Source organism: Pelodiscus sinensis, chromosome 32 (assembly GCF_052426305.1).
Source record: "Pelodiscus sinensis isolate ZL-2025 chromosome 32, ASM5242630v1, whole genome shotgun sequence".
Lineage (NCBI taxonomy): Eukaryota > Metazoa > Chordata > Testudines > Trionychidae > Pelodiscus > Pelodiscus sinensis.
This window is the reverse complement of record NC_143083.1, coordinates 6167293-6270609: the sequence shown is the minus strand read 5'-3', so window position 1 is coordinate 6270609 and position 103317 is coordinate 6167293. Positions and strand designations below refer to the sequence as shown.

General features: G+C 48.4%; 3 protein-coding genes across 4 annotated transcripts; all 3 read left to right on the top strand.

Annotated features, from left to right (window-relative positions):
- The first annotated feature begins 2663 nt into the window (after positions 1 to 2663).
- ANGPTL4 (angiopoietin like 4) lies at positions 2664 to 15189 on the top strand. The gene is made up of 7 exons (XM_006125522.3): positions 2664 to 3706; positions 4494 to 4604; positions 5119 to 5251; positions 10783 to 10896; positions 10985 to 11080; positions 11346 to 11621; positions 13038 to 15189. The coding sequence occupies exons 1-7, from the start codon at positions 3239 to 3241 to the stop codon at positions 13217 to 13219; spliced, it is 1380 nt and encodes a 459-aa protein (XP_006125584.2). The 5' UTR covers positions 2664 to 3238; the 3' UTR covers positions 13220 to 15189.
- A 7364-nt stretch (positions 15190 to 22553) lies between these two features.
- RAB11B (RAB11B, member RAS oncogene family) lies at positions 22554 to 49222 on the top strand. Its single transcript, XM_075903135.2, has 5 exons — positions 22554 to 22608; positions 29290 to 29485; positions 30795 to 30988; positions 32191 to 32271; positions 44207 to 49222. Exons 1-5 carry the CDS (start codon positions 22569 to 22571, stop codon positions 44350 to 44352), a joined length of 657 nt encoding a protein of 218 aa, XP_075759250.1. The 5' UTR covers positions 22554 to 22568; the 3' UTR covers positions 44353 to 49222.
- Positions 49223 to 52809: 3587 nt separating this feature from the next.
- On the top strand, positions 52810 to 102936 carry MARCHF2 (membrane associated ring-CH-type finger 2). 2 transcript variants are annotated; one of them, XM_075903136.2, is made up of 5 exons: positions 52810 to 52967; positions 82124 to 82353; positions 89894 to 90089; positions 98354 to 98563; positions 102003 to 102936. In XM_075903136.2, exons 2-5 carry the CDS (start codon positions 82178 to 82180, stop codon positions 102159 to 102161), a joined length of 741 nt encoding a protein of 246 aa, XP_075759251.1. In that variant the 5' UTR covers positions 52810 to 52967; positions 82124 to 82177; the 3' UTR covers positions 102162 to 102936. The 2 variants fall into 2 exon arrangements, with proteins under 2 accessions (XP_075759251.1, XP_075759252.1); XM_075903137.2 differs by lacking the exon at positions 98354 to 98563.
- The last annotated feature ends 381 nt before the right edge of the window (positions 102937 to 103317 follow it).

Genomic DNA, 103317 nt, shown 5'->3' with positions numbered 1-103317 from the left:
GGCCCTGTGAAATCTGGCCCTTTGTGTGCTTTTAGCTGATGCTTTACAGATTTCCCAGGGGAGACCAGCAGTTCTCAAAAGTGAGTTGCAGGGGGGTCATAAGTAGGGATGTAAAAATGGTTAGAAAACACTAACCGTGTAACCGATTCTGTTGCATGGGTAAACGGGTTCTGCAGGCTCCCGGTGCTGTTGGCGCTACAGCTTCTTGACCCCTGGGCTACTGTGCCTCTGGCCTCACAGGGTTCCAGCATCTCCTGGCCCTGCCGGTGCTGCAGGAGTTTAACTATTAACTGGAACCAATAAGCATGAGCTTATCAGGTAACCAGTTAAGCTCTTACAAGGTAAGGTTATTTAGGGGCACTGCAATATTAGGATTGTACGCCTGTGCTGAGTGGCTGGACAGCACCAGCTCCTGGCTGGATGCCTAGCTCTGCAGACAGCACCCTACCAGCAGCAGTGCAGAAGTATGGTTGGCAACACCATCTCATGCCACACTTATGCCTGCGCTGTGGCCTTCCACGCTGGATGGCTGGAGAGTGGCGGCTGCTAGCTGAGGGCCCAGTGGCAGGTAGTGCCAGCCACTGGAGACCTCACAGGGGCTGGGGCAGGGCTCCTCTTCCCCGGACAGTGGGATGGGGAAAAACCTTGCTGGTGATCTCCTCCCCAGGGGCTGGAGGGGCAGGCCCCAGGACTCACCCTGGGCTGAACTCAACTCCAGGAGTAGCTGGATGTACGACAGTTTGAAACTCACAATTTCAGCCATGGTGGCTTAGTCATCTGTGAACGAATGGATAAGAAACCAGCCCTGGATTAGACAGCCAAGTCATCGCGCATAGGAGACCACAACATAGATGCAGAGACTCACAGCTGAGCAAAATAAAGAACTACATTCACCAATGCTCAGAGCCAGGAATTTCATTCCCTTCCCCTCCCCGACTCCTTTCTTATTTACATGTTGGATGTTGGCAGCAGACTTGGTGGCTCATTCCTTCCACTCCTCATCTCAACCAACAGCCCAACAGCCCCCCAAAGGAAAACCTAGGTGCATTCCAGTAAAGAATGGGGACTGGAACGGGAAACTGCTCTCTTGCACCCCATTCTTATCCACAGACCCAGCCCCTCCATTCTGTCTCTCTCCATCCCATTACCACCCACTGGCTGTGTCTAGACTGCATCCCTTTTCCATAAAAGGGATGCAAATTAGACACATCACAATTGCAAATGAAGCGGGGATTTAAATCCCCCCCGCTTCATTAGCATAAAAATGGCTGCCTCTTTTTTCCGGCTCAGAGCTTTGCTGGAAAAAAGCGCCAGTCTAGACGCAGATCTTTCAGAAAATAAAGCCTTTTCCGAAAGATCCCTTATCCTCGCTTCATTTGCAATTGCGATATGTCTAATTTGCATCCCTTTTACGGAAAAGGGATGCGGTCTAGACACAGCCACTCTGCTCTGAGGCATTTGTTTTGTGTTCTTTTCCTTCTGCTGTCTCCTTTCTTTTCCCATCTCCTCCTTTGTCCTGGCCCACCCCTCAGATCCTCCAAGTGTTCCGGGATCTGGAGAGATGGTTTCCAGGGCACCGAGTCAGATGGCAAGAACTGAGCAAGAATTAACCCAGCAAAAATTAGAAAGGTGTCCTCAAGCTGATGGCAAACTGCAGGGATAGGACACGTATTGGTGGCAGCGGTGTGTGTCTGCACATGCTAAACAAGCAGGAAGTAAGAGAAGCAGATGTGAGTGGCACTGGAGGAAGTGGACAGAGACAGAGTGTCTTTTGGGCACAGGACTCCTTGTAGAGTCAGACTGCAACCAAGGAAACTGCTGCTGTTGTTTGTTTCTACTGTGTGCAGGGAACTAGAACAGTGTTTCTCAACCAGTGGTACGAGTACCCATAGGGTTACTCTAGAGAAATCTGGGGGGGTATGCCAACACAACTGAAATTTGGAGAAAACTGAATTTTTGTATTAAGTTTTTACAGAGCTTTATTATTTTTGTACTTTTTACACCCAAAAATTTTATCGCCTGTCCAGCTACGATTAAGTTGTTTAAACAAATGTGTTGCAATGGTAGAAAAAAAATGTGTGTGTCTGAAAACTAGGTACTTATAATTTGTTTATTTAAAAAGGGGTACTTTATCAAAAAAAAGTTGAGAAACACTGAATTAGAACAGTGTAAACAAATAGGACCATGTGGAAGCAATGCCTGAGTCAGCAGTTTATCCTCTTGCCAAATAACCAGGCAATGCCTTCAACCCTGGCTGACTCAATGGGGTTCAAACCTTCTGAGCTGTCCCTCCCCACTTCCTGTGAATTACACTTTTTGGTGGCTCCCCTCACATAACCAGACAAAAATGGACAATACTGGCTCTTCCCCGCTCAGTGGCTCAGGGTGGGGCAAGGCACATGCGATGGTCTCTGGGGCAGCCATGGCCAGGCAGAGGGGCTTCTGGGAGTGGAAATTGGTGCGACCATGGTGGTTGACACTGAACAACAGGTTGGGTGACCCCCTGAAGTGAGCCAGGGTGGAGGTGCCTCCTCACCCAAGTCCCGGCTGCCAGATAATGCCACTGGCCCCCCAATATTCTTTCATCATCCCTAGGCGCCATGCCCCTCCCCGTTTGAAAACCTGGGCTGCCTCGGATTCAAGCTTGATTGATGAAGATAATTTATTTACACATATGCAAGGCTGGGGAAGGTGAGTGGGCCCCTGGCGGGCAGGGACATATGGGAACTCCGGTTGTCCCCCTCCCCCGCTCCTTTGGGCTTTGGAACACCCCCCGCGCCAGGCCGGGGACTCCCCCCGCGCCTCCTCCAGCTCCACAAGACAAACCCGACCCCGAGCTCCTGGGGCGCAGGGGACCCGGAGCTGTAACCTGTCAGGACAGGACAAGCCGGGGCTCCTGAGCCGGCGCAGTCCCGCTCGCCCTGTGCCCGGCTGGGCAGGAGGGGAAAGCGGAGCCGCTCCCACGGCACTCCCTCCCCATTATGCAAAGCAGCGCGGCGAGGTGCGCGGGAGGCTATAAAAGGGGAGGGACCACGGCCGGGCGCCCAAGCGAAGCTGCGCTCTCCAGCATCAGGGAGTCGCGCTGCGTTCCGCTGCCCCCAGCCAAGCCCCTGCGCCCTGCTGCGGCCCGGCTGCGCTGCGCTCCGCTCCGCTCCGCTCCCCGGCAGTTGGCCCCCTCGCTGCGCGCTGCACCGTCCGGGCCCGCTCCGCTGCGCTCCCGAGCACCGCGCCGGGCACCATGCGGCTGGCGGCGGCTCTGCTACTGTGCGCGGCGGCCTGGCTGGGGCCGGCGGGCGGCAAGGAGCGCAAGGCGCAGTTCGCCTCCTGGGATGAGGTGAACGTGATCGCGCACGGGCTGCTGCAGCTGGGCCACGGGCTCAAGGAGCATGTGGACAGAACCAAGGGGCAGCTGCGGGAGCTGGGCGGGCGGCTGGGCGCGCACAACGGCTCGCTGGGGCTGCTGCTGCGCCAGGCGCGCCAGGCGCAGGAGCAAGGCGCGCAGCTGCGCGCCGCTGTGCAGGAGCTGCAGGGCGCGGACCAGCAGCTCTTCAACCTGTCGGAGGCGCTGCGCCAGCGGCTGCTGCAGCTGGCCGGGAACAAGGCGGAGATCCGGGCCCGTCTGGAGCACCTCGAGGGCAAGATTCGGCAGGTGCTGCCGGGCCGGCCCTCGGAGAACCAGAGTCCCGCGGAGCTGAGCCCGCTGCAGGTGAATGCGTCCCCCTGTTCCGGGAAGGGGGTAATCCGTCCACCCCACCTTGCGAGCGCCCTGCCCCCGGTACGGGAAGGGGGATCTGTCCGTTCTCCCCTTGAACGCCCCCTTCCTCTGTGGCTTGCTGCCTTCCCTGGGAGGGGGCTTCCGGGAGTGCCGCGATGTGGGGCCCAGTCTCAGCCATGCTTCGCTCGCGCTAGGCATGCAACACAGCGGGGGGGCTGTGCCAAGACATGGGGGCTGCCCCAGGACGCTGGGCTGCGCTGTCAGCACAGGGCTGCCTGCTAGGGATGTTGCAGTTCCACTAATCCGCTAATGGAGTAGTGGATGGATTTTGCATGGCTACTGGATTAGTCAATAAGGCACTCGCTATTCCTGCTGCAGCTCTGCCTTCTAAACTAGTACTCTTACTACATTTAAACGGCTGAGGCACAGCAGTGGGACCCAGCGGGAGGGGGGACTGCTTCAGTTCCTGCTCACTCCTCTGCCTCCCTGCGGAGACAGTGCTGAAAACCGGCTTTTAAGCTGGCTCCATCCTGCACCAGCTCCTGCTTCCCCTCCCCACTTTTCTGCCTCTGATAGAGGCAGCAAGGGGGGGGGAGGCAACTAGTCATTTACATCCCTACATCCAGTGCACCATGTTGGTCAAGCCACCCCAATAGCCTCAGGCTCTGGGGCTGGGCAAAGGGGGCAGAGCTGGCTGAGCTGGGGGCCCAGCCCCCAGTGACCCTGGCCCGGCGCAGCATAGGGGTTCCCAGAGCTTATCTTTGCCTCTGCCTACTAGTCCCTGGTGACGGCACAGAACTTGCGGATCGAGGCACTGGCGCAGAAGCTCAAGCAGCAGCAATACAAGCTGGACAAGCAGAACCTGCAGATTAAAAGCCTGCAGAGCAAAGTGAGTCCCCCCCCCCCCCCCCCCCCGCGCTTCCCCAGCTTCCCTTAACACCAGTAGATGGCAATGCCCATCGGGCACAGACATGGCTCCTGGCCCACGCCCGGCGTGCAGGGCCTCTGCAGAGCCCAAGTCTGACCTAATAATTCCCACCTGGCCCATGGGCTTCATTGCTGCCCTAGGAAGGGAGAAGGAGTCATCCAGTTCGAAAGGGCTCTGAAAGCGATGGCCCCATTTGTGTGTATGGCCCAGAGGCTCAAAATTTTTATCCAGCCGTTCCCCCTTTGCAACAGGGGGATCAGAGAGACTGGGGGGTAACCCCAAGATGCTCTACCCCTGCCCCAGCCAGGTGTGTAGTTTGCAAACACACGACATAACGAGGCTGTTCAGAACCAGTCGCTCCTGCTCCAGCCAGTGCTGAGCTGTCAGTATCCCCAGTACAGACCAGCCTGCCTGTGGGTCACGGTAGAGGGGCTGCTCAGGAAGAGCTGCTAACACCTCCATGGGTTTGGCCTAGGTCAATCTCTTGATGCCACTGCACCTGAAGGACAACAAAACGCGGAGTCTGAAGTGGAGGATCAACCTGAAGAAAAGCATCAGCCTCTCCAACCAAAGCCAAAATGCCAGCGTGGGACCTGCCCAGCCACAAAGTGAGTATCTGTGAGTTGCCCACCCTTTAGCAGAGTCCTGTCGGCGGGTCCAGCTATGGGTCTGAACAAAAGGGTCCATTGTCCTAATTCCGCCTGTGAAATTGGCTGTTGGGAGCTGAGTGGAAGGGAGTGTAGGCAGGGTCTGGCCTCCGGGACCTCACCTTAGAGAGGATTTTGCAAGAGTCTTACAGCCTCCTGTGGTGCATGCCCATTGCAGATAGCTGCAGGCCACCCGCGAGAGGGCATGGCACTACATGGTTAAAGTGGGAGAATGAGGTTGGCAGGCTGGAGTTACAGCACGTGATCATTGGTTTCGTGCAGAGGAGTCTGGGGCTTGGAATGCAGCTGGTAGCTCTTCCCATAGCCTGTGTCCCTCAGTGTGGGGCTGGGTGAGGAACAGCAAATCAATGGGGAGCTGTAGGTCTCTCCTAGGCCTGCGTCACTGGTGTGTCAACACCTCCCCATCTAGCACCCCATGACCAGGGCAGTGCTGTGTCTGTGCCTGGAGAGCTGGACAATCCCCCTGGGGTGCATCCCCTTCCGTTGTCCCTGAGACCTTTGGTGCATCCTCCTTTGGACCGTACCAAAGAGCCTCACTCTTCCCATCAGAGGTCCATGGAAGCAGGCCCAGAGTGGGTGGCTTGGGCCGAGGCTGCTCCCCAGTTAGGAGCTCGGGGCGGATGGAGCCAGCTGTGGTGACTAGCTGGCTGCATAAAGGGTCCAACCCAAAGGGGAACAATCTGGAAGACAAGTGGGGTCCCTCCTGCTTTGTGTCAAGCAGAGGAGGCTCTCCAGAGAGGCTGCAGAAAGTGGTTTGCGAGCACATGGAGAGAAAGCTGCTGGTGCCCCTGCAAGAGCAAAACAAAGGTCGTGGGGCTGGGCAGGGAACAGAGGACAGGAGGGGAGTGCAGATGGGGAGAGACAGAAATAGTGTGAGAGATTCCTGCCAGCTTTTAGCTGACTTGCCAGCCATCAGCTGCTCTGGGTTCTTGGGGCATTACAAAGACAATGGTGAGCAAACTGGAGAGCTGTGCTCCTAAAAACCATTGCTCAGTCTCCCTCTGCCCTCGCCTCCACAGACTGGGCAGGGAGGGTGTCCCTGGCCTTTATTTGTCAGAGGCTGGGAATGGGCAACAGGAGAGGGATTGCTGGCATTGGCCACTGTCAGCAGCCAGGATCCTGGGCTAGATGGACCATTGCTCTGACCACGCCTGGCTGTTTGTATGAGGCCAATATCCCCCCCCCCCTTGATGCTGGTAGCAGAGATTGGTCAGCAACCCTCGGGGAGACAGAAACTTGGGTCTCTTCCCTGTGGAGCTGGCCACTTGGTTCCCCTTCTAGGCCAAACCTTAAGTTCTCCATTTGCCTAATCACCCCCGTCTTCAGGGAACCTTCTGGCAAAGGCTGGCCCCAGCATCCTCACTGCTGCCCTCCCAACAGCCAGTCCCTTGAAGGGCTCTGCTCAGAGCTGCTTCTGCTACCCTGGGGGTCGGGTGGACCATGAGGGCTCAGGCGGCTTCTTATGGGTCTTGCAGTGACATCCTGGGTACACCAGTTAGCCTCAGCCTGGCGCTTGGCCAGCTGTGTGAAAGGGGAAGGTTTGGAAGCCCCTCTGGAGCAAGCGGCTTAATGGCTTGCAGAAGGCGGATCGCGTCTTCAGGCCCTGCAGGCACTCGCTCCGGCAGCTCGCCAAGTAGGTGAAAGTTGAGCCTTAGTCTCCCAGCAGGGCTGGGATTCCAAACGAATGTGGCTGGGGTGGGCGGGGTGGGGAAAGTGAGTCGAGCTGTTCCTCAGGGGAGGGAAAGAGTCATTTGAACAACAGAGCCTGGAATGCAGCCCTGCGCTCAAGGAACCGTGTTTCCTCGCAGCGTGCTGGTGGTGACCTTCGCGTTCCATAAATAGGAGGCAGTCTGGGGTAATTCAGCTGGGCCTTGTTGTTAACGTTCCTCGATGGATTTAGTAAAATAAACAGGTTTGCTCTTTGTTTGCATCTGCGTAAGGGTGCCTGCCCTTTAGAGCTGCAACTGACCAGGCCGAAAAAACTTGAGTCAGGAAAACCTGAAGGGTCCTTCTAAAGTAAGATGAGTGGAGGTTCCGGGGCCAGTGGCACCTAACTGAGTTGGACTGTTGCTGCTGCTGCAGTCAGGGAACTGAATGAGGAGCTGAGTAATGTATGTGGCAAAGCCCAGCATGAAGGACTGTTTAACAGGAGCCGCTTGGGGATTCTTGGTCCCAGCAAACAGCCACCATCCTGCAGGTCAGAGGCTAGCATGAGCCTGCTTCCAGCCCCATGGCAAGCTCAAGTAATGGACAATGCTCAGATTCCCAGCCCCCGTCTGAATCTTCCCTCCAGGCCCAGGGGAGGGAGTTGGGGCAGGGCCCAGGATGGGGTGGTGAGTGTGTTAAGGGTGTTGGCTGGCTTGGTGCCATTTGTCATGGCCCTGACATGCTCACACGGCCCCTCAGGTACCTAGCTCCTGGTGCTTCTGGCTGGGCCTGTCTGGTCAGGACTCGGTGGGACTCAGACTTTTCCTAAAGCACAAATGGTGCAGCCCAAGGGGTGCCACTAGTTCAAGAGGCCAGCGCATGAATGACCCCTTGTTTTCATGCTAGCATCTGCAGGCTGGTGTGGGGCACCAGCAGTCACCACAGTCACCCTGCGGGACAGTGATTTCAGCTGCTAACCCACCACTCGCCTGTGCTCCCTGCATCTGGTTGCATGGTGGGGGGGAGGAGAGGAGAGAACAGGCTCAGAGCCAAGTAGGTGGAAGTTCAGACCCTTGCCAGAGCACAGCTGTTATGACAGTTTCGGGGGCAGCCCATGCTGGCTGGGGGAGGGGGCAGCCCCTGATTGGCTGGGAGGAAATTAGGTGAAAGTTGACAGTCAACTCTGGCTCTCCCTTCCCCCTGAGCAGCCTTTGCTTTGCTGTCTTGGGATGAACCCCTCCTCCCCCTGCACATTCCCAGCCTGGGCTCCCTTCCCCTCCTGCAGACTGGCCTGCTCACAGCCTGCTGATGTGAGCGCCTGCCTTTCCTGCCTGACTTCCATCCCGGCTGCCTCGCTGTGCCACTTGCCCTGGGGGGGGGCCCTTTTGTCTGCTGGCTGGGGCCACGTGGCGTGTGGCTGGCACTGAGTGCCCCGACTGCATGTCCCATTGGCCCTGCTGCCCAGAAACCAAAGTGAGAAGCCTTTGCAGTGCTCTGCGTAGCCTCCTTTCGGCTGATGTGTGCAAATTGAGGGTTGGGGGAGAATCAGCACCCCCAGATTTTGTGCAGGTCCCAAGGCTCCTGTGGTCTTGGCTGCAGGACCCATGCCCAGGGCTCTGCTCCCAGCCCTTTATGGGCCGAGGAGCCCCAGCTGCCACAGGACCTGTGCTTGAGGCTTTCTTCCTGGTCTTGCACATCCAAGGCTCTGCATGTGGGGTCCCTACTGCCACCAGCCCTGCATCCGAGGCTCTGCTCCCCTTCCCACATGCAGGAGCCCAACCATGGCCCCCTTAACCCTGTCCATTGTGCCTCCCCCTCCCCCGGCCCGAGCCACAGCTCTGCTGCTGTCTCATTTCTGGTGGGTGGTGGGACACCGACAGGACTAAGGGGAGAAGTGTGCGGACCACTGGCTTTAGCGCCCCCCACCATTAAAAATGTTCCAGCGCCACTGGGCAGAGCTAAGCAAATGGGTGAGGGTGGGGGAGAAGATCCTGGACACCTCACTCCTGTGGGGGGGAAGCAACAGAATCTTCTCACCCCCACCCCTGTGAGCTGGGAATGGAGGGGGGCCCCCACTTTCCACCCAGCCTGCACTGTTGGGGAAAGAGCTCCATCTTTTCCTGCCTGCCCAGAATAGCCCTTCCTGCTCGCCTGCCTCCCTCCTGCAGCAGTGGGGGGGAGTTTGCTGAGAGCGTGCCCCCTTCAGCCCCTCGCTTCCCTGAGCTCTCTGCACCAAGCCTGACAGCCCCAGTGTGGGCTGGAGACAGTGGTGGTGCCTCGGGGCCTAGGCCAGTGTCACCACGGTGCTGGCGGAGCAGCTTCCTGCTGCAACCCAATCTCCTGTGTGATCAGCGGCACGTACCCCCGCTCAGCTGCTCCGCCTGGGCCAGCCTGGCTGTCCCGCACTCTGCATTAAAACTCCACCTCCAGCCTCGCACGGGGCGGGTCGCGGTTGTGTCTTTGCGCTCCCCAGTGGAGGGCCCAGGCCTAGGAAGTGGGGGAAAGTTCATGTTTACTCCCAGCTCCCTGTGATTCCTCCTGAACTCCTGCTCATGGCAGCTGCACAAGAATCCCTGTGCAGTGAGACAAGCCCGAAGGAGGGGCTGCCTGGATTTCCCAGCAGCTCAGGGGGAACAGACAACATGTTTCAAAACAGAAAGCAAAGGGCCCTCTCCCAGCTTCCCCCGACCAGCCACGCTGGGAACAGGCCTTGCTTTGTCCAGGGGCGATGCCCGGAAAGGGCTCTTGCCACCTATTGCTGGCAGACAAAAAGCCGCTTGATTTTGCGCCTGTTTCCTTGGTGCTCTGCAAAGCTGGGTGAAGTCCCTCTGTGTCCTGACAGGTTCCTGTCCTTGTGCTGCAGGATTTAGAACAGGATTCTTCCTAGGCCTGGGGATTGTTCCCTGTGGACTTTCACCAGTTCTGTTGAAATGCTGCCTTGCTGGCAGTTACAGTAAAGCTGAGGCCAAAGTCCAGGCGCCTGGGGAAAGGATCAAAACACCCCTTCGCTTTACAGTGAAGTCTTGCTGGTGCCCTGCAGGGAATGGCCAGAACCTCCGGCCAGTGGCAGCCTGGTGGGGCAGCTCTCTGTTTGAGCTACTCCTGGCCTGTGGTGTGGGCAGGGGGAGTCCCAAAGAGTTAGGCCTGGGCCCCCTTTCCCAATCATTGCATTTGGGGGCATTGCTCTTATGAGGGGCTCTGGACAACAGGGTCCCCATATGCTGACGGCGCTCAGCTCTGCGTCTCTCATCTAATGTGAGGGAGATGGGGTTCGTGCAATAGTGGTGGTCCAGGAGTAAGTCAGGACAATATCCGCAACCATTGCCCTCTGCTGCGGGGAGAGGCATTACCCCCTCCCACCATCTGCCTGCATCATGTCCTGACTCTGCTTACCCAGAGTTAGTGTCTGGAAGCCGCCCAGGGCTGCAGCCTGGTTGCCCTTGCTCTGCACAGCTCATGTGATCCTCCTCACCAGCTCCTCCTCCAGGCTTTTGCTCTGGGCCCACGTCTCTGGTAGGATAGTAGCTGTCTGTTCTCCTGGATTAACTTCTGCACAAGGTGAGGCAGAAGCTGTGGGGCCTAGAGGGAGGTACTTTGGGAAACATTAGGGTTTGTTGTTACTTATATCTCCATCGTGCCTTTTGGGCACTAGTCACAGAGCAGGTGCGCTATAAGCTGTCTCTAGCGTTAGCGTTCAAAGCGCTGATCCAGCGGGGCTCGTTTGGACAAGGGCCTTGCCACTAGAACTGTGGTGCTAACGCACCTCTTCAGAGAGCAGCGTGCCAAGACAGCATCTTCTCAAGGCCCTCTTTGCTTCCTTGTAGAGCTCCCGCTGGGCTGCCAGCAGCTCTTCCTGGCCGGGCAGAGGAGCAGTGGTGTGTTTGAGATCCAACCCTTGGGGTCACAGCCTTTCCAAGTCTACTGTGACATGACTGCTGGTAAGTGAGGGGAGCACCATGGGCCCTTCTGAGGTCTGCAGAACTTAACAACAGACCTGAAAAAGTGAACAATCTCTTCCACCCACAGAAGGCGGCTGGACAGTCATCCAGAGGCGCCTGGATGGCTCTGTGGATTTCGACCAGCTTTGGGAAGCCTACAAGAATGGCTTTGGAGACCTCAGCGGTAAGCAGATGGTGGATGGCAAGCAAATTCCATCCCAATGCTGAGCCATTCCTGGAGGCAGAGCAAAGATCTCCAGCCAGCATGACACATGCTGGAGTGGTTGGGTCTGGCTGGCCTGACATGGGATTGAGGAAGTCCGCCAGAAAGGGGTGCACACACCCTGTGACTCCCTCTGGACACCAGAGACTCTGCATGCTAACATCTGCTTTGGATTGCCTAGTGCTTGTGTGTGATGTCAGCTAATGCAAAGCTCTTTGTGTTTCAGGTGACTTCTGGTTGGGCCTGGAGAAAATACATCACATAGTCCAAGAGGGAAGGTACCATCTTTTGATTGAGCTGCAAGACTGGGAAGGGAATTCTCATCTTATTCAGTTCCTCTTCAGCCTGACTGGGGAGAACACAGCCTACACACTCAGTCTCCTAGGGCCTCTCTCAGGAGAGCTGGAAAATGCCCTGGGGGACTTCAGACAGCTGCCCTTCTCCACACGGGATCAAGACAATGATCTCAAAGCTGACACCAACTGTGCCAAGCACCTGTCAGGTCAGTGCTAGCAAAGGCAGGGTGCTGTGTTCTTAAGCCCATTGGGGATTTCTCCCAATAGGGAAGCCGGTGACAGCCGTCTTCCTCCATCTGCCCCAGGCTGCTAAAAGCCCAGTCCTCCCTTTGCAGCAAAAGGCACCTTCCCCCCCCTTCTCTGAAAAAATGGCCTTTTGGGTATTTGGACTCCGATCTCTTCCTGATTCACCTTCCTCCTCCCTGGGATGGGACTGTGACTCCAGGGGTCAAGTGTGACACCTGATGATGTTCTCATAGTTCCAGGTTTTGTTACAAAGTCATAACTTGGCCTCACTGTGCCAGCGTGTTCCCTGAGACTCAAACCTTCCAGGCAAAGGAGGAGGCCAGAGGCATTCACCTGTGGCTGAAAGTTTGGCTTGTTTTAACTGTAACCAGAATACAAATGAAACGGCCAGCCCATATGAACCAGGCCCAGGGCATTTCCCACAAGGATAGCTGTGCTAGCAGTGCAAACACCTACACTGTCTGTAAGAGTCTGCTCCTTACTCTTGGGGCCGCTCCTGGCTCACAGCCATTCAGCTTTTGCACCCCATGTGGCCAGAGACGGCCCATATGGGCTCTTGGATGTGAGTGAAATGGTCTTGAGGCTACAGTGGTTGCCTGGGACATGGGGTGTCCATTCAAAGTGTGCATGGACTGTTTGTGCCCTCATCTGTCCTGGATGATGCTGGGCAAGCTGCTGCAATTCAGGCTATGTCTACACTACAGAGCTTCTCTGGGATACCTAAGGTTTCCTGGAAAAACTATGCCGTGTCCAGGGAATGTGTCTGCGCTTCCCTTTTTTGGAAGCGCAGACACGCTCTTTCGGAAGCCCTATAAACCTTGTTTCATGAGGAAGAAGGGCTCTTCCAAAAGAGGAGGTTTTTTCAAAATTTGGCATAGGGCAGACGGGCCAAATTTCGGAAAAGCCTTTTCCGAAAAAAGAATCGGAAAAAGGTACGCAAATTGCAGAGCGCAATTTGCGTACATTTTTCTGAAAAAGAAGTGCAGTGTAGACATAGCCTCAGCCTCTTTTCCTGGAGTGTCAAATGGCACAAAGAACCCGCTGTAGCATGTCGATGGGTCTGCCTGACCTCCGTAGGCCAGCCACAGGGCTACAGAAATAGTGGCCTTCATTTGGCCTTTCTGATGGCCATATAGCCTGGAAGTTGAGCTCGAATTCTTGACACACCAGAGACCCTCTGAAATCCCTGTCACATCCGGTCTTTTAGCCTTCCAAAGCCCTGAGGGTGGTGATGATGAGCAGGCTGTGCTCAAAGAGGAAGGGAGGATGCAGCAATAGCTCTGAATCTGGGGTGATTTTTCTTTTGTTACTATGGGACTTTCTAGTTGTGAAAATTCCCATTGGCTGAAATCTGCCTCTTCCCTCCCTCCTTCTAGGAGGCTGGTGGTTCAGCACTTGTGGCCACGCCAACCTCAATGGCAAGTACTTCCGCTCCATCCCCCGCCAGAGGCACGAGAGGAAACAGGGCATCTTCTGGAAGACGTGGAAAGGGAGATATTACCCACTGAAATCTACCACCCTGAAAATCCGGCCTGCAGACCTGGAGACAGAATCCTAACCCAGCTGCCACATGAAAGACTTGACGACTTTTGCTCCCTCAAAGGAGCCCAGATGTACATCTGTCACTTGATGTTTACAGAAACCAGAAATGCAGCCTCTGTGACAGTCCAGCAAGGAGTTTTCCCACACACTAGCAGCTCTGTAGCTGGCAGAGTCTAGCATGGAGCAATGCAGCAGCTGGCTCCTGCTGTACATACAGCCACTTCTGTTACTGGGGTCTAGTGGACACAAAGGATGGGAGCTCCCAGAATGGGGGGGGAGGAGAGGGGAGTAATGCTGAACAGGGAGAAGGGTCACTCTGGAGCACAAGCTCGGGGAGCAGTCACAGGCCATCTGTGCTGCTGCCCTAGTCAATGGTGTCCAAAGCTTTCTGTCCATCTTTGTTGATCAGTTAACTCTGCTGATAAGAGCATGTGTGGTTCCAGCGCTGATGCTGGGAAAAGGGGAAGTGTATGGGGTGCTTTTCCATCATAGTTACAACAGCTGTACTCGGGGGCCCATGTCTCCTTCCCCTCCTCTCCCTGGGATTCCCACCAGGAGGAAGCTCACAAAGCTCCCATGAGCTGGGAGGCTGCTGCCACGGTCAGCTTTATCTTCTAGGATAGCTCCCTGTTAGGTCTGAGGCTTGGCCAAACCACCATCCCATACCCTCCAGAACAGCTGACTTAGAGACCTCCTTTCCTGACCCATCTCCAGCCATGGCTGGTCAGTTGCTCAGTAGCAGCAAGAAGGAGGCAGCAAACGCAACTCCTCTCTGACCCCTTGTTTCTTCTGACCCCTGCCTAGCTGTCCCTGTCCCCTTCTCCTCAGGTCCCTAGACATCAGTGGACTGTGTCCTCCCCGGGGAAGGTTCTGGGGGTCCCTTGAGGAATGAGGACTGAGGTCCATCCAGCTCTGTTCACCCTCAAAGATCACATGCAATGCCTCCTTCCTGGCCTCCCTGCCTAGGAAGAACAGGTTCCTCCTCAGGATTCTACCCAGTAGTTCATCGCCTGTGTGACCAGGAAGCCAGACTGGATCCTAGACGTCCAGGTGGGCTCTGTGAATCCTGAAGGGGCCTAGTAGTGGTGCTCAATCAGCTAGAACTGCCTCTAGAATGATATGAGGCACAGCCCTGCCTCTCTGCCCTTGAGCAAGAGTTGTGCTGCTCCTTCATCTTCTCCGGAAGGGTTTGTTTTTCCTTGAAAGATTCCAGAATTCCAGTGGGGAGAAAGCTCTGTCTCCTGGCTGTGGCCTGACGTTGAAACAATGGTCTGAAGGGGGGAACTCTCCTGTACCTCACCTAAGATGCTGCCCCTATATATTGCACAGATGAGTCTAACCTCTTCAGAGACTGGACTTGGGGATTTCCCAGAGTCTTAAAAGACGGGTGCAGGTGTGCTGGAGGAGGGGCGGGGAGGAGGGAATGTGTGCCTCAGTTGTATTTCTTCACACAGTGCAGAGTTAGCCTGTGGAATTTCTTGCCAGAGGATGTTGTGAAGACCGGGATGTTAACAGGGTTCAAAAAATAGCTAGATAAATTCATAGAGGCTAGGTTCATCAATGGCTATTAGCCAGGATGGGCAGGAATGGTGTCCCTAGCCTCTGTTTGTCAGAGGCTGGGAATGGGTAATAGAGGACTTAGGGATGATTCCCCATTCTGTTCATTCCCTCTGGGACACCTGGCATTGGCCTCTGTCGGAAGACTGGACACTGGGCTAGATGGACCTTTGGTCTGACCCAGTATGGCCCTTCTTATGTAAGGTGGTGATCACTGAAAAACTGTTACAGGCCAAGGTTCCCTCTTGGGTGTTCCCAAGTATCCTGCCCTATTAGTCATATTGACTGACTTGCTAGAGTTCTTAGCTGCTGAATACTGTAAATAGTTATTTGTAGAATGCTAGAGCTTTTTAATGAAGTGACTGTTTAATTTGTTTCAGTATTTAAATGTAATGTGGTATAATTTATAAATGTTGGGTTTGGAAAAGATCATCCGTAGTTTGTGTATTTTCAGCGCTAATGTTTTTTTACTAAAATCTGACTTTCTGCAGATGTTGTCTTTTTAATAAAACCCCTCACCAACCCTACAAACATTGTATGTGTGTGGTTCAAGTTGTCAGATGACTGTTAATGAGGAAGTGGGGGAGTGGGTGGGCAGCAGGTGCGCTGTTGGTCCCAACTATGCTAGGTCAGTTCTGGTGCTTGCATGTTAAAGACAAAACTGGGGAGGGCTCAGAGTTACAAGGATGACTGGAAAACAGGTTCTACACTAAGTGAAACTAATGAAGCTTGATCTGTTTAGCTGATTGGCACTTGACGTTCTCTTCAGTGTTACTTCTGGGGGCATTCGGCACCAAACATTTAAAACTCTGCCCACAATTCCTCAAGTTGTATTTGTCCATAAATAAATGTGGAGGCTCCAGCATGGCAGAGGGAGCAATACATGGACTCTGAGGCTGCACTTGACCCTGACAGCACAAGGCCGGAGCCTGGGGCCATGCCCCTCTCTGTGCCCCACGTGTGAGGGGAGAGGGAAGAATCCAGGTGTGGAATGAGGATTCTCTGTGGGACAAGTCGGGTGCAGGCAGCTGTGTGTGGGGGTGGGGATGGTGGCTAGGGTGGAGGGATCTAGATGCGCAGAGGTTCATTGGGTGGGTTCCAGGTCTTGACGGTTGCTGGGGCTCAGTAGAGGGGTCTAGGTGCTGGGGGAGTGGGGCTTGGAGGGGTCTGGGTGCAATCAGTTTGGAGTCAATAGCAGGAGGGTGTAGATGTGGGGCTCAAGCAGAGGGCCAAGGGAGACGAATTCTGCCCGTTCACAGTTGGTCCTGTCTAATTGAGCCTACTTGCCCCAACCTGGTGCACCTGGCACAAAGGGTTGTGGCCCTAGGGTGTTTCTGGGGCAGGGCTAGGCCTTCTGCTGTCAAGGTGCAGCCTCACTTCTGAGTCCATGTCCTGGGGGGGGGCTGCTGCACAGTGACCTTCCACCTTCGTGCAGCCAGCATCCTGTGCTCCCCCTGCTATGCTGGAACCTCCACATTTATTTATTGACAAAGCCTGCAGAATTTTTTATTTTTTGGCGGAGAATGCCCTTTGGAGTGTCCAAGCCATGTGACGTGCCTCAGCAATGCCCTCTCATGTTCTGAAATAATACCTTGGGTAGATACTGGGGGAAAACAAGGTATTAGAGTCATTCCAAACTAACTGGCTGTGTCTAGACTGGCCAGTTTTTCCAGAAAATCAGCCGCTTTTCTGGAAAAACTTGCCAGCTGTCCACACTGGCCACTTGAATTTCCGCAAAAGCACTGACTTCCTACTGTAAGAAATCAGTGCTTCTTGTGGAAATACTATTCTGCTCTTGTTCAGGCAAAAGTCCTTTTTGCGCAAAGCTTTTGCACAAAAGGGCCAATGTAGACAGCTCAGATTTGTTTTCTGCAAAAAAGCCCCGATCGCGAAAATGGTGTTCGGGGCTTTTTTGCGGAAAAGTGAATCTAGATTGGCATGGACGCTTTTCTGCAAAAAGTGCTTTTGCGGAAAAGCGTCCATGCCAATCTAGATGCTCTGTTCCGAAAATGCTTTTAACGGACAACTTCTCCGTTAAAAGCGTTTCCAGAAAATCATGCCAATCTAGACGCAGCCACTTAGTCCTGGGAAGTTTTAAGATGTCAGGGCCACATGCTTTCTACTGTGCGCAATGTTGATTGAAGTAAAATGCTTATACATACAAAGAACAGTGAAATGGCTGCACCCTCATCTGTTCATGTTTGGATTTCTTTCTATAATGGTTGGAATACACGTTCTAGCTTTACTCTCCACTGATACTCAACCTTTATTTCCTGCACCAACCTTTATTTCCTCATAGTGTGAGCTACTGTCTGGCATGGTGGGCCTAATGTGCAGAAATTTGCTCTTGGCATGACCACAGTCAAAAGAGCAAAGGCAGCAGACAGTCCAGCCTTCCACAACAATCTCTAGCTATGGGAAGGTTGAAAGCCAGCTGAAGAAGCTGCTACCTGCCCAGCAAGCATGATTCTGGGATGTATTAACAGGAGTGTTGTGAGCAAGACATGAAGTTATTTTTCCCCTGTACTCTGTGCTGATTAGACCTCAGCTGGACTATTGTGTCCTATTCTGGTCACCACTTCAGAAAAAAATTGGAGAAGGTCCAGAGAAGAGCAACAAAAATGATTAAAGGTCTAGAAAACATGACCTATGAAGGAAGACTGAAAACTGGGGTGTTTATTCTGGAAAAGAGAAGACTCTGAAGGGGTCATGACAGCAGCTTTCAAGTACCTAAAAGGGTGTCACAAAGAAGAGGGAGAATAATGTTTTCAAGAAGCAATGGATTTAAATTGCAGCAAGGAGGTTTAGGTTGGACCAGGGATGTTAAATTTAGGTTAATAGGATAATCAAATAGTCAATGCAAATTGCATTGACTATTTGATTAGTTGATAAGGGTGCCTTCTCTTTTGCTGGCCCTGTGCTCTCCATGGCGTTTCAAAGCGGCAGCACTGCATGGAGCCCGGGGTCCCCAACTGACCCCACCTCCATGTGGCGTTGCCGTTTTGAAACCCCATTGGGAGCCCGGAATCGGGCTCCATGCAGCGTTTCAAAGCAGTACCATCACATGGAGCTCAGGGTCTGGCCCTGGGCTCCACGCAGCCCTGCCGTTTTGAAGCATCTCGTCCTCTTCCCCTGCCCTTGCTGCCTCTTTTGTATAGAGGCAGCAATGGGAGAGAGGGGGAGAGCGAGTAGTCAACTATTCATTCACATCCCTAGGTTGGATGTTAGGAAAAGCTTCCTGCCTCTCAGGGTGGTTAAGTTGGAGGTTGTGGAATCTTCATGACAAGTTATTTAGAGTAAGTTAGACCAACACCTGTCAGGAATGATCTAGATGGTGCTTGGCCCTGGACTGGACTCCCTTCCAGTTCTAGTGCTCTGTGATTCTAGCCTCGTTCTCACTTATTCCTTGGGCCTGATCTACCTTATGGTGCCATTCCACTTCCCACTGGGAGGGATGAGGCCCACAGGCAGAGATGGTTCACAAAGCAGGAGTGTTACTGGGCTTCCCAGACAGGTGATAAGCTTTCTCTGAGAGAGACCCCTATTTTGCTATACATTGATGAGGAACGGGAGGTACTTAATGGGACGTCCCTAGGAATCGCCCCTCCTCTGTTTTCCAGTGGGTTCTTTGAATTCTGATTTTTGTCAAGTCCAACTGAAAGGGGAGAGCTCCCTCTGGTGAGGAGAGCGAGGACACTGCATGCAGTGCTACTCAGGAAACGGCAGGTTCTGACATTCCTGTTCTGCAGTGGTTGGGAAATGCCCAGGTCCTGGACCAGCACCAAGTTCCTGGTTGTAGTAACACCTGGTATCTGATGCTGTGTCCTGTTGACAAGTAATGAAAAGTGCCTACATGGCAGCTTCCACCCCCAGGCTGCAGCACAAGAGGGTCCTGGTTATTTGTGCAGCACAAGAGGGTCCTGGATCCTGGAGCGCAGCTTCCTGGGAGGGCACAAAGCTCCAAGTGTTGCTGGAAATAGCTGCCTTTTTTCTCACCCATCCTGCTTGTGAACAGACTCTTGCTCCCTTGGGATAGGTGCCTGGCCTTGGCTGCAGAGTGGTAGCTATGTCTAAACCCCACACGCATTGTAAAGGGGTAACAGAATCCTGGCTCAGCTTTAGAATGAGCAATAGTGTGTCTCTGAAAACTAGTTCTCCAGGCACCTGCCCAAGTTGGCCTGGAGCCAGCGGCCAGAGACTGATCCAGGGTGACACAGGCTTGGCATGTGCCAGACCACAGCTGGATCAGTGCTGGTGCCACGCTGCAGAGCAGCAATGCTGCTGGGTTGGTAGCCATGCACTCAGTGGACTGGCAGTGGCATGAAATTGATGAGCTCTCTTAACCTGCTATTCAATTGGCAAGATTTGACCTAGCCCCAACAGCCTCTGGCTGGGAAATGGGGTTTGCTTAGTTATATACCACACACTAGCTTCCTGCCAGTACGATGCAAATACCCCATGCAGGCAGTCAGGCGCTTGGACTGACTTTTACAGCCACAATAACCTCTTTGGCAAGAAGCATAGGACCATGCTAGAGCCTAGAGAAATAGTCACAAACAAAACAACACAACTCTTGAGCCAGAGAAATGATGCTGGAGTCTCCACACAGAGGTGAACAGGTTTTGTTCAAATGTGACACTAAACCCACTAAACCAGTGCAACGTGGTACGTGGATACTCTCATCCTGTTAGCTGTAGCTAAACCAGAACAAGCCAGGGTTAACCCACAGTAACGCTCTGCACCTGCTTCACTAGGCCCCACGACACTCATGCATCTGTGAAAAAAAGGGGGGGGGGCAAACTTTTTTTGCTGGGTGTGGCAAAAAACCTAGAGCCAGCCCTGCCAGGATTCAAGTTCCTGGTAAGGCACTAGAGCTTCCCCATCTCTGCTGCATGCCCTGGGCCTTCCCGCATGATCTTTGCTTACTCTTCAGGATCTGGCCATTCCCACCAAGGCCCATTTCCTGACATGCCCACTGGCCTCTTGCTCTGCAGGCTCAAAGGCCTCTGCCATTCCAATGCAGCCATGCTGTGTGCCCACTGAACTGTTGGTCAAATATCAGGCTGGATGAGAGCGGGCAGGTCAATGAGGCGAGCTGTGTCTCTGAATAATAGCAGGGACAGGCTGCCAGGCACCCCAAAGGACAGGCAGGCAGGCTGGCTCAGTAATATGACCAGTACATTGGGTGACAGTGCCAAGAGGATTGCTGTGATCCAACCCATCACATCAGGCTCCAGCATTATAAACGCATCTGCCATGGCTGTTGCTTTGGACTAGACAGTCTACATAGTGCGGTGATCTCTTCACACAGCAACATCATCCCAAACATCACTACTGTGAGTGGGCCCTCTTATGCACTGCTGGGGCTGCTGTGTCTAATACAGCATTACTCTAGCAGCTTTGGGCAGTGCCAAATACAAGGTAGAAGAGCGACTCAAGGCAGCTTCATCACTGCCACATTCATGCCAAAGAAGCTTTGGTGGGAATCATAGTGGGCCACAAAATCTCTATGGAATAGGGATGTAAAGTTCAATTAATTGGCTAATCGAATAGTTTAGCCATGGCTCCCTCCACCTTAGTCCCCAGCTGACCCCGGGCTCCATGCAGAGATTCAAAGCAGCAGACCCCGGGCTCCACACAGCACTGCCACTTTGAAACGCTGCATGCAGCCCGGGCCAGCTGGGGACTCCCAGCTGGTCCCAGGCTCCACGCAGCGCTGCCACTTTGAAGCTCCCCTACACTCCTCCCCCTTTGCTGCTTCTTTCTGACAGAGGCAGCAAGGGGGAGGAAGCGACTAGTTGACTAGCATGTTGACTATGTAGAAACCATTTAATATTTAGCTAGAAGCCATTCGGTATAACAAAAGCCATTTCAGTTTCTTGTGTCTGCGCGTATACTAGAGGGAGTGAACAGGCCTTCACCGAGGTGGGGAGAGGCCAGAAAGATGCGCTGTTGGAATGTGTTAATGAACTATTTTGAGCTGAAGCTCGAACTCCCTCTAAACCTGTTTCTTTCTCTGCTGATAATGCTTCTTTGAAGTTCATTTTGATTTCTTGCCCTGACGTCAGACTTGTTTGGTTAAGGGTATAAAATACTAGGATTAATTATATTAGCCAGCCTTACTGGGCCCGGCTCTGCTGGGACCACATTTGGCTCACTTTACTTTTATTGGCCAATAAAACTGTCTGTTTAGCTGCGTAAACTGAGTGAGGCTTTTGCTTCAACAACTATCTGATAAACATTTTCTTATCGGATAGTCGACTAGTCATTCACATCCCTACTATGGAAGAGTGATCTGGGACTCCCTGAACCATAAGGGAAACCTCTTTTATTTGGCTTAGTCACTGGAGCTGAAAAGGGAGCTCAGAGCCAGTAAGCAAGGAGTCCGATACTGGCCTCATGGATTTATTCATGAGATGAATCAGGAGTCTGGCCTCCATGTCTTTATAGATTCTGGAAGTAAACAATATGCAAACAGCATATCTCCCCAGTAGGCACCTCAGATACCCGAAAGATGGGCTTTTGAGGTGCCCAGTTTGCTGGCATGGCTCCCTCATAGGAGGGACAGAACAGAAATAGTAGGAACCTGAGGAGGCCATTCTGGTACCAGAAGTCTAATTCTGTAAAACTAAGTAAGTGAATAAAAATTGACAAGGAGCAGGTAACTAACCCCTTTAATCATAACTTTACAAAGTTATGGTTTGGAAGAATTCTAGCCTGCTTGCAAGGACAGACAGCAACTGCTTCATCTTAATGTCAAAGCACTGGCACTGGGTGCTCCAGCGCTGGCACACTCACGGAGAAAAAAGTGGGTGTGCAGCCTATCAGCTCCCTTCTCCTGCTAGTGCAGTAGGCCCCATGAGCCAGTACCTTCCCCTCTCTGTTCCCATACCTCCCCCTCACCACAATTAGCTATTTCACAGTGTTCCTGATGCTGAAGGGGAGCAAGAGAAGGAAGAACACAGTATGCTCAAGGGAGCAGGGGTAGGGCAGCTTTTTGGGAAAAGGCTGGGGTCAGGGCCGGCCTGTGGCAGAGCTCCTCCTGGCACTTTGGAAAGTCAGCACTTATGGCCAGAAGGCAGTGAAAGGAAGGCTTCACTTGTTTATGCCCTCAGCACAAGAGCTCAAGGGATATAAGTGTAGGCCCACTACATAGATATTGCTGGCCAAAAGCCTAACCTGCAGCATGAGGCACACGTGCACAACCAGAGTAATCCACATCATCTTTGTCCTTCGGAGGGGGGTGTACTAGGAAGCAGAGGTGCCAACTTCCTGAGTTCTTAGGGGATGCTCAACCCCCCATTCCACCTTTCCTCAAATTGTGCCCCACACTCACTGTGCCCCCTCCTCCCATTGCTGCCTGCACACCTCAACAGCTGATCACATTTAGTATCAGCTGGGAACATCTGGTGCAGCTGTGAGGGGGTTGGGCAGGTAGCCTTGGGCTGGGCCAGGATTGGACAGGTGCCAGGCTCTGGAGACAGCAGGGGGAGCTGGGCAGGTGCCAGGCTCTGGGCCCGGCGGGGGGGGGCGACGCGCCCCGGGGCTCCTCCAGGCCTGGCGGGTAGTGGTTGCACCAGGGCCTGCGCGGGGCCTCCCCAGCCTGCTTAGCCAGACTCCGCCCCACTGCCCTGGACCGATTGGATCTGCTGCCCGCTCGTCACCAGATGTAGCCTCTCATTGGGTGGCGTCTGAGGCGGTCGCGCTGTGGCCCACTCCCGGAGGCCGCTGATAGGCGGCCGCGGCAACCCCTCCCCCCGCCCCGCGTCGGTGCCAGGCAGCAGCGGATCGGCCGCGCCGCCATCGCCATGGGCACCCGGGACGACGAGTACGACTATCTCTTCAAAGGTAGCGCGGGCGGGGCCGCGCCCTCCGGTCCCCGCCCCCTCCCGCCGCCTGGAGCCCGCGGGCGCCTCCATGACACCCGCCCGCCCGCGGGGCGCCCAGTGGGGGGTCAGCCCGGGGGCACCGGGCGGCGCGTGCAGTGAGCCGGCTCGTGGCTGTCTCCTCGCCCGGCAGCCAGGGCCCCGCCCTGGAGCCCCGCACGCGAGGGGAGGCGGTGGGCGCGTTCCGGGGTGTCGCGCCGGGCAGCGTCCTCCCAGCCGGGTCGTGGGCAGCGGGCGAGCCGCGGCTCCGCACTGGGGACGTGACAGTCACCCGGACCCGGTTACCCATCGAGCCCGGACCCGGTTACCCTTCGGGCTCTCTCTGTATCGGGGCGGGCAGGCGCTGGTAGTGCAGGAAGCTGGCTTAAAGCCGGCTCCCTCCACCCCCACTGACTCCTGGGGAGCCGGCTGTCGTCCCACAAGGGTTACATGGCTGGTTGGTTACTTAATTGAGTGCATTTTAATATCCCCAGTCCGCCACTGCTTGCCGTGCTAGGACTCAGTATGGAGACACATTCTCAGGGGTAGCCATGTTAGTCTGTATCTGCAAAAAACAACTTGTGGCACATTAGAGACTGACTCTTTATTCTTTTTATGTAGACAAAGCACTTGTTCTTTTCCTTGGTGGTGGCCATGCATATATTGGGCTTGCTAGGGAAATTATGTTTTTCCATTAGCAGCAGTTTGTGTGTCTTTCATAAAAGTGAATATGTGTTTCACTACATAACCCACTTGTTTTAAGAACTGCCAAATAGTTGGAAAATATTTTCCTCCTTCCCCACCACTATTAAAACTTAATTGATTAGCTTCAAAGTATGGTAAGCTGTCAGGTCTGGTTCTAAATCCCTTTTGGAGCTAAACTCTACTATCAGTTTTTCAAATGGCTCAGTATCCTAAGACTTCAAAGCTTGACAACTGCCTAATTCATTTCCCCCCTCAATAATAATGTAAGTAGATGAAAATATGCACCACTACATGGATCTTGTATCTAAACATCTGAACTTAAATTAGACTTTAAATTTTCAGGGAGGGACAGTGCTTTTGTATGAATTATCTGTTGTCCCATCAGTAAAACACTGTTTTGCTGTTCCCCTTCTAGCTGTAGGATCTTGATTCTGACATGGAAAGAGATAGGGCTGTTGTGTAGACTATGATCTCAAAAGTAATAAGACAGTGGTTAAGACCAAGTCCAACTCTACCTCTTTGTGGAACTATATATTGAGCAGGTATTGAGGAAATAATTTTTTGCTGGTCTTCTGATCTGCCCTTATTTCTGTGCATTGGTTCTTGAGTTGTCTTTCCCTCTGTTCCAGCAACCATATGGTGGTCTGAACAGGAAGGTCACAACTGCCTTTCAGGAACGACTTTTTAATTTTACAGTATTTGTAAAGGAGGCCAAACAGTAATTTTGTGTAAAAGAGGCCCTCCATTTGTACCCTAAAAAAGCACGTGGAGATAATTTAGCTCTAATTTTAGTTTTACAGACACGTTTTGCTAAGGAAAGATATGTACAAGTATCCTTCCAACTGTCATTGGAATGGCTTAGTACACCTGATGAGGTTTAAAACTTCAGAGTTATATTTTAATTGTTAAAAATATTTATTGCTCTGGCATTTCTTTTGTAAAAAGTGGAAGTGCCACATGGAGCCTGGGGCCAGTGAGGAGTCCCTCTACTTCCTCTCCCCTCCCTCCTCCCCCCCCCCCCCCCCCCCCCCGCTCCCGGCAAACCCTGGGCTCCATGGGGTGCTTCTGCTTTGAAGTGCACAAGAGCCCCTGCTGGCACTTCAAAGGCAGAATGCAGTGCAGCTCTTGCTACATTTCAGAGCAGAAGCGCCCTTGTTGACTAGTCAAATAGTTAATGGAAATTCCGTCGACTATTTGATTAGCTGATTAATCTAATTTTAATATCCCTAATACTGATGTTAGACTTACTGGTCTGTATTTGCCAGGATCACCTCTAGAGCCCTTTTTAAATACTGACATCACGTTAGCCATTTTCCAATCATTAGATACATTAGGCTGACTTAAAGGGTAGTTTACAAACCACAGTTAATAGTTCTGCAGTTTCCCATTTGAGTTTTTTCAGAACTCCTGGGTGAATGCCATCTGGTCCCAGTGACTTGTAACGGTTAAGTTTATCAATTTTTGTTGTTAAAAGATCGGAGCATTTTAAATTGGGCTTTTCTCTTTTCACCACTTAGATGATCACCCTAGTGGCCAAGAGAACAACAGTAATGCTTAATGTGAAATTTCTGCATACACCGACTGTTCAGTATTTGGAAATGGTTGAGAAACTTGAACATAGACTGTTGCTAAAGCCAGTTCTCTTGTATTGTTCCCCTCCACGATATGGTCAATTCTTGTGTACGTGGGAGTGTCTGTTTAATATTAAAAAATAGATGGGATAAGAGATGGCTGAAGTCTGTCGAGAACAAATTTAGTAGCATCTTAAAGACTAATAAAACATGTAGATGGTATCATGAGCTTTCGTGGGCAAAAAGTGGGTTTTGCCCACGAAAGCTCATGATGCCATCTACATGTTTTGTTAGTCTTTAAGGTGCTACTAGACCAATGGTGCGCAGCCTGTGAGTCGTGACCGCCAAGGAGGTTGCGGATGTCTTCCCCGGGGGAGGTCATGGCACTTAAATCTGGCCATCTCGGGGCTGGGCCCGTCTGTTGGCAGCCATGTGGTGTTTAGATCCAGCCGGGGGCTGGGTGCGGCCACACAGTGTGGTGCTTATATCCAGTCAGCTGGTGGCTGGGCCCAGCAGTTGGCGGTCCCCACGGTGCAGTGCCTAGATCTGGCCGGGGGCTGGGTCCAGCATTTGGCCCCCACGACGCAGATCAAAAATGTTGCGTATCACTGTACTAGATTATTTGCTGTATTTTAAGTTTTTTTTTTTTTTTTTTTTTTTTTTTTTGGTCCAGTTAGTCTGTAACTCGGCTATTCCTTTGAAGCTTATGAACAAACTTGTTTTTATACTTGGAGGGTGAAAGTTTTTATGATCAGAAAACAGCTCTGGAAGACTAGATTCTTTTACAATACACCTGTCCAAACTTTAGTGTCATGTTGTGCATATTCAGTCACATCTAGTTTTCTGTTTTAAATTAATGAAAATGAAATTGTCCATTATCAGCACTGCTCTAGCTTTGTTATGCTCTAGCTGGAAAAGAGCAAGCTAGTGTCTGCATGTGGTAGAACAGAACTAAAATGCCAGTGAAGGCACTTTGAAGTAAGTTTCTTGTTCGTGAATAATACACAAAGCTGAAACAGCTTGGTTTTTTGGTTAGCAAATTAGCTTGCAGTATTGGCATTTTAAATAGCAGAAACTTTTTTCTTTGAATTGTAAATGAAACAGACAGCATGTGGGTTCAATGGTCTATTTAGATATGAGTTGTCTTTCAGTGTTTTATAATAACCCCTAATAGTCTTTGAAGTGATTTACCTTATCTATAAACTCTGTTGTCCCCTAACAAGAAAATCAGTAGTTATAGAAAAGTTCACTTTTAAATTGAAATAAATGTTGGAGGCTGCAGGGAGGAAAAATTGCTGACCTTTGTTAAACTGCATCAAGAGGTAGAGAAATATTTGCCTCTAGCTTCTTTGGAATTACCCAGGTCAATGTAATTGAAACTTCATAGTAGTAAAGGTAGCGATAGTTGCACAAAATTCTGTTACTCACATGCTCTTGTAGATGCTTAAAGCTAGGTCAGCATAAGCAGCCTTCTGTTGACTAACTCTGTAGTGTAGAAATCCCTGAACTGCCACTCCTTGGTGGCAAAGGAGGTCTCTTATTTAGGTTGACTTAAACGCTATGATTTAAATAAACTAGATTTGTTCATATTTAAATTTTTTTCTTTAAAAATCCGTTTTTAAAATTAAACTTGAAATGGGAGGTGCAAGACTTGGCACAGGTTAATAGTATATTTATGTTTAATAAAGTAATTTAAGCAGTAAATCTTTGCTGGAGTTTTAAAGGAAGTCAAACCATCAGAGTGGTGGAAGTCACTGTTCAGTGCCTGGAACCTGAGTTTGCTGAAGTGCTAAAATGGCTTTTCACAGCAGAAGCCTCTGTTTACATACACAGAATAATATTTTTTCAGTTTTTTCAGCTAGTTCATTCAGAATTGTAAAAGCAGGATACCTTATTTTTTATCTCCTATCTCTGAATTAAAGAGGTCTGAAAAGATTAAATTAACTTTTTTTCTATAATCTTCAAGGGTATGATGATCACAACAATCAGTTTAGTTCAATTAACTGACTACAGATAATATGAACTTTGATAAAATTACAAAATACATCCTCATGCTTTTCTTGTGTATCCCAAAGTCTTTACTGAACTAAGGAAGTTTTTAAAAATGTCTTGTGCATTTTTAATTTAATCCAAATTACCATCCAAATGCAGCTTAACACAGATCATGAGTAGAAAAATTAATCTAGTAAATCCTTTTTCTAACAGTACAAAAATGTAAAAATTAAGAATCTTAAATGTATGTTAAGAAATGTAATTGCTTAAATGTGTATGGATATGGTGTCTGCTCCTGCCTACCAGGCGGAGGTACCACATTAAGTGAAGAGGAAGTCAGTGAAGCAATTTAGGATCCCCCCACTATATTTAACCCTTGTTGCTTGAGAGATCCCACAGTCTGTCTCTTAGAACCTTCTTCAACTTCAGTAACACTTGGAAAAGGGATGCATGATGGTTGTATTCTCTGAACTTATAACTCCCCCTCAGAGTCCCATAAGAGTGTCAACTCTGGGATCCTTAATCATCGCCTCTCTTGGAAAGAGACCTGCATCTTTGTCCCCCTTGACCAGGGTTTTTCCAGGCTGCATAGTTCCTTACCTGTACTGGGAGACGCTCCGGCAAGACAAATGACCTAAACAGGCCTGTTACTGCACTTTGTTAGCTGTGTTATAGCATGAGGAGGTTAAGTTACCACACAGTTCTTTCTAAGCAAGTACTTCAATTCATAATGTAGAACCTTTAGAATGTTTGTTTAAAAAAAAAAAAAAAAAAAAGCACACTTACATGGATACCAATGAGCTTAACAGAGATCATCTCCCCAGCGGCTTCTGGTTGGTGTCAGTCCTTCCTTGAAGATTGGGGTCCTTCCCTTAGGTGGAAATCTGATTTTGTCATTTGCTGGATCAGAATAGACTGAGTCAGTTTAAACTCAGGCTCTTTGGTCATACCTTTGTTGGCATCTGAAGAATTCAGTTTGAACTAGTTTGGGGAGTCTCCCAGGTGAGAGAGGGAGATGTCCAAAGAATAAAAGAGCAGTCTGTTATCACTGTGGAGTTTGAGCCAGTCAGGACACGGTAAATATTGGGGATGTAAGCGACTAGTCAACTATCCGATAAGCAAAAGCTTATTGGATAGTCAACTAGTCATTCCCCCCTGCCTCCGCCCACTGCCCCTATCAGAACGAGGCAGCAAAGTGGGGGGGGGGGGGGAAGGAGGAGGTGCTGGAGGGAGCCGGTTTAAAAGCTAGTTTCCTCTGGTTCTGTGGGAGGTGGCAGGGGTGCATTGGCAGCATTCCATCTTTAAAATGTACAAGAGTCCCTGCTGGGGCTCGTGTATGTTTCAAAGGAGGAACAAGCCCAGCAGGCTCTCACTACATTTCTAAACAGAAGTGGCCTTATCGACTAACTGAATAGTCGATGGAAATTCCACTGACTATTCGATTAGTTGATTGATCTAATTTTAACATCCCTAGTATATAACACAATGCGTAAGTGTGGCTGGTCCCAGATTCAGGAAGTGGCACTGGCATCTGGCATTAATTCAATTTTCATCTAATTGCTAGTATTTTTGTAAAATTGATGAGCCTGTTTGCAGTAAAAATCTCTTCACTGCTGTTTATACTAGGGATCTGAACAGGTAACCAGTGACCTTGTGCCTGGGAGCAGTTCCTCACTTGCGACCCGCTGCAGGCAGAGGGCTGCTCAAGGTGCATCCCCCTGTGGCCTGGTTCCACTGTGTGGTACCACTGGCAGCCCTGGGAGTGGTTAACCATGTAACCAATAGAATTTTTATCAGTTACATAGTTAATATTTTAGTTTTTTTTAATCCCTAGTTTATACCAATGGTTCTCAACCTATGTACCGTTGTGGACTACATGTGTAATATGGGTTGCGTTCAGTGCTACCTGTGTGGCCCTGAGGATGTTGCATGGGCTGCAGCTATGTGCTGATTGGATCCTAGGTTGAGAACCATTGGTAGATTACATCATTATTGGTAAGTGACCATTAGAAACTACATGAATTACAAATTTTATCCTATGAAATGTGGATTTCTTTCAGATATTGCTCATAGTGGCAAATGTTTTACTATCTACTTTGTGCCTAACTCTATGTGAGTCTCTCGCTTATGCCTAATTAGCAAAAGTTTACTAGAATGAATCCTGTATTGAAGGGATTGCAAATAGCTTTTATTTTTAGGGAGCCTTGTACTCCACATCTGGGCAGGCTCTATTTGGGTAGGCCTATGGCTCGATAAAATGGTGTTGATTGGGGACTCTGGAGCAGGGAAGGGTAATCTTTCATGTGTCATGAGTTCAAATTTACCATGTCATAAAATACTATCATTAGTTTTCTCTCCCCATCTCAAGATAAAGGATTCATTCTGCTTTCTTCCAGTTGTGTTGATTGGAGACTCTGGGGTAGGAAAGAGTAACCTTCTGTCACGCTTCACACGGAATGAGTTCAACCTTGAGAGCAAGAGCACCATTGGGGTGGAATTTGCCACAAGGAGCATCCAAGTGGATGGGAAGACAATAAAAGCCCAGATCTGGGACACTGCAGGGCAGGAACGATACCGTGCCATAACCTCAGCGTGAGTATTACTCACCACCACTCTCTTCTACTATTGGTGGAGATGCAGGAGGAAGAGAAATCAGCTTCTCTCCCTCTCTCTCTCTCTCTTTTTCCCTCTCCCAGGGTTAATCAGCACACACATGCAGTCAGTGAGGCTCGGTGCTGCAGTTGTTCTCAACCTTTTCATGCTATTGACCCTCTTCCAGAAGTCAGATCTGTTGTGTGTCCCAAGTTTCACCTCACTTGAAAACTACTTGCTTACAAAATCAGTTCTAAATGCAAAAGTGTCACAGCAATCGTATTAAATAACTGCTGACTTGCTCATTTTATCTGTATGAAATTGTGGTTTATACTGACTTCACTAGTGCTTCTCAGAGCCTGTTTGTAAACAGGGGTGACGTGTGGGAGTATAAGAGGGTACATGTCCCCCTCCCTGCCTTCCCCCCCCAAAACACCATGGGTGGGAAGACCAAGGGACTGGCCAGCAGCTAGCAAGGCCAGAGTTCCTGGGAATCGGGGAAGCGGTAAGCAAAACAAGATGGGGCTGCATTGCCCAACTTCCCCCGCTGCTGCCAGTGTGTGTGTGGTGGGGGACCCCCCACTGCTGGCCAGCAGCGAATGACTTCCCCCTGCTTTGCTAGTCCCCTGGGCAGAATCGCTCTGGAGAGAGGGTTGGCAGAAGTGGTGGGAAACATCCCTAAAAATAGGAAATTAATGTTGTTGGGAGACTAGTTATCCAAAGCCACATTCTGATTAGCTGGATGGGCCTTTCTGGTGTCCTCTATGGACATTGTTACTGAATTACACACAAAGTGTCCATGTCTATTGTGTTAAATTGGAGAGGTGTGGGGGTGAAATGTTGACACTTGGGGTCATGGCATTCTTGGGAGATATGCATGAAGAGATGGTGTTGCAGGAGCCAAGAGTGCCTAACTAAAGGAGTGAGTGACTATTTTAAGTTGCCTTTTCCCTTGGTGAGGGATTAGTCAAATGACAATATTGGTCTTTTTTTTCTAGTAACCACTTTTCACAGTAGAAAGATCTATGAGATTAAATCCAGCAATACTTCTGAACAGAAGTGTCGTTTCACTCTCTTTGAAATGAAAGTGAGTTTCCCTTTATGCTGCTAATGTCCTGCTTGAAATAGCCACCAGATTTGTCAGTCTCTTGGGTTTTTTTTTAAATTCCTTTATTGAAGTTTTTTCTATTTTTTTAAAAACAAGCATAGCTCTTTCTAAGAAGTGAACATTACAATAGGAAAACTAAAGTTTTTTTCTGTCGATTTTGAGTGAATTCCTTCTAAAACTGTGTATTCATTGTGGTTCCAGCTATTACCGTGGTGCCGTTGGGGCCCTCCTTGTCTATGACATTGCCAAACATTTGACCTACGAGAATGTGGAGCGTTGGCTAAAGGAGCTCCGAGATCATGCAGACAACAACATTGTCATCATGCTAGTGGGAAATAAGAGTGACTTGCGCCATCTGAGAGCTGTGCCCACGGATGAGGCCCGGGCTTTTGCAGGTTTGTGAACTGCATGTCTTATCTGTTCAGCTGGTGTTTTTCACTTGTGCATGTGGTGTGTAGCAGACTGAAGTACTCCATCTCAGACAAGGGCAGCCTTCCGTTTGGAAGCTCTGATGTACATACACCCCTGCAATGGAAAAAGTGCACTTACTGGTTGAACGGCGGTGTTTGGTGAAACTCTTTTGAGACCCAGAGCTAGGAAGCTTCTTGCAAACCAGTGATAATCCTGCCCCAGGGCTGCCAGGACTCTGAAGCACAGACCCTTCTTGCTTCCCTTGTCAGGCTAGGAAGAGATCTGGATGAAAAATGTTGCTGAAATAAAACCAATTCCAAAGGATCTTGAGGGATGAATAAAGTACATAAACCACCAAAAACAAATCTTTCTCTGAGTGTTCCATTCACTAAACAGTGAATCATTTGGGTTGACCAAAGCTTAGCCTCTGGTTGTGGAAACTTAATAAACTCTCCCTGCCTTGGAGTTGGCTGACATAACGTAACAATCGGTCACAAATCTCAACAGCCATCATGGGTCTTTCGCTTGTATGGGCTACTGAAACCCAGTGCAGCATGGAAGGACTGAACCTCAGCTGTTCAGTCATAGTCAGTGATGGGGCGGGGGCAGCAATGTAAATTTCCATTTGTAGGTCTCACATTTTGGCAGGCACTGTGTTGTGTGTGCATTTAAATGTTGGTGGTAGCACTGGGACATGACCCCTGGAGGCAAGGCACTCCCTTTCCTTGTTTCCTGCCCCTTCTAGTGTGCTGTCTCCAGGGAATGATTGGCTATGGAGTAACAGGGAAGTTCTGATTTTTATTTTTTTTTCCCTGTCAGTAAGTCTCTGGGAGTGGAGTGAGGGGGAATCCTGCATTCCCCGTCTACATGACTGTGCTCTCACTGGGAGCTGCATCACACTGGTAGTTGGCCATTGTCAGGAATAATACTATGCAGGGAGCCCTGTTGCATTGCAGAAGAGGGAGTGAAGGGAGGGTGATGTGCTCAGGTGCTGGGGATTGCTACTGCTGATAAGACTAGTTAGCTAAATACAGTGAGGTGCCAAATCCATTTGAACAAGCAGTGTAGTTTCTCCTGTCATAGAGAAAGCAAGACTAGGTCCTGGTTATATAAGCCAAGATATCTAAGCTAAGGCCTAGAATTAAAAATGCTGCTCAAGTCTGAGTGGTCTCTTCCTTTTTTTCAGAAAAAAATAACTTATCATTTATTGAAACTTCTGCCCTGGATTCTACAAATGTAGAAGAAGCTTTCAAGAACATCCTTACAGGTATGGCTTTCCCTTTTGGCATGCATGTCTGCAGTGTGATGTGCTCAAGGGTTGTGTGTGACACAAAGTTAATGAGCCTCAATAGGATGGGTGCCTACCAGCTGGGTAAGTCTAGAGTCTCCCATGAAAAACCAAAAATGGGCTTACTGGATACAGAAAATTAAGGCTAGCAGTTGAAATTCTGGAGCTTTTTTTGCTAGTTTGTGATGCCCAGATCATATAGAAGGGATTTGTGCCCTTGCAAGTGCTGCTGATGGATACAGGTGAACAAAGAGGGTTTTGTTGGCCCTGGAGTGTAGTAATCACCAAATTCTTTAAGGCAACCCAGCAACTGCATTTGCTCTTCTGGAGGGTCCCCCCCTCCCAATTGCATATACAGGAGACCCCTGCGATTCACCTTCCCTTTCTTCCTCTTCCACCCATGCAGTGGCGAGGAGCCACGGGATAATGAGGTACTCGCTCTGCTTCCTTCCGCCCCAGGATTTGTAGTAGTGTCAAGGATGTATCCTCCACAGATGGCGAGGGTTCCCTGTATACTGTGTGAGTGAGCATGTTGGTTCACATGCGCACCACTATCTTTTAGTTAGATGAAGTTTTATTTAATCAGTTTATTTTGAATTCCAACACACGGGAACACTAGAGTTAAGTGCTAACATGGGTAGCACTGTACACATCATACAGAGCTGTGGAGCCCTGCTTAAACCTTGCTCTCTGCTCATCCCCCTCCCAGCCCTTTTGCTCTATAGAGAACTCTAATAGGGTTCATATATCCTGTAATTTAAGGTCGTCACTGCTTTCTGTATGGGGGAGTGGAGGACAGGATACGTAACATAAAGGAAAGGAAAATGCAAAACCTCCGATAGGCTGTCCTTGTCCATGTCCTGGCAGAGAATTAGCTTCTCAGATCTTTTTATATCTGGGGGACCTAACTGAAACAGCCCCTGAACACGAATTGGCCAGGGTGGGGAGGTTGCACATAGTGCCAGACTTCTTCTGCGTCAAGGTGAGTTGGCTGCTTCTGTTGCCTTGCTCACAAATTCCATGTATGGCTCCCCCAGTGCTTTGCTCTTGTTGTCCCAGTCCTGCTACCTTCTGCATCTTCTGTCAGTGCTGCTGTCCCTTTGGCTGGGCCATGATCACTGCTGACTGGCCACTTGCTGGCTCGGGCTGCATGCTCCACACTGCTGCCAGTACCTGACTCCCATTGCCCACAGTGCTGAGTGTAGCCCTGGTGGCATGACAGTGGTGGTGACAGCAGCATGGCCAGAGACATCTAGCAGACAACAGCCTAGGCGTGCCCTGGAGGCACTTCCTCTGGGCGGTGGCTGTTCTATGCAGACCCCACTCATGCTGCTTCCCAGGGGCAATGAGAGTGCTGTGGGGCTGTGCCTTTGGAGCACATGCAACCCACCTAGACCCTTCCTGCAACCCACTGGTGGGTTGAGAAACACTATACTAGTAAAAGGGGGAAGTGTTAAATCTTAAATCAAGCTGTGCTCTTGACACTGGTTTTGGCCAAAGGAAGGATGGGAGTTGATACACTTAGAACCAGCTACATTGCAGTAGTTGCCAGTACAGAGAAGATCTGCCTGCCTTTCGGAGCTCCACTAGGTTGGGCCCTTCAGCTGTGGCCGATAACCAGCCTGTCCTGTATGGATGAGTGAATTTGCTCATCTGCCTTTTGATGGTATTTCCTCCATCCATTACCTTCCTCAGGCACTCATCAGCAGGAAGCCATTGGTACTTCCTGAGACTTCTGGATTGACCAACTCCCAGCACTTGGTGTTGACCAATATAGATTGTACCATTTATGGTCCTAGTGGTACCAGGATTTCATTTCTGACTTGACTCTACTTGAGTATTATCAAAGTGAAGATTTATAGCCAAGAAACTAGAGAGGCCAAACCCCTCTCTAGTGGAGCATTTTGCAGAAAAGCTAAGCAAGGCCTTTTGCTATCCTGTGGCAAGGCTCCTGGAAGAGATGGCATCCCTGTGGAAATCCACGAGAGTAGGAAAGACAGCCTGTTACCATATCTTCTTCATCTGCTACTCATATGCTGGGAAGAGGATGAGGTGCCCCAAGAAACATGTGATGCAAACATCTATTTTTTTTTTAAATAAAAATAAAGGCAAAAGGGAAGACTGCAGCAATTACAGAAGTATCTCGCTACTAAGTGTAGCAGGAAAAGCTTTTGGGAAAGTCAGCTTAAAGCGCCTACAACAGTAGTCGGATCATGTCTACTCTAAATCGGTGTGGCTTCAGGTCTGGAAGATCAACCATAGACCTATTTGCAGAGAGCAACACAGATCATTGTACTTTGTGGGCTGTGGTAAAGCTCTGACTCTGCCCTGTGGGTCCTGTGCTTCTGGTAGACAATGTTTGCTTCAGAGGCTCACTGTGACCCTCTACACAGTCTCTTCTTTTTCTAGAGGCAAGGTTTACAGCCCGTTGAGCCATACTCATCATAGGCTAGTCCACAATTTGAGGTGAAACCCCTTGTAGTCCTGGTCTCTTTACTACAGAGTCCCCCACTGAGAGGAGTGGGGGAGGGCTGGGGGGAACCCAGGCCCATCCACTATTCTGGGTTCTGGCCCAGGGTCCCGAAAGCAGTGGCAACAGTCAGGGTTTCTTTTACTCCCAGTCTGGCAGCATCTTCTCTGGGCTACTTCCCCCAAACGATCCTTCCCAGCACCTTTCCTCTGGTACCTGAGCACTTCAGTCCTCAGCTCACTGTGTATTTAAGGATATGAAAGCTGGTGTGTGTCTACACAAGATTGGATGGGGAACTTTTTTCAACTTGTCCTGACTTGTCACAAAAGTACTAATCGGGGAACTTCTATTTGCTGCTCATAGTGCCCTTATAGCCCAAGACGTCTATGACAAGAACTCATGGATGGGCTGCCTTTCAAGTGCCTGTCAGGACGTTGCTTTCACCATCAGCATTAAGAAAAGACTTGGGGCAGGGTGGGGGGAATTTCCCATAGGATCCTTCAGTTACCACAAACCATCTAGAATAGTCCCTAAGTTCAGCTACTTAAGTTTTGCAGTGACTTCACTGGATGAAGAACTAAATATTTGCATTGGAAAGACTGCCACCACTTTTGTCAGACTAACTAAAAGAGCATGGAACAACTCAAAGCCTGCTCATCAGGAGAAAGTTAAACAGTTTCCACTTAACACTGTTTATCTTGGCTTTAATATTGAGTATGTGATGTAAAGTCACTAATGCAGAGGTTCTTCAAAGGGTAAATTCCCAAGTATGACAGTCCTGCTCAAGGAAAAGACTGTGCTGGCTGGGCCATTTGGATGGGTTGGAAGACTGACACATACCCAAGGACATGCTATGCTGGGAGCTCTGAGGGAACAAGAATAGAAAGGATAGGATAGTAATTCAAAATGATGTGGACAAACTGGAGAAAGGGTCTTAAAATGCAATAATGACAAATGCAGAGTACTCAGTTTGGGAAGGAGTCAGTTGCACACGTACAAAATGGGAACTGCTGGCATAGGAAGGAGTACTGTGGAAAGGCATCAGGAAGTTGTACTGGACCACAAGCTAAATGTGAATCAACAGTGTGATACTGATGAAAAAAGAAAATATTGTTCTGGGATGTATTAGCAGAAGTGTCATAAGTAAGATGTAAGAATAGTAATTCTTGTATAAAATACTTATCAGGTGATTCCTTAATTTCTTGGATAGTGTGAGGCAGAGTCTTTCACTGTAGTCAGTACAGTATGTTGATCTTAATGGATTGTTTGCTTTCAGTCCTTTGGGTACGATGTCCATCTTCTTGCACTTGGATAGAAAGATGATGTCTGTCGTATCTGTGCAAGTTTCTTCATATGGTTGATGGATTGCCATTCCAAATGGCTAAATAATAAATAAGTAATTTTTCCACTCTACTCTGCACTGATCAAGCTTCACCTTGAGTATTGTGTCTAGTTCTGGACACCACATTTCAGGAAAAATTGGGGAAAGTCCAGAAAAAAGCAACAAATTATTGAAACATGATATGGGTTAGTTTAGTTTGTTTAAAAAAAAAAAGACTTAGTGGGGACATAAATCTGATTTCAAGTAGCTAAAACTCTGTCAGGACGACAAGGTAGAAAAATAGCAATGGATTTAAATTGCAGCTGAGGTGTAGGATTGGAGGGTTAGATGGGACATTAAGAAAAACTTCCCAGTTGTCAGGGCAGTTAACCACTGGAATAAATTGCTCAGGGAGGTTGAGGAATCTCCACCCCTGGAGGGGGGGTGGTTGGGTGGGTGTGTGTGGGGGGGGGTGTGTGTGTGTGTGTGTGTGTGTGGTTTTTTTTTTAAGACCAGGTTAGACAATCACTAGTTGATTGGGTCTAAGTGGTGCTTTGTCCTGCCATGAGTGCAGGGAAGTGGACTTGATGACCTCTCAAGGTTCCTTCTAGTCCTACGATTCTGTGAGACATTGCAAGTCATCTATATCCTAGGTTGCAATTCCCACCCTCTCTTGTGGACAAGGATGCCAACAAACAGCAGCAGAAAGTAAGAAGACGAAGGGAGTCTTTCATTGGAAGCTACTTACCAGTGTCCAGGCCTTCATGAGGCCCATCTCTCGATCAAAGGGGAAACCTGAGAAAAGGAAATACAAATGTGATACAGCTGCACAAGCTTTCCTATATTCTGACAGTGCCATTGCTATGCCAGGGTGGGTTTGTGGACAACCAGAGCTGGCTGAAGGCAGAGAGAACAGTGTCACAAAGAATGTGGATCCTCAGCTAGCACAGTCAACAGGGAACACATTTTGTACCCAATCCTTTGGGCTGTAAGCCAATCTGTAGGAATTTCACACACAGATGAGACTCTGAAAAGGACTTAGGTGGTTATTAATGATGACCCCAATCTCCCTTTTTGCCATAGCATCACATGGGGCTAATGTGATACTTCTTTGTAAAGAAGGAAATGCCAAGTTGGTGTAGAGTTGCTCCTTGTATTGTCTCAGCAGCCTCTACCACAAGATCTGAATCTGGCTCTAATAGAGTTCATGGGGACTCCCCATTCACACTTGTTGTCTCTCCCTCATGACTCTAAGCTTCTGTTCTGCAATACTAGAGTGGTTTTTTGTTCTTGTCCCAGACTCTCTAGAAGCCTCCGATTTCTGTCACAGTCAGGTCTATCTTCCAGTCTCGTTCCCATTCACAGGTAGTCATGATCCATTCACAGGTAGTCATGATCCATACTTTAGTTAACAAAGCCTTTAGTTGTTACCCAAATAGGACCAAACAGTGCACAAATTTGTTATGGTATTTTTTTGTATGGCATCTAAGGATAAAACCACTTAGCCATTCCTCTTCAGCTGGTGGTGTCCTTCATGAACCTATCATCCAGAAGTGGGGAGACATGCAACCCCTGGCTGTGCAGAAGCAGGCAGGAGTGATGTCACTTGCTGTGTTTTCCTGAAAACATACTGAGCCAACACTAGCTCCAAAACCAGGATGAAATGTAGTGATGCTTGAATCTGAGATTGATACTACTACTACTACTACTACTACGAGTGCCTAAGTATCAGCAAGGACCAAAAGTTCTCCTTTTCTGAAAAAGGCAAGATTGATTCTTGGCTGTCTGTCTTTGACCAGCTCCACTGATTCAGATCACTAAGGGTACGTCTAGACTACATGCCTCTGGCGACAGAGGCATGTAGGTTAGGCTACCAGGCATAGGAAAATGAAGCGGCGATTATTTAAATCGCCGCTTCATTTAAATTTGCATGGCTGCCGCGCTGAGCCGACAAACAGCTTATCAGCTGTTTGTCAGCTCAGCACGGCAACCATGTAAATTTAAATGAAGCGGCGATTATTTAAATCGCCGCTTCATTTTCCTATGTCTGGTAGCCTAATCTACATGCCTCTGCTGACAGGGTACGTCTAGACTACATGCCTCTACGACAAGTCTGAGCTCCAGGGCCTTTTGCTATCTGACGCTTATGTTCTTGTCCCCTGCTGTCAGATGCCTACAGGGACTGCAGTTTTCCTTGATATATAGGTGCTTCAAAGTATTGCCAGGAAATGGAGTTGGGGTATAATCTAATGGGGTTTTTAAAACCAAATTGTTTTTGTGCCTTTAGACTGGGCCTGAGTGTAACTTACTGTAGAAGCTGATGGGCCACTTGCATGGAATAATGGCTCCCAATAGATCCTGCCTTGCAACCCATTGGGGCCTCTTGCGCCATTGCTTTTCAAAATCCCTGCTAGTGTTGGTGTTTGTTTGAAGACTGACTTTCCCAGCTATTGCCATGTGGAAGTTGATGGCCCTTGGAACAGTATGACGGGCAGTGAAGAGTGACTTCCAAGCAGACACCCTTTCTTTGTCTGCCCGACTGGCACAAGGAGTGAAATGAAATTGATTTTGAAGGTCTTTAATTTGAACATTTTACAACATAGTGACCAGTTCACCAGTCTGGTTCTGTTCACCATCTTCATCAGTGATTCAGATGACAGTATAGAGAGTGTACTTGTAAAGTTTATGGATGATACCAAGCTGGGAGGGGTTGCAACTGCCTTGGAGGCTACAATTAAAATACAAAATGATCTGGACAAACTAGAGAAATGGTCTGAAGTAAATAAGATGAAATTCAAAGTGCTCCACTTTAGGGAGGAACCTTCAGTTGCATGTGTGCAACATGGGAAATGATGGCTTAGGAAGGAGTACTAAGGATTGTGGGTCATAGTGAACCGCAAGTTCAGTTTGATAGTGTGATACTGTTGCCAAAAAAAGTGCACATATCATTCTGGGGTGTATTAGTAGACTCATAGACTTTAAGGTCAGAAGGGACCATTATCATCTAGTCTGACCCCCTGCACAGTGCAGACCACAGAATCTCATCCACCCCTCCTAGAATAATCCTCTCACCTATATCTCAGATATTGAAGCCTTCAAATACTTTGAAGACCCCAAGATGCAGAGAGTCCTCCAGCTGCGATCTGTGCCCCATGCTACAGAGGAAGGCAAAAAACCTCCAGGGCCTCTGTCAATCTACTCTTCCCGACCCCAAATATGGTGATCAGCTAAACCCTGAGCATGTGGGCAAGACTCATCAGCCAGACACCCAGAAAGTTCTCTATAGTAACTCCTATCATCCCTCCATTGACCTATTTCCCTCTGATAATGAATGGTCAATTAGTTACCAAGATCATGTTATCTCATCAAACCATCCCCTTCATAAACCCATCTAGCTTTATCTTGAAACCAGATAGGTCTTTTGCCCCCACTACTTCCCTTGGAAGGCCGTTCCAGAACCTCACTCCTATAATGGTTAGAAACCTTCGTCTAATCTCAAGTCTAAACTTCCTACTAGCCAGCTTATATCCATTTGTTCTTGTGTCCACATTGGCATTAAGCTTAAATAATTCCTCTTCCTCCCTGATATTTATCCCTCTAATATATTTAAAGAGTGCAATCATGTCCCCCCTCAGCCTTCTTTTGGTTAAGGCAGTGTTTCCCAATTTTTTTTGATGACGGAACCCTTTTAAACTCAGAAAAATTTCAAGGAACCCCCCTAGCCAGGGATTAAGTTTGTCGAGCAAAAAAAAAAAAAAAAAACACACCCAAACACACACAGACTGCCAGTACACCACAATTGGTAGTAATAAGATGCTAAATACAGTCATGAGATCACCATTCATTTAAATTCAACATATTGAATATAACACCATTCATTTATATTCAACAAAAATATATTAAATATGTAAAAAAATAAAACTATCAAATAATATAAATTAATAGCTTTCAATGTGAAGAGTGGTTTTTCTTTTCTTGGCAAATTCTTTTTATATTTGGTTTAATACTAGAAAGTTGGATTCGCATATCTGGCGCAGCATTCAGTCGATTTCTGTTTTTCGTTTTCGTTGCTGCATAGTTCGAGAACCCAGTTTCGCACAAGTATGTACTGGCAAAGGGTAACAGCTGACGAACTGTGCGTCTTGATAAAGATGAATATTCTTGACTTTGACATAAATCACTCCAAAATGTAATCAGAGAAACTTCTTTAAATTTTTGTATTAATTGGCCATCTGAAGCGATTTCAATTAGGTTTTCATAATCTTGTGTAGAAAAACTGACTGGCTTTTCTGTTAAACTTAATGGATTTCGAATCCAGTTATTGTTGTCATTGATGTTTGGAAAATACTTAATGATGTTTGTGTATAAATCGCGGAGATGATCTGCAATGTCGCTGCGAATATCTTCATCAAGTTTGTATCCATTTTCTCCAAGGAAATCATTCAGAGTTGGTAAACAATCCAAATCATTTCGTCCTACAGATGAGATCCAAAACTGTAGCTTCCGTGACAATGACAAAATTGTCTTTCGCATTAAAAATATTTACATTCTTTCCTTGTAGCGACAGATTTACTTCATTTAGTTTTGTAAAGATGTCTGCAAGATACGCAACTCTCGATAACCACAAAAAGTCTGTTAAACGATCAGACAGTTGGAATTTGTGATCCATCATATATACGGAGAGCTCATGATGCAATTCAAATAATCTAACCAGCACTTTTCCTCGTGATAGCCTCCTGACTTCTGTATGTAGAAGCAGGGCTGTGTGCTGACTCCTATATCTTCACACATAATTTTGAACAGTCTTGATTGTAATGGTCAAGTTTTTATATAATTAATAATCTGTACTGCTTCGTCCAACACATTTTTAAGACAGGGAGAAATATTCTTAACTACCAGAGCGTGTCTGTGGAGAATGCAGTGACTGCTGGTGCAATTTGGTGCTACGCTTTTTATTTGTGTTACAGCGCCAGCCACTGTTCCTACCATTGCTTTGGCACCATCACTGCACACATCAACACATTTTTCCCAGCTTATTTGATGTGTTTTCATAAAGTTATTGATACAATTGAATATATTCTCACCAGTTGTATTGGTTTGCAAAAATTCACATAAAAGTAAATAGTCTTCAATAGAACTATTAAAATCATAACGGACAAATACAAACAGAACTGCAAGACCTGCAACGTCAGTGGACTCGTCTAATTGTAATGCATATGCATCACATAAATGCAGCCGAAAAATAAGCTCCTTCTCGATGTCAGCAGCAAGATCGTGAATACGACGTGTGACAGTATTGTTTGATAGTGGCACAGCGTCAACTTTTTTACTAGACTCCTGATCCAACATACAGGTTACAATATCTTTTGCACATGGTTTTATGAGTGATTCCCCAATAGTGTGTGCTTCTCTGGCGACCGATATACGATAGCTTACTTTGTAAGACGCCTCTGTTGCATTTTCATTATCAGATTTGGCAATTTTTGACATGAAGAGTTTACTTTCTTCAAGCGATTCAAGCTTTTGCTTAAAAAAACTAATGTCTTTATCTTTGTATTCTGGATGATTTGTTTCAAAATGTCTTCGCAATTTAGCAGGTACTAAACAACTATTAGATAATATTTTGTTGCACACTGGGCACCTGGAGCATCTTCATTTCCATTGCTTGTGACTCCAAATGCCAAATAGTCCTCACAATACCTGCGTTTCTTATTAGTCAGCTGAAATTTTTCATAATTAACTTGAGCTGCCTCAGTATTTTCATTGCTGGTTTCAGTAAAAATATTGGCATTTGAAGTACTCACTTTTCTCTTTAAAGTTCCTTCTTTTAACCAACAATCCATGGGGAATTTTGATATTAGATTGAATTCTTAAACTTAAAGTCACACACAGGAGCCACGTGTCCTCAGTGTGTATGGGGATTTGTTCCAATCCTCACAGTGAGTAGGAGTTCCGGTGTTCCACTCACTGATAGTACTCCCCCCCTTCCCCCCCCCCCAACATACACACATGCTGCCTTTACCAAGGGACCTAGCAGCAGCAACAGCTGCTTGTCCCGCTTCTGCCAGATCAACCCAAGATCCCTCTCCCACGTCCCCCGCTGCCGCTCTGCTTTTTCCGGTGGTAAAAGCAGAGCGGCAGCGGGGACATGGGGGAGGGATCTTGGGTTGATCGGGCAGAAGCGGGACAAGTAGCTGTTGCTGCTGCTAGGTCCAGTGGTAAAAGCAGAGCGGCAGCGGGGGACGCGGGAGATGTCTGAAAGGGGAGCGGGGAAGGAGCCAGCGTCTTTGGACGCCGGGCTCCTCTGTCTCTTTATGGGCGGGGGAGGGGAGTGTTCGGGTTCTCGCGGAACCCTTACGTTTGCTTCACGGAACCCTGGGGTTCCGCGGAGCACCATTTGGGAAACACTGGGTTAAGGTAAACCAAAAAGTTAAGTAGGATTGTTGTAAGCAAGACATGAGAAATAATTCCACTTTTCTCAGTGCTGATTAGACATCAACTGGAGTACAGTCACTCCCTGACTTATGAACACACCGACTTACGACCAACCTCCCATTAACCCCATTATTATAATTTCTAGGTGAGACCCATGTAAGTCAAGCTTTTCGGGCAGCATGTTTAAGGGTATTTCCGACTTACAACCAAGTTGTTACAACCAGGTGTTCGGAATGTTACCCGTTTGTAAGTCGGGGACTGCCTGCGTAGTGGGTGCCACATTTCAGGGAAGATGTGGAAAAATTGGAGCAAGTCCAGAGAAGAGCAACAAAAATGATTAAAGGTCTAGAAAACGTGAGCTATGAAAGAAGATTGGAAAAAAGTGTTTTTACAAGGAGGAGGGGGGAAATCTCTGATATAGGACAAGAAACAATGAGCTTAAATTGCAGCAAGGGAGGTTTAAATTGGATGTTAGGAACAACTTCCTAACTGTCAGGGTGTTTAAGCACTGGAATAAATTGCTTAGGGAAGTTGTGGAATCTGAATGTTAAGCTGACATGGTTCCTTCTGAAGAGTTACAAGACCATTAATGCCCCTGCTTCAAGGCATAACTGATTAGTTTGAATTGAAAAGAAATGACTTTGCTTTATGATATAGTATTCCGTTATGGGACTCTTTGGCTACGTCTAGACTGGCCCCTTCTCCGGAAGAGGCATGCAAAGCAGGCAAGTCAGAATAGGGAAGTCCGCGGGGGATTTAAATATCCCCCGCGGGATTTAAATAAACATGTCCGCCGCTTTTTTTCCGGCTTGGGGAAAAGCCAGAAAAGAGTGTCTAGACTGGCACGATCCTCCGGAATAAAGCCCTTTTCCGGAGGATCTCCTATTCCTACCTTCAGGTAGGAAATAGAGGCAGCAAAGGCCGGGGGTGGAGGGAGGAGTACTTCAAAGTGGCAGTGCTGCACAGAATTGTGTGGAGGTGGTGTTTTAAAGGGGTAGCTGCCGTTGAGCCTGGGCTTAGCTGGGAACTCCCCAGCTGAGCCCAGGCTCCCCTGCCTCCCCTTTGAATCATGCGGACCAGCTTTGTGGCCGCTGCCCCTTTGAAACTGCTGCCTCAGTGCAGGGGAGCGCATAGCATAGAGCCCGGGGTCAGGGGGGATCCCCCACTGACCCTGGCCTCCATAGCTTTGAAATGTACAAGAGCCCCCTCTGGGGACTCTTGTATATTTTTCAAAGAAGGCACCCTCGTGGAGCCTGGAGTCAGCAGGACTGCCCGCTGGCCCCAGGCTGTAGGTGGAGTTCTACATTCCTCCTGGGACTCTTGTACATTTCAAAGGAGGAATGCGGAAGTGCCTATTGACTAGTCGATGGAAATTCCATCGACTAGTCAATTAACCGCATTTTAATATCCTTAAACTAGAAGAGATTTGGGATTAGCTAGATAACACTGTAAATCTTGTGATGGCAAGGTAAATTGGGCCCTTTTGGGGCCGAAAGAGTCTGCCATGGGTAAGCACCAGGGCTGGTCAGACTATATTTTTTTAATAAGGCCTTGATTACCTTTAAAATTCTTCAGTACTACCTTGTACAGTATCCTTTGGCAGCTTATTTGTATGGAATGTGCAAATACCTTGTTGGAGCAAATGTGTGCAAGTCTAGGCTGTTGCTAACAAGTCTTCTCATTTACAGAAATCTACCGCATCGTGTCTCAGAAGCAGATTGCAGATCGATCTGCACATGATGAGTCTCCCGGCAACAATGTAGTTGATATCAGTGTTCCTCCAACCACCGATGGACAGAAATCCAACAAACTCCAGTGCTGTCAGAACCTGTGACCTCCTGTAGATGCTGTCTGTGCTTCAGTTAGAAACGTGTATGGGCTTCTTTCAAGTATTTCCTGTGATTCAGTGACTCCCTGTGTAACTCTTCTCCACTCCCCGCCCCAGGCCCCTTCTTTCATCTTAGAGCTTTAACTGTAGGGCTAACATTCCCCTGCCACTGAAATTCCCATTTGAATGTGATGACTTTTTTGGGCTTGAAATGTAGGCACTGATCTGGTAGGCATACTTGTTGTAGAACATCTGCTGCTGGATAGTATTCCATGAAGCACTCTCCTCCTAATGGCTGAAGAAATATCTACATTTAAGTTTTCATTTTTTCAATGTCAGACTTTCTCACGGCCCTTATGTTTCTGTAAACGGAAGAAATTTAAAAGAAAATATCTAATCTACTAAATGTTCTGTTTCTCTGTCCAGATGAAGTATCAGAGTGAAGTTTTTAGTGGCTGCACATGAGTGGTATTGAAAATAGCCTTACTAGTTATGAAATTCCCTTGAATGCAGATGTAGTCTGGCTGTGCAGTTTTACTATTTCCGGTCTGGGGAATCTTCCTTCTTAATTTGTTTTATTTGGGATCAATGAAGTATGTCTGCATTGCATTATTTGCCATGATGGATGCCTGTTCAGCTGAGTGCAGGCAGTATGAAGTGGCTTAATATTTATTCTTGGCTTATTAACAAACATTAATGTACAGTAAGTGCCAGCATATTAATTTTAAGGTCTTTTTGAAAGCTGTAGAACTAGATTCATTTTATTCTGTAGAATCAGTGTCTGGAGGAGAAATCCTCTCTAGTCCCAGAATTTTTTTGCATGCTGCTTTCTCACTAGGTCTTTCCCTCAATCTGTTTGAGTGAGAGTAAAGCAATATTTTCATGTTCTGTACATACCTGCACTTGTAAGCTTTTTGGTTTGTTGTTAGAGAAACACAATTCTTTATACATTTTGTAAAACTTATGTCCAATCATAGCATCTTGGATTTTCTTTCCATTATCTTTCACTGTTGACCTTGTGCCCCACTTTTTTTTGTCTTGACCTCTACTAAACTGGATAAGATCCTGAGTAGTACACACAGTCCTGCTACTTCACGCTTAGCCTATTTTCTGAATCGCAGGCTGTAAATTCCAAACAACTATAATTCATGTGATATGACTGATTCTGTTATCAGTAGGGCCAACAACTATAACATGTACATGTCAGTCACTTGCTAGCTTGTGAAAACCCTTTGGGGAACACTCCATCAGTCACCAACTCTAGTATTGTTGCATCTTAGCAGTGGACAGTTTTGTGCTGAGAACGAGGTGTGGGGAATACCATCTGTTCTGTATGGGCTAGCTAAAGCAGCTCGTGGAGTGCGGGGTTGGGGGGTTGCTGTATATTGCTTTCAAATGCTGAGTCCATGCCTCACTTGACACACCCTAACTTGCATGTCAGTGAGGGATTTTTTTGATAAAGTGAATCCGAAACTGTACATTGTGTTTGCAGGGATTGACATTCCAGTGTCAACTGTCTTGTATCTGGTAATGTAATGCAGCTAAGGGCAGTTAACTCTGGCTTTTTTCTTTGTACAGTGTCCAGCCATATGCATTTCCTTTGGTCTACAATTCAGTTTTAAGCTAAGTAGTTAAATGGTCTCAGTACTTAACTTATCATAAATTCTTTAAGTTTGTTTTCTAGTGTGTTCACCACGGTTTTTTGCCAGGATTTAGGTCAGGTGGTGGGATTACGTTCCATGTGACCCGTCCCTATTTGATGGGGAAGGTGTTTAATCCCTCCTGGTAAAGATGGGGAGCTGTCCCAGCACTGGAAGCCACTAGCACTAACACCCCCCTAAGATTAGTACTCCTACCAAGCCTGAACGGGAGCCTTCTCTTTTCTGATGGGTCTGACTGTGTGGGACTCGCCATTAGTATTTAGAGGCTGGCTGGGGAAGCACACAGTAACGAAAATATTCCTTACAGCAGTTTGAAATACTGCTTTCAAGAGCAGGCAACCACTTCTGGAGCTGGAGTCTTACTACTAGTTTTCTGAAAGAGCTTTCAACAGCACATGGTATAAAGGAGTGGGGAGTAGTCCCAGAGTACATCCAATGTCTTGAGGAAGAATTGTACTGTTGAGAGAGGCCTTAGTTCCTGGTAACTTGCTACTACAGGTTGAACCTCTCTGGTCCAGCAACATCCATGGTCCTATTGGATGTTGCTGGACAAGGGAGCAGCAGAGCTCCGGTGACCCCTGGGGCTGACTGCAGAGCCTGACAATTTGCTGGGAGAGCTCAGAATCCACAAGCAGAGGAGCCATCCTCCCCTGGTCCAGCACCCTCAGAAACTCCTTTGGTCCCGGAATTGGGAGGTCTAACCTGTAACATGGTGATTATTCTGCAAGGCCTTTGTTTCTAAAGGTGACTATTATCACCTAAACAAGACGACGAAGTGGTGAGGGCTTTTCTGGCTAGTTGAGAGAAGCAGTAAGCATCATGATCCAGTTAAATCCCTAGGCTCTGGAATAGAAACATTTTGACTCCTGGGATTTGTGCATAGCTTTAGGATTTGTCTCAATGCTCTAATAAAAGGACCTTGTCCAGGACATGGGTCTTTCCATCTGTCCTAAGAGGTCCTACCATAATGATCTGCAGTTGTGGACCCACTGATCACTTCCCTAGTACCAGGGGAGTAGGTGGACAAGGAGGGGGCTACTCCTGAGAACTGACTTGTGGTTTGTAGGGGATGCAGAGTGAGGTGGAAATGATTTTGCTTAAGGTATTCCCAAGGCCTGTAGCATGAGAGAAAGGACACTTGCTGTAGTTTTAATCTTAATAGCCATCAAATGTTTTCCCATGCACAGATGTGAAACCTTAATGGGGTTACCTTGTGATCTAAAGTATCTTGATTCTACCCCATGGCAATTCCATACGTGTCTGAAATGCAATACGAATACCGAGCACTGCAGGTGCCTGCGGGTGGAGTCGATGCAGAGGAGAGTTAGACAAAGGAAACTTTCTGAGAGTCAGACCGGGACCAGCTAGAACGAACAAACACAAATAGTCTGCACCACTGCACAACTTATCACTACATTTTCTTGATGTGAAAAAATTGAGCTCTGCTTAGCTGCAGCATAACCTCATTAGCACCATGTCCCAAAGCTGTAATGCAAGGAAAAACAAGGGCTCCGCTTCTGCCCTCAGTCACTTGTGCCTATTGGGGATCTTTGTCACCAAGAACAAAATTTGTGTCTACTCCTTGTTATATGAAGCTGCTGCTCAAGGAAGCAGCTAGGTTCTGTGGGAGTTAAATCTTCACAAAGCTTGTTCCCCGAGCTCCTGCTTCACTCAGCCACTGCAAACGGTGTTAGCTTTCAAAGCTTAATTAAACTAATTATTAAAAAGATCTTTCACCATTTAGTGTAATGAGCTGGTGTTCCCATTTGAAGTTCCTTACTGACTTGAAACTTATTTCTGCCCTGGATTGGGCCATATTAGCAGCACATTTTACTAATTAAATAACTAGCTAATCACCATCTATTGAAGCTGTTTTGGAGAGGAGACAAAAGACCAAAATTGACCAACACTGGTGTTTGTTACTGAACTGTTCATAGTGGAACCTCATTAAATTGGCCTTGTCTATTGGGAGTAGGGTTTCTTATTGTTCAATTTTACATTCTTTTCTGTCACACATGGGGAAGTCACAGTAACTACCTAGATGTCTGAGTTCAATGAAAGGAGCTCTCAACCTGTCTTTTTATGGAGTTCATCTCTGATGAGCAAAGAAGGAAAGTCAGGTCCAGTGCAAAGTTTAAATCACTCAAATTTTGTTGTTGGAAACTCCACAAAGGACAGTCTGGTGTAATCTGTTAAATGGACTCTGTCTGCCAAAACTTGGTAGAGGTGAAAGGGATATGATTTCCCGGCCCTGCACTCATCAGAGGTATTTTGGGGGAGCTGACTATACTTGGTGCCTCTACAGACCTCCCAGCGTGTGGTGAAGAGAGTTAGTATATTTGTCAATTTAAAAAAAAAAGATTGTGGGACATACATATGAATCAAGAGGTATCTTCACACTCCAAGGCAACTGCTCTTTCAACTGGGAAATGCAGTCTTGATTTTGAGGAGTGGTCTGTGCTTTTGCTATTTGAACAGGTCACTCATTGAAAGAAGCCAATTGGTTTGTTTGAAAACCTGCTTCTCTATTGGACCAATGAGTCCTCAGAGCTTGATGTGCTAGCCTTGTGTGTGCAAAACATTGGCACCACCTTGAGCTATAAGTGGTGTGAAAGTGAGTCCATCTCTGCCCTGTGGTGTGTTCCAGAGTGGAGACTAAAGGAAGAACAGGTACTTCAGACATCTTTATCTCTGAGGAAGCACAGATCTAATAAGCTGTTTCATAATCATCTACTGATGCCTTTCCCCCTTCCTAGCAAGGAAGGAACCTACCCTAATTAGAGGCCTGCTCTTTTTAAAAACGCAAAAGCCAGGCAATTTGGACTGAAGGCTGAAATTTGTCCTTAGCTCTAAAGTGACGTAATCCAGTAGAGCTTGAAGTCTCATAGCTTCAAGAACAGACCCTTGCCAGGGCTGTGGTGTAGGATTTTATAGCTCAGAATGGACAGTGGGGTATTTCCAGACAAGTGTTGTGAGTTTCTAGGCTGCTTCGTTGCTGCCATTTGCATTTCTCTTTTGGTCGTGTTACTGGACAGGCTCTGTGGGCTGTAGCCCTGGACCTTTATGCAACTGAGAAGTGGTTCCTTTCACTTTTTTTTAAACTCATGATTCCTGTATTCAGTTAAGTGCAATTCACTTTGTAAATAGATTTATGCATCACTTGATTTTTGTGCATGGTTATTATGTATTGTGGATATAAAGATTGCCAAACCAAATTGTGTGTGAATTATTTTGTTCTAAACAGTCTTAGAATAATATGGGGAATCTGTTGCTTTTGGACCTGGGGAGGTAACAGAACTGAACTACCAAAAGTGAGGCTAGCAGCTCCTCTGCTGACTTTGCCAGTGATGTGACCATTTGGGGAGATCTTACTAGTATGAGATACTGAGCTAATGGACGTGCAAGACACAACTGTGAAGGACTAATGCTGTTCCTTGAGCAAATGTTGCATTGACCCCTTCTCTTTACAGCTGGGGTGGGCAAAATCAGGCCTGGGGCTGGATCTAGTCGGCCCAGCGGATTAGCAGAGATGCAGACTTACAGCCGGGCAGCATGTGGTCATCTGGCCCTCCCTCACTGTGCTCTGTCCTGCTCCCAGGATTCTCCTGCTAACTGTGCGGAGGGGAGTGGGAGCGGGAGCACTGAAGTCACCGGGTCCCTCTGACCCTGTACTTCATCTCTGCAGAGCAGGTGTTCGAGAAAAGCCTCTTTCAGAAGCAAATTGGAAAAAGATATGCAATTTATCTAGACATAGCCTAGAACTAGATACAGTATCAGTGCAGAGTAGAGTGGAAGAATTACTACTGGTGTCTTACATACAACATTCCTGCTAATATATCCCAGACATTTTTTAAGCAGCAATGGCTACATCTAGACTGCATTGCTTTTCTGGGATACCAGAATTTATTTTTTTTCAAGAAAGCCGACACACTTTCACCATCCCTGTAAACCTTGTTTTACAAGGAATTAGGGATGTTGAAAGAGCATTGTTTTCCAAAACTTTTCACAGTGTAGACATGCCAAATTTCAGAAAAGCCTCTTGCGTACCGATTTCCCAGTGAAGTCTCGATGTAGCCAGTGTCACATGGTTGAGTCATACTTAACTTGTAGTCCACCCTGACCCCCAGATCCCTTTCTGCAGTACTTTTCCATAGGCCATCATTTCCCATTTTGCATGCGTGCTACTGATTTGTTCTTTCTAAATGGAGTATTTGCATTTGTTCTTACTGTGTTTCATCTTACTTCACCCTATTTCTCAACTTACTCTAGATGGTTTTGAATTTTAACCCTATCCTCCAAAGCACGCATGTGAGAACATATAAGAAGTGTGACCCTTCTGCTCCTCCAATTCTTTTTGACTGCCTGTGGCTGAGAGAGAGCAATTATGTTCCCTGCTGCTGTGGTCTGAAGAGCATCCCAATGCCAATTGGCACACAGTTGTCATGCTCATAGACTTTAAGGTCAGAAGGGACCATTATGATCATCTAGTCTGACTCCCTGCATAGTGCAGGCCACAGAATCTCACCCACCCCTCTTAAAATAATCCTCTCACCTATGTCTCAGATATTGAAGCCTTCAAATACTTTGAAGGCCCCAAGATGCAGGAAATCCTCCAGCTGTGATCTGTGCCCCATGCTACAGAGGAAGGCAAAAAAAACCCTCCAGGGTCTCTGCCAATCTACTCTGGAGAAAAATTCCTTCCCAACCCCAAATATGGCGATCAGCTAAACCCTGAGCATGTGGGCAAGACTCACCAGCCAGACACTATTGTCGACTATATAATCAATGGATAAGCCCTAGGCTATATCAGAGGTAGCAAGGGGGAGGGAGCTGGCTAAAAGCTGGTTTCCCTCAGCACCAGGTCCATGGTGCTGCCTGCCCCCCACCTCGTGCTGCTGCCTCTATCAGAGGTAGCAGTGGGGGAAGGGGCAGGGGAGGCTGTTGCAAAACAGTCTCTGTCCCTGCTGGGCCCGATTGCCCCACAAACAGAGGCTGCTGCTGTCTGTGGGGATCTTGGACACCCCCCCCCCCGCAGCCCAAACAGGCTGCTGCTCCCCTGCTGTCCTGCTGCCTCTGTGTCAGAGGCAACTGTGTGGGGCATTAGGCAGCTGGTCTGTGCAGGGAGCTGGTTTTTAAACTGGCTCCCCTCGTGGACTGGTTCCCCTTGCTCCCCCATGCTGCTGCCTCTGACGTAGAGGCAGCAGCACTAAGTGGTAGGGGGCTCCCTGGGTGTGGGGTCAGGAGTGCTCTGGCTGCTGGCCGTGCCCCCAGGGACTATCGAATAGTCATGTAACTAAGATTTCATGTGGTTACACAACTATTCAATTACCTGCTAGCTAACATCCCTACTTTGGGGCATATATCACTGGAAAGCTAATAATTCACTGCTCATGTTATCTGATGGTGTACAGATGGTACACTAATCTCCTGGCTTCTATCTCTAGGAAGAAGCCCATCTTCTCTACTAGAGAATCTAGAAAGAGGGATAGGTCATCTAATTGAATCAACCCTTGGAAGACGTCAGATAATGGGTCCAACTGTGACTCCGGTTCATGCCAGTACCAAAGGTTTGGTACCACCTGAGAAACTGTCAGTTAAGCAGCATCAAGAAGCCCCTTTCTCACAGGCATCTCATGCCTCTTGGCAAGATGTATCTAAAACCAAAGGCCACTCAGACTGGCACTTGGTTCCCTCGCTGATAGGCATGTTAGATAACATTGTATAACTGCATGACATGTTAGTGGTTACATGACTATTTGACAGTCCCCAGGGCTGGGGATGGCCGCCAGTGCACTCCCACTCCTGGGGAGTCCCCGGACACTCTGTGCTGCAGTCCCTCTATCAGAGGAAGCAGTGCAGGGTAGTAGGTTGGAGCCAGTCCGTGACGGGAGCCAGTTTCAAAACTGGCTCCCCATGCATATCGGCTGCCTACTACTCTGTGCTGCTGCCTCTGATAGAGGCAGCAAGCTGGCGGGGGATGGGGGGGAATGCATGTAGTCAACAAGATTAAGCAATAAACCTAGGCGTATCAGTTAATCGTGTAAGTTGACTATGCCTTGACATCCCTGGTACTGTCTTTGAAACATCAATGCTTCAAGCTCAGAGACAATCACGTCAGATCTCCAGCAGCGCTCGGTGCAGCTGTAGCTCTGCCAGGCCTCTACCCACTACCAGCGACCTCTAGCACCCGTCCGATTCTTTCCAGGGCGGGATCCTCCTGTGCGAGGAGCCAGAGCCCCTCCTCCGAAGGTACCGCCCCCAAGAGCCGCCTCCCGGGCCCCGTTTTGGCTCGGTGCTGACAGAGCTTTGCTGGGCCATTGTACAACCCCCTTCCCAGAGCCCCCCCCCCGGCCGCAGGAGTCTGGCTGGAGCCCACGGGCGAGGGGGCTCAGTCCCGGCTCCCCAGGGGCAGGCCCCTCTGGTCTGCTTGGGTGAAATCCTGAGGAGCCTGCCCCTCCCCCTGCCACTGACCCAGGCTGGGGCAGGTGCGGGTGGGGGGGAATAGAGTGAGGGGCGGGGCCTGGGAGAAGGGGCGGGGCCAGGGTAGGTGGCTGCTGCTGGGGAGGGGCTAGGTGGGGCAGGGTTCAGGCCCCGCCCCCGGCTCTCGCCCTGCCGCCTTCATTCCCTGCGCGGAGCCGGCCTTGCCCTGTCGGCTTCCTCGCCCGCCTGCAGGCCCGTGGCTCTGTCCATCGGACCATGCCATGACGTCTGCAGTCGGTTCCGGCAGGCGATTGGGCGAGAGAGCCGTCGTTCTGTGTAGTCCCGTGCGCTGAGTGGCTGCCGGGAGCGTAGGCGGGGCTATCCGCGTACGCTGTTCCGGCCGCCGTGATAGCGGGCGGGGGGAGGAGGCAGCAGTAGGCGGCGCCCGGCGGCCGCAGGAGCCGGGGATGGGGCGGCCCAGGCCCCGCTGAGCCTCGGCCCAGGGCATCGGCACCGGCAGCCCCGGGCGCGCCAGGGACGGTGAGGGGGGTCGTGGGAGCGGAGGGGAGGAGTCTGTGCGGGGAGGGGGGAGCTGGGACTGGGGGGAGGGGTCTGTGCGGGGAGGGGGGAGCTGGGACGGGGGGAGGGGTCTGTGAGGGGGAGGGAGGGGGGAGGGGCTGGGAGCTGGGGGGAGGGGTCTGTGAAGGGAGGGGGGAGCTGGGACTGGGGGGAGGGGTCGCTGCGGGGAGTTGGGGGAGCAGGAGGAGTGACCAGGATTGGGGGGAAGCTCAGGAGTCAGGGGACGGGGGAGGGAAGGGAGCTGGGATTGGTGGGGAGGGGTCGCGGTGGGGAGGGGTTGCAGTGGGGAGGGGGGAGCTGGGACTGGTGGGGAGGGGTCACTTCGGGTATCTAAGTTGGTATCTAAGCTAAACACTTGCTGCCCTGAGCTCCCCTAGGCTGAGGCAGATTCTCTGGGGACAAGGGACAAGAGTTGGTTGTATCAGCATTGCCCTGAGGCTACAAGGCTGTCAGTCTGTCTGGTTGCCCAATGACTTTGGAATTCTCATCTGCCTGTTAGAGTGTTTAACTTTTTACTTTCCAGCTGTAGTTATTGCCCATCAGGTCACTACCTGCTCTTCCTTATTTGGTTAACTGGTTAAACATCACATTTAACCAGTTAACCAATGAAACAGGATTTTATATCCTGAGTCTCGAGTCAGTTACACTTGCTGAGGAGACACAAAAATCATACAACACTAGAACTGGAAGGGATCGTGAGAGGTCATCAAGTCCAGTCCCCTGCCCTCACGGAAGGACCAAGCACCGCTGAGATTCTTCCGGATAGATGTCTGTCTACCCTGCTCTTAAATATTTCCAGTGATGGGGATTCCACAACCTCCCTAGGCAATTTATTCCAGTGTTTAATCACTGTGACAATTAGGATGCTTTTCCTAATGTCCAGCCTAAACCTCCTTTGCTGCAGTTAAAGCCCATTGCTTCTTGTCCTATCATTGGAGGCCAAGGAGAACAATTCCCCCACCCCATGACACACTTTTAGATACCTGAAAACCACTATCATGTCCTGTCTGTTGTCTGTTTTCCAATCAAAACAAGCCCAAATCCTTTAGCCTTCCCTCATAGCACGTGTTCTCTAGACCTTTAATCATTCTTGTTGCTCTTCTCTGAACCGTCTGTAATTTCTCCACATCTTTCTTGAAATGTGGTGCCCAGAACTGGACACAATACTTCAATTGAGACCTAATCAGTGCGAGAAAAGTGCAAGAATGACTTCTCCTGTCTTGCTCATAACACTCCTGTTTATGCATCCTATAATCAGTTTGCTTTTTTTGCAACAGTGTCACCGCTGACTCCTATTTAGCTTGTGGTCCACTATGATCCCTTTCTGCAGTACTCCTTCCTAGACAGCTGCTTCTCATTCTGTATGTGTGAAACTGACTGTCCCTTCCTAAGTGGAGTACAAGGCCAGGTAGTCTTCTGTTGTTGGCAGTTAAGGCTGTGTTATCTTGCTCCTTATCCATGAGCTCTCATATTAGGAAGGCGGGCAGCACTGATTACTGCAGATATGTGCATGTGAATGCTCTAGCTGCTCCCCATCCCTAACACTCTGGAGCCAGTTTGGAAGAAATTATTGCAGACATGACAATGCTGTGCCATCCACTCTTGTAGGGTCAGCAGCATCTTGTCATTGACTGCCTGGAACACTGCAGAGACTGGGTGGCATCTGTGCCGTGGCTTGTTCTTTTAGTTGCCATAGAGTTTGTTGACTAGCTTTTAGGCAACCAAGAATAGGGAGTGGGCTGCATGGGATGCCCTCCTTCATCTCAGTGGGCATCCTGCAGCCCACTGGTGTTCCATCTGCAGATTGCCTGTCTGCCACGTCCTCCACGTGCCTCTTGTGCACTGGGGCACCTGGAGTTCCAGCTCTGGGAGACAGTGGAAGGAGCGGGGATGGGATGGAGCATGACTCAGTGAATTCATGATGCTCCGAAAGTGCTGGGGGAGAAGGAGAGGACTAGGAAGTGTGTGGCTCTGGTGCCCCAGTGTGTGAGAAGCGCAAAGGGGAAGGGGTTTGACCAGAGTCCGCAGGTGGAGTCGTAGTGGGCTGCATGTGGCCAACAGGCTGCAAGTTGCCTAACACTGCGTTAGAGCTTGTCTCTGTGTCACACCATGGATTGAAACCAGATTGTGGAGAGTCCATGTGAGCATGGCTAAATGGGGAAGGTTGGAGACAGGGCACTAGTGAAAAGTGTGTATTAGTACCAAGAAAATTGACTTTGTAAGACCTTATGGACTATTTCATTCTCTGACAGGGTTTTAATTTCTATTGTATGGCTTCATTGTTGTTGACTGGCTTTCCCTACGTGGAGAGGGCAAGGATCTGTTTCAGAAGGGTGGGTGGGTGTGTGTGTGTGTGTGACACAGACACTGAGTTCATTCAACGGAGGCAGGATGGATACTGCACTCTCTTCTGTCAGATCCTGTTACCATGTCCTTCAAAATCTGCACCCCTGAATGATGGAATTAAGATTTTATCTACACTAACCCTTTTGTTGGCAAAACTTTGTTAGGGGTGTGAAAAAACATCCCTCCAACCGACATAAGTTTCATGAACAAAAGAGCCGATGAGGACAGTACTATGTCAGCAGGAGCCAACATAGCTATTGTGGCTTGTTTGGGGTAGTGTGGTTTATGCTGGAAGGACGCCTCTCTCCCACCACCATAGCATGTCTACACAGGAGACCTTCACAGCTGCATCTGTTGCACTATAAGGTCCATAGTGTAGACCAAGCAAAAACAGGACTATGTAGCACTTTAAAGACTAACAAGATGGTTTATTAGGTGATGAGTTTTTGTGGGCCAGACCCACTTCCTCAGTGATTCCCAACCTTTCGAGCATATGGACCCCTTTTCAATCTGTTAAAATGTCTTGGAGCCCTCCCCTCTGTAGAGCTATGTAGTGAAGAGACACTACAGTGGGCCCGATCCTTAGTTTTAAACTTTCCATGGACCCCCGGAGTACTGTCGCAGACCACCAGGGGTCTGCAGACCACAAGTTGGGAACCACTGGTGTAGACAGAGCCTGAGTGAATCTCACCGTGAGTGTGGACAGCACTAGGTTAATGGAATGATGCGGATTAAATACAGGAATGGGAGAACCTCTCTCATCACTTAAAACACAACTGTGACAGAGCTGCCCCTCCACACGATTTGTAACAGGGGCTGCAAAGAGAAATGTGAGCCAAGTATTACCCATACAGAGACATCTGCAGGGATTCTGGAACAATAGCTTTGTGAGGTGCAAACTGTACCATTAACTCAGTGCAGGATTAATGCAGGAGCCCAGGAATAATTTAAAAGATTAAATCATTTCATCCCTCCTGTGAGAGAAGAGTATTTCAGATCTACTCAATTAACTGAGAGTGATGGCCTCACTAGAAAAGATTTGCCAGGATAGCTTGAACCAAGGGGATCAAACTTACCTATCCTATGAGCTGTGTACAACAATCTTCAGAAATTTGAGCGCTGAGGCACACCTGCTGGAGCTCAGGGCTTCAGCCCTGTGGAAGGCATCTGACTGGACTTCAGGCTTCAGCCCTGCCCCAGCTGAAGCCCTGTGCCGCAATAGGTGTATCCCATGGGGCTGACACTCTGAAACGCCTCCTCCTCAGGGGACTGAAGCTCCTACCCACCTTCCTGCTGCAAGGCAGAGGTCCTGAGCTACCCTGCTCTTGTTCCTGCTGCTAAATGGAGAATGGGTGGGAATGGGGGTTCTGGGAGCTGTATTTTAATAATAAAAGAACCACTTGTGGCTCATGAGCCACAGTTTGGCCGCTCTATCTTATACCCTTCCCCAAGAAAACAAGTTACACCATCAAAATTACTTTTTTTTCCAGTTTAACTCCTTTGGATGGTATTAATTATTTCTATCTTCATAGCGCTAGGGCTTTTACTGGCATAAAAATGATGGAAAAAATCCACTAATTCCAGACGCTGAGGGAACTGGGCTCATTTAGTGGAAGAAGACTGTCACACTTTAATTTATATTGCTCAGGGGGGTGGAATTTTTACTCCCCTGAGACACAGCTAAGCCGATATAACTTTTCACTGTAGCCCCATCTCTTACTTTTTACAATAAAATCTGAGATTTGGAGAACAAAGTAATATTGGGGGGTGGGGAGACATAACTGCTGAGGACTGACCGGCTAAGCAGCAATTCCGCAGTAAAGGATCTGGGGGTTACAAGAGATGAGAAGCTGGATATGAGTCAACCGTGTGCCCTTGTAGCCAAGAAGGCTAATTGCATATTAGGTTGCATTAAGAGGAGCATTGCCAGCAGATCCAGAGATGTCATTATTCCCCTTTATTTGGCACTGCTGAGGCCACATCTGGAGTACAGTCCAGCTTTGGACCCCCCCCCCACTGCAGAAAGGGTGTGGATTTATTGGAGAGAGTCCAGCGGAGAGAAACAAAAATGATTGGGGGCTGAAGCATATGACTTATGAGGAGACCCTGAGGGAACTGGGCTTATTTAGTCTGCAGAAGAGAAGAATAAGGGAGATTTGACAGAAGCCTTCAACTACCTATCGGGGGTGGGGGAGGTTCCAAAGAGGATGAAGCCAAGCTATTCTCAGTGGTGGCAGATGGCACAGTGAAGAGCAATGGTCTCAAGTTGCAGAGTGGGAGGTCTAGGCTGTGTAGTGCTTCACTAGGAAGGTGGTGAAACACTGGCATGGGTTACCTAGGGAGGTGGTGAAATCACCACCCTTAGAAGTTTTAAAGGTCCGGTTTGACAAAGCCCTGGCTGGGATGATTTAGTTGGGGTTGGTCCTAGGGATGTTAAATATCGGTTAATTGAATAGTCAAGTAAACTCATGAATTCTTATCAGTTAGTCGACTATTCTATAGTCCCCGGGGGCGGGCTTGGCAGCAGCGTGGAGTGCCAAGTGGGAGCTAGTCCATGAAGGGAGACAGTTTAAAAACAGCTCCTCTTGCGGACCGGCTGCTTGTCTCCCTCTGCTGCTGCTTCTGATAAACGGGGCAGTGCAGGGTGGCAGCAGCCCCTGTCTGAGGGTGGGGTCTGAGTTCCTAGACCCAGCGCAAAGTGGAACTGCCCACCCGGCTCCTAATACACTTCACATGCAGAGCCGCAGCGGGGATAGGTCCTGGGCCCAGTGTGAGCCAGAATTGAGCTGGGCTGCTGACTAGCCTGCTAAAAAACTTACTGGTTGAGAGGGGGGAGGGAAATGCGTGTAGTCTGTAGCATTAACCAATAAGCAAAAGCTTATAGGTTAATCAACTACACTATTACATCCCTAGTTTAAACTAGTTTCACCAGGTGACCTAATGTTTTCAGGGCTTTGTCTTACAAAGGCATCTGTTATACCCCCACCATTGTTCCCTCTAACTTTTTATGTACATGTGCAGCTTTTGCTTATCAGTTAATCAGCTACACTATTATATCCCTAGTCTAAACCTGTAAGTGACCCATGTCACATTCTGCAGAGGAAGGTGAAAATGAGCCATGACAGGTAGTTCTACAGACCAGCACGTGTGTTTCTGTACCTTCGTAAGCTTGACCAATTATGTCAGAGAATTCTCTGTATATCAACAGTCACGCAGTCTGATAAATGAGATTCAGTAGGAGTCCACAAAGACAGAACAAGATAACAGGCATATAAAACCAATTATGAGAAAAATCTTTTCAGATACAGACAATATTTGTCTGCATAAATTAAAGAACAAAGAATGAGTTTCCAAGTGCTTTCTTTGTTCAAGAAATTAACATGATGCAATGATGCCAGACTAAAAGAGGAGGACGTTATACTATCTTCCAAAACTGTTGCTACGTGTAGTAGCAACATTAAATCATTAATAGCCCACTTGTATTATATGTTAAAAGATTCTTGGAAAGAGATGAGCACCCTCACTCCCACTGAAGTAAATGGTAGTTGAAGATTCTCAACACCTTCAAGAATTAAGCCCTAGACAGGCATCAAGTATAGATAGCACAGGATATTAAATGTTTGCTTCTAATGCTTTCTAAATATAAGCTAATTAACCTGGTGTTTCATGATGTATTTGAATGCTCATGTTTTAAGACTTCATGCCCTGCTGAAGAAGTATAACAAGGCTTCCTAGGAGGGGCTAGAAATTGTTAGATTTATGTTAATTCTGGGAAAGCGACATTTTGAAGAAAAATATGTATTCCTCATTTCCCAACAACAGGCTATCAGCATTTGGCCATAAATACCTCTCCCAGTAAGATGTTTACATGAAAGATTTGCATGGGGAAAGAGTCTACCTGAGCCATTGTTAAATCTCAAAGAATGGATATTGAGGTTGCCTGATCACGGTCTTCAATATACTAACAGATAGTAAGTTATCCACAAACACGATACTTTGCACTTGCATCACTTTTCTGAAGAGACTTAATGTTTGTGGTCTTAACAACCCAAGAGCCCTTTTTTTGCAAATGAAAAGACTGAGGCACAGAGGGCTAAGATAATGACCGAACCCCAAGATTTCCCCCTCTCTGTTCTGATCACTAGACTACACAGCATTGTAGGCTGAACTATCTCATCTAGTAGTTAAGAGTTCTAGCATGTGGTCTACAACACAAGAGGTCCCAAGGCAGGACTAAGAAATAACTAGTCCATTCCTAACAGGAGTTTGTCTAATCTGTTATTAAAAGCTTCCCACGGTGGAGGTTCTACAACCTCTCTCAATTTGTTCCAGTGCTTAACTGCCCTGACAGGAAGTTTTTCCTACCATCCCCCGAAAACTCCACTGCTGCAATTTAAGACCACTGCTTCCTATCCTATCCTATCCTATCCTATCCTATCCTATCCTATCCTATCCTATCCTAAGAGATTCAAGAGAAAAAATTATCTTCCTCCTCCTTGTAACAACTTTTTATATACTTGAACACTGTTATAATAGGAGCGTAGAAACACAGATTAGTGTTGAAAGAGACCTCAGGAGATATCTAGTCCAACCCACAGCTCAAAGCAGGACCAACTACGGATGTAATAGTGGAGTCGATTAACTATAGGGCTGGGCAAAATATGGCCTGGGGGCCAGATCCAGCCCACCAAGCCAAGCTACTGGACAGGGCCATCCTTAGGATTTATGGTGCCCTACGCGAGATTATTAAACTGGTGCCCCTATGACTGACTTGCTCTTCTATCCCCTACTCCCTCTCCTTCCCAGAGACCCCTGGAGCCAATCCCTTTCCTCAGACTGTGCTTCAGGCAGTGCATTCGGCTCTCTAGGACCCAGCCCTGCTGTTACATGCTCCACTGCTTCCTGTCATAGGCATGCACAGCACATTTCATTAGGGTGTGCACCCAAAGAATTTTTTTAATGTACTTTGACCCCCATTAGCCACACCTCTGGAGGCAACACTCGAAGGGCAAGATGGACACATGACCAAAAGTAAAAGGTGTCATGTGACACACACCCCAGGACTTTTCCCACCATCCTCCTACCAATAGGGATTAGATTGGCCCCCACCAAACCCCCCTCATGCATCTATCCTGCAATTGCATTAACCCAATGTGTGTGACATTAAATAGAAAATAAGACACAGAATATCTTACTGCCTCTGTATAAAACTATGGTACACCCACATCTTGAATACTGTGTACAGATGTGGTCTCCTCATCTCAAAAAAGATATTTTGGCCTTGGAGAGGATTCAGAAAAGGGTAACTAAAATGATTAGGGGTTTGGAATGGGTCCCATATGAAGAGAGGTTAAAGCGACTGGGACTTTTCAGTTTAGAAAAGAGGAGACCGAGGGGGGATATGATAGAGGTCTATAAAATCATGAGTGGTGTGGAGAGGGCCGATAAAGAAAAGTTATTTATTAGTTCCCATAATAGAAGAACTAGAGGACACCAAATGAAATTAATGGGTAGCAGGTTTAAAACTAATAAAAGAAAGTTCTTCTTCACACAGCGTGTAGTCAACCTGTGGAACTCCCTGCCAGAGGAGGCTGTGAAGTCTAGGACTATAACAGAGTATAAAGAGAAGCTAGATAATTTAATGGATGTTAGGTCCAAACGTCTCAGACACTTCGCCAAAGGATCAATGCCCACAAAACAGATATCAGACAGGATCACAAAGAAAAAACAGTTTCTCGCCATTTCAGCCAGAAAGGACATTGTCTCAACGACTTGATTACCTGCATCCTGCTTCAAAGACCTTTTAAGATTTCACTTCAAAGAGAATCCTCTGAACTGTCATTCATGCTTAAATTTGACACTTTACATTCAAATTTGAATAAAGACGCTAATTATCTTACCCATTACCAAGATAGGTTCCCCAATTATCACCTCGAATATCATTAGCTCACAGACACTTACCTCCCCCCTTTTCCCCTCCTCCATCCCCCTTCTGTTCTGAAATTTGATTTGTCCTTTTCATATGTTCATTTTTTTTTAATTGTATCCTTTGGTATATATGGTTGTGACAATTTTCTTCCACTATTTGATCTGAGGAAGTGGGTCTGGCCCACGAAAGCTCATCATCTAATAAACCATCTTGTTAGTCTTTAAAGTGCTACACAGTCCTGTTTTTGTTTCAGCTGCACCAGACTAACATGGCTACATTTCTACCATCATTCCTGAAAGTGCAGGAGATGGCAAAGTTCAAGTCAGCTCTCTGTTGTGCATGTGCATTGTAACCATCTTCAGTTGCATGATCTCATGTTCTGTCTTTGTACTCTTCTGTGTGTAACTAAAGTTGTAGAAAAGATGCCATGTCAAATTGGGTTCCCAGTCTGCAGGGTGGGCAGTAATGGTATGAAGTGATCCAGCTGAAAACCCTTGTGTCTTTAGCATCTCTGATCAGAGCCCAGGCTCTCTCCTTGTATTGGGGTTCCTAATGCACTCTTGGTATGCAGATCCTCTCTCTAGCCCCTTCTTCCCCCCCTGAGGTCTTAGACCATGTGGTTCCTCTGCTTAGACTCTGGCACCAGTGTTGATTCTTTAGACTTCTTCTCCTGTGGCTTAAACATAATGTCTCAAAGAACACCACCCAAAGATGTGAGCCTTCTCTCTCCCCTCTTTAGAGGGTCTGGTGGTAGGTGTAACACTTAATATGCACAGAATTCTGTATAAAAGTATCTTAACACTGTTGCACTTCTTACTATATATTTTAAAAATGTGCATCTGCCTGTCCGTCTATTCACCTATGAGGTGTTTATTCTAAAACTCCTCCCCAAGAGTAAGAGCTAAGGCCACCAAATTTGGTATGCACTTAAAGCAAGGGAAGAGGTTGTCTGTGCCAGGAAAATGAGACATTCCTGGAATTTGATTTTTCTCATCAAATAGAATGGGAGGGGTCTGGTAGGAGGGACAGTTATACTGTAGAATGATCACGGTGCGGGGGGGGGGGGACAATGGGCCAGAGAAGGGGATTGGGACAGCTATAACCCCATTGAACCAGGAGAGGCCAGGGGGTGGAGAAAAGGACAGCTGTCTACTCTGTGTTTCAGAGAGTTTGTTTGTCTGTCCATTTGGAGGACATGCACGATGGCTGTGTCTGCTGGAGCTGCAGTGGCCATGGAGAGATGCTTCTCACCTGACCCCCAAGCTGCTGCGGTGAGAGAGGGCTGGGGTTGTCCTCTCTCCCTGGGAAAGCCTGGGTACTGAACCCCTCCTCCCCAGCCCCACACCAGAGCAATAATTTAAATGTAGGAAAAACAAAACTTATCTGAGTTAAGCTGGGTAAATCTTCTATATAACAAATAAAGCAGAAGGAAGTACAGATAATTTAGAAAACCACAAACATCCTAAATGCAGTTCCCCGGCTAACTTAGCTTCCCTTGGGAGTCTTAGGAAGCCCTCTTTATTTAAAGGAGCAGGCTTTCCCTTGGCTACAGAGTCTCCCCCAATCCACAACAGTGAAGGGAAAAGGCATCCTGACTAGGCTCCATTTTGCCCTCCTTCCTGCTCTTACACCATCCCAGTGCAACAGTGACTGTTGCTTCTGTAGCTGCTCCTATTGCCTGGAGGCTCATGAATAAATGCCTCTCTATTGTTTTCCATGGGAAATTCTAAAGAAAATTAAAATTCTCTTGGTCCATGACCTCCACTTTTAACTAACACATGATTGGTTTTCCTGTGGCAGAACAGTGGTATGTCCAATTCTTTATTCTTTTTGCCAGGGCAAACAAGCAGCTTGGTTTATAACTGGTACTTTAACATTTGGAACACATAGACAATGTATGAAAAGGCTGTGTATAAAACAAATTTTGGGTGTAAATATGGCTCAGTCATTGTCTGGTCAACAATTATGACTTTTGAACAGTAAGAAAAACAGCATTTGTGTACGTCATATCTCAAAAATTACAAAGACATTTCCAAAAACATTTTACTGTGGGGAATATAGTAAGCATGGAAAAAATTGGCTCCAAAGCTGAGAGTTTTAAAAAGCTAGAATTATTAGCTAATGGAGCTATTTGACAAGCTGTCCTGCATTCAGACCTCTGGCATTTGTTACCATAATTCTGAACTTGTTCACTTTTTAAAGGAAAGTGTTTCATTTAAAAAAAAAAATGCTTTCAGCAATTTGACAGGTAAATGAAAATTCTTTTAGACCCTCCTCTCCCCCCCTTCCTTTAAGGGCAAAGTTTAGAGGCACCAAGCAAAGTTTAGAGGCACCAATCCTGCTGGAAAGGGAGGCTTAGTTTGGACATTAGGAAAAAGTTCCTAACTGTCAGGGTGGTCAAACACTGGAATAAATTGCCCAGGGAGGTTGTGGAATCCCCATCTCTGGAGATATTTAAGAGCAGGTTAGATAAATGTCTATCAGGGATGGTCTAGACAGTATTTGGTCCTGCCATGAGGGCAGGGGACTGGACTCGATGACTCTCGAGGTCCCTTCCAGTCCTAGTATTCTATGATTCTATTTCTGTGTTCCCTTCATGCAAATTAGCAGGGCTTTTATTACCAGAATAACTGGAAATGCCATGTAATCTTCTATACACAAGAGAGAGTTTCTGTGTCTGCCTGTTTGTTCAAGAACTCCTCCTAATCTGTGAGAGCTAAGACCACCAAATTCGGTGTACAGCTTCTTCTTATCAAACTTAAAGCAAGGTGAGGGCTTGTTTGTGCCAGGAAAATGAATGGGATGTGCCTAGAATGGGATTGCTGGTCATAAAACCATACAGAAAAGAGACAGCAGCAGGCAGGTGAAAGGGGCTGGCTGGGGATGTGTCCCACCCCATCCAGGACTGCTCCAGACCAAGCCTCCCACCTCCCAGTCACACTTTAGAGTGGGCAGTGGATGAGGGGGCTGAAATTCCCCCCCTCTCCTAACAGGAACATTGCTGGCTGTTTCTCTTGCTCCCTGATGAAGGGAAAGTGCAATTTGCTGCGTTCCTTACTCTGACTTGGGAGCGAAGGGGGCCGATGAGCCTGGATCTGCCCCAGCCAGGGTTAGGCAGGGCGTGGTGGGGGCTGAAATTCTCCCCACGCCCGATTCATACTGGGACATTGCTGGCTGTTCCCCTTTGTCATGGAGTGAGGGGAAAGTACCAAGCTTACTGCATTCCTCACTCTCCTGGGGAGTGTGCAGGTGGCACACGAAACTGGACCTTCCCAACTGGGGGACACGCACCCCTCTTCTGGCTGTGTGTGCTGGAGCGTCAGTGGTCACGGAGAAGTGCTTCTCACCTGGCCTCAAGCTGCTGCAGTGAGAGAAGGCTGGGCTTGGCCTCTTTCCCCATTGCAGCCTGCACCCTGAACCCCACCTCTACAGCCCCCCCCCCCCCGAGTGATGATTTACATGAATCATAAGCACATTTTCATTTTATTTTCCAAAAAACCAGAGCAATGCCAGGCAAATCTGCTAGTCAGATATTACAAATTGAACAGGGAGGGAGAGAAAGGGATTTCCCAAAGTGATTATAATACTGGAGAGGAGCAGCTTGGCTTCCTGGCCCTTACAGCAGGAAGGCATGTGCGAGAGGGAAATGAGCCAAAATGCAATAGTTCTCAAGGTCATTTGCCCCTGTGATCTAGGACCCTAAATCTCATTGTAAGTAGATGAGAACAGCCAATAATAAAACCGCATGTATGTTTTCAAGCTCTCCAGTTCCTGGGCGAGGGAAGCTAAGTGGTGTTTGCTGAAAAATAGCTTCAAAATGCACGCCATGCCAAAAGACTTGTATATTTAAATAGGCGTGTAGTTATTTTCAGGGCTCGCCGAACCGTGGCGAGCCCCACTCGCCAGCCGTGCTGTCTGGTGATCTGTGCATGCGCAGATCGCCCGAACCCGGCTCTTCCAGGTTACAATCTACTTGCCATGGGCGAGTAGATTGTATTATTTGTCGAGCCCTGGTTATTTTTGTACGGTAATCATGTAAATTGAGTTCAGATTAATACTAGCAGGCGAGAGTTTGGGAAATCCCATACTATACGGCTATTGAGAAATAACCATGCATCAGTTATATAAACGGAGCATCCACCACCAATAGAAGTGCAGGAACTATAGAAGTGCAGGAGCAGCTATAGTATATTAGTTAGTGTTCAGGACCCCTTTGCTTTGGCTCAGGATTATACGGTAAACTTCCGATAATCTGGCACCTTTAGGACCCAGGAGGTGCCGGATTATCAGATATGCTGGACTATCGGAAGGGGGGGCTATGAGGGGTCTGGGGTGGGGGGGGATGCCACCCCAGACCCTTCATAGCCCCCCCCTTCCGATAGTCCGGCTCTGTACCAGGCGTCTCGATTCAGCTGCTGCTGGTCAGTTTCAGCAGCGGCTGACTTGGGGATGCCTGGGGCAGACCAGCTGGGGTGCTGCAGGGTTGGTCCTGTAGCCCCGCTCCTCGGCACTGCGGGACCAACCCGGCAGCACTCCAGCTGCTCTTCCCCAGGTGTCCCCAAGAGCAGCTGGGGTGCTGCCGGATTGGTCCCACTGCCCCAAGGGGCAGCACCCCAGCTGTTCTGCCCCCAGCTTCCCTGATTCAGCTGCTGGTCAGTTTCAGCAGCGGCTGAATCGGGAAAGCCAGGCGCAGAGCAGCTCCAATTGTCCAGCAGCCAGAGCACTTCCAGATTCCTGATGGTGCCGGACCATCAGGAGTGCTGGAGCACTGGATGCTGGACCAATAGAGTTTTACTGTAATTCAGTTCTAGTATAGGTTTAAAACAAACAAAAGGAAGTTTTTTTTACTCAGCGCATAGTCAACCTGTGGAACTCCTTGCCAGAGGATGCAGTGAAGGCTAGAACTTTAACTGGGTTCAAAAAAGAGCTAGATAGATTCATATAGGTTAGGTCCATCAATGGCTATTAGCCAGGATGGGTAGGAATAGTATCCCTAGACTCTGTTTCTCTAGAAGTGGGTGACAGGGGAGGGATCACACAAGTATTACCTGTTGTGATCCCTCCCTCTGGAGCATTTGGTATTGGCCACTGCTGGCAGACAGGATACTGGGCTAGATAGACCTTTGGTCTGACCCAGTATGGCCTTTCTTATTGTTATTTTATGGTTTGTCTCTAAGTAGACCTTGCTATTCATCTTCAAAGTTGGTATTCTCTAAGTTAGCCCTAAGGGACCAGGCAACTGCCTGTCTTTCTTTTCAGTTGCTTTCTTGTAAAGTTGGACTGAATTTGGTTCCAGTTTAGTTGGGAACTATCTCTTCATACTGTAGTTCTTTGCTTCAGGGCTTGGTGATTACCATGCAATGTGCTATTATAGTAAGGAAAGAGTGGAGAACCCTATTATGATGTTGTGGCAGATGGCTCTTTGGAGACTATAGGAGAACTAAGCATGTGTGTAACTTTGTTCCTTTTGGCCTTTCCATTAGGCATCGTCTAATCTCTTTCAGACATAAGTCACAATGATAATTCATCCGTGTAATCAGAGCCTCAGTTTTCTTTTCAATTAGATGTTGATCTTCCAGTATTAGAAGTTTGAACCTCATCTTGTCATAGGCTGAAAAAAAATCATTTGTTTGCTTGGTTTCTGACGCTTAGGGAGTCCCTGCAGCAAATGTTTATTTCCTCATCTTCTGACAGAAACAATCACAGGGAGGAATATTAGGGTTGTGTGAATCCTTCAGGGTTGGGTTCATAAACTCACTTTTCATAGGGGCTGGAAGCAAACCAGCCCTGTTATTTTCTGGGAAGCTAGAAATCTGACTTGAAGAAGAAATTCGCCAACTTCCTTCTTCTTGACACTCTCACTCCCCCCATCCCCCTCGCTCCTTGGGCTTTCATCTTCAGACTTGGCCCTGGTCTCCCTGCACAGGCAAATTCTCTGGTTTTTCAGATGAGTCGACTTCCAGTCATGTTCAGACAGCTCAAACACAAGGTTTACATTTGGACTATGAGTTTTGGTGCAAATATTTATCTACTGCTAATGAGTATACCATGGCAGCTGCTGGACAGTCACAGAAAACTACCTGTAATCTTTAGGAATCCAATAAGGAGATTGTATGGGAGGAACAGGAAGTTCGGTGGAGTTAGCCTAGCCTACAGTAGAAAGTGCTGTCAAAACCTGCAGTCTGAGTGTAGCCTGGCTTAATTTTGTTCCCTGCTTAGGGATATTAAATTTCAATTAATCAGCTAATTGTGTAGTTGATAGAATTTCTGTCGATTAGTCGAGAAGGGGGGTAGGACGCTCACTATTCTCGCTGCGCCTCTACCTTTTAAACGTAGTAAGAGCCACCCCAGGGCTCTTCCTACATTTACAAGACTGAGGTGCAGCGGTCAGGACCCAATGTGGGCGGGGACTGATTCAGTCCCCACTCCTGCTGTTTCCTCCTGCACCTCTACCTCTTCTGCCTTCTCGCAGAGACGGTATTTGGGGGAACTGGCTCCTGCTGCTCCCGCCCTTGCTGCCTCTGATACAGAGGCAGCAAGGAGGGGGAAGCTAGTAGTCGAGTAGTGACTCGATTACCTGATAAGCCTAGGCTTATTGGGTAGACAACTAATCGCTTTCATCCCTAGCCCTGCTACAAAAACCTCCACCTTGTCAGCATAATTATGCTGGTTTAGTTCTGTTAACACCGTTGCTGGTAGATAAGAATATCCATACTGGGTCAGACTGTTGTCTACTTGTCTTCAGCTAGTGGCCAATGCCTGGTGCTTCAGAGTGAACAAACAGAACAGGGAATAATCATCAAGTGATCCTTCCCCTTTCATGTATTCCTAATGACTCCCTGCTTCTTTTGTTATGTGAAAGAGTAAATAACATTTGCCTTATTCACTTTCGCCTCACCAGCCATGATTTTATAGATCTATAACACATCCCCTCTTAGTTATCGCTTTTCCAAGCTGAACAATCCCAGTCTTTTTAATCTCTCCTTGTACAGAAGCTGTTCCATATCCTGAATTGTGTTTTCCCTTTGCTATACTTTTCCCAATTCTAATTTACCATTTGTAGCGCCCCCTCTCCACCTGGTTACCTTCTTTTAAAGCCAATCTCCTTTCAGGTTCAGATGGATAGGTCTGGGTTCTTCTGGATCCCGCCACCTACTCAATTTTATTCTTTCTGATTGATGTACTTGGCGGTGCCTCCACCCCCCTCACCGCTTCCTAGCAGGGTCACCAGGGCAGCTTGGGAGGAAAATTCTAGCCCAGGATAATCCCCATGTATTTGCCAGATAGTTGGAGACTCCCAGAAAATAACACAAACACATACACTATAATAAACACAATTATATTAAACAAGAGACAATTATAACAACAGGGTAAAACACTATTTTTAGGGTCACCGGTGCCCAGCAACTGTGAGGTTAGTGTCCCGTTGGTACGCGTACTTTGTTGGGGCCCTTGATGACTGTTGACCACACAATCCTTCTCTGCAGTGGTTTAGCAGTGGAGCTGACTAGGTCCAGTACAGCCCAAAGGACTCACACATGGGAGAAGGCAGTAAATCCCTCCACAGTTTAATATGCTGCAGGTAATAAAATCCCCAAACAAATTCCCTGACTTACTAACTAAAAATTGGTGCACTCACACACTTCATGGATGACCTCAGGTTGAGAGATGACTCAGTCTCTGCAAAGGGCTGCTCTCTTCTCACAGGGGTCCTCTTCAAGCAGGAACCAGGCTGCTTCGGTCCCAGAATTTCCCCTCACCGTGAAGGGGTGCAGGGCTCAAGATGCAGACCACACAACTGCACCAAAATTCAAACTATAGCCTCCCAGCCCAGCCTCCAGACCCACACAGCAGGCAGCAGCCCTGAACTTGCTGCTAGAGCCCAGCTGACCATGCAGTGACTCTCTCACCCAGGGAGCTGGAGAGCCAACTCCGCCTGGCTGGGGAAGCCTCCCAGCAAACTCCACAACTGGGAATCAACAGTGGAGACATAAACCCAGCTGAGGGATCCTGCCTTCAGGTCCCTAGAGGCTAGCTCTCAGGGGGAACCCTGCATGCAGGCCTGGGGCTTACTAGCTCCCACACACTCAGTCCTCCCCTTTTCCTGGCTGGCTCCAGACTCCCCTCAACAATGGTCTCTCCTTCCCCCTGGGAGGGGCATCTCACTCCCCATGGGTTGCCGGGCAGACTCTGGCCCTGGTAGGGAGGGGGAGCCAAGGCAAACTCAGAGTGCCTCTCCCTGAGCTGCCAGCAGACAAAGCCCCGGGAATCCAAGCAATCTCCTTGGGGGTTACACATTTTTTTAAAATCCTATGAGCAGTGAAATGTCATGGTTTCAATAATTTGAATCTGAAATTTCACATTGCTGTAATTGTAGGGTCCTGACCCAAAAGGAGTTGGAGAGGTGCAAAATTATTTGGGGGGGGGTGGGGAGGTGTTGCGGCACTGCTACCCTAACTCCTGCATTGCTGCTGGTGTGGGGCAGCCATCAGAGTTGAGCAGCTGGAGAGCAGCAGCTTCTGGCCAGACATCAGCGTGTGAAGTCAGCATCCTACCAGCACAGAAATAAAGGGTGGTCGGTATTGTATCCTTACTTTTGCACTGGTGCTGGCAGTTCCCTGCCTTCAGAGCAGGGCACCTGGCTAACAGCTGCTCCTGCCACCCAGCTCTGAAGGCACAGCAGAAGTTAGGGTGGCAATACTGCATCCCCAGAAATAATTGTGACACCTCCCCACATAATTCTCTGTTAGGTCAGACATCCCAGTCTGCGGGACACTGGTCTCCCCCATGAAATCTGCATGGTACAGAATAAAACACCAGACTTCACCTGGGGAGAAGGGGAACCAGATTCCATGGTGTCTGATGCTTTTTTCATGGCCGTGAATTTGAATTTTGGTACCCATGGATGTGCTCTTCAGAACTTGTGAAATGCTTTGAGATCCTTCAGACTGAGAGCTGCTGTACAAATGCTCAGGACTATAACTTACTTTATTGGCTGGCTTGATATCAGAAAGGTTTATAGATTTATTCACGTAATCTAGCTATGTATCCTAGAGACTTGTGCGTCTGCCTGTCTCTGAGTCCCTTTGTTCAAGAACTCCTCCTAAATGGTAAGAGCTAGGTCCACCACATTTGGTATGGGGTTTCCTCTTACCATAACGTAAAACAAGGTCAAGGTTGGTTGTGTTAGGCTTGGTTGGAAGCCCTGGGAAAGGGACTGTTTTCCATAACATGGAAAAGGAGAGGCTCTTTGGCAGTGAGCGCAGTGGAGAGCTATTCTGCAGTGTTCAATGGGGACAGCCATCCTTCAAGGGAGTGGCCAGTAGAGCTGGGGCTCTGCCATCTTCCCTGCAAGCACACTGGGTAAGTAGCCCTGCTTTATGAAACCCTTCCCCTCTCTTCCCCCTCCCCCCGCCTTTCCCCCGGCCCTTGGCTGCAGGGGACGGGGGGCAGAGAAAAGGCCCCTGGCAGCTGTGGGAGGCTGGGGGAGAGTGAAGGCCCCAGTGGCTGGGAGTGGAGAGGGAGAGAAGGCTTGTGCTGGATGGGACCCCTCAACCCTCACTCTTGCACACACCCCTTCTCCCACCTTCCTGCACTGCCCCACCGCCACATCCCCAAGGTCCTGCCCTGACTCCTGCACCCCCCACTCTGCCAGCCCCCTGCCCTGAAGGACCTAGGCAATGCCAAGTAAGTCTTCTAGTTTTATGTAAAAAGTGTGTGTGTGTGTGTGTGTGCAGTCGTGTGGCCCAGCCAGCTATCTCTTCAAATGCTTTCGGATTATGACGTGGCAGGTTAAGTCAGATGAGTCATGGTGCTGAAGCTATGCCCCTGACACATTTATCACAGCCTAAAAAGCTTTGTGACCATACAACTGTCTGGAAATACACACACAATGTGCACACGCTGCAGTGTGGGGAGGAGAGAGAATGAACCATCCAGAAGCCTGCTGCTCCCTAGAACATATCTGAAAGATATACTCATGTGAAATCACTTCACTCCAAAATGCACATAGCAACAGGACATTGTAGGAACCTGCAGAAAGATTTTAAGAGAACCTGTCTGGAACTACGTCACCATTTGCACAAGGTGGGAGGTGTTAATGACCATTTCAAAACAACCTTCTGCTCTTCAGATACTGAAAGGCACAGGGTTTGAATTTCTCCAGAAACTGACTCTAGCCTTGGTCTGATTTTTATCTTCTGTAGCCTGTGTGTGTATGTAGTGTTCTTACTGCTATGCCGCAGCAAAGGGGGCAGCCCTCTCTAGTGTATTTTGGATACTACCATACTTGAGATGGAGTTTAAGGCTAAGAGCACAGATTTATGAAATTATCAGTATTTTAGGGCAAAAAAATTTGAACAGGTTCATTGTAATTATTCAAAAAACCCAAGCATCAGGAAATCGGTTACGGTTAAACTTAAAAGCAGTCCAAGCCGAAGTAGGGAAGTGCACAGTTAAGGTACTTTGCTCGTCTCTGTAGTGACACCATGCAAAAACCACACGGTCATGAGTAGGGCATTTAGTGTCTGCAGGCTCAGGTTAGTTTAAACTGATTTTTTTTTTAAAGACATTTGATGCTACTCCATCCCCACCCATGGTGCCAGTTGTAATTTGGATAAAAACAAGTCAAATTACAAGGGAAGGTTTCAGGAGCAATGTTAACTTGGACATGATGCATGCAGTGGATAGTGTGTTGCCCACAGACACGCTGTGCTGCATGCATGCAACATGAGTGAGTTACTGTTACTGGAACGTGAACATTTCCTCACTTTATTGTAGTCACATATCAAATCTTGCTCACTTTAGTCACGTGGGACTGCTCAAGTGAGTAAGGAAAGCAAGATTTGGCCAGTAATCACCACTGTAACATTCCCTGAACATAGAATTTGTTTCAGGTATTGATTTAATCAATGAACTGGTTAGATGTTATGTTTAAACCAGGGATGTTAAATATTGATTAATTGAATAGTTGAGTAACCTCATGAGTTCTTATTGGTTAGTTGACTATTCTAGAGTCCCTGGGGACGGGGCCAGCAGTCAGTGTGCTCTGGCCTCACTCCTGAGGAGCCCCCTGCCACTCCACACTGCTGCCTTTATATCAGAGACAGCAGCGTGGGATGCCAGGCAGGAACTGGTCTCCGAGGGAAGCCAGTTTAAAGACCAGCTCCCCTCATGGACCAGCTGCCTCTTGCCCCATGCTGCTGCCTCCGATAGAAGCAGCAGCCCCTGTCGGGGGGAAGCTGAGCTCCCAGACTTGGTAAGAGTTAGAACTGAGCCGGGCTGCCTCCTGGCTTGTAATGCACTTTAAACGCAGAGCCACAGTGGGGGTAGGTCCTGGACCCAACGCAAGCCAGGACTGAGCTGGGCTGCTGGCCAACCTTCTAAAAAATTTACTGGCAAGGGGAAGGGAGGGAAATGCGTGTAGTCTATAGTATTAACCTTATAAGCTTTTGCTTATCGGTTAATTGACTGCACTATTGCATCCCCACCAGGCTGGTGTGTTCTCTTTCATATTCCTGCCATGGTGTAGACATGCCATATATATCTGGTGTGGACAGGCTGTGCAGTCTCCCTTCTCATGCACCTCAAGAAGGAGCTCTGCAAACCAAGGCATTTCTGCAGGTCTGTTTAGGTGTTGAGTATGCAAAACTCCCTTCTGTAATGTTATGGAGACCTTTATCCACCTTTACGGGACTTAGGCAGCTGAGGAGATCTTACTTTGTAAACTTAAAAGATATCTGGGAAGACATTGAGCATGGAAAATTTTAGCTGCAAAGGGCAGTTAGAGAAAATACTGGGTGACTAAAAAGACAGGCGTGTGTTCTGAAAACAGCACTTGCCATTCACTCTGGCTTTTTCTCCTTGGTGTTCCCATGGTAGGATTGCTATGATGAGCTTTGGAAATTCTTGAGGAGAATGACTGTGTCAAGATTGAGGTCCATAGGAAGTTAGGAAAGAGAGAAACTTGGCCTTGTATGCAACACATTCAGCTGGGTATGAAATTGGAATTGGAGCGTATGAGAGATGTTCTTTGGACTTCACTTATTTTCCCCCTAACTGTAACTGTGAAATACTAACTGCTTTTCCTTTGCATTTGTGGGATACCATTAGTCGATGCTTATTAACACAGTGACTACAGGCTACACCCTGCCGTGGACTGAGAAAATCCCACCCCTTTCCTGGCACACTGTAATGTGTGTGGATTCCCCTGCAGTGCTGAATGGAGGCAGGGGAGTGGGGAAGATTGTGCTGTATGTATTTCAGCAAGAAGCAGAGCGTGAAGAAATGCTGGGTTAAATATCTCAGCACTCACTAACGTTGTTGTAAATTCCTGAAAGGAAAGTTCATCCAAAAAAGATTTTCCCTTTTTAATCTTCTGAATAAGTCTTTTTAGAATCTCCTTAATAGCCATGCTCTCATGTTTTCTCTGCATGTCCAGTCAAGCCTGGAACCAGGGAACAGCCTCTCTCTTCTCTGTCTGTCTTAGTCTGATTTGAGGCCTGGCTGTGACTGATAAACTAAGCTGGGTCATGGTCATGGCTGATTTCCATAGTGCAGAGATTTGAAAAGAAAACGATTTCACTTCAGCGTAATCAGTTATTTCAGGCTCTCCTATAGGTCCAGAGCCCTTTCTGGGTATGCCAAGACTGACTTGTCCCAGCCGCCACCCACTCACCTCTCTTCTACACTAGCCATGCCTGGCACATTTCGTGCTGCTCCAGGTCCTACCCTGCCAGTGCTCAGGGCAGAGTTTACTGACTGAAAGTTTATGGTTCTAAGCAATTTATTTGAAAATATGAAGATTATTTTATTAATCTGCATACAATGACCCACTTGTAGCAGAACAAAGTTTGACAGCTATGGAGGAAACTGAAGGAGTGTGCATGCAGGTGGGGGATGCAGGGCTGTGTGGAAGGTAGACTAAAAAGGAGCAGATGATGACATAGGAGATGCAGAGGAGTAGGGGTGACAGGTGCACAATGCAAGGTGCAATATTGCAGAAGGAAAAGGAGCAAAAATGCAGGGGCAGGTAAATGTAGACTGGAGGCAGAATGCTATTGGACGGCCTGGAGGGGGATGTGAGTAAAGTAGGAGACAGAGTAGGCTGAAGAGGAAGACAGGAAGGGGGATGGAAGAGTAGGGAGAATAATAGAATGGCATCTCCCCCCTTGCAGAGGTTAGCAGAGCCGAAGGAGCGCCTGTAGCGGGTTTTAAGGGTGCGAGCGCCACACCCCGGATCCCCCGGGCTGGGCCGGCGGGGTGGGGTGGGGCTCCGCGAACCCACCGCCTTCGGAATGCCCAGTAGCCCTGCCCTCCGGGGTTCACGGGCGAGTCCGGGCCCGGGTGCGATCACCCCTCGCCCCGAGTAGGGCCGAGGGGGCTCGGCAGACCCGGGCCGGTGACTTCCCGGGCGGCCCCCAGCCGGGGCCCGACCGAGGCTCTTGAGCCGTCCCTCTAGTCTTTGCCCCCTTGTCTTGCTGTCCCTCTCCGCGGGGAAGGGGAGGGGTGGTGTGTGCGGCCGTCGCCGCCTTGTGGACCTACACTGAGGTCGGGGCGTGGGGGAGTGGGGGACCCGGGCCCACCCTCACCACCGGGTCCCAGCCCGAGGCCCTAAGTGGGATGGGTGCTTTAAAGCGCTCCCCCCACGGCAGGCGGGGCAGCCGCCCGAAACTCGCCTACCCACGGGCGCCAGAACGGTCCCGCCTCGGGCTCCTTCCACTCCCGCTGCGCCGGTCCCCCGGGCCGGTGCAGAGTCAAATCACTTACCCCGTCGCAAGCGCCGGGCTCGTCCCAGGGCAAGTCTCCAATTGCCGGGGTCGTCCCCTTTCGTCGCCCGGAAGGCCGGGTGCTTGGGGTGCCGGGAAGCCAGGGTGGCTGCCCGCTCGCTTCCCCTCCCCTGGGCGTCTCAGCGCCCCTGTTATGGGCGCGGGCGGGTGACGTGAGGGGCGTCAGCCCCGCCCCCTCCAGGGGATTCCCGCGCGGTTCTCGCCGGAGCGCGCCCGCGGCTTCCGCCCTGGGCGCAAACCGGGGCGCCCTCGCCGGACGTCTCCCGGGCTCCCGGGGCTTCCCCCGTTTCCTCCGGCGCGCGCCCGCCCCCGCCTTGGGCCGTGGCGGAGCCGGCGGCGCCGCGCCGAGCGGCTTCTGGCCGTCCCTGGCCGCCGCTTTCCGTTGGGGAGGGAGGGCCTCCCCCACTCCTAGTGCGGACCCTGCTGGGTCCGTCACAGCGCCCTCCAAGGAGCCAGATGGGCAGCATGTTTTTGCATGTGTGTGTCACCTTGGGATTTGACGCTGAAATGCTCATGCACGCTGAGGGTGTGGGAAGAAGCTGTAGCCAGTGTTCCCTGTAAGCTGGGTACTTGTGCCACCACTCAGGAGAGATTCAGATGTCACCCAGCTGATGAGCAGAGTGCCCACAGCAAGGTTTTGTGTTTGTATTGGTGGTGCACGTGCAAAAACTTATTCAGCACATGGATCGGAGAGATTAGAGGGAATGTCGGCTGAAGCACAGGTGGTTCCTTCCCCCACCGCTAAAGGATCAAACCAGATGACAAAACTGAGAAAAGGTGGGTGGGTGGATGGATGTTACTTATTAAGTTTGAGGCCTGGATCCTGGACTGAAGGATTGGGGTTGGCAGTGCCTTCAGACTGCCTCTTTGTAGGCTCTCAGTGAAGGGGTTAATGTAATGAAATGCTACCAGCATTAGTTTCTTCTAAACAGCCATCCCTGAGCAGCTTGTTTCAGAATTTTTGCTCATTTTTGTCTGTGAGCTTTGGATCCGCTGCTGTTTCTTCTCCAGCCAGGAGAAATACCCCTTGGGCTGCAAGAATGATTGAAGCTGTAGTAAGGTCGCCATTGTACTAGGTCAGGATATACTGTTGTGATGTCCTGACAGGCCTCCTGCTCTAGTGCGGGGCGAAGGCAGGTGGCTTGGCAGGAGCCAGTGCACGTGGAGCCACAACACGCCCTCCGCATTTAAACGCGTGACTGTTGAAATTTCAGCCGTTGGTTATATGTTTACCAAAATAAATGCATTTGAACATCCCTAATGTGAACACAGGACACATTGGGCAGGTCACCATTAAATGATGATTTGGGCTGTATTGATTGGTAAGGCACCAGAAGTCTGGAAGGTTGCCTTGGACTGAGTGAGGGGACATACCCGACACTGACCTTCTGTTGAAAGCTAGTTTGCTGTGATCACATCCGATCTCAAAGCTTAAACAGGATCAACTCAAGCTGGGCAAGTACCTGGTAATTCAGTAGACGATCTTGTTCCCTCTAAATTTCCATCAAATCCATGTCCAAGAGAAATGCTTGGCAGAGTGGCTGGAGGTGTCGAGTCAGACTGAGGGGGGTGCGGGGGGGCGAGTACAGTAGAACGAACTGTTTGATTCTGTTATTTTGTTTGTTGCACTATGTGAATGAGAGAGAAGTGATGTTTGGCTTGGCTTTTTAATAGCAAAGCAGGTATAGTGCGAGCAGAAGAAGAAATTGAGTAAACAGTGAACAAAGTCTCATAAAATTTGGGGGTTTAATCCTCAGGTGATTATTAAAGGGATTTTCAGTGATATATACACTGTATTTTAACCAGCCAAGGTTTTCAAGAAAAGCTCTGCTAGCTAGCCACACTCTTACTCTGTCTGGGAAGCACTATGTGTATTTATAGCACCATTTTAGTCATTAATAATATCGACCTAGTTCAGTTGACAGAGGTCACTGGGACAGTGGAGTGAGGTGTACAGACACACGGTAATGGAAGCAAAAATTACAGAGGGAAAAGCTTGTTGAATCTCCTCATTCATCCAGGACCTGTACAGAGGTACTGAACAAAGAATTTTGAGGACAAAATCCTGTGGCTAAAAATCACAAAATTCTGTGCATTTAGAGTCTGAAAAAACTGACACAGACCAGGGTTCCCTCTAACTTTTTCCATCCATGTGCGGAATAAATGTTATCTGCATCCAGACATGAAGATATGGAAACATATACTGTGGGTGCTCTGTTAATCAGCTGGGCAGTATTTGACTGTCATGAGTGGCTGCTAGGGATGTTAATAGCAGTTAATTAGGTAGCTGTGTAACTTACAACTGTGTAAATTACATGCTGCGGGGTTCCTGGGAGCGAGGAGCTTTATACTGCAGAACCTGCAGCGCTGGATAGCTGCTGGCCCCCTGAAAGTAGGGCCAGGATCCGGGGTGTAACTGGTATGGGAACCAATACAGTCATGCTTCTCTGTTAACTGTTTAAACTGTTGCGCTAGTGCATCCTTGGTGGCCGCCAGTGTTCGTGGCACAGCTTCACAGGTGATTAATCAGCTTTGCCCAGTCAGAGGCTCAGGGCTCCCTGTGTGGAGCTGACTGACTGGGCAGGGCTGATTAATCACCTGTCGCACAGCTTAGAGGGAACACAAGTGGCCATCCAAGCACACAGTATACAGAGAACACTGTCACAGACTCAGGAAAAGCCTGTTTAAAAGATTAAGGAATGAAGATCTTAAAACATGTTATGGGATGATGGGAGAAGGGCAGAGACTTGAAAATTCTTTGCACTTCAGGAATGGAACTAAATGAGGAAAATGTAAGTGAAACTTTGTACAGAAGTGATTCTTCTCTGAGAACCAGAGAGAAAATTAGCAGAGTTGAGAGATGTGGTTCCACCCGGGAAAATGATTTTCTAAAAGTTTGTTTAGACTGGAACGTAAAGGTGTGGTGTTAGCTAATGTGATTCCAAAGGCAAGTGTAGATTTGGCATGCTGCATTCAAGTGACTTAATGTGGTACACTTGAATTTGCGTGCCCCCCCGCCACCATGCGACAGGGCCCCGAACCTGGCGTATGGCTGAGCCCGACCCTGGGAAGAGGGGGGGAGCTTGTACCGCGTCTTCCCCTGTTCCTTTTGGTTTGGGGCGGGCACTATCACGCTGTTGAAAATGGAGGAAGGTGGGGCTAGGGGTGGAGAGGTGGGGAAGACGCTTCAGCAGGCAGTGGTGGGTGGAGGAGGAGCAGGCAAGCCGAGGGATGATAGGGGGAGCGGAGGTGCAGTTACCCCCACACACCTCCTTTGCTACGTCAGTGAATGTAAGAGATTAATTTTCCTGTTAAAATCACACTCAGAAAAACTTTTAAATAAAACTAACACACGAGAATCACCCTCACTTTCTTGAAGGTACTTGATGCAATAAGCAGCCTAAGGCTGAGGTTACGCTGCAAGCACAGCTTTCTGTCTGCCACAAGGACTTTTTCCTTCAGGCTGCTGTGAAATTTTATCCTTAAGTAAAGGAGAGAGAGGTCTCTGAGCTGCTCTTCCAAATTTCACACAAGCCATTCAACTGAAGCCATAGATACCAAGATTCAAAGCCAGCCTTGCCTTTGGCAGACTGCCTCGCCAGGTATTCACAATCACAACATCCGAACATGTATAAGACTTTTAGTTGAGAAAGCCATGTTAATCCCAAGTCTCTGCTAGGACTGGGAGATGTGGGTGAGCTACAGAAAACACCAGCACTTTCTTTAGAAAATCCACAACAAAACGTGGGGGGGGATCTGTCACCTCAGTAATGCCAACTCCTTTAGAACTGAGGCCCCTATTATCCAGCACCAGCTGAGGTAGAGAGGGCACTGTGTGCACGTCTGATATATTTTTACCAAAACTGCTGCCTGCCCAACTTGCCAAAGGAGAAAGGAAACAGGGAGACCAGAAGGAATGGTTTAGAGCAGTGTTTCTCAACCTTTTTTTAAAATAAAGTACCCCTTAAAAAAAAAGTGCCCCCAGTACCTAGTTTTCAGACACACACATTTTTTTCTACCATTTCAATATATTTGTTTAAACAACTTCATCATATCCCTACCACTCCTTACAAGGTACATTGCCCATGGAGGTCAGTTGGGTTGGGCTATCTTATATGTAAAGGTACTGAGAAATGTATATGTCAATACCATGATGGCAATGCCTCATGTAAATAATACCAAATAATAATTGCCAAATGAGACCACTTCCCAAAATATTTTGATATGACCCGAAAAGATCCAGATAACATTTAGTCACCCTTCAAACATATAAGGGACCAATCAGTAAAAAGCCCCACTGCCTGGTAGAGGCGATTTTGAAGAAAATTGGAGAAACTTTGAATTTACTTTTTCTGATAGCAGCGCTTTCTCTCACTGAATGTGGGGTCTTCAGCACAGGTTTCACTTTGTGTCAGAATAACTCAGAAATGTGTCGTCACAGCTAACTCCATTCAGGTCAAAGCACCATGCATCCCAAAGACAGAAGAACAAATCCCTCGAAACTGGAAGTCAAAACATCTCACCTCTTCACAGAGCTCACAAAGGGACACCCAGAGACACGAGTCATGACAACTCTCTCTGGAGAGAGACCATACATCCTGCCTCTCTGTGGACGCACCAAGTGTTTTCACGTGGCATCTTACCATGCTCTTTAAATCAACTGCTTGGATGAGGAAGACTCACAAAGAGTCTGTCCATCATCCACTCTGGAGCAACATGGTGATTTCACCGTCGTGGTAACAGACCTGATCTCCCTGTGGTCTCTTGTGGAGCAGCAGGGAGCCTGCAGCGATCTCTCGGGGGGAGAGGCCAGGGGTGCCTCTACTGCAGTGGTTCTCAAACTTTTTGGCCCGTGGACCACGTGTCTCAATGTAAACCTTTCTGTGGACCACCAGTTGCTAATGGAAACTCACTTTTAATTACACAATTATGCCCAAGCCATTTTGCTAGTGCTGCAACTAGGGAGAATGGTTTAATTTCAATTATTAAAGAGATTAAACATTTTAAATTTCTCATGTTAATTTATCAAACTTCATTTTAAATACAATAAAATATGAATTTATGTCCAATACAAAAGATTTCAATGTTTTCTTTACTTATGGCAGGGGTAGGCAACCTTTTTTGGGTCGGAGCCACTGACCCACAGAAAAATCAGATGGGGACTGCACAAGTGAGAAACAAAAAAACTCCTAAAACCCCAACCCTCTCTCAGGTGGCCCCCAGCTGAGACACCTCACTCCTCTGGCATTCCAGTCCCAAGGGGGGAAAGGAAGGGACAGGGAGAACTGAGGTTCAGGGCTTCCCATAGGTTGATCTGAGGAAGTGGGTCTGGCCCACGAAAGCTCATCATCTAATAAACCATCTTGTTAGTCTTTAAAGTGCTACATTGTCCTGCATTTTCCTATAGGTTAGATTTTCTTTTCTGAGAAATTTTATGGACCCCTTAGGTTCTAAAGTGGGGACAAAAATAAGGGGTTCAGGGTGTGTGAGAGGGCTGACAATGAGTGGAATAGGGATCGGGTGCAGGATCTGGGAGGGAGGTGGGGGGCAGAATGGGGAGAGGTTGCGAGGTCTGGGTGGGACGTAGGGTGCAGGAGCAGGCTGGGTGTAGGGTGTCTGGCCAGGGGGAGGGAGCAGGAACAGATTGGGGGTAGGGTGTCTGGCTAGGAGGGAGGGTGCAAGGAGGGGACTTGGGTAGGAGTTGGACCTCCCTGGTCTGGCACCCTCTGGATCTGACTGGTCCCAGATGAGGGATTTTGTGGACCAGGAAAGGTAATTTCAGGGCTCCTGGTGCCACTTCCTCCCTACTAGGCTTCTTTGCACCTCCATCCCCTGCAACCTAGCTGAGCTGCCCACCCCTGCTGGTTCCCTGCGCCTCCTCCACAATCCAATGGAGCACAGCACCAGTTCCCTGCATCCCTTCGCAGCCGAGCTGAGCCCTGTTTCCCTGTACCTCCCCCCAAACCACACAGACCTACTGAACCCAGCACTGGTTCCCTGTCCCTCCCTCCTTGAGTCCAGCCCCAGGTTCCCGGCACCTCCCTTCTTCCGCAGCCCAGCTGAGCTCTGTGCTCCACACCTCCCCCCCAGCCCAGCTGAGCACGCACCCAGCACCTCCCACAGCCCAGGTGAGCTCCCTGCCCAGCCCCTACCCTCTGGAGGGGGAAGGGAAACAGCAGCGTGCAGCCGCTTCAGGCTGCAGCAGCTGTTTCCAGGACATTTTCAGTGTTTATGGGGGCACTGGGAGATGAGATTAAAATGTGCAAATATCCTGGATTTTATGGGGCATATGGTCAGCATAGGCTGTGCACTCCGCTCCCACCCCAGCCTGGCGCCTCCCTAGCATGGCACCCGGGGGCAACTGCCCCTCCCGGCCCCCCCCTTCGCTACGCCTCTGACTTGAAATCTCAGTGTGGAATGGGGATGGCTTTAACTAGACAACAACATATGTTTGTGTCCCTTGTCTACATGAGGCTTTACAAAATGTTAGCTATCACACGCATCACACATTTAAATCCTACTCTACACATGGCCAGAATGGCCCCATAGGGTTCTCTGATTCATGTCCCATCCTCCCCAAAGGGAATGAGAAGGCCTCTTTGTTTGGAACCTTAATGTTCTGTTAAGGCAGCCTCGCAGAATTCTACTTCTACCTCTCACGGGCAAGTACAGGCTAGGAAACTTAATTAATAGCTTTTCCTTATCACAAGGGTGGGCAAAGTAGGTTTTGTGCGTGGGCCAGTAAGGACAAGCATGCAAGGCTCTGTGTAGGGTGCCAGTTCCCATGTTAGCAGGAAAGCAAGGCACCAATAGCGCACTTAGTGATGCTGGGGACAGAGCGGAATCACTAGTGACTGTGTCAGGCTTCCTTGGCCCTGTCGCCCATTGATTCGGTAACGAAGTGCGTGTGACAGACTTGTGTAGGAAGGTGTCTGGCCAGGGTACTGTCTAGTGCAGGAGAAGGGGGAGCGGCTGGCGGAGAGAAGCCAGCTGGAGCTTGAACCAGGAGTGACGTGACCTAGAAACCTCTTCATCAGCTTTGTCTTATTTTCCAGGCCTATCATGACTCTGAGATTCAGTCCCTGAAGAAGTAGGTGCTCTTTGTTGCCATGACGACAGGCGACTGCTGCCATCTACCTGGCTCACTGTGCGATTGTCCGGGCAGTGCTGCGTTGTCTAAGTCGGTGGAGGACTCTGACATTGGGCGACCACAGTATGTCACCCAAGTGACTGCAAAAGATGGCCGGCTGCTCTCCACAGTCATCAAAGCCCTGGGAGCACAAAGGTAAAGATGACACAGCTGATTGGTTGGTGCATCAGCCCTCTGTTCTTCACTATGGTTGTATCTCATCCCGTTTTCCCAGGCACCCACTGGGAAGCTAACGCTGGAGTGATAGCTGCTCAGACAGATGTGTCCAGGGAAATAAAAACATGGAACCCAGTTCTAATCAAATACATGCAGTTAACTAGGTGCTTGATGTTCATTGCTTCCTAATCAGTCTACTTAGAACTGACTCTGCCTGGGCCCTGTGTGTTACAGCTGGCATCAAATGTGGCTGCAGTGAAGGTGTGACATCCACCCCCCAAAAAGCGATGGACTGGGCTACTGTGATGATTATTTAAGCCCCAAAGAATACAATTAGGGATGTTAAATTATGAATAATCAGCTAATTGAGTAGTCAGTGGGATTTCCATCTACTACTTGGTTAGCCGATGGGGGGTACTCACTACCTCCACTGTGGCTCTGCAGTTTAAAAGCAGTAGGAGCTGGATGGCTCTTACTACATTTAAAAGGCAGAGCCACTGTACCTCTCTCTCCTGCCCCCTCCCACCATGGAGACAGTGCTGGGGGAACTAGCTTTTAAGTCAGCTCCACCCAGCACCGGCTCCTACTCCCCCCTTTGCTACCTCTGATATAGAGGCAGCAGGGGGAGAGGGGGAAATGCAAGTAGTCAACTCGACTACCCGATAAGCCTAGGTTTATCAGGTAGTCAGCTATTCGACTATTCTTTTTACATCCCTAAATACAATTTCTCCTCCAAGAAGCCTGTGTCAAGTGCACATGTAGATTGTATAGTGCCCTTTCTCCCTGGCATATTGGAACTGGAGGGCACTTCCATTTCATAGAATCATAGGGTTGGAAGAGATCTCAGGAAGCCTTTGAGTCCAACCCCCTGCTCTAAGCAGGCCCTATCCCAACCAGGGCTGTGTCAAGCTGGGACTTAAAAACCTCCTGGGATGGAGATTCCGTCACCTCCTTAGGGAACCCATTCCAATGCTTTGCCACTCTCCTAGTGAAATAGTTTTTCCTAATACCCAACCTAGACCTCCCCCACTGCACCTTGAGACTGTTGCTCCTCAGTCTGTCATCAGCCACCACTGAGAACAGCCTCTCTCCATCATTTCTGGAACCCCCTTCAGGGTAGTTAAAGGCTATCCATCCTCCCTCTCTCTCTCTTCTCTTCCTTAGACTAAATGAGCCCAAATTCCTCAGCCTCGCCTCATAAGTCATATGCTTCAGCCCTCTTACCATTTTTGTTGCCCTCTGCTGGACTTTCTCCAATGCATCCACATCCTTTCTGTAATGTGGGGCCCAGAATTGGATGCAGTACTACAGATGTTGCCTCCCCAATGCCGAATAAAAGGGAATAATCACTTCCCTAGATCTGCTGGCAATGCACCCCTTTATATTGTTAGACTTCTTGGCTACCCGAGCATACTGACTCATATCCAGCTTCTCATCCACTGTAATCGCAGGTCCTTTTCTGCAGATCTGCATCTTAGCCAATCAGTCCCCAGCCTGTAACAGTGCTTGGGATTCTTCCATCCCAAGAGCAGGACTCTGCACTTGGCCTTGTTGAACCTCATCGGATTTTAGGTTCAATCCTCCAATTTGTTTAAGTCACTCTGGATCCTATCCTGACCTTCCAGCGTATCTACCTATCTCCCTTACGTTAGTGTCATCTGCGAACTTGCTGAAGGTGCAGTCCATCCCCTCAACCAGGTCATTAATAAAGATGTTGAACAAAACTGGCCCCAGTACTGACCTCTGGAGCACTCCGCTTGATACCGACCACCAAACAGACATTGAGCCGTTAATCATTACTCATTGAATCTGACAATCTAGCCAGCTTTCTGTCAACTTTACAGTTCGTTCATTGAATACATACTTCTTTAACTTGCTGGCAAGAATACTGTGGGAGACTCATATCACTATTTTTCCTAAAGTCAGGGACTAGCACATCCACTATCTTCCCCATATCCACTGTCTTTACCTCATCATAGAAGGCAATCAGGTTCATCAGGCATGATTTGTCCTTGGTGAATCTATGTTGACTATTCCTGATCACCTTTCCCTCTTCCAAGTGCTGCAAAATGGATTTCTTAAGGATCCCCTCCATGATTTTTCCAGGGACTGAGGTGAAGCTGACCAGTCTGTAGTTCTCCAGATTCTCCTTTTTCCCTTTTTTAAAAAGATGGGCAATATATTTGCCTTTTTCCAATCGTCCAGGACCTCCCCCTAACACGAGTTTTCAAAGATAACAACCAATGACTCTGCAATCACATCAGCCAACCCTCGGATGCATTAGATCCATCCCCACAAATTTGTGTATGTCCAGCTTTTCTAAAAAGTTCTTAACCTGTTCTTTCTCCACTGAGGGCTGCTCACCTCCTTCCAGTAGTCTGCTGCCATGAGCTGACCTTGTCTGTACAAAGGCAAAAAAAGCATTGAAGAAATTATGGTTTCCAAGTATAACACATGTATGATTCTTGTGTATATGAATATCCCAGTTACTCACAAAATGGGCAGCCAGTATGAAGTGCCTGAGAGCTAGAGAGGATGTTGTGTGTCAGTTGAGACCCTTCATGAGTCTGGATACAATCTAACCACGCTTGTAAAATGTAAAGCTATATTTTTAGAGCGTGTTTACAGTTTTTTTCACATCTGACTTCCACTTTGTCCTCCACAGACTAGATTGTCTTAATGGACCTGTGGGCTTGTTGATTCAACAGTCAAATGGCAGTGAAATGTGCTGAATGTTTTTTTGGTTTTTTTGGGGGGGTGGGGGCCCTCAAAAAAGTTCAAATATGCTGGCTCATCTGAGTCTCCATCTACAGAAAACATTGGCCTCGCATTCAACTCAGCTCGTGATTTGATCAGAGATTTTAATTTCAAATCCTGCCTGAGTGTCAGTTATTCTATTCCATGTCTAATCTATCCATAAACTACAAACAAAGAATTGATGAAGAGTGGAAAATGGGGACTGTGAATATGTGGAAGGAAGAGCTAGTCACAGATGTTGACAAAGCAAAATTCAGTACTTTGTCTATCAAGGCCTGGTAGTGGCCTGGTAGTCTACACTGAGATGGAGGCTGCCATCTTTCTTCTTCAGAAAGAGAAAATACATCCTAGCAGATGAGGTGGATTTAGGGATGAAAACCGTGATCAAACTGTCCTGCGTGTATGCACGTAAGGTAGCTAGCTCAGGTTCAAACAAGGCACGTAGCAGGCCAAGTGGTACTATCTCTCCGGGCTGTATGTTTATAAAACCGTTGTAGTTCCAATGGTGAGGTAGGGAGTCCACATTTTTTCTTTTCAAATACATCATTTGGTGGGAAGTTAATAGAGGATTCCAGCTCCCATCTCTGTTAGACCAGTCGCTACCTCCTGTGGGGCCAGGGTGTCTTCTGGGTGTTCCCTCTTCAGTGGATGTAAGCAGCTGAGGTTGGCCCAGGATCCTTAGCCTAACAGGCACTTGGAGTTGTGTTATCATCTGGTGGGATCTGGTTCAGGACCCCATCAGGATTCAGACTTGGGGTAACATCTTGCCCTTGTGCCCAGCTTAGACCAGGACTGGGTTGACTTGGTCTCCAGACCCTTTTGAGTCAATCTTTGGGCCAGACGGGTGAAGATAAAGTGGACTAGTTGGCCATTATAGAGCACGGATTGGGGTGTTATCATCAGTCTTTTTCTTCAGAGTTAAGTTGTCAACAGGCAGAGTCTATTTGCGTGTGCTTGGCATACCGAACAGGGATTGGTGGCTGTGGTGCGTGCACACCAGGGACGTGGAAACTCGCTTTTCTCCTCACACCTTTCCCGCAACTGGTTGTCACATTGTAAAGTCAGCTCTGCACAGGTGCCCAGACCTGCTGTGGTTTTGCTGGGGCCAGACCTCACTCAGGTCCCATTGGAAGTGGAATATGTGGGCCACCTCATTCCACCCTGTGTCCGATGCCAGTCGGCAAAAGTGGGCTGCATATGCAGCAGCAGCATCTTGCCCCTGTTGGAGCTTCCTGAGGGCAGCCACAGCCATTCGAACATGGTGAGGGTTAGCAGTGCTTGTGAGAAGGTGTCCCAGCTGGTTAGAACTAGACTAATGCTTTCTAGTAGTGGGAGGTCCAGTCCCTTGCCTGTGCCTACCTTGGCCTGTTCAGAAGCCTGGATTCAAGACTTGGGACGTCACCCTGGGTGGGAAACAGCTCATACCTTTAAATCATGTGGATGAATCCAGAGCATAAAAATGTGATAGTGGAAACAAACAAACCTACTACCACAAACCAAACAGCAGATACACTGCTGTGTTGTGCCTTATTGCACCACAAAGGTGGGCACATCTGGGCTGCCAGTCTGTCCCCATCCCGACTCCTCCTTGCCATGGGTTGGGGCAGCCACTTACAAGTGGGAGGTGATGATTGTGCTTTGGCAGGCAGGGGGACATGCTTGCCAGCTCAGAGCCCAGGAAAGACCCTTCCTAAGCTGCGACTGCAACCTGGCCTGGAGAATAAAAGTGGCTGGAGCTGAAGCCTGAGCCAGAGCTCCAGCCTGCACAGTTTGCTCTGGCCTAGGGATGTTAAATATTGGTTGATTGAATAGTCAATTAACCTCATGAATTCTTATCGTTAGTTGACTATTCTATAGTGCCTGAGAGGGGCTGGCAGCCAGCACACTCTGGCCCCACTCTTGAGGAGCCCGCGGCCACTCCACACTGCTGCCTCTGATAGAGATGCAGTAACGCGGGGTGGCAGCGGGCTTCCAGGGAGAGGGGCTGGAGCACACTGGCTGCCAGCCCCGCCTCCAGCCCTGAAATATCTAGCCTTATTTTGAAATAACTTAGTCCACATCTACACAGCAGGCAGTTATTTGGAAATAATGTTGAAATACTGTCAAGCTGGAGGACTTCTTACTCCGACTCCTGCAACCCTCATTGTGTGAGGAAGAACGCTCTGTTTCGAAGTAAGTGCTGGTTAGAGGCTCCCGATTTCAAAATAAGCTCCGCAATTGACGTCACTCAATTTGTGTAGCTTACTTTGAGTTAAGCCCTGCTGTGTGGATTTACCATTGGAAGGGACCAAAGTGCACTGATGTTACAGTGCCCCAGGGAGTCTCACTCTAACCCTTGCAGTCAAGGTTAGAACCAGCCTGCCCGCATTCTGGGCAGCCTGCATCCCATAACAGCTTGTTCAGAGTTAGGAGCCAGTCTGTTCCCGAGGTGTCCGTAACCCTGAGATGCTGCTGTGCTTTGCTGCTTGGCTCAGATACTTGGTGAAGTATGTGAAACGAAAGAGTTGTTGAAAGTAAACTAGGAAGAGATGGAAGGAACTAGGCTACTGATAATGTAGACTGTCCTGCCACAGCCACTGACCACAGGATCTCCTGAAATCAAACAATGCCAGGAACAGTGTGACTGATCTTAAAAGCACAGGAGACAGGTCAGGGCTGGGTTAGGGTTGTTTTTTTATTTTGAAAGCTTTTCAGCTGATATTGTTTGTTGGTAGCCAAGGTGCTATTACGATGCTGATCCAAACAGGATGAGAGTTGTTCACAGATCCCGTTCTGAGCAAACATGAGAGTATTTGAGGGTTGGGGTATCTTTTTACTGCCTCAGTTGTTAATTCTGCTTACAAATGATCTGAGCCATTTTTCCATAGCCCCATAACTGGACTTGGTGCTTGAATGAAATAAGACACGGCCCATGCCCTGAACAATTGTACTGTACTGTAGATCAGAGGAAGGGCACAGAAGCAGGGAGAGCCAAGATACTGCTATGTTGTGCAAGAGGCTTCTAAGCTTTGGTGGGTTTGTTCACCCAAGGCCTGGCTAGGACAAGGAGAGAGGAGGAGCTGGCCCAGGAGTTGAGCAGCACCAGGTGGGATTGGAAGGAGAAGAGGGTTTGTGGCCTCTGAGCAGGAGGTGAGCATGCCAAGTGGCTGGAGCAAGGTGGTGAGAGTGGCAGAGCACAATTGACGATGTGTTTCCTATGGCACATACAGTGCCCTTGGGAGCCCTGAACTTGGTGTGCAATTGGCCTGAGATGGGCAGCTGAGGGACTTCCTAGTGAGCAAACTGGCATGGGCATTGTGTGGAAAGGGAGACTTGCTTCAGTGTCAGCATAGCCTGTGTAGGACAGGGCTGCACCCCCTAATTCTGGCAGCATTGGAGAGTGGTGCTGACCCTCCCTAGCCCCTGCTATTGTTAGCCAAAGGCCCTGACCTTCCCTCTCTCTATCAGAGAAGCTGGGTACAAGGTGGCACCTGCTGCCTCCTGCTCTCCCCACTCCCTGTCTCAGAACCTGTCTATCTTGGGTGTTTTAGGACACCCAGGCTCTACGTGTCTGTGGCATGTGAGTATCCTTCCCTACCCATCTGGGGCACAGGATTTCTTGTGTCTGTAGCAGGCTCCCATTTCAGCAGCAATAACCTTCCTGCCTGCACATTCCTCCCTGATGCTGATTCCATTAAACACAAACCCTGCCTTGGAGCATTATTAACCAGCTGAAGGCCTTCTATTTACAGGCTGTACTGGAGCTCCACCAAGAAATCCTGCAGCAGCAGAGGGCTAAGAGCCTTCGGAGCAGGACAACAGGCTAGGACCTAGCTTCCTACTCTCCTTCTTGCCCTCATCTGGAATTGGGAACAGTACCGTGGGCTTGTGTCTCTGATCATCTCTCCTCCTTTTCAAGAAGAGCACTTTCCTGCCATGCCGCTCCAACCTCTGCTATTTGGCATTTTCCTCCACTCTTGATCCCAATATGTCTGTCTTAGGTGCAATTTCAAACCCCTGGGGATATGGTTAATACATTGTATTATTACTAAACCGCTGTCTGTGTGCAAGGTGCAGCCTCTCCCAATGTGTAGGAAGAAATAACTGCTAATCCCGCAACGTTGGTGACTTGGTATTATACATGGACAGTGCACAGATGGAAGGTGGAGCTGGCTGCAGTGCGGTGGACAGAGAAGTTTAGTATGCTAGTAATTTATTGGATGCTGCTTTATTTATTCACATGTGACATTTTACTGTTAGGAGCCTGGCTTCTGTTTTTATTTTGACTGCAACCTTGGACTTCAGGTCTTGCTGGTCTTGATCACGCCTGTGTTGGAGTGGGAGGGGGGAAGCAAGTGGCATCTGGGTGATCTGATCTTTAATATTGCAGTTTCATGACTTGAACGATTGCTGAGCTGAGACCCTAATCTCCTTGGTGAGCTATTTCTGTGTACAGTGTATGCTTTAAAGGGAAGACTGAATCTGTCTTAATCTGGTGCTTTTTAGAAGCTTCCCTGGTGCCCAGGTAGCTGTTCTGGACTCTGGTCTACTGTAAGATTGCTCCCTCATTATGTACTAAGATGTAGAGCTTAGTAACATCCTTGCTGTTATTGACGTGTCCCAACTGTGTCTTTTCAAAGCTGTTTCTGCTGCCACCACAACAGTTCCCCCAGTCTCCAGCACAGTAGCATTAGCATGCCCTTGTGGACATGGTGGGATGTGTATCTGTGTTCCCTGCCCAGTCTGACAGCAGTTTCATCCCATTATTTGCCTCTTTCTCTAGTGATGGTCCCATCTGTCGAATCTGCCATGAAGGTGGAAATGGGGAGGGGCTGCTTTCTCCCTGCGACTGCACAGGAACATTGGGGACCGTGCACAAGAGCTGCCTGGAAAAATGGCTCTCCTCCTCCAACACTAGTTACTGTGAGCTCTGCCACACTGAATTTGTCGTGGAGAGAAGACCAAGGCCACTCACAGAGGTACCACTTCCCTCCTGCTTGGCTCTTCATATGTTCTTTTCTTTACCCTTTGAAGGAAAATGACAGATGTAATGGCATTTAATCCAGTACTCTGGGCTACTGTCAGGTCTCCTGGGCCATACATTCTGGCTATCTGTAAAGCTTTGTATTTAGCAAAACATGAATCCTCTCCTGCCTTCAGTGTTTTCTAAAAAATTAACCTTGAACCTGCATGGCTTAGTGTAGGTCCTACATCTATATGAAACAGTCTTCTAGGGTCACATGGAGGATCATTCTCAACCAGAGCTGTGTTTTGGATATAAAAATGCTCTGACATAGTAACTTGAGCTGTAAGAAATCTATGAAAGAGCAGAGTTCGTGACTTTGGACTGCCTGGGAGTTGGCTGAAAGTCAGGCGTATTCTCTAGAGGAGAGTTGGAGAATAGGGTGAGGTTAAGAGATTTATTATTAGCCTCTTTAGAGGCAGACACAATTGTGTGAATGAGGTGGCCAGAGAACTATAAATTTGCCTTTATGGTAGAGATTGCAAACAAAAATACTGTGGAAATGCAGAATTGATGTTTCTATTTGCCCTGTTGGCCATACCTAGGTATAATTCTGTTGTCTTGTACGTGGTGTTCCCTTTATTAAATTAATGCACAGTGTAGCTTTGAGTAGTGTCCTGACGTGGAGCGGGTGGACCTGTACACTGCCTAAGGATGTTAAAGACTAGTCAACTAGTTGACTATCCGATTTCCCCCCTACTCCGCTGCCTCTATCAGATAGAGGCAGCAAAGGAGTCGGGGGAGAGGGAGTACCTCAAAGAGCAGCGCTCACAGCTGATCCCGGGATCAGCTGTGCAACGCTGCGGCGCGTGGAGCCCGAGGTCAGCTGCTGATCCTGGGCTCCAGCACCGCATTCCCATGGAACCCAGGATCAGCTGGGGAGTCCCTCACTGACCCCAGGTTCTGGGGAAATGCTGCGCGGAACCTGGAGTCAGCTGACCCCGGCTCCTGTGTGGCATATCAAATAGTGCAGCATGGAGCCTGGGATCAGGAGGGACTCTGTCCCCCACGGCCCCGGGCTCCATGCTGTGCCGCCACTTTGAAATGCACAAAAGCCCCCACTGGGGACTTTTGTACATTTCAAAGCTGGCTCACCACCTGCAGCCTAGAGTCAGGGGAACTTCCCGTTGGCCCTGGGCTGCACAAGGCATTCTGCATTCCCCTCAGCAGGGGCTCTTGTACATTTCAAAGGAGGAATGCGGAAGTGCCTATCGAGTAGTCCATGGGAATTCCATAGACTACTCGACTAGTAAATTAACTGCAATTTAACATCCTTATCGCTACCACTCCCCCTACACTGGCTGGAGAAACGGCAGTGCAGCAAAGCGCTTCTTGAAGGCTTTTCCTTGCTGCTCCAGTTGGCTGTAATTGTGGCCAACAGGAACTGCAGGGGGCAGTACCTGGGAGCAGTGGGGGACATGGAGCCAGGTACAGCCCTGGGGAGCTGCGACTGGTAAGCATTCCAAGTCTGCTTCCTGGCAGTCCCCTCCCTCACAATGAACTCCTCATTTTTTACCCCACCCCAAAGCCTAGGCGTGCCCACAAAATCTTCTAGCCTAGGCCCCTCTAGGCTCTGGGGTGCAAGAGCAGTGTGAGGAGAATGTGGGGAGTGTCTTTCCAGGGGCGACCCATGAACCTAGGCAAACTAGGTAGTTGCCTAGGGCGCTACTGGCCCAGGTGCCTGATGATGACGTCATGGGGCGCCGGGGCACCCCGTCATTATGTCACGGCCATTGATGGCCGTGCAGGCAGAGGCACTGATCGCGCCTTCCACCTAGGGCGCCAGCTGCCGCAGCCGGCCTCGGGCCACTGCTGTGTCTTTCTGCTTCTCAGTCAGGGGCCACATCAATGAGTTTTGCTTCTCACTTTTGTGTGGCCTCTGACTGATTTTTCTGTGGGTCAGTGGCTCCCAACTCAAAAAGGTTCCTCACCCCTGAAGTGAAAGTGCCTAGAACTACTTTGAACCAGATGCTTCTACTTTAGTAAAATCATGTCAAGTGCAGACAAAAGGCATAGTTACTCTGCAGGCTTCATCTTAGAAAACACAACTAGTATTTCAGCTATTCAGAGAGGTTTTTCAGTAACAAACAGCTAACCTCTGGAATAAAGGAGTTTACTACTGATCAAAAGAATTATTTGCTGTAATAGCTTGGTATCAGTCTGCTTGTGTGTCTGCCGCCTGTGAAATGTGTTTACTCTAATGCAGGGCTACTCAACACGTGGGCCATGTGCGGTTCCGCGGCCCATTTGTTTGCGTCCTGCGGTGCAGTTTGGGTTGAGATGCCTTTTAGTAGTTAAATTCCTGGACTATTGATGCTTGTTAAAAGTGCTGTCCTATGGGTGGAAATCGAATAAATATTGCATTTTATTCATATCACCAGAACTGACTTAAATGGGGCTCTTGTGTTGTGTAATGTTGCCTTAATCTTTGTATTCCTGCCCGTCAGTGTGAAGGAAGCTCTTTACATATATGTTTGCATGTACATGCAACCACACTTCAGTTGAGGCCCCCAGCATGTGCTGTGGGTGTCATTGTGACCCTCGGGCTTCCAAAGTTGAGTAGCCCGGCTCTAATGGGATGCACTGCGATGTCTCTCTCTCTGGCCTCCAGGCAGAGCTATGTGAGACGAGTTATTCATTGCTAAGTCTGCCTCCTTTCTCCCGAGGGGGCGGTCTTCAAGATGCTGCTGAGTCTGTTTATATTGACATTGGCAGCCTTTTCTGGGCAAACTTCACTGTTCTTCATGGACTTCATTAATCTCGCTGGCTGCTGCTTACTAACAAAGCCGAGTGTTATTTCCCTCCCCTTTTCTGACTGTGGGGAGCTCAGGGGAAAGGGTCCACCAAAATACTTTGACATCTGTTTTTTCTTTTTGTAAACTGTTCAGTCTTTGTCCTTTCCCCCCATTTGTGCCTGAGCTGTGTCCTTTTTCCCTTCCTTGTGTCTCAGATTCAATGAGTTTGTAACTGTATGTGATTTCTCTCCTGTTTGGAGCCCTTTGTGTATCGGAATATGTCTATAGTGCTAATTGGCTCCTCCTTATTTTAACTATTAATTTAAACATCTTAACATCATTTTAACCCTGTCCTATCCTCCACTGCAGTGTTTTTAAATTAGGGCAGTTTTTAGTTGGCCCAGCTACGTGTTATTAATAGGACATGACACTGAGTTGATTCTTGAGTCTGTGAAAGAGCTGCTGGCTGCCAGCCTGCTCCAGGAATGGATGATCGCCAGTCTCCTTTGGTATAACTTGCAGCCCCAAAAGTCTTTGGTAGTGCTGCCTCTGTCGAATAACTCACCCCTGTCCCTGGAAAGCTTGTGCTCTTGGCAGTGTGACCTGCACGGAATAGTTCAGGTTTCCGGGTGTAACAAAGCAGGTGTTGGTGCTGGGGTTTGTCAGATGTGCTGCAGACTTCACAGCACCAGCTGTTGGCAATCACAGTGACAGATCTAAACAGCCACCCAAAGGTATCTTGTTTTGGGATAAAATCCACCCTGAACCATCACTAGTCTGTCTCCAGCCCAGCTAAGGTCTTAGGATCTCAGTAAAAGACAAATATTTAAGTATGTGCACTTCAATAGCAACCTTTTAAATTCCAAAACTACTTTCTCTTGCCAGTCGCCCTTGGGCCATACATACTTTGACATTCACACCTTGTTCACATATTTATAAAATTGCAAACTAAACTCTTGTAGATCCCTGTTTAGAAGTGTATGAAGCAACCTAAGGAAGAGCTCTGTTTCTGTAACCTAGGCGGTTTTGCCCTCCAGCTGTATGTCTGTTGTTGTATGTGCTGTATTCCATTGCAAAAGGGCTGCTTTTATTGCATTCATGATACTGTAATCTTTTGGACGGGTCACTTTGCACCGTATTGGAATTGCTTCCATGTTTGTTACATACAGATCTGGGCTTTGCAGTTGGTATATCCTTGCATTCTGTCTTTATGCCATAGCATCTATTGTTAATTAAAATCACTCTGAGTGTTTTCACTGGATGGAAATGTTTAAGAAACAGTTTTCACACACCCTTTAATTATCTGCTCTCCTTCTCAAAGTTAAGTCATTGTATTGAAGTAACCTTGCTGTGACCTGTTAATTATATGATAATTCAGTCTTTAACTAGTCCTGTTAACTGATCAGATTCACCTAAAGTAGTTTGGGGTTTTTTTTTGTCTTCCATGGATCTCAGTATTTTTGATACCATGAGTTTGTCTTGCAGTTTCTTTCCTCTTTCTGTGCCAGTGGCAGTGTATTGCATGGGCCTGCCAACGGTGATGATTCGGGGAGCCTCTATATTGCTGTTGCATTCTGTTCAGTACTGTGGAGTGCCTATGGCTGTGTGTCCTCTACTGCTGATCCAGCTTTATGCATATCCTGCTCCAGCCCAGGCACAGCGGTCGTCCTTAGAACCCAACAGCCACCTATTCAGGGAGAAGCTGCTTCTTGCTGCTCGTCTTCTGGGGACGTCATGACATCAGTAGACCATTCCGAACCACGGCAGGCGGAGGTGACAAAGCAGGGATTAGAAAGGAATCCCAGAGGGATGATAGAGCCATGTAGGAAGTTTGAGGCAGGAAGCAATCCGCCAAGGTTGGAGAAGGCAGGCTCGGCAGAGAAGGCTCCGGTTTTGAAAACACAAGCCGTGCACTGCAGCAGAGAATCCTGGATGCCCCAGAGGACTCTGATCCCAGGCCAACAAATGTTCTGGAGTGGTAAGGAACAGGAGGCAGAGACATTCATGCAACTTATTTTTGGTCAAATCAATGCATTTCTTAGATTGGTTAAAGGACAGCATTAGAACCCGGTGCCTTTGGTGCTTTACACCTATCCTGTGTCCTTAAGGAACGTAAGAATGGCCATACTGGGTCAGACCAAAGGTCCACCTAGACCAGTGTCCTGTCCTGTAACAGTGGACAATGCCACTTGCCCCAGAGGATGTGAACAGATCAGGGAATCAAGTGATCCCTCTCCTGACATCCATTCCCAGCTTCTGACAAACAGAGGCTATGGACACCATTCCTGCCCATCCTGGCTAATAGGCATCAATGGACCGATCCTCTATGAATTTATCTAGTTCTTTTTTAAACCTTATTAAAATCCTGGTCTTCACCACATCCTCTGGCAAGGAGTTCCACAGGTTGACATTGTGCTGCATGAAAAAAACTTCCTTTTATTTGTTTTAAACCTGCTAAAGACATGATCTATCTGTCCAGAATACCCATATGGCAAAAATTCTGGAAGAGGCAGTGTTGAAACTACAGTGGGCGTCTGAAGTGTTAATATGGGCCCTGGGCCACTTGGGCATAGTTCTCGGGCACAGTTCTTGGGGTGGATGCTAGAGAGGCTTTGCACCATGGTTGTGCATAGGGACCTCAAGTCGAGGCCAGTTCCTGGACTTTGCTGAGAAACTAACTAAAGGCTTACATGCCAGGGATCAAGCAGCTGAAGCCCCTTTGCAGCAATCATGGAGCAGCCAGGTGGGAGTGTTGTCCTGGGCCTGGAACAACAGCTGGAAGATTTTACATTCTTTTATTTTCTTTTCATGCCAGAAGCTTCCAGTCAGTTTCAGAACTAATGTAGCTTCCTTCTCTGGTTCTCTGCCGTGTTCCCTTCTAGTTCTTGCTGACTTAATACAATGTGACCTTCTTGTCCTACAGCTCTGTCCTTCTCTACAGATGCCCAGGTTTCTTGTCACCTGTTCTGTAGACCCTCTGCTTGCTCCAGTGACTCTTCCCAACCCATCTCCTGACCACCCCTTGCAGCCAGTCTCCTCCACTCCTTTACTCTTCTCTGCCTCTTTCGTCTCACAGGACAATCATGCTTTAGTCTCTCCTGAAATATAAAACAAAACCTGCCTTTCCAGCTACGACCTCATCCTCCTTCTTTCTTTCACGTGAAAGCCCTCTGCACACACTTGACAATTGTTACCTGGTGTTCCTTTCATCCTAGTCCTCTCCCCCTTCATTCCATTGAAATCGCTCTTACCAAAATCTCAAGCAATCACTTCCAAGCTTAAGTTCAGATCTAGTACTTCATCCTCCTGCTCCTTTACCCGTCCCCTGACTCTGACCCTAGCAACTATGCTCCTCTTCTTGAAAACTTGTTCTCATGGGGTTTCCAGCCCTTCAATGTGTCCTTTGAAGGATCCTTTTAAGGACTTTAAATGGAGTAACTTACCATTAGAACAACCTACCAGAAATCATGGTGGATCCTTCATTTCTGCTAGGTTTTAAATCAAAATTGGATGTTTTCTTAAATAGCTCTACTCTAGGAATGATTTGAGGGCAGGTTTATGGTTGGTCTGATGCAGGAGCTCAGACCTGATAATCCTTGCAATCTGTGACTCTTGCCACCATCACCACCACTACCAACAACAACTTTCACTTCAAGCATCTGAGGAAGTGAGTTGTATGTCGTGAAAACTTGTGCCGTAATAAATGTGTTAGTCTCTGAGATGCCACCAGACTCCTTGTTGTTTTTATCTGGTGAGTGTCTCCTGGCCTGTAGCTCTTGCTTTGATGATGCCTTGGCGTCTGTCATGCAATGGAGCTGCGGATGGCTCCTCACAGAATGGAAGTGATGTTGACTTTGAGCATTGCCAGGGTGATACAGGGGTTTCAGCTCTTTTGCCCACAACGTTACCTCTGCAAATAGCAGAATCCCTTCCCCCGCCTATGAGGCTAGGCTAAAACCAGGCACGAGAGCAGTTGGGTCCTCGGGGAGGCTTTTCCTAGCACATGGAGCTTCTGGCACAGGGCATGCTAGGCAAGAAGGTGCATCGGAATCACCTTCCCTTGACTGTACTTGGGTTTCCAATGCTCAGTAGTCAACCTGCCCTTTCAGGCAAGAGGCTTTTCAGTCCCATCCTACATGTTCTGGTATTCTCCTGAGTTATTTCAGCAGGGATTATTCCCCTCCAGTTTGCTGCCTCTGAGGTGATGACCCATGGAGAGTGTCCTGTCTGGGGTTAATCATTCCCTAGGCAGAAGGCTCTGGCTGACCATTGGCAAGGCACTGGGCCACAGAGCCTAGGAGAAGCCCAAAGTGAAGCAAAGTCCCGAAGAGCTTCTGAAAGGCAATTCTATTCACAGAAGGTTCCAAAATTTGGTTTCAATAGGAACAAACCCCCAGAATGTTTAGATTCTCCAAATGGGAATGGCACCCAGCTCCGGGCTGGTGGGCTATAGACTGGGAGCCCCGGGTTGCCAACAACCCACCAGGCAGGTTGCCGCGGTATCAAGTGGGGAGGCTGGTAGAAAGCCAGGTAGGCTTCTCTCAGAACCGTATCAAGTTCTGTCAGACCTTCAGCAAAACCAAACTGTCCATGGTTTTGTCAGACATTTTCTAACCAGCTCTGCTGCGCTCTGAGGGTGCGCCTACACAAAGCCATGCAATTTGTGCTACGCAAACTGTGTAGCTTATTTGGAGTGTATTTTGAAATAACTCGCTACTCTGGAATGCCCCTTAACCCTCGTGGAACGAGGGTTACTGGCATGTCAGAATAAGCTGCCCATTATTTTGAAATCTATTTTGAAATAACAGGCTGCTTCAATAGATGTGTAATAGTTTATTTTGGGATATTTCCAGTATCCCAAAATAGCTCTGCAGTGTAGATGTACCCTAATTGTTGTGGTATGTTGGAAACACTCTGATTCAGCACCTTTTGCAGGCTGCATTTGCTCTCTGATTCAGTGAAATAAATGTCTTCTGCTGGTAGGGTGAACAGCAATCTTGCTTCCTCTCAGCTCCCTTCCCTGGCCCCAGAGCCCTCTTGGTTGGATTTCAGGCCTAACACAAACCCTGTAACCCAAGAGCAATGAATCCTGCACAAAGATGCTGGCCTGTTCCCATTCTTAGGTTACAGCAAGCAGCTCTTAGGCAGATCTGCACTCAGCTCTAAGGGGCCTTGTCTGCCAGCAGCAGCCTTCCCTTCATTGCTATGTCTGGAGAGCAGCATTCTGCTTTGCGTTTTCTAGTCTGGCATGCCTCTCTGCACAGGCAGATGTGGTAGCACCTCGTAGGCTGGGTTAGTGTTTTCAGCCAGATTCTATGAGGCCCCATGAGGAGTTGCAGTTGTAAAGCCCCAGGTTCATTTATAGGATTCCCTTAATGAGAAGCAAACACGCCACAGAACAGTGGCTCCTATTTTGCTCCCACACATTGGGATGGGTTAGCTCTTGTGCTGCTGCCTAATCGCCTCTTTGCTCCACTTCCTGCAGTGGCTGAAGGATCCTGGCCCTCGTAACGAGAAGAGGACCCTCTTCTGCGACTTGGTGTGTTTCCTGTTCATTACTCCCCTGGCGGCAATCTCGGGTTGGCTGTGTCTCCGTGGTGCCCAAGATCACCTGCAGTTCAACAGCCGGCTGGAAGCCATCGGACTCATAGCACTTACTATTGCACTTTTCACTATCTATGTCCTTTGGACACTGGTGAGTGAGCTGCGCCGTGCCGTGCAAACAATTCTGTGTCACCTGGTACGTGAGCCCAGGGCCCAGTTGTGAGTTATCATCCCTTGTGCCTGGAGCTCAGTTGTGGCCGAGTCGGCAGCTCTTCGATAGCTGCCCAGCCCAGAGCAAATTGTGGGCTCTTCCCACGAAAACAAATAAATGACATTTCACAATGTAACTTGCTGAGGCTATTGCCAAAGAGTTCCTGTCTGTGCCTGCCAATTCACTGCTTCTCAGCAGGTGTGCAGCGGAAGTCAAAAAAGCAAATAGGATGCTAGGAATTATTAAAAAAAAAGGGACAGAAAATAAGACACAGAGTATCTTACTGCCCCTTTATAAAACTATGGTATGCCCACATCTTGAATACTGTGTACAGATGTGGTCTCCTCACCTCAAAAAAGATGTTTTGGTATTAGAAAAGGTTCAGAAAAGGGCAACTATAATGATCAGGGATTTGGAATGGGTCCCATATGAGGAGAGGTTAAAGAGACTGGGACTTTTCAGTTTAGAAAAGAGGAGACTGAGGGGGGGGATATGATAGAGGTCTATAAAATCATGAGTGGTGTGGAGAGGGTAAATAAAGAAAAGTATTTACTTATTCCCATAGTATTAGAACTAGAGGACATCAAAATTAGTAGCAGGTTTAAAACTAATAAAATAAAGTTCTTCACATAGCGCACAGTCAACCTGTGGAACTCCTTGCCAGAGGAGGCTGTGAAGGCTAGGACTATAACAGAGTTTAAAAAAGAGTTAGATAAATTCATGGAGGTTAGGTCCATAAAAGGCTATTAGCCGGGGGAAGGAACAGTGACCCTGGCCTTTGTTTGTCAAAGGCTGAAGATGAATGGCTGGAGACAAATCGCTTGATCGTTGTCTTTGGTCTACCCTTTCTGGGGCACCTGGTACTGGCCACTGTCGACAGACAGGATACTAGGCTAGATGGACCTTTGGTCTGACCCAGTATGGCCCTTCTTATGTTCTAATGACACTGGACTGCATTAGTAGGAGCATTACCAGCAGATTGAAGGAAGCGATTATTCCCTCTGTTCAGCCTGCTGGGGCCACATCTGGGGTATTGCTTCCAGTTTTGGGGCCCCCACTGCAGAAAGGATGTGAACAAATTGGAGAGAGTGCAGGGGAGGGCAGCAAAAATGATGAGGGGGCTGGAGCACATGACTTATGAGGAGAAGCTGAGGAATTTGGGCTTATTTAGTCTACAGGAAAGAAGAGCGAGGGGGGATTTGATATCAGCCTTCAGCTTCCTGAAGGGGGGTTCCAAAGAGGATGGAGAGAGGCTGTTCTCAGTGGTGACAGATGACAGAACAAGGAGCAATGGCCTCAAGTTATGGTGGGGGAAGTCTAGGTTGGATATTAGGAAAAACTATTTCACTAGGAAGATGGTGAAGCGCTGGAATGTATTACTTGGGGAGGTGGTGGAATCTCCATCCTTAGGGGTTTTTAAGGCTCTGCTTGTCAAGCCCTGGCTGGGATGATTTAGTTGGGGTTGGTCCTGCTTTGGCCAGGGGACTGAACTAAATGACTTTCTGAGGTCTCTTTCCACCCTAATCTTCTATGATTCTCACATGCCCTTTTGGTGTAGTGTGTGCAGCATGGGCCGTAGAAGTGGACAGACCAAGTCTGACATTAGTATGGTGACTGGTATGGTTAGTGACGTGGGGAGAGAAGTAAGCCCAGCTTTTCTGTGTCTTCCTGCTTTCAAATAAGAAATATCCCAGGATCTCGGCACTGGGACAAGCAATATTGTGGATAAAATAACTGTCCGAGACCACCTTGGAGCATAGGACTCTGCACTCCGGCCAGCCTGGTCTGGCTGTGTGATATATCAGCAAGAGCTCGTCAGGAGCAGCATTGCCATGGCAAGGAGGAAAAGGAGCATTAGCCTGTAGAATGGTCTGTGGGTCTCCCCTCTTGGAGATTGATGGGGTCACTGACATTCAAGTAGGAAGCTACCAAAGATTTCATAAAAGTTCTAAGAAAATGGCCAGGGGCCACAAAATGCTCTGTCCAAAAGTACGACCCCGCCCAACTGGCGGGAGCCTGCCCTCCTTTTCTCACTGGAGAACTTGTAGCTGTGAGTCTCTCATAGCAGAGCAGCTGAGTCTCACCAGAAGCACGCAGAGTCCGCTATTTAATAGAGCACCCCGACTGCTGCCTTGAAAGTGGCTGCTGCTGCCAAGGGAATCCGGAGCTGCCACTGTTTCTGGGCTCTCTGCCTCAGGTGTGTATGGGACGCTCAGGGCATTGTTACTGGGAACAGGTTCTTGCACACTCCCCACTTGCCCCTCTCCAGGGCATGTTGAGAATCGGTCTGCAATTGGCATCTGAAGGCCAGGGGGCACGTTGTATCTGCCTAACCCCACTTTCTAATGCTTAAAGAAGTGGCCAAAGTCTGTGGGATAGTCCTCAGCCTTCTTTGGTTGGAGCCTTCCCCTCCACACATGAATTCCTGCCCCTTTTCTTCACTGTTATGCCTCTCGCTGTGTTGTGGTTCCTCTGTTTTCTGTTCAGTTTCTCTGTGGGTTTGTGGATGTGGCTCTTTATTTAGTTTTTGTTCTGTCTCTCCGTCCCTTTTCTGCCCCCCAAACACACGTGCTCTCCGCTGCCGTATGCCCCAAAGGGAGAATATTGAAAGTGGATAACTGGTGTTCACAACTCTAGGCAGGCCCTCACAGGTGTGTTCCACTCCCCTTCAGCTTTGGAAACCCCCAGTCTGGGGTGAAAACTTAGCCCTAAACTCCCTACAGCCTCCTGCTTTGATAGTTTGTGGAGTCCCATGTCCATTGTCCCAGCCTGTGTCAGGGATTCCTGGTCCATTCAGTCACATGACCTGGCAAGCATCACGTGCTTCCCTTCTGGATTCCAGCTGAGTCCTGGGCTCAGCTGCAGGTCCCTCTGGGAGCAGGGCTGTTTGCAGAGGGGAAGGCCAAAGTGTAGTCATGAAAACAAGTTACTGCAAGAGCTTCAAAACCCCTGGGAGCAAGCTTGGCATTGCCTGCCTGTGGGACGGTCCTTCTAACCCCAGATCGAGTGCTCGGGGTCACTTGCACTGGTGCAAACCAAACCCAGCAAACTCTAGCCCAGGGATGTGCTCTCAGCAGCCCCACCTGTCTGCATTACAAGTTAGGGACAATTTCTGAAACTACAAAACCCAGCAGAACCCAAGACTGAATTTGCAGACAATCAGCGTAGTCCCTTAACCAAGGCCTGAAGTGCTATCCTAGCCCTGTTGGCCCAGCTTGGCCTCCTGTGGCTTCGGTGGGGCGTGACAGCAATTTGCAGGGCAAAGGAAGGCTGCTGTCAGGTCTCTCTAGCTGGTCCCAGCTTTGTTCTGTGGGGTCCAGCCATTGTGTGCCAAGCCTAGGCAGCTCAGTAATCAGCCTGATGCTTTGTTGTCCCTCAGGTCTCATTCCGTTATCACTGCCAGCTGTATTCAGAGTGGAGAAGGACCAATCAGAAAGTCCGCTTAATGATTCCGGACTCCAAGAGCTCTCGCCCTGTTCAGCATTCCCTGCTCTCCACCCAGCTCCTGAAGAAGACGGCAGATGAAACAACTGTGTGAATTACCCCCTGCCAGGCATCCTCCAGTGGAGCAAGGTGAGGACCAGAGTGGCTCTCTAGGAGCGTCGGCAGAGAAGCAGATCGAGCTGTTTCCTGGGGACAAGGCATGTGGTGGCTGCAGGGATCTGGCAAAGCGATCATCCCAACACAAAGGGACTTGCTCTCAGCGCCAGCAAACAAACAGATGATAAGCATCTGGCTGCCTGCAATGGCCCTAAAGGGCTCTGAGTCCAGAGACAGAAGGCCAGAAGTGTTTATCTGCCAGAATTCTTTCTTGAAACAAAATACATTACTTGGGGAAAAAAATCCCTCTATATATCTATATATAAATACTATTTTTAATGGCCATGCATATTGTGTTTCAGTCCTTTCGTGTGGATATAGACTTGTTCTAAGCTTCAGTATAGAAGCTGGCAGCCTGATCTCATTCAGAGGTTGACTCTATGCCATGTCTCAAAATGAGCATCTAAAGATCCTTTCTCATTGGACATTGCTAACAGTCCCGGGCTCCTTTGCACTAAATGGATTTTGAGATCATTGCAGCAGGTTTTTGCCTTTGTTTTCTGTTGTGATGGTATTGTACTTATGAGAAGGTTGTGTGTGTGTGTGTGTGTGTTTAATAATGATTATAATCCCAGAAGGAGTAAAATGATATTATACCAAATGGAGACATTTTGTATTGTAAAATACTGTGATCTTGAAATTTCACAATGTTTCAGAATATGAAAACTCTCACTTGAAACTGTGAGCTTATAAAATATGAAATTATCACTTTATTCCTGCTGTGTTCACCTGTTGGTAAAATGCTACTCCTGGGGCCATAACACGGTGACTGACTCCAGGCGCTAAGAGGGCATGAGTCTAAAAATCAAAGCATGGGCCAGAGACAGTCCTTTCAGGAGACCCTTATTTGCCTAAAACTAAAGGCTGGGAGAGGAGCTGGGGCCACCTCCTAAAGAGTAAAGTTGGGCTCTGGGTGGCTAACGTCTCCCTTTTGTGTTCTCTAAGATCAGCATGTGCATTGGGAGGTCTAACCCAGGCTCCCATTTGCTCCTGCATGCACCATACTAGGCACATGCATGTTCTGCATCCTGAGTAGCAGGGAGGGGCCAGCCTCAGGTCTCCCTGCATCGTGGCTATGGTGCTACTCTTTAGAG

What these genes read in the sequence shown, in the direction of transcription:
- ANGPTL4 (XM_006125522.3), top strand. Translation starts at nt 3,239, where the DNA reads ATGCGGCTGGCGGCGGCTCTGCTACTGTGCGCGGCGGCCTGGCTGGGG. An exon ending in TTAAAAGCCTGCAGAGCAAA is followed by an intron (nt 4,605 to 5,118) that starts GTGAGTCCCCCC and finishes GGTTTGGCCTAG; the next exon opens with GTCAATCTCTTGATGCCACT. An exon ending in TGGCTTTGGAGACCTCAGCG is followed by an intron (nt 11,081 to 11,345) that starts GTAAGCAGATGG and finishes TTTGTGTTTCAG; the next exon opens with GTGACTTCTGGTTGGGCCTG.
- RAB11B (XM_075903135.2), top strand. Translation starts at nt 22,569, where the DNA reads ATGGGCACCCGGGACGACGAGTACGACTATCTCTTCAAAG. An exon ending in TACCGTGCCATAACCTCAGC is followed by an intron (nt 29,486 to 30,794) that starts GTGAGTATTACT and finishes TTGTGGTTCCAG; the next exon opens with CTATTACCGTGGTGCCGTTG. An exon ending in TTTCAAGAACATCCTTACAG is followed by an intron (nt 32,272 to 44,206) that starts GTATGGCTTTCC and finishes TCTCATTTACAG; the next exon opens with AAATCTACCGCATCGTGTCT.
- MARCHF2 (XM_075903136.2), top strand. Translation starts at nt 82,178, where the DNA reads ATGACGACAGGCGACTGCTGCCATCTACCTGGCTCACTGTGCGATTGT. An exon ending in AAAGCCCTGGGAGCACAAAG is followed by an intron (nt 82,354 to 89,893) that starts GTAAAGATGACA and finishes CTCTTTCTCTAG; the next exon opens with TGATGGTCCCATCTGTCGAA. An exon ending in GACCAAGGCCACTCACAGAG is followed by an intron (nt 90,090 to 98,353) that starts GTACCACTTCCC and finishes CACTTCCTGCAG; the next exon opens with TGGCTGAAGGATCCTGGCCC.